We start from the raw sequence: 140,894 nt of genomic DNA, 5'->3' as shown, positions 1-140,894 counted from the left end.
AGTACAGGTGCAAATGTTTGACAATATCAAAGTGATGTTAGGTTTGTAATGAGCCTATGTTTGCTCCCTCACTGCTGTCCATGTGCAGCGTTTCCCCCTAGCCATGAATGCATTCATACTGAACAGCCTTTTATTTAGGTGCCTATTCATATCTATGGAAGAAGGAAGCCTTTTATATCAACACACAGTTTGTGAAAACACTGGACATCAATAGATGTGTTTTCCGCAAACATTTATTTCCATGCCTTGGTTTGTAGCTTACATTCTCGAGTACCCCATAAAGGTATTTCCTTAGTGAAACAGATGCATTAATTACAGAGGTATTTTCCTAAATGCCGAATTTGCTAATTCTTATATTGCTCAATTTGCCTGCATTCAGTTGATAAATATTTTGAGCTTTAGTGAATTCATAAAAAATTGGATTCTAACTTAATTGAGACAAATGCATCCTGTTGCTGCCCTGAAATTAATTGTAATTGTAGAGTTAAAGCTGCAATTGCCCTGCCCTGGTCTTTATCTGGCTAATTGATCCAAATTGACAAAATAATTTGCAATTTGACTCTGTGAACAGCAAAAACAGTCAACTGCAGCTGAATGGAATTGTACACTTGTTTGATATAACAAACGCACACGCACACACACACCCCCCACCCCCCACCCCCCACCCCCACCCCCATCCCCCATCCCATCCCATCCCATCCCATTCGCTGGATCAGTGCCTCCATGCATACATTCTTTCTATAGTGTGACTGTTAAAAATCCATATGTAGGATCTCCATTCATGTTTTGACTACCTAGGTTGTCTGTGATTTGGTGCTCACCCATCTCATCTGTTTTGATGCGAGGAGGTAGCTGATGTGGAATTTGCACTCCCTATGAAAACTGAATTATAAAGGGAAGACAGAGGAGCTCATAGCTGGTTCGAGATCTTCTCTACCATCCCATGCTCAGCCCTTGTTGGTTTATGGGTTTCCATGTCAGTGGTGATGACAAGTAATAGAGGAGGTGCAGAGTGCTTCTGTTGCCTGGCTTGCTGAATTTTTTTTTCTTTTTCCTCCATTAAAATAGTATAGAGCAGGCTACATACAAGTTCTCGAAGATTAAAAATGCCTTGTTGAATATACTTGACTCTAGCCCTTGGTATAAAAATGCAGAATGATGTCTCTTTATAATGAAGGTATATAAACATATATTAGAATTGTTTTTCCTTTATAGAGCCCATTTAATAGTTAGAGGATCCAGAAATGAGTGTTTACACAGTTATTAGTACAAAACATTATAGGCACCAATTGTGTGTGTGTGTGTGTATATGTATGTGTGTATATATATATATACACACACATTTTAAAAAGTACTTTTACTTTTTACCCCAAGACATCCCTTGCTTTGTATAAAATATAATGAATATATGTAATATTGTAATTCTTCATGGTTGTGACTAGGGATGCACCGAAAATTCAGGATGCCCTTGGCCGAAAACCGAAAATGACCGTTTCTCCCCCCCCCCCCCCCCCAAATGCTTTAAAAAAAAAAAAAAAGTTTTTTTTCCTTTCTAGAATTTTATTAATATTAGACTTTTGAATGAATTAATTTAATATGAAAAACTTCCCTTCTCTTTTAGTTCTCTCCTCCCCCCACTTAATGTTCCTCTCCCCTCCCCTCCCCTATTGTGTTGTGTTCTCCCCCCCTCCCCTGTCCCAGTGTTCTTTCCCCCGTCCCAGTGTCCCCCCCCCACCCTCCCATGTTCCATAGTGTTCTCCCCCCCGTCCCATAGTGTTCTTTCCCACCCTCCCCTGTCCCATAGTGTTCTTTCCCCCCCACCCTCCCCTGTCCCATAGTGTTCTCCCCCCCCCCACCCTCCCCTGTCCCATAGTGTTCTTTACCCCTCCCCTGTCCCATAGTGTTCTTCTCCCCTGTCCCCTGGTGTTCTTTCCCCCCCACCCTCCCCTGTCCCATGGTGTTCTCCGCCCCACCCTTCCCTGTCCCCTATTGTTTCCCCCCTCCCTCCCCTGTCCCCTAGTGCTTACCCCCCCACCCTCCCCTGTCCCCTAGTGTTTACCCCCCCCCACCCTCCCCTGTCCCCTAGTGTTTTTCCCCCCCACCCTCCCCTGACCCCTTGTGTTCCCCCCCCACCCTCCCCTGTCCCCTAGAGGGCCCCTGTTTAGGTTAATTATGCGGCCAGAGGCTTCTCACTGTTTAGTAGACATGCTCACAGCATAGCGAGTAGGACCCGGAGGGAGATTTTAATTTCCCTTAATTACTAATACCAAGTAATTTTAACTTCGTATTGTACCTGCAGTTCTCTTGGCTGTAGCCTTTGCAAACCCTCCCCTACTCACCCAGTCCAGACTTTTTATGGCTGTTCAGACAGACTTTTCAATGCACCTCAATGAGAAGTCGTTGCAAGACAGTTGCTCTGAACCAGCGTTTCCCAATTGATGTTCCGCGGAACAGAGAAAAAAAATTGGGGTTCTGCCGCAATTTGCCCATCGGGTAGCCCAAGCACTTAGGGCCACCCGATCGGTATTGCTGAATAGCGGCCTAGTCAAGACTCCAGAAGAACTTACAATTTCAGAGAACTAAAAGACATTTTGATGGCTCTCGTAAGCTTCAGACAACTTCTGTTGCATCATCCTGTCAGGTTCGCTCAGACAATGCTTCTACAGTGGCTTACATCAACAGATAGGGAGGAGCATGTTCACCTTCCCTGGAAATACATTGCACAGGGATTATGCTATGGACAGAAATCCATCTTCTCTCATTGACTGCAGAGATTGGTCACTAAAACTCAAAAGGTTTGCCTCACTCATCAGTTCAGTCCAGCTAGACTACCAAGATGCTTTAATGATTCCTTGGGATTTTTATCTGACGTACATCTCCCCTCTGCTCATGCAGAAGATAGTCTGGGACAGAATCAATGTTACAGCTATAATTCCGCTCTGTCCATTGTAAAGTTGGTTTTCTCTTCATAAAAATATGCCTGTAGGAAACCTCTGATGCCTTCATTTGTCAGTAAAAAATGTGAAATATAACCTTGTGGATCTACAGGCATTGAAAACATTCAAGCTCACAACTTAGTTTCTGAAAGGCAAATCCTGACTTTGAAAGGTTTAAGCTTGGAAATAGATATTTTTTTTGGTGCCCAAGAAATATTCCACCTGTAAAATTTACTCAAGAATTTGGAAAAAAAAATAGTTTTTTCTTCTCAGTGTTGTGGTATAAGGTTAATCTCATCACTGCTCCAGTCTCCTGATATTTCTTCAGCTTGGCTTCGCTATAGGTTTACAGCCTGCCTCTCTCCATGTTCAAGACTCTGCAATCAGTTATTACAAAATGGGGTAACTAAAGGAAAATTAAGGCACTCTCAGGAAAAGTGGGCAGCAGCCCTTCATATACAAATTACAATTAAAGACTGGTCAATTATTTTTCAAAGAGTAATGTATTACTCAGTAAGTCAAGCTAAAAGGGAAACAATCTATAAAAGAGTAACACGCTGGTATAAAACACATATTTTCCAAATTTAAAAAAGAGTGGAGGTGTGGACAGGAAACTGGGACATATGAACATATCTGGTGGTTCTGTCTCAAAATTCAAGTATAGGCGGCCGGGCCACCGAGCTGAACGGTCGCAGGACAGATCAGCTCCTGCAAACTACGGTCAATTAAGCCTGTAAACCGTGATGTCCAATAAATTAAACAACCAACAACTGCAAGCCTCGGTGTGCAAGGGCCAGAGGAAACGAGGAGAGTCTTGCTCCCAGAGTTTGTCTCTCGGAGGAAAGATCTCTGCTGTATCAGGCGGGACCTTGCCTGGTGGTGAGTGGAGCGGACGGCTGCTGCTCCACGGCCATGCCTAACGGAGCCCGACAGACACGCTGAACCTTTGCGGACCCAGGGAGGCAACACCGTGCCACTACATAGGCCCAAATCAAGATGGCTGCCATGCCTAGGCCTGCTTCTTTGCAAGTCTACTTACAGCCCACTCCCCTGGTGGACTCGCTCACACAAGCCGTTGAAAACTTGGGGCACACAACTTTGAGCGAAGTCACAATTAAACAGACAACCTCCTGCCCATCAGTGCCAAACCACTGAAGGACGCCGCATGGTGCGGCCTCTACTGTGTGTCCCTCGTGTGGTATCACGGAGGTGTAGACGCATACAGACGTCGCAAACTGCGCACCAATCTCGACGGCACAACCTCCAAGCCAGCTGCAAATACTTTCATACCGACCATAGTTCAATGGGTAGATAGAGTCGAGAACATAAGAGTGATGGAAGAACTACACGGAGCAGCAGTCAATAAAAAACAAAGACACTCCAAAGTATGGGAACCTTGGACTAATTATTGGAACACAGGGAAAGGGAAGTAGTATTGTCATGTTGTATCTCCTGGGATACCATGAATTTGTCTTACGAATGAGATGATTCTAAAGGATGAGTAATATGATGAGATAATAATGTAAGATGTTCACATAAATACTCCATCAGCTACAAGTACCAGGAGGCCAGCTTACCGGACACCTGACACCGCATGAACACTGACTTCCCAGATGCATGTTGTAGATGCAGAACCGGCACCACAATACACATTTGGTGGAGCTGCCCTGTCATAGCCCCTTCTGGTCAATGGTGCACACAAAGAATCAACAAATCAAGACACCGAACTACCATTCCAACCACTCCCCATGCTACTACACCACACAGACATTGCACTAAAAACATACAAGAAATCTGACGAAACACCTACTAACAGACGCAAAATCCCTAATACCAACATTATGGAAGCAAAGAGGGGCACCCACCTTCCAGCAATGGGTGGATAGGATAAGATAAATCTATGACATGGAAACCCTATCTGCAACCCTACAAGGCAGGCTGGAGAAATGTACCCGAACTTGGACACCGTGGCTGCTGTTCCTCTTGGCGGGCGAGGTGATAAATACACCCTACCCACCCTTCCCCCCTCCACTCACCTAGACTACAATATACCTCTCCCATACGGGGAGGACACTAGATAATTGATACGTATACTAGTTCAAAACGTAAGCCATGATAGACACACGCCTAGCCCTTGGTGCCAACCTGACTACCATTGCTCAGCTCTTTATCTTCTCATTTCTTACCGCTAGTTGACCTACAAATGCCACAGATGCTACAGTATACACCAGCAATACGCAGAGGCCCCTAAGCGAAGCCTCTAACTTCTGAGGCTATTTGGCTGCGGTTGACATCACTAATACGGACATTGGATCCTTACGCCAGCACATAGGCAGTCCGCCCACACGCCCCAGTAACTAAGGTAATACACACCCGGACAGCCCAACCACTCTTAGCACGTCACCGCTCTGTAAATTACTCTAAGCATTAGAGGAAACTTGTAGTTAACATATTACTGATCTGTTGCGGTCACAATGCTACTAAAAATACACAACAACATTAATGCCATGTGCACCCTGATGAACCTGCGTACTTCAATTTCTTTGTTATTAACACGCTTTGCCAATGTTTGTGTATACTATACTTGTGAGAAAGAAAGAAAACGCCATGTAAAGAGAGCTCTTCTGTTAGTTGGAAAAAGAAAATAAATTTAGGCGCTCAGAACACGTTTTTCCTCTACCAGTGCCAGAAAAAAGAATGTATGGTCTCCAATGGATCCAGATAGATTAACGAAGCAATGCCACTGACCTACAGTGCCTAAAACCTGCCTCCTCCCCTGCATCTAAAGCTCATTTAACCAGAGCAGTTTCTACCTGCTGGACATCAACAGTTTTTGCTTCTCCAGCACATATTTACAAAGCTGCCATTCGATGTATACCTTTTCACCATTACATATTAAACATACAGGATTCTGAGGATATTTTTGGCCGCAAGTTGCTTCAAACAGTGGTGAAGTGCAAATTTTTTTGATCCACGGGATTGCTTATTTATCCCTAAAAATGTCCTCTCTGCCATTTGTCAGGAGATGCTGATATCCTTAATGTTGCACTGCCTCAATTCGTAGGGAAACACATTTGTCTCTCACATACAATAGGCGCAACAAAAATAGATACATAAAAATGGTTAAAAGGACATGCATCCCTTTGAACCAACTACCTAATTCAGAGGCTTTCATTTTAAGTTGTCTCATTTTGAAGGCAGAGAAAGCAGGAAAAAAAAAATTCTCCCCTGGCATCTCTCTTTCATACCCAACTGCTTCTTCTTCCACGCTTTTAACATGCCTACCTTAGTGGGGACACTGATCGTGCCAATCTGTGTCCTCTCTCTTTTAATTTTAGAAAATAGTCTTGCCCATGTGTGACTAAGTTGCACACGCGCAAATGTAAGATCTCATGCTACTGAGGGTTTTTAAGTATTTACCTGCTGACCGCTAGTGCTGCCAGCATGCAAACAGTGCTTCAAATGATCATTCACTTGCAAAAAGTAAATTAATGTTAAACTGAATGCATCCAGCATGATGTACATTTCGTAAATTTTCTTTGCCCGTCATGCGGGCATTGATAAGTCTCCATCCTTTACTTTACATTGGTTTGGATACGAAAAATCGCTAATTTCCTGAATGAATGTTACATAATCTGACGCGCAGTTAGCATTAGTAAATCTGCTTATTGTCAATGTATTCGGAATACGGTCATTTTCACTGGATTTTGGCAATTCAGAAAAATATTTGTTGTTTAGTGAATAACCCGGATAGTTCCTCATCCATGGTTTAGTGGAACGGGAAACGGAGATAAGTGGATTACTAGGTAGGAGAGAGACAGACAAGAGAGGTAAACTGACGTGCCTTGCTGGAGTTTCTTCAGACAAAGCAAAATGAAAAGTAATAAACATTTATAAACTTTGTTAAATTTTTTTGGCTTTACGGAGTGTATTTGTGTAAAAGTATTTGCTTATTAGTTAAAATAAATAAAATTGTAAAGTGTTGCATGTACCTTTAAATAGTTTGTGTAAAGGCATTTATTTGCAAGGACCCTGAAAACATTGCTAGCAATTCACATACTAAACATGGCAAAAGAATGTAAAACGAATGTATGCATTTGAATAGAATTTAACTGCATTTACATAGTTACATAGCTGAAAAGACACTTGCGTCCATCAAGTTCAGCCTTCCTCACATATGTTGTTGCTGTTGATCCAAAAGAAGGCAAAAAACCCAGTCTGAAGCACTTCCAATTTTGCCACAAACTAGGGAAAAATTCCTTCTTGACCCCAAAATAGCAGTCAGATGTCTCTTTGGATCAAGCAGCTATTACCCCACTAATTAGAAATGATATCCCTGTATGTTATGTTTTTGTAAGCATTTATCCAATTGCAGTTTAAACATCTGTAGTTACTCTGACACTTAACGTTTAACCCCTAAAGGTAATTTGGTCCCTGGGACCATCTGGCACCATAACATTATTCAAATGAAGCTGGTATGGTGACTGGAGTGTTCCTTTAACTGAGGCTTGACTGCGGCTGTTGAACTGTGAGTCAACTAAAACCCCATAGTCCTTTGATTATAAAATTGCAGAGGAAGATGGGCATTAGAATACACCATGAGAGCCTACGTTGGAAAGCCTTTTCTTTTTTAATGTATAAATATTCTCCTAGCTGGAAAGGAGGGCGAGGATGTCTAGAACAGATTTAGCAAGCTCCATTTTGTATGATGCCGAATTTAGAAACACGTATGAGATCAAAGTAGGAGACACTTGCGCTCATTTCTTTTATTAGCCAGCACATAACATTTTTTTGTGGCTTGATTATAGCCATAAATATATTTTAAACATTTTTTTGACAAATTGGACGATTAAATACATAAAAGACCATTTTGTTGGCACTTTATTTAAAAGCACAGGGGGAATACTAAAATATACCAATTTTGCAACAGAAAGACCTTTTTACACTCATCAGAAAGATAACGGATTCCATTTTCCAAAACTGTTCACCTGCCCACAAGGGGAAAGAAAAAAAAACAAAATCAAAACACCCACACAATTAAGAAAATTCCCATAGGAATCCATTTTTAAAGAAATGTAACCTCTTTGCCAGTTCAGCCTAGGGTTAAACTGGAGGTTTTAGCCACAGGTGAAAGGGTACAAGTTTGTTGCAAACAAAAAAATAAAAATGCAGTAATAAAGAATGATTTATTTTTTTTGGTTAAAACTGAATTGCTAGCAAATTTTAACAAACTACATTTACAATATTATATTCTTCACTCGTGGATAGCTCATGCCCCTCTAAGGCAGCTTTAACTATCCTAACAAAGCATTACCCATGACCGTTCTAGTTGCAGGACTGGAAACTGCCAATATGGGCGTGATAGCATTCCACTCAAAATAAGAATTTCATAACTTGATAAAAAGTCAAGTTTTTCCAAGCAATATGCATAGTTTTTGCAATTTAAAGGATACCAAAGTAATGTATGAAAGATTATTTTGCCACTGTTCTAAAATGCATCTATGAAAGGATTCTCAACCCTATTAGGCACAAGTGCATGTTCGTAACTTATTTGACTTAGAGTGTAAAGCAGGCAGTGGGTCAATAAGTATGACTGCGCAGATTTGTACATCAATATTTGCCCTCAAGACGGCAAATCTATGCCATAACCCCTTGCTTGACTGCATAGGGTTTCATGGGACTCCACACTACCCCAGAATGGCGAGGGAAGGGGGGGTTGGGGGTGTAGAGTGAAAAACGACCCTCTCTCTCTCTCTCACCACCCCACCCCCCGCCCCCCCCCCCCCAAAAAAAAGGGAGGAGGACCAGAATTAAAAAAAGATCTAATTTATGAAGAAAAAAAAGAGAGAGGGAAAAAAAAAAAAGTGTATGTGTCTCAAAATGACTTTTTTAAAATAATTCAGAAGTTCTAATATATTTGGATTAACAATTCATGTAACTTGTGTGGCTTGCATTCTCTTTGCAAGAAAGTACATGATTGAATGATTTTTGTTCCGGAACATTAAAAAAAAAAAAAAAGGGAGTACAAACAAATGGAAAAAAATACCACTTCTAATAAGGGGAAAAAAAACCAAAAATAAAAAAAAAAACACGCTCCATTTGATAATCAGTTAAACATTCAAAACACTTTTTTTTTGAAGAATGGAATGCCTTCTGAATTGGTACCTTTGCAACCTGTATGAGAGGCAAGTCTACAGATTCCATAAGAAAGAAGGAAAAAGAGGAAAAGAAAACCAAACCACAAAATATGTACCAATGACTGCAATTATGCCCCAAAATCAATACATTTAATTACTGTACTTTCTTAATACCTTTAGTACTGGATGGGGGAAATAAAACATTTCAAGTTTTAAACAATCATCCAATTTAAAATCTGGAAAGGCCACTAGAGCGCTTCTGATTGAACTATACGCAGACAGGAAAATGATTTCTTGTGGAGGGCTTAACCATTGTAATGCAATCATAACATTTGTACCAATACAAAGAGCAGGGGAAAGCACTGTAGTATGCAATAGCCCTATACACAGATTGACACAAAATTATTGCTCTGTGCTAGTGATTCACTAATTTGGCATATATATATATAGGTCATATTGTCAGCAGACAATTGCCAAATTGTTTACTTGGCATATTTCCTGACTGTGACTACTATTTTATTATTTTAGTACAATTTTTCTTAAAAACTAAAAACACGGTTGATGCATAATAAAACAGCTGTTCAGTAATACAGTCCAGAAGACAATAGTGACAACATCAACATATTCACAAAGAAAACAGTACAAGACCCATTTTTTCCCTTTTTCTTCTTGTCAGGTGACAATGACCTAGTCAACCACTCATTAAAACAGGTGGCTCACCTTTCAGACATGATGCATTAACAGAGAGGGATAGATCTCTTCACGAGTCATATGTACATCTTTCTGGGGTAAGAGGGGAGGTAAAATGACAAAGTAGGTGCTAAATGGCCGAGTGGTCCGAAAACTGGCGCAATCTCAGTATTTGAATGTGGCTTGCATAAGCTGGGCTGTATCTTCCAGGACTACTGAAGTCAGGAGTGTTTGTGTATTTTCCTGGGCTTCCAGGTATAGGACTGTGCCGGCCAGGTGTAGAAAATCCATGGCTTCCAGGAGAGCTGAATATTTGAGGCTTGTTTTTTCCTGATAGAACTGCTGGACTTGGCCAACTGTGGTGTAAAAATAAAAAATAATTAAAGGTACATTCCAGAGCCCACATGCAATATATAACACTTTTTAGTAGACGACCTCTAATGAAAATATGCATGCATTTAATTATGCATTTTTTACTCTGGGATATTTAACAGTTGCAGATCTCTTGTCTGCTGCTTTTGTAAACCCTCCCCTTCTAACCCTGCCCAGGCTTTCTGTAACTGTCCAATCACAGACTTTCAAATACAGCTCAATTAGAAGTCTTTGTAAGGCAGGTGTCTGAGCAATTGCCTGCAGTTTGAGTTTAATATCGCTCATCCCAGAAACGAACAGATTAAAGAGGTGGATAATTTCTGCACGTGTGATTAGTAAAAAAAAAAAAAAAAAACCCCAACACAACATACAGTAAAACACATAATATAACCAGATCTAGGTCCACAATCTGATTGTTAACATATCTAGCTGCCATTGATTGGGAGTCCTGCATTCCAAGTATTTGTTTAAAGCCAACTTCTTAAAACAAAAATCATACTGGGTTTTAAAGTTCACCTGTTATGGAATGCACAAATTTATTTAGTAGAAACAGAAATTCAATTCCATCTATATACATTGTACTCGCAATTACATAGACTGTTTAAAATGTTTTATTTAAAAAATAGTCCCTTCCACAAGTCAATCAATTCTTCAGCACAGAGTCAGCATAGTCCTCTAAATCATTAGCTGACTGACAGGGGAGAGTAATAGAGCCCTCTTACTCCAGGACAGCAACCACGGTACATGTGCTAGAGGGATATTAACTGAATGAGGTCAGTCAGTTCAGATGCAAGTGAGTTCACAATGAAGCAAACATTTCAGCAACATGAGGGAAGACTGATACACCCAAATAAGTCTTGCACTCAAAATCCCACTATTCAGCAATTACCATAGTACACGTCGGCCCAAATACATACAATAAAAACCAAAGAGTTACCTATGCACTACCCCAAATCCCTATGCATATTTAGACAAAGTATATTTGTCTCTCAGTGAGCACTTCCTGTGAGACTGGGGAGAAGTAACAGGAGCTCCATTTCCTCGGTCCACAAATCAGCCATGCTGTGCGCTCTCCTCTTGCTGGTCAAACATATTCTGCACCCCCTGAACCCATATGCCGCCTTATGGTAGCGCAGGCCTGGGACCCTGCAAGCTGCACAAAATTCTTAGGACTGGCCACAAGCCACCTGCATGTACTGCAGACCTGACCAACATAGATCATTTTAGGCAAGGGGTATATTCGTTCACAATGGGTTCATTTTACGTTTTGTTGAAGTACGCAGCACATCTATGCACGTGTTTTACAATACCTTTGCCGATCTGAGCTGGGATATGACTGAATGGCTTCTATCCACCGAGAAATGCAGGGGTATTTCTGGGTATCAATTTCAACATGTTCCACAGCAGAGAGTACATTACTGTCTAGCTTAGAAGGTTCTTTTCTGAAATAAAAAACAAACAAACTTGTACACAATGACATGCATATTCACCTGAAAGAATTTCTGGAAAGGTTTTTTTCTTATTTATTAAATATGTAAAATATTTCGTTTTTTTCTTGCCTTCATGCAGTCTAAGTATGCTGCTATATGTCAAATCAATTCTCTGCACTGAATTGAGATTCACTAGTTACCGTATATACTCGAGTATAAGCCGAGGCCCCTAATTTTACCCCCAAAAACTGGGAAAACGTATTGACTCGAGTATAAGACTAGGGTGGGAAATGCAGCAGCTACTGGTAAATTTCTAAATAAAATTAGATCCTAAAAAAATTATATTAATTGAATATTTATTTGCAGTGTGTGCGTATGAATGCAGTGTGCGTATGAATGCAGTGTGTGTATGAGTGCAGTGCGTGCGTGTATGAGTGCAGTGCGTGCGTGTGTGAGTGCAGTGCGTGCGTGTGTGTGAGTGCAGTGCGTGCGTGTGTGTGAGTGCAGTGCGTGCGTGTGTGTATGAGTGCAGTGCGTGCGTGTGTGTATGAGTGCAGTGCGTGCGTGTGTGTATGAGTGCAGTGTGTGCGTGTGTGTATGAGTGCAGTGTGTGCGTGTGTGTATGAGTGCAGTGTGCGCGTGTGCGTATGAGTGCAGAGTGCAGTGTGCGTATGAGTGCAGTGTGCGTATGTATGAGTGCAGTGTGCGTATGTATGAGTGCAGTGTGCGTATGTATGAGTGCAGTGTGTGTATGTATGAGTGCAGTGTGTGTATGTATGAGTGCAGTGCGTGTATGTATGAGTGCAGTGTGCGTGTGTGTCAGTGCAGTGTGCGTGTGTGTCAGTGCAGTGTGTGTGTGTGTGTGTGTGTCAGTGCAGTGTGTGTGTGTGTCAGTGCAGTGTGTGTGTGTGTCAGTGCAGTGTGTGTGTGTCAGTGCGTGTGTGTGTGTGCAGTGTGTGTGTGTGAGTGCAGTGTGTGTGTGTGAGTGCAGTGTGTGTGTGTGAGTGCAGTGTGTGTGAGTGCAGTGTGTGTGAGTGCAGTGTGTGTGAGTGCAGTGTGTGTGAGTGCAGTGTGTGTGAGTGCAGTGTGTGTGAGTGCAGTGTGTGTGAGTGCAGTGTGTGTGAGTGCAGTGTGTGTGAGTGCAGTGTGTGTGAGTGCAGTGTGTGTGAGTGCAGTGTGTGTGAGTGCAGTGTGTGTATATGAATGAAGTGTGAGTGTGTGATGCAGTGTGTGTTTGTGTATGTGTTGGTGGGGGTGGGCATTTGATATATTATTAATTATTATTATTTTTTTATATTATTATTTTTTTTGTATTATTATTTAATTATTATTAATTTTTTTTTTTTTAATTATCTTTTTTTTTTCGTCCCCCCTCCCTGCTTGCTAGCTGGCCAGGGAGGGGGGCTCCTTCCCTGGTGGTCCAGTGTCATTGGTAGTTCAGTGGGGGGAGAGGGGTGCTGGCAGAGCTGTACTTACCTTTCCTGTCAGCTCTCTCCTCCTCCGCGCGGTCTGTGCAGCTCCCTCTGTCAGCTCCCAGTGTAAGTCTCGCGAGAGCCGCGGCTCTCGCGAGACTTACACTGGGAGCTGACCGAGGTGCTGAACGGACGGCGTGGAGGACGAGAGAGCTGACAGGAGCTGCAGGAAAGGTAAGTACAGCTCTGCCAGCCCCCCTGTCTGTATTATGGCAATGCAAATTGCCATAATACAGACTCTGACTCGAGTATAAGCCGAGTTGGGGTTTTTCAGCACAAAAAATGTGCTGAAAAACTCGGCTTATACTCGAGTATATACGGTATGTGTCATAACATCCAACTTGTTTAGCTTCAAAAAGTGAATGCATTATTTTTCAGTGTGATAAAGTCAAGAACACTGTGGCCCCCAAATTCTGAGTGTGAAATTTTATATGTTCAAAAAAAAAAAAAAAAAGGGGGGGACCAAAAAACACTCTGTAGTAGTATAGTAGCATGGTTCAACTGAAACCTACTCTACCCTCTATGGATTATTTACATACCCGAGCAAGAAAGTTTTAGTGCTTTGGTTTTTGGATGGAGTCGTCATGACTAGTTGATGGATAGGAGATCCTGAAGAGGTATGCAAGCCTGACAGCTCAGGCTGGCCTGGTGGAGATGGATTGTCCTTAAGGCTTAAGTCAGGCAACAGCTGCTCAACCTGTGTCAAGCCACAACATTCTGTCCGTGTTGATAATCTGCCAGCTAAAGTGTCCGCTTTGTTACCAGAAATATTGTCTCGACTCATATTTTGAGAAATTGTTGCCTCATTTGCAAAGGGAGAGTCATCTTTCCAATGTGCATCATTGTCAGATTGCATTAAATCTGCAAATGAGAGCTTTTCAAACTCCGCCATGAGGTTTGAGACTGGAGACAGCATTCCTTCTTCCACAGCCTGATGACGATTCTCACCAGGAAGTATCCGTTCACTGCACAATGGACTACGGAAACCAAGTTTAGCCAGGTTATGTTGGGTGCTGTTGGGATGGACATGTGTGTCAATGATACACTCTGGTGTGGAGATGGTCTCTGCAGAAGCCAGCGAAGGGCTGCGTTTTAAAGCAGCATTCTGACGGTTTTTGATCTCTATGCTCAGGTCTTCCTCATCATCAAGAAACGCTCCAACTGATATCGAATTGCAAAGTTTTTTGTTTCTGCCTATTGAGGATAAGAGTAAAGGAATAACAAAACTAGAGTTTGCAATTAACCCTATATTTATATGGCAGTAAAGCATGACAGTTGCATTAAACACCAAAAACTGGTACAGTAAATATGTAAACTAGGTGGCACGCTGAATTCTAGCATCAAGAGAAGACCTATGAATGTGCCAATAGCCAAGGTTCTGAGTTACCTGAAGGAGATGGAGTTTTATATTTGTTGCAGAATTCATGATCAGATTCTAACAGCGTTCTCTCACTAGACTCCCTCTTGCTCAGAAATTCTTCCAGTTTTCCCAGGCCCTCCTGGGAAGAGAGGTCAGAAAAGCAACCAAGAAAATCCCAATACTCCAGCCATGGGATATCAAGCTCATGGGCTAGCTCTCTATATAAAAAAATAAAAAAAATAAAACACACCTATTACTGTCCAGAGGGCAACCTTTTACTTTAAATAAGCGGATAGAAATTGTTACTTTGCATAGCCTGCAATCCAACCACTACATAACCAAGCATGTATAGACTAGCTACAAAAGTACATCACATTTATGCATATCAGATACTACCTGTCAGTTTATAAGCAATGTCCTGTTATATGCATTTTTGATAACGTTAATTAACCTTGTTACTGTTCCTACTACAAAAAAAAAAAAAATATGTGCAGTACATGCCACAGTCTCCTGCCTCTCGAAATGTCTGCATGGCAAACCTGTCTTATCATACTGCCATATCTATAGTGTGTTGCTCATGTGCATAGGGGGCTGTCTGGGGTGGTATATTCTTCTAGTATATGCTACTGTATTCCTCATCAAAACATGTCTACAATTAGTAACTATTGTTTATCAGCAATATACTCATCTAGCTTTCTCCATGACAAGCGTAATATATTACCATAATTTAAAACAAATGTGATCCTGAACTACTGTTTTCAAATAATATAAAAAATGTGCCTGTATATCTAATGCCATAGCATGTTATGCCAATGTTTGCCTACTCTACCGGATGTCGCTGTTGTGGCACATGCCGGCTGTTTGTTCAATCAGTGCACAACCAAAATAAAGAATAAAAAAATAAATAAATAAATAAAAAAAAAAACAACAAAAAAAAAAACACACACCACAAAGTTATATGCAGTTCAGCATGTAAAGGGTACTTTCACATATGAAATCTTGACAGCAGAGGTATATCACACACTTCTGCACAGTTCACAATAGGTGTAACAGTAACTCTCACTGCTTTCCTGGTACCTGTTGTGCAATGTTACCGAAGACTGCTACTCTACTCCCTTCTAACCACGCTCAAATAGTATGCCTTGCATAGGAGTCTGAGCCACTCCTTCTCTAGAGACTAAAGAAAAATTAATTTAAATAAAAATGGACCTTCAGTTTCTATGAATGTGGCTGGCCCTGAAGGCCACGCGGTTTGAGTCTGTAAAAGGAGATATAGATATAGATATAGATATAGATACACACACACACATTTTTTTTTTTTTTTTACGTTTTAAACGATGGCCATGATCCGAGGCTGACCAGGTCCAATGCTACTTGAATGCTGGCCTCACCAGCCAGACCTCTGTAATGCAGTGGGGCTGCGGTTATCTGCTCCTGGACACACACACTGCAGACCCTATCCTCCACATAACAGCCATTATCGCCCTATAGACAAGCCGCTATTCATCCTATAATTCCAGTCCGGCTCTGCACAATGAATTTAGGATTTAAAAAGACGTGCAGTACAGAAGACTGTATTCACAAGTCAAGTGTGCTTTAATTAGTGACTGGAAAGTCTTATGCATGAAAACAGGTAGATATAGTGAGTAGCAACTCCTTTCAAACTTTATTCAAAGAGAAGAAGTGGTGCTTCAGATGTTTCAAGTGTCAGTTTGATAGGTTACTGGTCATACAGCTTTAAAAAAAAAAAAAAAAAAAAAAAAAAAGCCATTTATAACATGCTCTATTGGGTGGGAGGGGATAGAGGGGGGCACAGCTTTCACAAAACATTTCGGCTTACCTTCCTACTCGTTCGGCACCTCTTTCAGGATCAGTTTTTCTGACATTATGAAAGAATCCAGCTCTATCCCTTGGTGGGGTTTTCCACATTTTTCGAAAATCCTCTGCCTGAGAGACACACATACAAACCCTTTCATTCAAAGTTGACACTTTTTTGGTGTGTTCTGTACACAAAATGCCTTGACAAATGTAATTTTAAACAGCAGAAAAGCCATTGACTCTATAATAAAGATTAAATAAGACTGATGTAGAAAAATAAAATAAGATTCATTACATGCTGCACTTAAAAGAGGTATACTTCAAGCACCATAAGCACTGCTGTAGTTGTTATGGTGCCAAGAGTGCAATCCCAGGATAAACAGAATGTTTGAGGTTAACAATTTGACAGGGGCCACTAGGTGCACCCTCCTGTGGAGCCATTACCCCCTTCCTGTATGAGGCCTTCTCATTGGCCAAGCACTCTCAGCCACTGAGCTTAGCCCTTCACCGCCAGGCTTGGCTCAGTGCTGGAGTTTACATGGGCACAGGAGGAGGTAACCAGCGCACCACAGGACTGAAAGAGATGATGTTTAGGTCCCTCAGAAAAGGAGAAAGTAATAATTCTTTAAAAAATGATGCATAAATTAAATTCTTCCTTCTGCTCACCTTGGAAGGGCTCATGGGCCCAGCAAATGCTCTCACTGCCAACAGTGGATCTTTAGGGCTGCCATTGAACCGTCTCTGTGAGAGGAAGTCTGACTGTTCTGGGGACCATGGAGCTCCAATGACGGGGGAAGAGGAGTTATCTTCCGCACGCAAGAGTGGGACATAAAAATGACCTGTGGAAGAGACTTACACTTCATAACATGAAAGGAAACTCTTATCTTTTCTCAAATAATATATGCTTAGGGATTTTGTCGCCTCCATACCACAACAACCGGCCATACATAGCGACTTCACGCCCTTTGGATTGCATGGTCAGGACCCTAACCCTATGCCACATGGTATATCCTGCCTCTATTCTATGCTTCAGCAACAGCAGAGGCAACCCCACCCCCTTTAACCGCATAAGGACCAAACTTCAGGAATAAAGGGGAATCATGACAGGTCACACATGTCATGTGTCCTTAAGGGGTTAAATTGAAATGGGAACAGGCCGTAGGGGAAATGTTCAGAGAACCAATTGCACCAAAAGTACAAGCTTGTTCACCATTGCGCAATAGCTAGTAAGAGCCAAGTTCTAATGCAGTGGTATACGACACCAGATTGTCTGAAGAGAGTGTACCCTGACCTTGATGGAAAGTGCTGGAAGTGTGGGAGGGAGGTTGGAACCTTCCTCCATATATGGTGGGAATGCCCAATCAGAGCAAATTCACAGTCATTCCCCCACCTTTTTTGCTGGGTCCATACCTGGTGCACCACACTACTTCCCCTTAATCCCAATATTAACACTCCTGACAATCCGCATTTGAAATACTACAAAGCACTTATTATATCTTTACTGGAAAAATAACTTTGCCCCACCATTATCGCTGTGGTTCACCAAGATGGAGGAACTACAGGTCCAAAAGGAGCAGTGGAATTCTGTGCATAGTAGAGCACAGACAGATATTTAGGCACCATGGCTCCTCAGATGTATTTTGAAACCAGTACATAGGGGGTGAAGGAGAGACACAGGGAGGAGGGCCAGGCGAGCCAGGGTCGGAAAGGAGGAGCTCTCTGCCCACGCCATAGACTCAGACACATGACTCCCTATTTACTCTCTTTGTTCTACCAATCTCCATATTTTCAGGAATCTATTCCATCTCTGCCCATCTCAAGGTTCTGTCACTGACAAATGGTAAAGCTAATGGGTCATGGGACTGTCAGACCGCAGACGGAGCCTGTGGTGGTCGATTTGTGCTATCTGGGAAGCCTGTGACTCATGATTTTTAGTTTGTTCAACTTTTTTTTTTTTTTTTTTACCATTTGTCTGCTAGATATCCCTCTAATAAATAAATAAATAAAACAAAACAAAACAAAAAACCACCTAAAATCCTACTACTCATGGTAATGCCCTAATCTAGTCTCGCTATGTAAATTATGCTTAACCAATTCACTAATTAAAAATAGAGTATAAACATTTTTATTTTCATGTATTGTACAGAATAAAATTTAGTCGATAACGCCTCACTTATCCTCATTTGTACTCTAGTTATGATTACTATCCTGTAGAGGAAGGGATTTATCTACCAGAAGGCAACAGTCACTTTTGTAATGCCTGCAAACTTAAACACTATAGTCACCCAGACCACTTCAACTCAATTAAGTGGTCTGGGTGCCAGGTCCCCCAGGTATTAACCCTTCAGATGTAAACATAGCAGTTTCAGAGAAACGGCTATGTTTACATTGCAGGGTTAATCCAGCCTCTAGTGGCTGTCTTCCTGACAGCCACTAGAGGCGCTTCCCCAATGCTGTATGCTAAATTTGCATCCAGAACGTCCATAGGAAAGCATTAAGAAATACTTTCCTATGGACTGTTTGAACCCCTTCAGCCTAGCGGGAGGGGGACCCTGAGGGTTGGGGGGGTCCTAAGGATGATATAGTGTCAGGAAAACAAGTTTGTTTTCCTGACACTATAGTGATCCTTTAACCCCTTAAGGACACATGACATGTGTGACATGTCATGATTCCCTTTTATTCCAGAAGTTTGGTCCTTAAGGGGTTAAGGAGAATGTGACCTCATTCCTGCTTCTAAACAGTACAGGAAGATGCATTCCTACAGACAAGGCTGGTGGAACAGTGACCAAATCAACATTTTACTTTAGCATTCCAGAGGGTGATAACAATTGCTACACAAGCTAGAAATACTTTTATTTTAGAGATATGATTTAACAGTATGTGTTCATTATGTGCTCAAATATTTAATGCTTTGGGCAACATTCTGCTGCCATGTCTGCAAGAAATGCCTTTAGGAATACATAAGCAAAGTACTTTTGTGGTCACTTTTTAATGAGGCATATACGTATTATACATTATAAGCAGAAATAAGGAGCTGCATAATAGGTCACAAAGGTGAATACCCAATTTTATTTTTAAAGGACGATTAAGTTGTCTCAAAGGCAAGATTGAATCAAAACAATAATAGCATCTGTCACATGTATCATAGGAACTGTTGGTTAGGAATATTTTATCCCAAACAGTGTTCCTGGTAAACGGTCTACTAGGCCCAGTGCTACAAGAAATGCTGGACCTTCAGTAGGGTCAGAAGCCTTATGATTGACTATCTTTAAAAGGACACTATAGTTACCAGAACAACTACAGCGTAATGTAGTTGTTCTGGTGAGTAGTCAGTCCCTGCAGGCTTTTTGTTTTAAACACTATCTTTTGCAGAGAAAAGGCAGTGTTTATTTTATTAAAAACTAAAAAAAAAAAAAAAAAAAGGGTGTACATTTACATAGTTTATATTACTTTGTAGACAAATGTAAAACACAAAATTGCTGTGTTATGTTTATATGCTATGCACCACTTGCGTCAAATACATAATTCCCCAATCAAAGTATTCGGTAGCAATGGGACTAAACATGTCTTGTTGTATATAACTGAATAAAGTAAAAGAGAAAAAAAAAATTGCATTTGTCCAAGTGCAAGACAAACCTTGGAGGTATTCTCTCATTCTTGCTTTTAATTCCGCAGATTTATTTTTGCTTCGTTCACATATAACCTAGAAAAACAAATGTAAAATAAAATATACATATATATTTTTTTTTTATATATAAATACTAAAATACCCCCCAAAAAGTAAAGTAAAAATAAAGAAATACAACAACAACAAGTCGTGTTCAGGGTTTGTTCTTCTTCGATTTGATTACTATAGGCAAACATAGAATTGTGCAAAATAAATAAATAAATAAATCTTTCCCCTGCGACTGCAGACCACAATTTTCGCCAATATCAGACATTTCGCATGATGTATGGCATACATGAAAGCTTCAGTTACACAATTCCTGTGGCCTTCGGACACCAACTAAGCCTCCTATACTATAGAGTTGATAGCAGTTGCTGTGCTTCTAACACACTTGACATGATGTGAGCCTACAGCAGATAAGGCTCTTGGAAAAATAAGTCAAAATACCAGAGTGACAAAAAAAAAAAAAAAAATTCAGATCTGCAATTTACCTCCCTCAAACTTGCAGGAAGGCTTTCACAGTCATGCTAAATATCTGCCTCACTCTACCCATGCCTCACTCTATATACATTGTACAAAAATATGACATGGCACACCGATGCCTAGGCCCCTTGCTCACTTCCATGAGAGACAACAAAACAGTATTTTTATAGAATGCTCCTTGCAAGCAACTCACAAATTCCCTATATACACCTACCACCATTTTAAAAAACTGTCAAATGAGAACTGAATGTTTTCTGGAAAGTCTAAATGTAAATTCACTTACCATATAAGAGGATAAGTGATCACCAGGGAGATGGGCAGGTAGAAAACTTACCTCTTCTGGAGTTTGGTTGTACTTATTTCTTGGTTTCTTTATAATATCAGGATGCGAGCTTAAGACATTCAGCGCATCTGCATTACCAAACTTGCAGGCGAAATGCAGGGGAGTATCAAACGCCTAAAGGAAACCAAGAAAGGAAGAAAAAATAAATAAATAAAAATTATAATTAAGTTATGTGTCTAAAGAAATGCCAGTGTTTACTTTTTTTTTTTTTTAAATACTATACAATTACCATCTTATCTGGTGTATTCAGATAGAGATCGACAATATACCGGATGCGTTTCAGGAGCATTATTTCATCATCGTCTGGGTACATAAGACGCATGAATTCTGGGTTCTCCAAGGTATCCAGCAATAGCTGGCAAATCCCAGCTTGATTCTCCTTGGCAGCCACATGCATCACATTATACCTGCACCCTTCCTACATTCAATAGAAACCAAGTCAAATTAGCCAGAGAGCAAACTGAAGCAATATTCAGACAATACAGATTCAAATCCCTCCACAAAACTAATGAACCATTTGAGGAGTTTTTGGAATGGCCTACAGAGTTCTCAGACTAGATCAGTCTATAAGGAAGAGTAGGTAAAAGACTGTTGGGTTGCTACAAGGAGTGTTTAACCCCTTAAGGACACATGACGTGTGACATGTCATGATTCCCTTTTATTCCAGAAGTTTGGTCCTTAAGGGGTTAAAGGCTGTGATTTCTGCTAAAAGGTGATATTACGACTGACTGACATGGTGCCAAAACCTTTGACTATAACATTTACTTTAGTTTTTTCAATCTGTTAAATTTAGCAAATAATTGTGCACTCCGTTATACAGAAATATGTAAAAGCTTTTGTACCTCACCAATCCCGCTGCAGCTAGCAACGTCTCCATGGCGGAGATCACTAATTTTGATTATCTCAACCAACCCAATGCTTTCCCACTGAAAAGCATTTGGAGGCTATTGCACATGTGCAGCAAAATGCCACCTTGCACCAATCAACATCTCCTCATAGAGATACATTGAATCACTATCTTTATAGGGAGAGTTCAGCGCCTCCATGCAGAGCGTGGAATCTCTGAATGTAGGTGCTGCAAGTGATAGGAAGCACATCTAGTGGCTGCCTGAGTGACTGCCACTAGAGGGGTTACTAGGCAGCAATGTAAACCCTGCCTTCTCTGAAAAGGCAGCATTTAAAGCTCGCCCCAGTAGGCTATTCAATGTAGACACCTGAAATTACATTAAGCTGTAGTGGATCTGGTTCCTTTATTGCACAGTCTGTTTAATTTAGGATGTATTATCTCATGCTCTGTTATTCTTCTAGATCCCTAAAAAGAGCCTCCTCGTGTGTGAGCGTAAAGTTCAATTTATAAAAGGAGGAGATAAAAAAAAACAAAAACAAAAAAAACCAACACAATTTATAAAGCAAGTGAACATGATTCAAAATGAAGAAAGGCTTCATACAGGCTGTGTATGTGTCACAGTCAGGGGATGTGTGGCTAGGGCTGCATAAAAAATAATAATATGATTTACATCCTAAATAGTAGATAATTGAACAGGTAGGTTGCAGGGGCATCATCAACACACATCATCAACACACCCAATCTGCTTGATCAAACAATTTTTTTTTTTATACCTATCCTATCCCTTTAAAGTTGCCACTCATCCCATCTCACGTTGAAATTCAAATTACACCAAAAGCTTTGTGTATTTTAAATATATCATAGGAGAATCTACACAAGATAAACATGTCGAACATTACTCATATGTACATAGAAAGTTAGTAATGCTATACATCTTTTGACTTTTCACAACTCCCTTTTACATTTAGAATAATCAACCTAGATCTTGGGTGCACAAAACCGTACTACCTGAACTACAGTTGGGTTGTCTCCAGAACCTATAAGATAACGAGGGTTGCTCCAAATAAGGTCTGAAAAGGCAGCCAGATCTCCTTTCTCCACGGCCTTCCTCAATTTAGCGGTCAGATCTTGTGTTCTAGGGCTCTTGAAGCTATTTGCTTTCTCCTTGTTGATACTTTCTACCTCTGGAGAGGATGGTGCATCTATGAAGTCAAAGAAGATTTTTCAGACTAAACTCAGAATGGAATGCAAATAGAAATATGCTTTCTTGGGAATAAAAAAAAACCAAAAAAAAAACAAAAAACAAAAAACCAACAGACACACCGTATTCACCTTTCCAGTAATTCAATGCTTTGAGCAATTCCCCAACAACATCAATGTAAAGATAGAGCCAGCCTAAACCATTGCCAACAGGAGTAGAGAGGGTGACTAGAAGGTCTAGGTTCACAACGAACATTAGCTTAACCCCTTAAGGACACATGACATGTCATGATTGCCTTTTATTGCAGAAGTTTGGTCCTTAAGGGGTTAATGAAGGGGGATTAATGTATACATCATGCAGTCTGAATGCTCAATTCTCTGTCATTATAAGGAGTTAAATCACTTTGTTGACAGAGCTCTTGCCACACCTCCCTTGCATGTGACTTGCAGTCTCCCTGCATATTTCCTGAGGGTTTTATTTTATTTTTTTTGCTTTTCTTATTGCACAGTATGCTTAATGTAGAATTCCTAATTTCCTGCTCTGTTAATAGCCAGCTAGGACCTCCTGTGGTGATTAAAGTGCAATTATGCAAACAAAAACTTCTAAAGTAAACACATTGTGCTGTGAAGTCCTATTTAATTTTTCTCTTCTTCATGAAGTCTGTGTAAGTCACAGCTAGGGGAGATATGGAAAGTGATGCATAAATAAAAACAAGTGTGATTTAACTCTTAAGCATATAGAATTTGATAGGGAGAATGTATGGGTATTATCTATACAAAACTGCTTCAATAAGCAATTATTTGATAGAGTCCTAACCTCAACATCTGAGGAAAGGGATTTAGGGGTGATTATTTCTGATGACTTAAAGGTAGGCAGACAATGTAATAGAGCAGCAGGAAATGCTAGCAGAATGCTTGGTTGTATAGGGAGAGGTATTAGCAGTAGAAAGAGGGAAGTGCTCATGCCATTGTACAGAACACTGGTGAGACCTCACTTGGAGTACTGTACACAGTACTGGAGACCCTATCTTCAGAAGGATATTGATACCTTAGAGAGAGTTCAAAGAAGGGCTACTAAACTGGTTCATGGATTGCAGGATAAAACTTACCAAGAAAGGTTAAAGGATCTTAACATGTATAGCATGGAGGAAAGACGAGACAGGGGGGATATGATAGAAACATTTAAATACATAAAGGGAATCAACACAGTAAAGCAGGAGACTATATTTAAAAGAAGAAAAACTACCACAACAAGAGGACATAGTCTTAAATTAGAGGGACAAAGGTTTAAAAATAATATCAGGAAGTATTACTTTACTGAGAGGGTAGTGGATGCATGGAATAGCCTTCCAGCTGAAGTGGTAGAGGTTAACACAGTAAAGGAGTTTAAGCATGCGTGGGATAGGCATAAGGCTATCCTAACTATAAGATAAGGCCAGGGACTAATGAAAGTATTTAGAAAACTGGGCAGACTAGATGGGCCGAATGGTTCTTATCTGCCGTCACATTCTATGTTTCTATGTTTCTATGTTTCTAAGCTAAAGTTGTTTTGGTGCCAAGAGTGTCTCTTTCACTGCCATAACACCCACTTGCAAACCCAAAGCTTTAACTTAGAGAAAGGTAGGAGTCACTGTAACAAATACTTTTTTCTTTTTGTTAAAGAGAGAGGGCACAAGAGATGTAGAATGTGAGACTGTCTTGGTCACTGCCTAACAAATGTATTGGCTTTGTGTCCAGAACCAAGGAAAGCAGGCCCAGGAGGAGTGCTATGCAGACATTAGAGTGGGAAACTACAATTTCACAGTTAGCATATAAGCCAAAATGGATTTCAACTATGTGAAATTCACTGATGTTAACTGCATATGATTTATTTTTTTTATTATTTATTTTTTTATATTGTATACTGGGCATACCAAATACACCATGTAAATCACCATTTACTGTATTGTACTTTTACAATATATTGTCTCTATGAAAATATATATATGCCCTATGCATAAACACACACACACACACACACCCCCCACCCCCCATAAAAGGCAGAGGATGAGTACTTCAGTGACTGGCCCTCCCTCTGGGCTGTGACAGGGGCTTATAGAAAAGCTTGAGATAGAAAGTTCCCAAATCTCAATAAACAAGGGCGGAGCGGTTATGTTAGTTTTCTTTAACTATATGGTAACATTTATTTTCTAGGGTGATCCTCCCTCCACCAATTTAGTTACCACCTTTTAGAATGGCAAGCAACAAAAAGGACCCCCCCCCCCCCAATAAACATGTACTCCAACACACTTTAACCCCTTAAGACCGCAGGGCGTTCTATGCCGTCCTTAATTGGCCGGCTCTAAACGCCGCAGGGCGGCATAGAACGCCCTGGGCGGTCTTACCCCCCACATGGCCGGCGGCACATGGCCGCTGCCCAGGAAGCCCCCCTGTGCCTGGGGACCGCGGTCTGCAGCTTCTGGTCGCAGTGACAGGCTGTATTTACCGGTATTTACATGGAGCCGGACGCATTCTCCTTCAGCAGATCGCGGTCGGGGGACATGTCAGACGATATATTTGAGCTCATGGCTCAGCAAACGAATTTGTTTGCCATGCAGTATCTCTCTGCACATCCGGGGTCCCATCATGGTCGCAGGAATATGTGGAGACCTACGGATGTCGCAGAGATGAAGCGGTTTTGGGCTTTAACCCTAATGATGGGTATTGTTAAAAAGCCCAGTATCAGGTCCTACTGGAGCAAGCAACGCATCCTGGCTACCCCTCTTTTCCCTGAGGTTATGTTGAGGGATCGCTACCTGCAACTGCTGAGATTCCTTCATTTTAATGATAACTCACTGTGTCCCCCTAGAAACGACCCACTGTTTGACAGGCTCTATAAAATTCGGCCCTTTATCCAACTCCTGTCAGACAGATTTTCTGAAAATTATGTCCCCGATAAAGATATTTCAATTGACGAGTCCCTTATGAAATTTAAAGGTCGACTGCTATTTAAGCAATATATTCCATCTAAGCGGTCCCGATATGGCGTTAAATTTTATACATTATGCGAATCCTGTACTGGTTACACATGGGCGTTTCGCATTTACCAGGGGAAGGATAGCCATCTTGACCCACCAGGATGCCCTGATTCTGTGGGTACAAGTGGCAAGATTGTTTGGGATCTAATCCTTCCCTTGAATAACGGATATAGGCTATGGGTTGACTATTATACCAGTATAGAATTATTTAAAAATGTATATTGTTTTGAAACCCTAGCCTATGGCACAGTGAGGAAGAATCGCAGGGGTTTCCCCCAAGCCCTGGCAAGAGGCAGAAGCAGCTCTCCGCCAGGATGAGTTGCCTGCTCTTCGCTTCAGAGATAGGAAAGATGTATACATGCATGACGAAAGTACAGTGCCAGTGTCTGTGAGAGGTAGCACTGAGCATCTGGAAAAGCCGAAGTGCATTGTAGACTACAGCAAGTTTATGAGGGGAGTAGACTTGGCTGACCAATGCATACAGCCTTATCTGGTGAACCGAAAATCTAGGACCTGGTACAAGAAAATTGCAATCTACGTGAGCCAGATTGCAATTTTCAATGCCTATGTCCTCTATACAAAAGAGGTCATAGGTAGGCCCTGCCCTTTCCTCAAATTCACATTAAGCCTTTTGTCCCGTATGTTATTTACCCAGCCCCCCCAATCCCACTTTGGAATCAGGAGATCTCCAAAGACTTTGTGGCAAACACTTCCCTTCCCGAATCCCACCCACCCCTAGTAAAAAAGCTCCCCAAAGAAAGTGCCGTGTTTGCTACAAGAAAGGAGTCCGAAAGGACTCCAGGTATTATTGTCCAACCTGCCCATCTCTACCCGCCCTCTGCATAACAGACTGTTTCAAAGTCTACCATACAGAGCTGAACTTCTGAATCACTCTGTATGGGACTTTGGCAGTTTGTTTGCTTGATTTCCCTGGATTTCTGACCTCGGCTTGTCCTGACTACGCTGTGTAAGCTGCCTGTACCGACCCATTGGCTGGTTTTACCGACTACTCTGACTTCTGGATTCCCCTGACCTTGGCCTGTCCCTGTTTACGCTAGCCATTCTAAAGTGGCTACACCAAACAACTCAAAATACTAAATTTGTAGTACTTGAAATGTGACTAACCAATAAAAAAAATAATCACAGGGTTAATGCTGTGATTAGCACTGAAAGGGTTACAAAAAAGAGTTGTTTTTTTTTAACTTCTCAAACTTTTTACACAGTGACTCTCTATGTGATATCAAAGATCTCTCTGCCTCCAGATCAAAGTGTATGTGGGGTACTGTTCTATTCATGTGATATAATAAAAACCTGGAAACATGGTACATGTGGGTACTGTTATATTCAAAATACAGTGTTAAATCAAAATACCAAGTCTCTATTGCACTAATATCAGGATTATGACATTTGAAAATGCAATTTATCTGATTAAAAAGACAAAAAAGTAGAAATCGCTACATGGGCCCAGCATCTCTGTTAAAATGGCTAGACCAAACATCTCAAATTATGCCATTTGTTATACTCTGGGTACCTACTTTTGAAAATGGTATGCCATAACGGTGGAAATGTTATTACCCAGGCTGCCATGCTCTCTCAAAGGCGAGATAGACCCAGAAAATCACTGTCAAATTGCCAACTTTGAAACTATTTTTGTCCCTGTGACTTCCCCCCCAAATCAAAAAATCTAGTACATGGGGGTACTGTTACATTCAGGAGACAATGTTAAATACAAATAGGGAGGCTTTGTTGCAATAACTCGTATCAGGAATTATAAATGTCCTGTGAAAATTGAGTTCATGTGTGTGAAAAAGCACAAATAAAGCTATCACCGCTATGTGGGCCCTTCATTTCTGATAAAGTGGTTAGACCAAACATCTTACAATGCACCATTTCTTTTACTCTGGGTTGCCTGCTTTTGAAAATGGTATGCCATAATAGTGGAAATGTTATTACCCAGGCTGCCATGCTCTCTCAAATGCGATATAGGCCCAGAAAATCACTTTGCCAAATTTCAATGTAATAAAGCCTAAATGGATAAGCCGTATAGATGACTAAATCCTATACATGGGGGGTACCATGGCGCTCGTGAGACATCACTGAACAGAACTAGGAGTGTTTCAGGGCAGTAAACTATATACTAACAATAATATCAGTGAAAGTACAGATTTTATGTGAAAAATGCAAAAAAAACAAACGCTAACTTTGGCTAGGTTTTGTGCCCAAGTGGCTACTACAAAAGACTGGGCATACCCCATTTTGAATACCCTGGGATGTCTAATTTTTCAAATGGTATGCCATGATGGGGGTAATTTTCATTTCTGGGCTGCCATACGGTCTCAAAGGCAACCTAGGCCACTCAAACCAATCTGTCAAATTTCTATGCAGAAAATAAAATACTGGACAAGCCGTATATTTGACCCTGTAACTTTCCAAAACCCCATAAAACCTATACATGGGGGGTACTGTTTTACTCGTGAGACATTTCTGAATACAAATATGTATGTTTTATTGCAGGAAAACCGAACAGTACTCTGACATTAACAGTTAAATTGCCATGCTGAAATTGAAAAACAACAAGATTTCTTATTTTTTTCAAGTGTTTTAGATTTTATTCATATAAAATGGAGTTCCATATATGAATGTTTGATATGAAACGAAAGCTCTGTTTCCACTGAACAAAATGATATATAATAAGTGTGGGTGCACTTAGTATGAAAGAGGTAAATTATTGTTGAACAGACATATAGTAAAATTCTGTGGTTTGTTTACATTTTTGGATCACAACTTGTAGATTTGGCTGCGATCTTAAGGGGTTAATATGATTATAAATGTATACAGCATCATTACAATTGTAGAGAGGGGATATCTGAACTAACTTTTGGGTTTAAAGGGATACAATAGTGTTATTAAAGGGACACTATAGTCACGTGAACAACTTTAGCTTAATGAAGCAGTTTTGGTGTATAGAACATGCCCCTGCAGCCTCACTGCTCAATCCTCTGCCATTTAGGAGTTAAATCCCTTTGTTTATGAACCCTAGTCACACCTCCCTGCATGTGACTTGCACAGCCTTCCATAAACACTTCCTGTAAAGAGAGCCCTATTTAGGCTTTTTTATGGCAAGTTCTGTTTAATTAAGATTTTCTTATCCCCCGCTATGTTAATAGCTTGCTAGACCATGTAAGAGTCTCCTGTATGTTATTAAAGTTCAATTTAGAGATTGAGATACAATTATTTAAGGTAAATTACATCTGTTTGAAAGTGAAACCAGTTTTTTTTTCATGCAGGCTCTGTCAATCATAGCCAGGGGAGGTGTGGCTAGGGCTGCATAAACAGAAACAAAGTGATTTAACCCCTAAATGGCAGTGAATTGAGCAGTGAAATTGCAGGGGAATGATCTATACACTAAAACGGCTTTATTTAGCTAACGTAAGTTAGGTGACTATAGTATTCCTTTAATAAAAGTCTGTATTCTTAACACTATATTGCCCTCTGGTACCCCCTTCCCTTGCTCCCCCCCACAATCCGCACACGAATGGCTAAAAAAAAAACCTAGATTCACATACCCAATACTCAGCACAGCGCTCAGTATTCTCCGTGGGGACCTAATGCACATGTATGTTACTTAGGCGACCTAGAGACTGTAAGCTCTTGGAAGTGCCTCTAGTGGCTGTGTTTTCCATTGCAGAACTAAGGGGGGCAGGGACACTGCACCCAGACCACTTCAATGAGATGAAGTCAGGGTACCTATAGTATCCCCTTAACGGGACTTATCCATCAGCCAGCAGGGACAAACATCTAGTCACCATGGTGACTAAAAAAAAAATTACACTAAGCTCACCTCTAAAAGATGGTGTATGTTGCATGGGCGACTGTGGCAGAGATGACATCTTGCTTGGAGATGGGTAGTAGTCGCATGCGCCTCTGGCGAACTTCTCTGCATCATCTTTTGATGGAAAAGCTTTGAATCTTGAACCCTTCATATTCTTAACAGCATGAAGAGCTTCTTTCTTATCTGTATAAATGTGAACTTTTTCTAGAAGAGAGAGAGTTACAATCAACACTTTTTTACATTTAAATGTACACTATATTTAACTAATCTATGTTCGGAGGAATTCCCCCGAATGTAGACCTGCTTGCAACTGTTTCTCCCCGAAATAAGACATCCCCCGAAAATAAGCCCTAGTGCAGTTTTCGGGGGAAGAATTAATATAGGACCCGGTCTTATTTCGGGGAAAGACTGAATATAAATATTTTTTTAAAAAAAAAAGGAGAGGTTAGATCTTCTTTATTCTTACAGTTCCCAGTCAACGTTTTAGCTCTAGCACAGAGCTTTCATCAAGACACACACACACACACTGGAACCTCGGAAGTCAAACTTTCCAGTTCTTGAACAATTCAGAAGTCGAACTAAAATGTCTCGGCACCTGAACACATCACGTGGCAGTCTAAGAGGGACTCACTGTTATCTCACTGTTAAAATACACCTACCATTAAAATTCTAGACTGATCATTTGTCAGTGGAAAAATGTTCAGAATCACCCCCCCCCCCCTGTAATATATATTTTTATTGTTTACCATTTTCTCTAAAGTTGCCGTTTTGTTTTTAATTCACTTGTTGCATAAAACAAAATTAACCAGACTGTAAAAATAATGAAGCCCATTTTAGCAGGCAAAATGTGTTTAAGCCTTTATTCCACTGCTACTGTATGTTGTGGTTTTAGTTATGTAATTACTGATATATTGTTCATAATTCTTAGCAGTATTTTATCCATTTGGCATCCAGTTATTGGGAAGTGACAAAGAATTTTAACTTCGACTTGACAGCTCTAGTCAATGTGAGCAACAACTGCATCTTCACTCATTTTCTTTACTGGAGTATTGCATCCTGTACTATTGTGTATTTCCATCTTCTTTCGAGAGTGATATCCATACTAGAAGAAAGGTGTTGTGCCATCTTAGAGGCACGGCTACGCTGATAGGGAGCCTTGTTACTTTCAGGCTCCCATTCATGTGAGAGTGTTCCTAGTTACCTGTCTGTAATTGTATTTATCATCTGCACTATATGCTTTTTTTTTGTATTGCTACCTCAAACTTCCTATGTATCACTTATATGAAGGGTAACAATTGTTCCACTAGTGTTTTACTTTTGGGGTTTTAGCATTGTTTTGGGGGTGGGGGGAGTTGTTAGCTGCTAATAATTTTACTAGTCATTTTAAAAGGGCTTTTTCCACACACTTTATTATATTGTTTTTTTTAATATAATCAAGTCATAGCCATCATATATGGCAGTAAACCATCGTATCGTTTCCCCCAAACCTCCTTGGTTAGAAGTATAAAAACGCTGTTGGAAATAAAAATTGTGCTATAGTGCTGAATCTTATTTAATGCTCCAGATCACATTAAATTACTGACTTGTGTTATATAAATAAAAAATAAAAATAAAAAAAAAAGTGTAAAACAAGAAAATAAAATAAAACGGAACTGTCCCAATATTGCAGAATTGGAATAAATCCATTTGTGTTCCCTCTCTCTTGCGTGCCCTTCTCCTCCCCCCCCCCCCCCCACTCCTGTATAGCCCTTTCACTTGGGTAAAGACCTACTTATACCTGTTGGCGGTTATGTGGCCAATGTGGAACATATTTGCACATGTGATCGATGTGCCCGGTAGTGGTGCCTTTTTAAAAGGAGGTGGTGGTGGTAGGGAGGGGGGTGATAAAATCTACTGGTTACTGCCTTCCAGAGGTCATTTGGATTCTTCAGCTGTTTCTTCTATCCAGGCCTCTGGAGGGTTTTCCCGAAGAAGAGGACAAAAACAAACATACTTAACATTGGCTGCATTGTAGTTGGATACTCCCCCCCGCCCCACCCCCAATTAATCAGGGAGGTTTGAGACAAAATGTCACTCATTTAATCAATCGCTTGACTGCATTGCAAGACAACACTTCCTCCTTGTAGTTTGTGCCTACTTTAATGTAATACTGTCACAGCAGGGTTCCTATCCTGCCACCCCCACCACTCTATCCCTACACCTCTCATGTAATTTCAGTAATCTCAACCTAATGTGAGCAACTGGCACATTTTCACTTTGACATCTGTACTATTTACATTGCTTGATTCATAAATAAAGAATTGGAGGGGGAAGGAAACACAAAAATTAAAGACCAGTCTTATAAAACTTTAAAAGCTTTTCACTGCTATAAAATAATTAAGCTTACCATTTCTTGCCAGTGTATCCTCAAACACCGGGCAAACCGCATAGTATAAAGAGGGTTCTTTATTATTCATCTGGGAGCAAGCCTGAGAAGAATAAACCGACCTCTCCACGGGTACAAAATCCTTGTCTATCAAAGATGGTTCTTCAAAAGGTGGGTTCAGACCAACACTGTACCCAAAATCCTGTTCATCAGATGTGTGTTTCTGCTCAGTGTAGTATTGCTGTTGTCCATTGTTAGTGATTGGACTTTCATGAGATGGATTTAAAATCTCTGATGAAGCCACACCTTGCTGTTCCAGTAAAGCACGAGCTAGCTTTTTTTCAAAGATAAACCTGGTGGTTGAGGTGACTGGACCACACTTTAAGCCAGCTTTCAGTATTTCTTCTCGAAGCTCATCAGGGTCCAAAAGCTTGAGTTGGGTAAGAAGTTTATCCATTCTTTGCTCCACTAAGAAAGAGGACAGAAAAAGTAATAGATTTCAAGCTGAAATTAGCAAATTACTTTTTAATCTATTATATACACCACACCCACAACACAACATTTAATACATTTTTCTCCATGCTGCTAAAAGGATTCTGCTACAGTAATTTGCAATATTAATAAGTTGAGCAGTGTCCTATCTGGGTCCATATATAGTCAGAGAGGTTTAAATGACTCCTTAACATAAATTACACTCAAATATTAGGTTTTGAAAAGCTGGGATACATATATACACAAAACTACAAAATCATGAAGAAAAAGGAAGCAACCATAAACAGTGTAAATACACACATATAATCTAACTGTGGGGAGAGGGGTGTGCTTACAAACACTTCCTCGTCCAACCAAACAAACCCAGCTTAATTTATTGGTTGTGATAAAGAATCCAAATCTTGGCTGGATGCACGCAAAGTCAGCTGCTACGAAACACTATGCACAGCCTCATTAAATACTACAAACCTACCCCACAAACCATAAAGCTGGCAAAGTCTCTTCCTGGGCTGGGAAAATGTATCTGCTATGCTTTACTTTGTAGCTACAGAGCGTTTAAATTATAAAGATATTAAATAAAAAAGGAATTACTTCCAGCCAGGCGTGATTTTGAAGCGGATCAATTTCTGATTTTTGGCTTATTTTGAAAAGATCACCCGAAAGTGACATTCTATTTGGGTCTCGTGGTCACAGGTGAGGTTTTATTTACCTCAGGCTGTCCCTCGAAACGACTGCGACTTTAAACTACTGTCCTCTTGTTGCCTGATGTCACTTCGGTGTTGTACTCCTGTGCAAGTGCGAGAGAACACTGAGGCCTATAGACGATCCCACAACACGGAGGGATCCTCTGTAGAGTCTGACTCCCACAGCCACCATAAAGTCGGCTGCTGGGATTGGGCAACAGCGGACAATGGAACTCTGCTTTTGTCAACCTCCATCTTTACTTTGGCTTATCGTATCTATGGCGTGTATCAAAATTTTCTGTATTATGTGGCTATGGTGCCAAGAGTACTATAGCATCCCCTCACTGAAGGGAGACTTCCTCCCCCTTCTTCCAAACAGACGTCCATCTGCACATCCCCCACCTCCAGCTTCAATTTGGCCAGTATGTGATTACGGCCAGCACCATTGCTTGTTCGGTTTTCACCTTTAGCAGAATCCTTGGGATTAGTCTCACCGGGGGGAGAAATGTATGCAAGGCTAAAGTCCCACCTGATCAAAAGCCCATCCAGTACCAGAGGCATGTCTGCCTTGAAGAGGGAAGCAAATGTGATCACCTTTGCATTTTATCTTCTTGCCATTAGATCGATGACAGGCAGACCAAATCTTTACTAGATATGAAAAAAAAAATGACCAGATTCAGAGACCACTCGTTCTGGGACCATTTTGATCAGCTCAAATAGTCTGCTATAATGTTGTCTATCCCTCGTAAGAGATTAGTGGACAGGTCATCTAGAAGACTTTGAGCCCAGGGCATAATCATTGTGGCAAAGGGAGTGCAGTTTTCTCACCCTCGTACCTCGTTTGTTCAGGTAATCCACCGTAGTCTGATTGTCTGAATGAATTTTCACCACTTTCTCCACAATGAGAGCTCTGAACTGATGAAGAGCGTATAAGAGGATTATAAACTCCTTGTAATTTGAAGATTCCCTTTTTTTGTCTTCGGATCATGTGCCTTGCCTTAAGTGACACTGCAGGTGAGCCACCCAACCTGTATTTGAAGCATTCATTGTAATCATAACCCAAAAGATAGACCTGCCATGAAACTGGTCTTTTTACAGGATCCGATATACTTCTCAAAGCATCCAAGTCTTCTTTCTTTGACCACTGCGCAAGAATTTCCCACTGTAAAGGCCTTGATTCTGCTCTGGATCATTTTACCCCAGTTAGGTGAATACAAAGTGTCTGACTTGATTAAAAGAAAACCTAGAAACTGAATTGACCTTGTAGGAAGCAGACAGGATTTTTCTAAGTTTACCCAACCATGTTCTTTCAGGATTCTGAGGGTGTAAGCCACATCCAACTCTAGAGTGTCTCTTGAATTTGCCTTTATGAACCAGTCATCCAAGTATGGAACAACTGTGATAGACATTAGGACCATTGTAAAAATACTGGGAGCCGAGGAGAGACCGAATGGAAGGGCTTTGAATTGAAATACCGCAGGTATTTTCTTGAGCCTACGTCCATTGGAATGTGGATTTAAAATATGCCCATCTTCAAAGTCACCATAAAATCACCTATTTGAAGGATATGAGTGACTGATGCTATGGTTTCCATTCTGAAATGCTGGTATGGAATCCTCTTGTTCAGCTCTTTCAGATCAAACATGGGACAAAAGGACATATCTGGTTTTGGGACCAGGAACAACCAGGAGTAGACACCCCGATATAGCTGGGTACTTGGAACTTTTTCTACAACACCTTTCTTTAAAAGAGTGACCGTAGCAGAGAAGAGGACTGGTTTTGGAACACCTACGAACTTTATTCTGTATCTTTTCGCAACCAGATTCAGAATTAAGGATTGACTGATTATTTTTCTGGTCGACATTCGGTATTTTCGGCATTATTGGTATCGGCAAATACAGATACCGATATTGCAGACCAGGACCTCTGGGTCCATGACAAGCCCAGCGGTTTTGGTGGGCCCAGCAAGCGCTTACTTACCTTCCGAGCAGCTCCCCAGTGTAAATCTTGCAAGTCCCGCGGCCGTCAGAGCGTTGCCACGGTTTACCATGGCAATTCTCTGCGTGGCACATGGGCTGCGAGATTTACACTGGGGAGCTACTTGGAAGGTAATTGCTTGCTGTGCCCCCCACTGCACAGTTCATGCCACCGGACCACCAGTGAATGCCATAGCCCCCCTCCCTGGCAAGGTAACAAGCAGAGGGGGGGGGGGTGTGTCGGGATTAAAAAAAATAAAGTGTTTTTTTGTTTTATTCAATTAAAAAGGCCTCCCCTCCCCCCATTTTACACAAATCCACACAGCTCCCCTGTCTAAACACACTGCATCCACTACACGTGGCATGTATATTTTGTGCCTTTAGCTTTAGAAATAGTTTATTTATTTTTTTTAAATGGTAAATGTACTGAATATCGGTAAGTTGTCGGCCTTAAAGTTCACAGATTAAATCGGTATGGGCTCTATTTAAAAAAATTCATATTGGTCGATCCCTATTCAGAATCCATGGATTTGCAGTGGTCTCCCTCCATTAGTAGGCAAATTGTATCTGTTCACCCACTCGTATGGCGTCAATCTTTTTGCTCTGTCAGACTTGATATCTTTGTGTATGTCAAACCTTGGATCTTTCCTTTGTTGACGAAAAAAACCTGGGGTTGTCTTGATATGGGTCTTGTACTGGAAATGTTGTATCTGGGTTTCCATGATTACTTCCTGTCCTGAGGGAGAGCCTGTTTGGTTTCCGATATTTGTCGTATTAATTCTTCCAAAAGGAGAACCAAAAACAATTTCTTCCACTCAAAAGGAAGTTCACACAGTGCAGACTTTGAGGCTGTACCAGACACCCAGGCTTTAAGCCATAGTGTCCTGCGGGCCACAGGTGTCAAACCCATGACACAAGCGAGATTTTAATCACCTCCGTGATAACATCTAGTGGGAATTCATTGGACAACCTTACATTTTGGAACAGGTGAGAAAGATCTTTGTCTTGGTATTCACCCAGGCCATCTTCCAATCCTTGAAGCCAAACGTACTGAGCTTTATCCACCGAAGCTCCTGCCAATGCTGCTTTAGCCTGAAATCCTGCTGCCTGATATGCTCGTCTGCTGGATGTTTCTGCCCTTTTATCCATAGGGTCTTTAACCCCTTAAGGACACATGACGTGTGTGACACGTCATGATTCCCTTTTATTCCAGAAGCTTGGTCCTTAAGGGGTTAAGACCAGAAACTTCTCCAATCGGTAGGTTAGTCTTTTTAACCCCTTAAGGACACATGACAAGTAGTTTGGTCCTTAAGGGGTTAAACTGAGCACCTTGCAAGTCTTCCCCCTTGTCTTCTCCCTGTAGTTTAACAATGCCCTTGAAATGTCTGGAAATAAATGCCCTTTTTTCAGGGTTCTTCCATTCTCTGTATACAAGTTCCAGAATCTGTTGTTGAACTGGAAGGGCTTTTCTACTTGCTTTATCTGATGTGTCATCAGATTAAAATATTCTGTTTTTGCAAGTATACATCTAGTTGCTGTTTGAACATCTGTATGGACTCTGATTATATATAAATAATTTTCAGGCAGCAGGGGGAGTACCTGTCATGACAGGCACTCCCCCTGCTGGTATTGATAGCAAGGACCTTGCGATCACATGGCCCAGGGGGGCCGAAGTGGACGGAGGGGGGACTCCCTGGGCTCCCAGGTAAGTCCCCATACCGCAATCGCCGGCGACCGGGTAAGTAGAAAAGATCGCAGGGCATTCTATGCCGCCCTGCGGCGTTTAGAGCCATATAAATAAGGACGGCATAGAACGCCCTGCGGTCTTATGGGGTTAAACCGCTGATGTTTGCCAAACTGCTTTTCTGCAGCAATTTCTCACTTAAACTGTGAACAGCTCTCTCTCCCTGCACTCGGATTCCTCTCATGCAACTGTCATCAAAACAAAACACCAAGCCCTCAGTGAATAATATTCTAGCAACCTACTTTTCCTGACATATGGTGGCAGTACAATAGGGATGTACTCTTCCCATGGGACAAGCACCTGAAACATAAAAGTTCCTCCCCCAACAGGTATAAGACACCAACCTGCCATTGAACCTCAGTTCTCTTTCTTGTTCCATCAGGAATGGACGGAATCTGAGGTTATAGAGTTGAGATTTTTCAGTCTCTAACCTTTAAGATCTCTGTGTCTATCTTTATTTAATTTTACAACAATTTTGTAATTTATGTATTGCCGATATGTCTAGTCCTGTCTCTCCAGATATTATGGATAAAGACAAGGTGCCTGCTCCTAAAATAAATAAATAAATAAAAGAAACATCTGAGTTGTAGTGAATGCCCCACACCACTACCAGATGGTTAAAAAACTGAAAACCTGTAATCCGTGTTCGTCCTTATCGCTGGAAAAGTCCAAGCAACAAGACATGAAGTCATTCTTGTCTTGGTTTCAAGACAATCTGGCCCAGACATTTAAGTCAATCTGCAAAGTCAAAGGTTACAACTCCTGTTAAAGCAACCAAACAAAGGCTAAAATGGAAAAGATCTTCGTCTGGATCAGAACTGTCCTCGGGCGAATGTTCTATTTCTTCCTATTCGGAAATTTCTAGCGAATCTTCAGTTACAAATGAAGTGTACATACATACATACATACATAATAAATATATAAATACGTTAAAAATTAAAATAATTAGAAATAGATAAATACCGTATATACTCGAGTATAAGCCGACCCGAATATAAGCCGAGGCCCCTAATTTTACCCCAAAAAACTGGGAAAACTTATTGACTCGAGTATAAGACTAGGGTGGGAAATGCAGCAGCTACGGGTACATTTCTAAATAAAATTAGATCCTAAAAAAATTATATTAACTGAATATTTATTTACAGTGTGTGTATATAATGAATGCAGTGCAGTGTGTGTGTGTGTGTGTGAATGCAGTGCAGTGTGTGTGTGTGTGTGTGTGAATGCAGTGTGTGTGTGTGTGAATGCAGTGCAGTGTGTGTGTGTGTGAATGCAGTGCAGTGTGTGTGTGTGTGAATGCAGTGCAGTGTGTGTGTGTGTGAATGCAGTGCAGTGTGTGTGTGTGTGAATGCAGTGCAGTGTGTGTGTGTGTGTGTGTGAATGCAGTGCAGTGTGTGTGTGTGTGTGTGAATGCAGTGCAGTGTGTGTGTGTGTGTGTGAATGCAGTGCAGTGTGTGTGTGTGTGTGTGTGAATGAGTGCAGTGTGTGTGTGTGTGTGTGTGTGTGAATGAGTGCAGTGTGTGTGTGTGTGTGTGTGAATGAGTGCAGTGTGTGTGTGTGTGAATGAGTGCAGTGTGTGTGTGTGTGAATGAGTGCAGTGTGTGTGTGTGTGAATGAGTGCAGTGTGTGTGTGTGTGAATGAGTGCAGTGTGTGTGTGTGTGAATGAGTGCAGTGTGTGTGTGTATGAATGAGTGCAGTGTGTGTGTGTATGAATGAGTGCAGTGTGTGTGTGTATGAATGAGTGCAGTGTGTGTGTGTATGAATGAGTGCAGTGTGTGTGTGTATGAATGAGTGCAGTGTGTGTGTGTATGAATGAGTGCAGTGTGTGTGTGTATGAATGAGTGCAGTGTGTGTGTGTATGAGTGCAGTGTGTGTGTGTATGAGTGCAGTGTGTGTGTGTATGAGTGCAGTGTGTGTGTGTATGAGTGCAGTGTGTGTGTGTATGAGTGCAGTGTGTGTGTGTATGAGTGCAGTGTGTGTGTGTATGAGTGCAGAGTGTGTGTGTATGAGTGCAGAGTGTGTGTGTATGAGTGCAGAGTGTGTGTGTATGAGTGCAGTGTGTGTGTGTATGAGTGCAGTGTGTGTGTGTATGAGTGCAGTGTGTGTGTGTGTGTGTATGAGTGCAGTGTGTGTGTGTGTGTGTATGAGTGCAGTGTGTGTGTGTGTGTGTGTGAGAATGCAGTGTGTGTGTGTGTGTGTATGAGTGCAGTGTGTGTGTGTGTGTGTATGAGTGCAGTGTGTGTATGAGTGCAGTGTGTGTGTGTGTGTGTATGAGTGCAGTGTGTGTGTGTGTATGAGTGCAGTGTGTGTATGAGTGCAGTGTGTGTATGAGTGCAGTGTGTGTATGAGTGCAGTGTGTGTATGAGTGCAGTGTGTGTATGAGTGCAGTGTGTGTATGAGTGCAGTGTGTGTATGAGTGCAGTGTGTGTATGAGTGCAGTGTGTGTATGAGTGCAGTGCAGTGTGTTTATAATGAATGCAGTGCAGTGTGTGTATGTGCAGTGTGTGTTTGTGTGAGTGCAGAGCATTGGTGGGGTGGGCATTTTATTAATTATTATTTAAATTTTTTTTTAATGTTATTTTTTTTAGGTAACTATTTTTTTTTTATTTTATTATTATTTGTATTATTATTTTTATGTTATTATTTTAATTATTTTTTCATTATTATTTGTTTTATTATTAATATTTTTATTTTTTCGTCCCCCCTCCCTGCTTGTTAGCTGGCCAGGGAGGGGGGCTCTCACTCCCTGGTGGTCCAGTGGATGGGCTGTAGGAGGGGGGCTGTCAGGAAGCTGTAACTTACCTTCACCGCAGCTCCTGTCAGCTCCCTTCTCTCTCCTCCGTCCGTGCAGCTCCCAGGTCAGCTCCCTCTGCAACTCTCGCGGCCGCGCGGAGCGTTGCCACGGTAACCCGTGGCAACGCTCTGACCCCGCGGCTCTCGTGAGAGTTGCAGAGGAAGCTGACCTGGGAGCTGCACGCACCGGAGAAGAGAGAAGGGAGCTGACAGGAGCTGCTGTGAAGGTAAGTTACAGCTTCCTGACAGCCCCCGGTCCATGTCTGTATTATGGCAATGAAAATTGCCATAAAACAGACAACTGACTTGAGTATAAGACGAGTGGGGGTTTTTCAGCACAAAAAATTACACGAGTAATTTTGTTCCAACTGTATTTTAAAATATATATATTGATATCAAAATACATGTAGAACAAGAATATATATATATATATATATATATATATATATATATTCTTTAAAATGAATACAGTTAGAACAAAATTACGCATCTATTTTTTTATGTATTTATAGATTTGTATTATATATATTTAATAAATATCATTGTACGTGTATTATGAAATATATATACTACATATATTTATGTAATAATTTTACATAATTAGGTCATTTTATTAATTACAATTTGCAGGACCTGCCTGACAACCCAGGCCGAAAGTTCAGGGAATTAAATTTTCTAGCACTATATTAAACCCTGAAACTTTCCAAATCACCATAAAACCTGTACATGGGGGGTACTGTTTTACTCGGAAGACTTCGCTGAACACAAATATTAGTGTTTCAAAACAGTAAAATATATTACAACGACGAGATTGTCAGTGACAGTGACATTTTTTGCATTTTTCACACACAAAGTGGCACTTACACCGACGATATAATTGTTGAGATACGTTTTGAAACACTAATATTTGTGTTCAGCGAAGTCTCCAGAGTATAACAGCACCCCTCATGTACAGGTTTTATGGGGTTTTCAAAAGTTACAGAGTCAAATATAAGGCTTGCGTTTCAGTTTTTTCACATTAAAATTCGCCAGGTTGCCTTTGAGACCGTATGGAAGCCCAGGAATGAAAATTACCCCCATGATGGCATACCATTTGCAATAGTAGACAACCCAGGGTATTGCAAATAGGGTATGTTCAGTTTTTTTAGTAGCCACTAAGTCACAAACACTGGCCAAAATTTGCGTTCAAATTAGTTTTTTGCATTTTCAAATATTAACACTAACTTTGGCCAGTGTTTGTGACCAAGTGGCTACTAAAAAAAAAAAAAAAAAAAAAAAAGGACTGGACATACTCCATTTGCAATACCTTGGGTTGTCTACCTTTGCAAATGGTATGCCATCATGGGGGTAATTCTTATTCCTGGGCTACCATATGGTCTTAAAGGCAACGTAACCAATCTAGCACATTTTAATGTGAAAAAAGTGAAATATGTAACAGGCTATATTTGACCCTGTAACTTCCCAAAACACCATAAAAACCTGTACATAGGGGGTACGGTTTTACATGTGAGACATCGCTGAATACAAATATGTGAATTGTATTGCAATAAAAGCAAACAGTATTTTGACATTCACAGTTAAAATGTCACGTAGAACAATTTTTTTTTTAAATTCCTATTTTCTCCCATTTTTTTTATATAAAATTATGTTCCATACCTAAATATTTGATGTTAAACGAAAGCCCTGTTTCCCCTGCATAAAATGATATATAATAAGTGTGGGTGCATTTAATATGAAAGAGGTGAATTACAGTTGGACAGACATATAGCGCAAATGCCAGGTTTTGTTTTGATCACAACTTGTACATTTGGCTGCGGTCTTAAGGGGTTAAGAATATCACAAGCACATGAACAACTAGAAAGGTATTGGAGAAGTCTAATTATACAAAGTTTCTATCTGGCTATAAACTGTTTAAATTTGGGGGAGCGCACAGCTCCTCCTAGGCTACTGAACTAAAAATAGAAATCTCCGTATGACTCATTATTTGGAACCGGGATGCATTCCTTCTTTAGAAGGGCAAGACGTTTTGCCAACATCATGATGCACAAACTATGCACTTCCTGTAACAGAGCAAGACATACAATGAACGCGGAGAAGTGTTTATTTCACCAATAATTACAACAGGATTAGCCCTGGCAAATTTTAGGCATATATATTTTTTTTTTAATCCAGTTACAATATGAGCAAAGAGGTGTGGTAAACTAAAAATGAGAAACCACGGATGCATGTCAAACCAATTTCAGCATTTGATATAAAAACACGTTCTCGCACTAGCCTCATCATAAAAATATATATGGAGTTATAAGAAGTACAAGCAATTTTAAAGTTACAGCTTTGAGTAGAATATTGTTTTCCAATGATTAATAGCACATGCATTTGTGAATATCTCAAAGACAGGAGGAGTCTAATAACAGTCTTTCCTGCCAACAGATGCAAGTACTACAATTCTAAGCTTGTCTCGAACGGATTAGATCTTCTACATCACATGGAAACATTAAGTATTCCACTCATTTCTCTATTGTTCTAAAGAACTGAAGTGGTTTCACTTGTAATATAAAATGCATATTTCCATGGAATAAGAAATAAGATAAAAGACAATATGGATATATCATGCATCTCCAACAATGTATAAACCTATATTAAAGACTACACCAGTATGGATTTTGAGAGTCTCAAAGATTTTCGATGGCGGAGTGTTTTCATACAGGTTCATTAAATTGTACAAGACTTGTAGCACTTGCAAATTTAGTTACACAAAAGTAAAGATCTCCACCAGAGATCAGTTCAACAAAAAAAGTTGGGGCCAACAATGCAGAAATCGGAATCAAAATGAATAAATATGGGACGAGATAGATCAAGAAAACAATGAAAATGTCCGGAGGCAGAGCTGTTCACACAGACATACAAAAGCATAATTTTTCATAATATATATATATATATATATATATATATATATATATATATATATATATATATATATATATTATATAGTTTATTAAGAAACATGCAACTTGGCACCTATAAGAACAATATTAAAAATAAATCTTTAGCAGACAAACTCTTAAATGTCCCCACTCTCCGACTAAATTACATTAAGGGGGAATACAGATTTTAATATAGATTATTTTTTTTTTTTTTTTTACATTATCTTGAAATCCTGGACTCTCAGCCTTAGTTTAACTTAGAATAATTTGCCCTTGCCCATCTATAGTTTAATGCATGTGCTTTTTGCTGGGAAAAAAAAAAGTAGCAACTGGCAGCAAGAGTTATATCAACACCACACTTTTAACATTAGGTCCAGAAATGTAGTACAGACAGGCATTTTAGGCTACATTTAATTTGTTAAAGCGTCAAAACCAGAAAGATAATGGCATGCCATCTGCCTATTTTAATTAATCATAGTAAAACAGTAACCTATTTCCCAGCCTTACTGCCAACCACACACACTACAACTTACAGATGGCACATGTATAGTGTCCTCACCTAGCAGCAGCTGGCAGCCAGGTTGCGTGGTGGCAGGAGGTGGCACTGAGTGAGACTGCTTCCAATGTCTCCTCTCTCCTAAGCGGAGAAGCCAGCCCACCAATGCCACAACCAGACAGGCCAGGAGCGCAGGCCATGCCTCCACAAAATCCCAGGAGGGAAGGATCCCAGAAACAGACATCTCCACACAGTGCTAGAACACATACACCCTGCAAACTACCCACACAAGTCTACACCCAGATGGACAGGGTGTCCTCACAGTGACCCAGTCCGTGTGCTCCCTGATAGCTATATGATAGTCAGTACAGGCTCATTGAGGTGACTGAATTTACACAGTGGCAATCCTCAGTATGCCCCCCACTCTCTATGGTAATCCTCACTGTATGCCCCCCCCCCACTCTCTATGGTAATCCTCACTGTATTTACCCCCCCTCTCTATGGTAATCCTCACTGTATTTACCCCTCACTCTCTATGTTAATCCTCACTGTATTTACCCCTCACTCTCTATGTTAATCCTCACTGTATGTCCCCCTCACTCTCTATGGTAATCCTCACTGTATGTCCCCCTCACTCTCTATGGTAATCCTCACTGTATGTCCCCCTCACTCTCTATGGTAATCCTCACTGTATGTCCCCCTCACTCTCTATGGTAATCCTCACTGTATGTCCCCCTCACTCTCTATGGTAATCCTCACTGTATGTCCCCCTCACTCTCTATGGTAATCCTCACTGTATGTCCCCCTCACTCTCTATGGTAATCCTCACTGTATGTCCCCCTCACTCTCTATGGTAATCCTCACTGTATGTCCCCCTCACTCTCTATGGTAATCCTCACTGTATGTCCCCCCCCACTCTCTATGGTAATGCTCAGTATGCCCCCCACTCTCTATGGTAATCCTCACTGTATGTCCCCCTCACTCTCTATGGTAATCCTCACTGTATGTCCCCCCCACTCTCTATGGTAATGCTCAGTATGCCCCCCACTCTCTATGGTAATGCTCACTGTATGTCCCCCTCACTCTCTATGGTAATCCTCACTGTATGTCCCCCTCACTCTCTATGGTAATCCTCACTGTATGTCCCCCCCCCACTCTCTATGGTAATGCTCAGTATGCCCCCCACTCTCTATGGTAATCCTCACTGTATGTCCCCCTCACTCTCTATGGTAATCCTCACTGTATGTCCCCCTCACTCTCTATGGTAATCCTCACTGTATGTCCCCCCCACTCTCTATGGTAATGCTCAGTATGCCCCCCACTCTCTATGGTAATGCTCACTGTATGTCCCCCCCCTCTCTATGGCAATGCACAGTATACCCCCCCGCCCTTATTATAGGTGTCTGTCAAGGTAATGTGTTGCAGTGCACACGGCGCTGATCCTATCACTATCCGGCACTCCCGCCAGATGCTCCTGTCTCCCGGTCAGTCTCGGCCCCCGATCCCCGCACTCCCTGCCAGTATCTCCCCAGCAATCACAGCCAGACCCTCAGCTCTCCGGACCGGGCGGATACCAGACACACACTGAGCACAGCCCTACCTCCTCTGCCTTATGAAGGATCCACCCGAGACCAAGCTGCTACACGCCTGCGACACTTCCGGTTCGGCCCGCCAGGACCCCACGGTCTCCAGGCAACAGGGCTGCCCCGGGACTGCCTGAAACGTGCGCATTGTATCTCTGTAACACACGGCACAGAGCGAGGTATCGCAGTAAGGGCACAGAGCGAGGTATCGCAGTAAGGGCACAGAGCGAGGTATCGCAGTAATGGCACAGTGCGAGGTATCGCAGTAAGGGCACAGAGCGAGGTATCGCAGTAATGGCACAGAGCGAGGTATCGCAGTAAGGGCACAGAGCGAGCTATTGCAGTAATTGCACGGAGCCAGGTATCGCAGTAATGGCACAGTGCGAGGTATCGCAGTAAGGGCACAGAGCCAGGTATCGCAGTAAGGGCACAGAGCCAGGTATCGCAGTAAGGACACAGAGCGAGGTATCGCAGTAATTGTGCAGAGCGAGGTATCGCAGTAAAGGCATAGAGCTAGGTATCGCAGTAATTGCACAGAGCGAGGTATCGCAGTAAGGGCACAGAGCGAGGTATCGCAGTAAGGGCATAGAGCGAGGTATCGCAGTAAGGGCATAGAGCGAGGTATCGCAGTAAGGGCATAGAGCGAGGTATCGCAGTAAGGGCACAGAGCGAGGTATCGCAGTAAGGGCACAGAGCGAGGTATCGCAGTAAGGGCACAGAGCGAGGTATCGCAGTAATTGCACAGAGCGAGGTAGCGCAGTAATTGCACAGAGCGAGGTATCGCAGTAATTGCACAGAGCGAGGTATCGCAGTAATGGCACAGAGCGAGGTATCGCAGTAATGGCACAGAGCGAGGTATCGCAGTAATGGCACAGAGCGAGGTATCGCAGTAAGGGCACAGAGCCAGGTATCGCAGTAAGGGCACAGAGCGAGGTATCGCAGTAAGGGCACAGAGCGAGGTATCGCAGTAAGGACATAGAGCGAGGTATCGCAGTAAAGGCATAGAGGTAGGTATCGCAGTAATTGCACAGAGCGAGGTATCGCAGTAATTGCACAGAGCGAGGTATCGCAGTAAGGGCATAGAGCGAGGTATCGCAGTAATTGCACAGAGCGAGGTATCGCAGTAATTGCACAGAGCGAGGTATCGCAGTAATTGCACAGAGCGAGGTATCGCAGTAATTGCACAGAGCGAGGTATCGCAGTAATTGCACAGAGCGAGGTATCGCAGTAATTGCACAGAGCGAGGTATCGCAGTAATTGCACAGAGCGAGGTATCGCAGTAATTGCACAGAGCGAGGTATCGCAGTAATTGCACAGAGCGAGGTATCGCAGTAAGGGCACAGAGCGAGGTATCGCAGTAAGGGCACAGAGCGAGGTATCGCAGTAAGGGCACAGAGCGAGGTATCTCAGTAATTGCACAGAGCGAGGTATCGCAATAAGGACATAGAGCGAGGTATCGCAGTAATTGCACAGAGCGAGGTATCGCAGTAATTGCACAGAGCGAGGTATCGCAGTAATTGCACAGAGCGAGGTATCGCAGTAATTGCACAGAGCGAGGTATCGCAGTAATTGCACAGAGCGAGGTATCGCAGTAATTGCACAGAGCGAGGTATCGCAGTAAGGGCACAGAGCGAGGTATCGCAGTAATTGCACAGAGCGAGGTATCGCAGTAATTGCACAGAGCGAGGTATCGCAGTTAGGGCATAGAGCGAGGTATCGCAGTAATTGCACAGAGCGAGGTATCGCAGTAAAGGCAACATGTGTCACGGTCACTGCGCCAAGCACCTTCACTAAAAACATTCATTCAAGGAGATGTTCAGCCGCTGAGCATCATGGGAACAGTAGTCCATAGTAAGTGGCATGGCTGCCTGAGCATCACCTGGAAGGGTAGTAACCCGAATATAATCACTATGGAAATGTAAATCCACATAGTGCGAGCTCCAGACCATCTCCTTGCTGGTTCTCGTAGGAATACTGAGTTGGAAGCTTAGTGTGAAAGTAATTAAATATCAGAGTCAGTGACTACACACAATCCATGGAGACCCCCCCCACCGCCACCCCATTTAGACACACATGGCAGAATGCCGGTATTCAGATAGTTGGTGATATATAAAAAAAAATAAAAAATGAGGATAGAAACACAAAATAATGCTCTCTGAATAATAAAAATAAAATGAGAAAAAATTGAGGTATACTAACAAGTGAAAAGCAAATAGGATATTCAATATATTGCTCAATATATGTAGGCGTAGGTGGTATGATCCCCACCAAGGATATCACTCCACGAGTCCTCCAGTGGGGGTGTTGGAGAGAGTTGAAAGGAATTATATTATTTAAAAAAATAAAATTAAAATAGAATAAAAGGATAGGCTTGGAGGTTCCAATAGCATACATGGGCTATCTTTATTGGAGACAAAAAAAAATCAGTAACTTAAAACAGCTTTAAAAAACACTAACATGTTTCTCCTGCAAAGAGGCTTTATCAAAGTATAGGCTCCAGAAAATTGCAAGTGCAATTCCTTTTCCTTCACTTACCATCACTTAAGATCGCAACATACTACACTATATCCGTGTCTTTTTCCTTCCCTCCTCCATATCGCTCTGAGCGTGGGAATTCCATCACAGGCGCTGCTCCCTGATCCTACGATCTACGTGCATCGTACTACCAGATAAGAAGAAACTCTGTTTTTTGGGAAGTTTCAGCAGCCCATAATATAATTACAATTACTGATATTCCACCTACCCCTCTATACATACATAAAGAGACACACACATGTAAAATATTTTAGTCACCCTCCTATTACCTACCTTTTAGGTACAGGAGGGTGACTTCCCTGGTGTCCAGTGGCTCAGGTTGATGGGAGTCAGAGTTCCCACTCTGACTCCCTCTCCTTCCTCCCGTGCGTCTCCCGGTGGTTGCTGGGAGGAGTGACCGGGGCAGTCACTTCCTCCCAGCATCTGCCATCATCAGAGGGGGCCCGGTCGCGCTTTTACCGGGCCCACTCTGATGATGATATTCATTTCCATTCGGTGGCCCCAACAACATGGGCCACCCGATCGACCCCTTCACATGTGGCCCAGCAATTATACCGCACGGCGGGGGCCGCAACACATGGTGGCAGGCACCCGGTTGCAGGGCAGCCAGGCCCCCTGGTGTGACTGACCCGGTCGCAGCTGCAACCCCTGCGACTGAGGTATATACGCCACTGATCAGAGTTATTCACTAAAGTGGGAATTCAAAGTGAATTTCAAATTTTACCATGAACTATTAAGACCAGATTAGCCAAATTAGAATTTCTCCCAGTCAGCATTGCTTCATTTTTGGCTACTGTAGTTGTAATTCATTTTTAATTTGCACTTTAGCAAATAACCCTGCATAATTTTCTGGGGCCTTGGAAGGGGACATTACTCCATACTTTGCAATATTTCAAATGGCCAAAGAGGCAAACGTTAACCCCTAACGACTGCTGCCATGCCATGCAGGTCTTTGAAGGAACACCCCACTGCCAAAATGGGCAAAAAAATTAATAAGAAAATCATTGGTTAGTAGATATACAAATAAATGCATTGTTTTTTTTAATGCATGTATCCATTGTAGTATATTGTAAACAACCTTGCAAAGTTTATCTTATGAGCTGCAGCCACAGCCACCTCCCCTTTTTTTCCCCCGGAAAAAACGTTGTCTCTTCACTGGAAATAACCCTATTTTTATTGGTCTGGTCTGATCTGATGTCTGTCTGGGAGGAGACAGACGCACTCAAGTAGAGCGTGACTGCCGCTTCTGTTCATTGGAGAGGACGGAAGGATGCTGCAGACCTCCTTGGTTGTTTTACAACCAGGGAAATATTCCCTGGTTAATGTATAAAAGTACATGTTTCTCATAGAAATCGGCACTTTTATAAACTGGGGTTAAACTAGGATTCTAGTCACCCATAAAGCACTTCGGCAAGATGAAGTGTTTATGGGATGCGGAATGTTTTTTGACGGCATCGACCGTCATGCATTAAAGGTACAAGCAGGGGTTAAATATTTCGACACCTGAGCGTTCCCTCTGTTAGCTGCGTCCAAAGTTAGTGGCCCAAAATTTACAGATGAACTAAAGTTTTTTTGTTTTTTTATCTTTATTTTTGCAATGGCAGATCGTATGGTAAAGTAACATTTTTAGGCTTATGCAAAAGCCATATGATAGTACATGTCAATTATATATTACAGAAAGAAAAAGACAGTAGAGAGTTATTTTGTTGAGGTTTTTCTTCCTGTTGTTGTGGTTGACATGGTTGCTCTCTGCCAGTTTAGTTTTTTGTAGTCAAAGGAGAACAATAACAGAAAAAAAACAAGCAAATAACCTTGGGGAGTGTTGCTTTCAACATGTTGTGTTGGAGTGGGGTTGTGTTTGTTGCAGTGTTGTTCAAGGGCTTTGTTAGCTGTTTTTATCGTGGGGAGTGATCAGAATCTGAGTGTGTTGAGTTGGTAGAGCAATGAAAGAGTGGTTATGTAGTCGGCGGTACATGTCAGAATGACATTTTGTATTGGTCATACAAATTTAGCTGCTTTACTACATTTAACAGATTTGCTTTAGGTATGTTTATCTAGTCATCGTGTGCTATTTATGTCTACCTTGCTTTGATTGTTCTGCATCCCCTGAATCTATATAGGTTTGCCTTTCACCCCTCCCTCCCCTCAGATTTTTCCAACGTCAATAACTATTTACAATTACCGGTCCACTGGACATCCCCACCCCCCAGGAGCCATGTATAGGTTTATGGATAAGTGGCACTGGGCAGCACGCCCAATGGACCCTTCCCGTCACCACCTCGGTTGAGAACCATGCCGTGTACTCCAAAGTTGCTCTAACTCTAGATTGGAAGGAGGCAGGGCCGCCATCAGGGGGTGACAACCATAACGGCCGCCCGGGCCCCACGTGTAGCGGCGGATCTGCACCGGCGCCCACACGCTGATGGGGCCCATCGGGTGGCCCATGCACTTAGGGACACCCGATGGGCCCCATATCTTCAGGGGCCCGGTCAGTGCTGTGGCCGTGGTATAGCGCGACCAGGCCCCTTTAAAAAAAAAAATGCTGCCGCAGCGCAAGTGCTGCTGGGAGGAAGTGGTCACTTCCTCCCAGCTCACTCCGCGCGGGAGGAGCCTGCGCCTGGCAATGAAGAGGGAGAGCCAGCCGACTGCCAGTCCCATCAGCCCCAGCCACCCTCCTGCAAAGACAAGGTAAGAAACAGGAGGGTAGCTGGAAAATGAGCTGTGTGTGTGCATGTCAGTCTGTGTGCATGTCTGTCTGTATGTGTGTATGTATGTCTGTATGCATGTCTTTCTGTGTATGTATGTATGTCTGTATGCATGTCTGTCTGTGTGTATGTATGTCTGTGTGTGTGTATGTCTGTCTGTGTGTCTGTATGCATGTCTGTCTGTCTGTATGCATGTCTGTGTGTATGTCTGCCTGTGTGTTTGTCTGTGTGTATGTATGCATGTCATTATGTGTGTATGAATGTCAGTGTATGTATGTCTGCATGTCATTATGAATGTGTGTCTGTCTGTCTGTATGAATGTATGTATGTCTATCTGTATGCATGTCATTATGTGTGTATGAATGTCAGTGAATGTATGTCTGTATGTCATTATGAATGTGTGTATGTATGGATGTCAGTGTCTGTATGAATGTATGTATGTAACTATGTATGTCTGTATGTATGTCATTATGTGTGTATGAATGTCAGTGTATGTATGTCTGCATGTCATTATGAATGTGTGTCTGTCTCTCTGTATGAATGTATGCATGTATGTCTATCTGTATGCATGTCATTATGTGTGTATGAATGTCAGTGTATGTATGTCTGCATGTCATTATGAATGTGTGTCTGTATGAATGTATGCATGTATGTCTATCTGTATGCATGTCATTATGTGTGTATGAATGTCAGTGAATGTATGTCTGTATGTCATTATGAATGTGTGTATGTATGGATGTCAGTGTCTGTATGAATGTATGTATGCCAGTATGAATGTATGTATGTAACTATGTATGTCTGTCATTATGTGTGTATGAATGTCAGTGTATGTATGTCTGCATGTCATTATGAATGTGTGTATGTCTGTCTGTCTGTATGAATGTATGTATGCCAGTATGAATGTATGTCTGTATGTCATTATGAATGTGTGTATGTATGGATGTCAGTGTCTGTATGCCAGTATGAATGTATGCATGTCTGTATGCATGTCATTATGTGTGTATGAATGTGTGTATGTCAGTATGAATGTCTGTCTGTCATTATGAATTTGTCTGTGTCTGTATGTCCTTATGCATGTCTGTCTGTATGTATGTATGTTAGGATGTGTCTGTCACTATGTACGCCTGTGTGTCTGTATATGTGTGTATGTCTCAGTATGTATGCCTATATGCGTATCAGTATGTGTGTGTGTGTGTGTGTGTGTGTGTATCTGTGTCCTTTTGTATCAGTGAATGTGTTTGTGTCTGTGTGTATTCCTGTGGGCGGGATTTGGAGGCGGGCCCCCAGGGGCCCAGACCCTGAGCTCAGTTAGGGGCCCCAAAATTTCTGGTGGCGGCCCTGGAAGGAGGTGTCAAGCGTAGAAATGTACCATTTCCACGTGAGAAAAATCTTTTTCACCAGAAGTTCCTTGTTGGTTAGGGTATGAAGCCATTCCATTTTAAAAAGGAACTTAAGTTTGGTTAAGAATAAAGTGAGTGTTGGGACTGCCCGGCTGGTTCCAAACCTGAAGAATGGTTTTGCGGCTCACCGCTGCTATGATCATAGAGAAGCGTCTATTAGGTATGGGGTCACCGCGTACGGATCCCAACAGTAGGAAACTGGGATTCAATGGTATGTTGTTGTTCGTTAAGTATTGTGTAAACTCTCTCCAGAAAGTCTGGATAATGGGACACTCCCACAGACAGTGATACATATCTGCTTTGTTGTGGTTGCATTTAAAGCAGGTAGAGGAGTCCTTCCTTGCCATGAGATGCAGTCGATGAGGCGTGAAGTATGCGTAGTGTGTGGTTTTCAGGAACATGTCTCGATACGAAACCATGGGGAGTAGTTGACTTTGAGTGTAGTGTGAGTTGAGTATGTTCTTAGGTGTGATGTCGGAGAAATGAGTCTTCCATTTCCCCAGACCTGTTTTTAGTGTGTTCCAATCGGGTGTGTATCGGAGAAGGGCATAGAGGGTAGAGATGGAGTAAAATGCTGGGTTTGTGGTACATAAGACGATCCAGAGAGTTACTCCAGTTGGAGGGTATGAGGCGTTTACTGACTTTGTGAAAATAGTGTCGTACTTGGAAGTATGCATACCAGGGTATGGGAAGGTCCGGGAAGCGCCCCCTGAGGGCACCCCATGTTGATAAATTTGTTTGTGTCAAAATCTAAAAAGGAACTCAGAGACCCCGCCTTGACCACATTGTGAATGGGTATGTGCTAGATCAGTCCTGGAACCCGGGGTTCTGGAGCAGGGGTAGGTGTATGGAGCATAGCGGACTTGCCCCCAAGCTGGCTCGAGCCATCTTCCAGGCTTTAGTCGTGACAGCCAAGAGAGGGTTTGAGAGAATTTCATCCGAAAGTAGGTTGTTTGGTGTGTGTAGGAGCATTGGCAGGGAATACGGCTGCGCCAGAAAGGTTTCCAGGGCTAGGTCTGAGTATCGTGACTGCGATTGGATCCAATCGAGCGCATGCCGGAGTTGAGCCGCCATACTATATTCACTGGCGTTCGGGAGATTAAGTCCTCCATTGCATTTGGTTTGGTAAAGTTTAGTTGGGCTCAGCCTGGCCCTCGATCCCTGCAAGAGGAAGTGCCTCAATTTTTGGTTTAGAAGGCATTCATCTTTTTTTGAGCGTAAGACTGGGAGTACTTGAAGTGGGTATAGTAGCTTTGGGAAACTAACTAGTTTATTGATTGGCCCGTCCTATGTATGAGAGTGGCAATTTGTGCCAGTGTTCCAATTCATTAAAGATGGAGGAGAGAACAGGAGGAATGTTCAGTTTGTACAGTTGGTCAATGTTTCTTGGGATCTTGATCCCTGGATATTGTAAGGCCGAGGTTTGCCATTTCAGTGGGACATCCCTTGGCAGCCTAGGAGGCGGTCCCCTCCCCAGATGTAGTGCACTGGATTTCGACCAGTTAACTTTGAGTCCTGCCAGGGCATGGAATTTGTCAAGTAGGTCAAGGATAGGTGGTAGGGAGGAAGTCGGCTCCGAGGTATATAGGAGTATGTCATTGGCAAAGGCTGAGGCCTTCATAGTGACATCTCCCAATGGGATGCCCTTGAAGCCCCGCATTGATTCAATGGCTCGCAAGAGGGGATCTATGGCAAGGTTAAATAATAGGGGTGATAACGGGCATCCCTGTGAGCTAAAGCTTTTTTAAAAAGACAGTGGTCTCAAAGTGATGCATGTAATAGTTTGCTAGAATAGAAGATACCTTGACTCAGCATGAGCCTACAACTACCATATCCGGCAGTGTCTACTCCCAGCATAAAAAGAAAGCCTCCAATAGGAATACATGGTCTCAAAAAGAGCCTTCAAATATCTTACTTAGCAATCTCTATCCTCCTGGAGTGACAGGAGACCCCTCCCATGACAAGATCAGGACAAAAGGAGAATTTTATCATGCCAACTTATAGCTAGCATACAGAAGACGTCTGCTTAAAGTCAACATACACAAACCCTTTAAGAATCACTACATCAACATTAAATAGGAGTACACCTATCAGGATAAAATGTGTTTCACAAGGGGCGGGGCAGGACCGTCGAGCTAAAAGGAAGCCATCTAATGCAGCTCCAGTCCTGAGCCTGAATAAACATTAATTTACCACACACAGACCAACCATCTGCCCCTCTAACGATTATATTTGAATAGGAGAATAAGCATGCATTACAGGGAGACCAGTTGGAGGCTGAATACCCCACAAATATGGACTCTGATTTCTCAGGCCTACTTGCGAACATGAGCCTGCGGCCTAATGCTGAAGTTGGAGAACATCTGCTCGTGTTGTATGAAACATCCCGGTATGAAGGTGCATGTCGCTCTTAACCTGCAACGATAACCAGAGAGATCGTGGTGCGGCCCCTCCTCCCCTCCAAAACCAGGGGGGTTATCCCGGTCACTTGTTTTCTAGTTTCAATGTGCAAGTTTTAAACTACAAATTACCATTTGTGAGCCTTCGTTTGCTGGACTTTGGTTACATTCTCGACCCTATGTATCCGGCCACTGCATGGGAGGCGTCGCTTACACTGTGGAGGTTCTCTTCTTACCTTTCCAGGGAGCATATGAGAAGGCTGTCAGGATACTCACCCAGGGGAATACCCGCCCATCGTTGTGGTGCCCAGGATGGTGTGCCGACATGCTACGGTGACATTATTGACCAGGCTGCCTTAGGTCGGATAGCAGTAGCCTCCAACTCTAGGTGATCTGGAGGACGGTGCTCAACATTGCTGTGAGCCCGGCCAGACTGGACTGTGGGTGGCTAAGGGGTCATGTGGCTTGTGCTTTAGGAGGTGTAGCTGGTGATAGAGCGGGCATGTTGAGGCGCCCTGTCCGACTTATCGGGTGCAGAGGTTGGTTGGTAAGCTCTTTGGGAGTTGGGTCTTATGGACTGGGGAGTCCCTTGAGTGCCCGCTGTGCCGAGGAGCTCTTGTGGGGGGCTAAGTCTGGTATGAGGTGATAGTTGAGAGGTCGGCAACCCCGGGGGCCAGCTGGTGGTACAACAGCTATGGCCCTATATAATATAGGCAAAGATTAAAAACAGAAATTCTAACTTGAGTTAGAATGCAAGCTATTGCATAAGAAAACCAAGACAAGCACTTTAAATGTGTTTCTGTCTTTAATTTTACTTAAATTATTCATGTAAATATTTTTTAAAAATGCTAAGAAGTTTGATTGCAAGTTCTTGGGACCATTCCCTGTAGCCTTTGTAAATATAAACCAAGATAAGCAAGATCTTGCAATCTATAAATCTCCAAATTCTCCCGTCTTCACTTTCTGTCCCACTCCATATTCACTCCTGCCTTCTTCAATTTTCTCCAAATTCTTCCTCCTCCCACATTCTGTCTTTCTCTAAATGACTTATTTCACCCTATTGCTTCTTTTTTGATAGCTAGGCCTCTGGCACTGGGAGCTGTGAGGATAAGGCGTGGAAAGCACTGAAATGAAGAATCCTGTAGAGAAAGCTGCATCTGGAGCAGCGGTGTACATTGTCCTAAATGATTCTCCAGACTCTCTCATGGTAACAGAGCTGCCCCTGTCCCTATACATCCGAACAGATGGAACTCCAGGGCTTGATCGCACTTATGACATCTGCAACCCTTGTACCTCTGCCACTGGTGATGGTGAAATACAGTTATTGACCTGACCCTCTGCATTATATCTATTTTTCAATAATGTGATTGCTTGACAGTTATCAGAGCTCATCATCTACTGCAGTGTTTGTCAACATTTTATGGAGAAGTACCCTTGCAGAAAAAAAAATAAAATAAATTTGTTAGCACCACCTACCTTGAGAAAGTAATTTCTATTGATTTAAATGCCAAATGAAACATGTAGACACTGATATTTTAATCATATATTGGAGAACAAGCCTGATTAAATGTAGTAAATAATAATCTTACAATATGACCCAATGTGAATATTGTGTATGTAAGGAGGAGTGTATGAACTACTAATCTGAAGTATAAAATTCACAAAATGAAAATATAATACACACAATAGTTACACACAGTGGACACAGACAGACACGCTCACAGTTCATGTTTATTATTTTAGTCCACCCAAGCTCCATACCTTTGGGATTGATGGAGTGGGTCCTTTCCCTGGGGTCTAGTATGGCTGCTGTCATCTTCATGGTCTTATTGCATTGTTTCCAGTTTAGTGATGCCAGGACCGGAGTGACATCATAACCCACCTACATCACAGAGGGAGCAGTGCTGAAAGAGCACAAATATTACAGCTCTCTCGCCGCCCAGCTACAGCCTCCCACCACCAGACACTGTATTTGAGCAGAATAGGCACCTGCCAAATGGGTAAGTAGGTGCCTGCTCTTTCTTCGTGCACAGCCACCCACCACTTGGAGGGCATTAATGTGACCAGCCAGCCAGCTCTGGGCATATCAAAGGTTGTGGATCTACTGAACTCTAGTTCCTCTCCCTCACCTTCCAAATTTCGGAAGTCAGCATTCAAAATTCTAGGGAGGTGGTATTGCACCCCTGCATACATTTACAACCACATCTGTTGAAGCTGTTAAGAAAGGATTTGGCATGTATATTCTTATTGAATGGTTATGTCCTCAGCTGATTACATTTTGGTGAAACATTAAAACCAACCATGTTTGGTGAAACATTGTCTCGTATGTGTCTAACTCAAATTTAAAGATATCCCCAACTCTCAGGCTGCTGCACCACACAGAACTACCGTTAACCCCTTAAGGACACATGACATGTCATGATTCCCTTTTATTCCAGAAGTTTGGTCTTTAAGGGGTTAAAGAACTATAAAAACTCGCTACTCGTTTGAGCAAGGCCTTTCCACCTCTAAACATCCCCTCTCTGATTGCAAAGCGCTGCAAATATATTGGCTCTATATAAACGTTAATAGTAAAAATGCTGCCAGAGCCTTGATCCCTGTATGCCGGTGTTCAAGCAACCCACCCTCAATCAGTAGGTTGCTTAGTAAGGGTAAAGAAATTCGATCTTAGAAGCTGCAGGTTGCATAGCTCGCTCATAAAATGTACAATGTGCCCAGGCCAGACTTACTATTCTTGGGATAAAGATTAGACATACTAAAAAAAAATAATATAAAATTAGATATAAATCTAATTGTATGGGAATAAAAAGACCCATAAGGTAAAAGAAGAGTCTTACCTAAAATGGATTATAGGTGTGCTGGAGGTCTGGTGAGTGCACACGTGTAACCGAAGGTGCCTAAAGCTTCTCTATGAGAAGCACTGGATTGGACAGTCATCCTGGAGGCACGATTCCAGGACGACATCACGCATTATCCCTTTAACCCCTTAAGGACACATGACATGTCTGACACGTCATGATTCCATTTTATTCCAGAAGTTTGGTCCTTAAGAGGTTAAAGCAGCACGGTCATTGTGTCAATGTGGGACTTTGCCACATTCTAAATCCGTCACTGCAGTACTCTCGCACATCCTGCGAAACCCTCCATAGATTAAGCCAATTCCCTGCCGCTGTCACCGACAATGGCTGCAAGGATTGATACCTCAAGAAAAGTCAAGTGGAAGAGAATCACAGAGACAAAGTAGTCCCTTATTTGTATCTGTATATCTCTTGACTGGGTTGGAATTTCAGTGAAATTCCAACAGTCATAATGAGTAGTTAATTCAGGTTCTATTACTGCTGCTTTTAAATTAATATTAACACACATTTTAACATAACTGGAAGTTTCTTTTTATTGTTAAAAAAAACAACAACTATATCACTCAAAAATGGTAACAACTTTTTACTTTCTTTTTTTTTTTTTTTTACCAAAAATAGTTTATTGCACAAAACTTGAAAGAGTTGTTATGCACATATCATTTTATCCACATGCTTTACACTGCAGCATTATATGTACAGTTTTAAATCGTTTAAGATATTTAACTTTATATTATATAGGAAAAGTACGCATTTCATATTAATCTTGCTTTGATACATTTTTCTTTCTATAAATAAAACCACATATAAACAGTGTTATTGGAAACCGTTCCAAAACAATACAATACATATTCAAGCAAACAGTCAGAACAAAAGCAGTACATCCAGACTTTCAAAATGTCAAAAACCACCAGTCTATTAATTTTCCATTATCACTCAGTAACATATAGATCATGTAAAAAAAAAAAAAAGTGTTGCAGGGGAAAAAGAAAACAAAAAAACAATGCCAAAAACTGTCCAAAGAACAATCAGAAAGTTATCTCTATATAGAACATGAATAGGCAACCAATTGGCCCTAAAAATGTAATGGAATTACTTACCCACCCTATGCTGTGATAAATGTAGGCAGCTTCTGAACTACATAACCGGTTTGTGAAAAAGAAACCACATGATCCTTCCAACAGTTGTAATAAGGTTATGAAACTACATAGATTTATCTTTGACAAATAAATATTAGCTAAATTAAAACTAATAAATATAACTTTAATTGTACTTTAGTATGTTATATTAGAATAGTCATATAGAGCTTCGCTCTAGTCCAATCATGCCAGTCATGAAATACTAACATGGCAGAAATATAAATTAGAAACCATGCCTGGTATGAGAGGTAAGCACTGTAACAGTATTTTAAGGAGCATTGAATCTAAACTTATTGGGAGGTGATCAAACCAGTCTGTTTTATTTTCATAAAGTCAAAAAGTACCATGTACCGGATTACTAATGAGGGATGAGCAACATGGGAGTAGTTATTCAGCAACAACTGAGGAGCTTGTAGGTTTTTCTACCCATGTTCTAGATAGAGAATATATATAAAAAAAAAAAAAAAAAAAAAGAATTCATACATCCATTACTGAGCAGCGATGGAGCATGAACAGAACAAAAATAAACTTGGCGGTATGGTGCACAAAGCAACATAAATGCACAAACCCGTATGACAATCCACAAAGAAAAAAAATTCTCTGTATTAAAACAAAAAGATAAACTTACCGGTGCTATGCTTCATTATATCTAAAAATATACATTTTTAGATGCTTTCAGTAGCAGCATGATTACAGAAAAAAAAAAAAAAAAAAAGACTACCAACAATAATAAACCAGAACATTTAATTTCGTCATATAGTGATGAGGGTACAAGCTTTGCAATTTGATGCAAAGATGCATTACTGGGAACCAATGGCATTTAAAAGGATGGAACACACTGTAGATTAATGTAAGTATTTCAATAAAATATAAAACATTTACTTTTTTGAAGTACCTCTCTCAGATTACTCCTGCAAGACATCACCAGTTAGACAATTCCATGGCTGCATATATATGGTGGTAGGATTCCACCCCCTCTCTCCCCTGCCCAAAGCATTATAATGCATAGCTGAACTTGCAGCTAATTGCAAAGCAGCTTGTGAAGGTATCAAGAGGTCTATCATCAACAATGCAGAATATTTTGTAATAAGCTTTTTGTAGACAAAGAAAGGTTAATGAACAAAACTACACACTGTCTTGGACTCTGAAACATCCTAATAATGGATGATTATATCGCATATGATGAAACCAAATCTCTATCATACAAGTCAAACAGGACTACTAAATATCTCTGCAAAGTTCACAGTGTATTGACAGCAAACCTTGTTACGTCATTGGATCGAGATATTGTGTTTCATGCATAGCTCAGCCAGTATTTTTTTCAAATTAAACATGGCTGGAGTCCTGTGAAATAAGGGCAGTCTTATACCATCTGAAATGGAATTTACAAATACCTGTGGTTCCATTAGGTTGGGGGATTATCAAGGGAAGTGTTTATTGGTAAGGTTAGCTCTTACCAACAGTATTTGTTTAATCACACTCATTGGAGCTAGTAGCAAAAATAAATAGGATGACAGAGGTACCAAATACTACAATGGAAATGCTTCAAATAGGAATATATTAGAGAATATGTATATCTCAACAGCGTGAGATATAACTTACTGCCAATTAACTTGATTATACACCCAAACCCCATTGCTAATAATGACAGTTAAATACCAAATTAATGAGCATGAGTCCTGAAGAAGAATAGACAGGTGAAAACTTGAAAGTTATCCTGTGGATCCAACTAATCAATCTGCCAACTTTCCTCCATACAATATTTGAGTATTAATTCTGTAACATCTTACCAATTGGTAAATCTATATTCACAAATGGAAAATACACAAATTGCATTAGGGAGCACACAGCAAAAGGAATTGGATATGAATGCGCTTGGCATTTAGTCATCGAAATAAATTTTCTACAAAAAACAAATTAGTAACTTATTTGTAAACAATTTTAAATGCGTAGTACAGCGTTTTTACAATGCAGTGACAAGTAGAGACAAAGTGAACTGTGTGACTTAGAGTGGCAGTCTAAGGACCACAACTACTACAACATATAGTAGTTTTTATGGTGTATAGTTTTAGGGTGCCTCCATAGTTTCATATAAAATTGGGGTTCTCTTGGCCCCTCAAGACAGTCCATTTGCAGCCTCTCATAATTCAGGGACATTTTACCTCCCCATTATCTGTCCAACAATGGGCACCATTGGTAAAGCCTGTTCATTTGGTGCTTGCAAATCTGGGAAACTATTTTTTAAATATTTACGTATTCTGGATTTTTTCTTGCATGCATTTCAGGATGTGCAGAGGTACATGTAGCCCCATTTACCAGTATTACTACTGCTTATACCTCTATGCCACAAGCATGGAGATACAACATACAGTATTGAATATGGAGTAAAACATTATCTAAAAGTGCTGCATCACAAGCAGCAAATGCCATCTACCCCATTTTTTGCATGGCAGGTGCACTTTAAGAGCAAGGAACATAGAGAACAAAAAAAAGTGCTACGGAAATTTTTTTTTTTGCAATTTGAATGTATGTCTTGTTTTCAGAAAACTGTTCTGTATAAAGGTGCATTATTGCTCTTATTACACAACAAGAGTGTTTAAGAGATAGATTCAGAATAACAGCTCAGGTGATAACTTAGGAATGGAAGAAAATACTTACACAATAGAATATATGACTGCCCAGGAGCAAATCACTTGATATGGTTAAGCATGTTCCAAACATTTCATACAATACATTAACGCACCATGCACATACAGTGCTGGTGGGCTATAACCATATTCATGCCATGTTTACGCAAGTCTCAATGCCATTTTCTTTTTTTTTTCTGCTGTTATCACATGTGGAATTTATAACCAGGCATTGTTTTTGGAAGCAGATTTCTTGTCTTTTTAAGCGTTCAACCTTAAATTCAGTATATATTTTTTTGCACTGTGCTTTCTTGCTGTGCGTACAGTTTTAGAGATGACAGGCAAGGACACACACAAAAATGCTTGTCTCCCAGACTGCAAACACTGCTGGGATATACCATGCCAGCCAATGGTTACTGCCCTGCTCTCTCAAAGTCAGGGTCACTGTTAGAGTTCTGGTCCTTCACAGGAAAGCTAGCACTGGTCAATACTTGGGCTTCAGGTGCTGTGACATCCTGTAACCTTCCTTCGATTTGGTTCCAGGATGTCATAGATTCATGTACGGTTATTGTGTGCTCTTCCATCTGCCGCTGGAGGCTGTCCATTTCCTGTCTGTGAACAAAAAAAGCAAGGTATTACACGAGAATGATATTGGAGGCCTTTAAAAGTATACAAGATGCTCCACAGAAAAATTCTAATTCACAGTTTTGTTTGTACACCATGTATCAGAATAAAAGTAAAGTTAAAAGGACAATAATGTTGAAAATATATGTATTTTTTTATGTTCGAGTGTTCCTTGGTATCTGTTCATCCTTTATGACTTTTGTACAATCCAGTACTTGCAGGAACTAGGGATCTATGACACATGCGCGGCATTTGCAATTCTTTATGAGAAGTATTAACAGCATTCAGAGTCATCATGCAGGGAGTAAAGAATGTAAAGCCCTTCAATTTACCAACGTCTTAATGAGAAAATGCCTCATTAGTCTGTTAGTCTGCAATGCAATGTTTACTTTATTGAGATAGAAATGGGCAGCATTTATGCACCATATGTGGTATTTATGGTGCATATACTATCCCTTTAAAGTGAAAGCAAAGTAAATTTCAAATTGCAGGCCACAATAACCAAACTAGAAAAAGATATTCAAATCCGCTATAAATTCAATTCTACGATTTTGGCCTAAAATGTGAAATTCAACAATTTGTGTGGTCTTTAGTGCTCTTATTTCCTAGTGTGTTACAAGATTATTCCTTCATTAGTTCTAAACACAACAATATTGATGTATTTTCATTTACTATGATCCCTTAACCCCTTAAGGACCAAACTTCTGGAATAAAAGGGAATAATGACATGTCACACATGTCATGTGTCCTTAAGGGGTTAAAGGAGGAGCCAAAAACTATAACTTTGATTACCATCAATACTGGGCAAAATGCCACATTTGCTGGCTGTCCTTTATTATGATGGGGCCACCTAGCCTAAACAGCTTCCATGCCATTGGCATGGCCAGACACCTGCATGAGCTCAAAACCCAACTAAGCCTTCACATGAATTCTTTGGGTACACATAGGTGCATGTACCAAATGAATGTACAACCTGGCATCAGTTATGTTGGGGGTAAAAGTGTCGAGAATACTAGGGCCAACATTTTTCAAGAGTTTTATAAATAAAAATACCTGCAAAGCAAATCAATGACTTTCATGTATAAACAGGTTTGTCTGTTCTTTTAAGCACATGAAATGCATCAACATTTACCTTTTCAGTTCTACACAAACAAAAGGGTCTGGGAGACGTCAAAATATATTTTTAAAGATTATAAAGACAAATGTAAAGTTGTTACTAAATGGGCAACAGCGGAAAAATAAACTCCGTCAAAGAATACGTTTGTCCAGTGGTTCCCAAACCAGTCCTCAATGCACCCCTACCAGTCCAGGAGTTAGGGATTACCTAGTTGTGTACAAGGTCCTAGTACCTAGTCCCACCCCTTGCTTTTTTGTTCTTCTAAAAACACAATAGACACAACTGGGTAATCCTTAAATCCTAAACTGGTAGGGGTGCCTTGAAGACTGGTTTGGGGAACACGGAGTTAGTCCATGTGGAATATACATTAGGTTGTAGGTGAGGCAGATTAGAATAACTTTTAATGGAACCAACTCATTTAGAATACTATCTTGCAATGCACGTCTAAATGGCAGAAAATACACATATCATTAATTTCTTGGTACAGAACAAGAAAGTATAGGCTATTACTTGAGTTGCTTCAGACAGCTGTTTAGGTTTTTGATAGGCTCTTTGCTGATTGCCGATGGAGGTTTCAGCAGCTCTTCTAAAAGTGAGGCAGGTACAGGGCAGTCTGGAATCTTCACCGGAGTCACAGGATTGGAGGAGGTAACATCTCCTTTTTGTTCCTTTCTCTGTTGAAATATACAGGGATTAATGCAAAGTATCAATTCAACATTGTTTAGGCATTTGTTGTTCGTGTGAGGCCTACTAAAAGATAAACACATGGTAGAAGAATAGTTTGTTGAAAAGCACCACATTTAATCCAGTAATCCAAAACTCCGTGTATAATTTATATTTTAATTCTGCGTGTTTTCTTCTGCCACAAGCTTACAAAAGAACATGTGAAAGAGATTAAGAAAAAAACATGCTGTGCTAAGGAACATTGTGCTTACTTTTCCTGCAGGAATAATTATAAGCAAGACAATCTGATGCCAGCACATAATAACCCAGCAATTTTTGCAAAAAGCATGTTTAGCAGAGGCATTCCTGCCTCCAGAAAACACAACACATAGGTCAAAGATGACTATTGCATAACAACAAGCTACAGAACAGCTAGTAAACAGTAAGGGTCAGTGGGTTAATTGTTTGCAAGAACTAGAGACTGATTGTGATCTGAAAGTGACAGAAGCTGAGCATGTGAAAACCTTTTATTTATTTAAGAGAAAATGTAGAATCTCAAAAAGAAATGTTGTCAATTAGAAGCAGTAGAGAAAATAAAGACAATCTTTAAACACTTGTCAACATGTAGAGGTGTCCAGTCACAAAGCTGTACGGCTATCAGAGCATTATAAAAGCACACAGTTATTGGTATCTATTAAGCTTCTTACATGCTTTGTAATTAGCACAGTGGCCATACAAATATCTAGCCAGAACCCAATATGTCAGTAGTTCTTTATTGACGTAATGTAACATTCTAATAAACGTGTAAATCCAATAAATTGCTGAAACTGGTATACAAGCTTATTGGGTGTGCCAATACAAACATCAAACTTGGCATCAAATAAGAACAAACTGGTCTAAATGCATTTTCCATCCTCACAAACCAGTTACTTTGTATACTCAATGCAACGAAAAGCGTATTGACAAATTACTAATGAGCAAAGAGTATTATTACCTTTTTAAAGCGGCTCTGTCTCAATTCCAGCTTTAACTGCTGGTTCTGCTGGAGCAAGGTTTTCATGCTATTCTTTAACTCTGTCAGTTTTGCCTGCAGCATAAATTTGTCCTTCTGGGTCATTGTGAGATCATCCTGCACAACTTCCACCTCCGATTTCAAGTTCTGGAATACAGAATCAAAAACACACAAGTTACAGCAAGAAAATAAAAGCACAACGTAGTTACAAAATGTCTTCTGGGGTAATATATTTTTAAAATTATACGTCTTTTGTGATTTAATAAGGTGCTTTAAAGGGAAGCAATCACCTCTTTGGGTATCATAGCATTATCTATAACTTGTATTAGGCATAAAACTTGTATAACCTTTTATTCACGTGATGCTCACTTTTTTTGTTTTGTGAGTGGTACATGACAAAGGGAAAATTGCAACAAATATGCCATCAAAACTTTTGCATACATAAACTAGAAAAGCTACAATTTCTGGGGAAATTGTGTGAAGTGTTCTTGCCTCCACCAGTAGTCTACAACTGGAGCGGGCGGAGTAACTGTTATTATTTATTTATATAGCACATTTAATTGCAACGTTGTTGCCCAAAGTGCTTCACAGTTACATTAAAACATACAGTTATAAAAACATTAGCAGGTGCAAAAGGCCCTGTCTATGACATCACTTGCTGCTGCAGCCTGGCACAGGTTAGAGTATTTTTGTGGTTGCCATCTTCAAACGGTTGAATTTTAAAAACTATAAATCCTACAGTGAAGAGCTTTATATTGTGAGAATCACGAGACCCAGACCTACATTTTGATGTATAGTATGTCTCTGAGATATTAGCAATGAAGGCGCAGTCGCAGTTTAGAAATTGGCCTTCAAATGTGAGCTTTGCAGAGTAAAGTTTCAATGAATGTCAATGGACTGCGTGAGTTGCAAACAAATGGTCAGATTGCGAAAACTATAAGGACTATGGCTTAGCTGTGGACATTTTTAGTGGCAGCAGGGATAGCTGAACGTTTTGATATAAGATTTGTGTAGGTGGGCCTGAAAATGAGGGAGTGGTGGCAGTTTAGAAATCCTGATTTTTCAGCTTTGCCATTCATTCCTATGGGACAAATTTCGCCACAAGAACGACGATATTCCGAGAACCATTCGGCGAAACGTTCCACAAAGTAATAGCAATCCGATCGGGAACAATCTGCACGTTTTGGTAAATTTTTGTCTATGTAGTGTAAAAACTGTGGGAGGAGTTAGGGTGGCAAATTTGGCTATAATAATAATAATAATAATATATATGTGAGATAACATTAAGTGGTCTTGCTATGCAAGAACACTTAATTAGATATAACAATGTATATGTGAAACATCACTTTTAATAGATATAAAAACAGCTAGGACTAAGCCAGCAACCCAGGAGCACTAGAGGGTTAGACTAGATTGCCGTATGTCCGACCACAAACATGGTTAGATTAATTAATTCTATATTGCTTGCTAAAGACTAAATTATGGCTCTCAGCTTCTAAATGTTTGGAAAAGTAAAAGATGCTAAGGACTAAGGCTTAAAATAAAACTATGGAAATTCTTAACGACTAGGAAAGAAAGTATGTACATTGAGGTCACAGAGTCCTGCTTCCCCTCCCCAGACAAACAGATGAATTTGGTTATATTCCAGGTATGTTTGGTAGCTGAGCTCGTCTTTTGAATCAGATCGGACAGGTCCAGCTCCTGGAGGAAAACCGGATCCTCTGATGGTCCAGAGGCTTTAATCGATTTCCCATCTTGAGTGACCGTCAGAGATCTGGGGTTGGAATATCGATATGAAAGTCCCGCATTCTAAAGGACCTTGGTAAATGGTTGCATAGATTTCTGCGACATTAACGTTGCTCTGCTGAAGTATTGAAAAAGGGGGAGGTTGTCTGTCTGTTTTAAATTGCAATAGAAGACGTAGTTTGTCAGCATAGGTTTGACAGCATAAGATGAGGTCTCGAAAAGATGGGTTTGGCACTTGTGGAGACTTTGAGATGGGGGTAGACCCGATCAAAGGAAAATGTTTAGTATGTCTGGTAGGTAAGATGGATATTATTAGTCGCCTGACAAACTGGTCAAGTTCCTCAGGAGGGAGGGAATTTGCCACCCCAGGTATTTTTATATTTTCATATCTCCCTCTGTTGTCGAATGGTCCACCCAAATGGAGAGGTGTGACTGTGCGGACTGCAGCTGCTGTACTGTCTCACCTAGTGTAGCAAGGCCTTGTCTCAGGTACAGTATATCCTTCTCAGAGGCCTGCACCTCTGCCTTTACTATAGCTAGATCAGTGGAAATATTTTTCTGGATCTGTGTTACAAAGTTTTGTAGGATTCGCTTAGTGGCTTGAGCATCTCCCTCAGTTGTTGATGGGGCCTCAGCCACTCGGGTCTTCTCTGCCTGTGGAGCATCTGTGGCCTCAGGTGGCTCTGGTGTCAATCCCTCTGGTTTGGGTTGTGGAAGTTAACATCTGCCTGAGGTTTTGCGCCTCCCTGGTGGTAGTGGGAATTTGCTTTTGTGAGTTGCAACCCATGTCAGTAATAGGAGGTAGCGCTTGAGAGCCCCCAAACAGTAAATCAGCGCTAAGCGCGGTTCTTTTCAGGCAGCCGTCACCAGTTAGCTGCAGACTTGCCGTACAGTAGGCCGGACTATCTTGGCGGCAAGTTTTGGCACTTTTGGAGTACAAGAAGGGCATCCACAGATTTGGTGCGGTGTCCTGAGTGCAAAGGTGGTAATTTCGTGCCTGGAGGTGGAGTGCCTCAAATTTTAGAGGTTGGATTATTATTTATGCACTCTGAGCTGCAAGTAATTGCGTCTATTCAGCAGCGCTGCTTGGCTCCGTCCTCACTCACTCCCTTTTTAAAAATATATATTAAGGATTTAGCAAATAACACTATCCTAATACAGCTAGGGACTACATTGCATTGTAGGAAGATAAACTGAAATGGCAGGGCAGGAAGCTCCTAAGGAAGAGCATCCAGAAGGAAAAGGGCATGGAGCAGCACCTGGTGCAACCAGGTATAAAGTCAAGCCATTAAAAAACGGTTTGGCTATTCACATGGTGAGGGGGGGGGGGGGGGGGGGGAGAAGCTACCTGGTACTTGGCATCGTAACCTGCAGTGGTTATAGTGCTCAAACTGTTCTTTAAAAGGGACACTCCATTTAACCAATAACTGCACAGTCATTAAAGCATAAACAGAACAATCTGAAGTCCATTTTGTTTGTATAACATACCTGCAGTAATGTCTGAACACCCTCCAGTTCCCTGTTGCTGCGCTGCTCAGTCATATCCAACTGCTGCCTCAAGGACTGAATCTCATGCTCCTTCTGCTCCAACTCCCACTTCAGGTCTTCCAACTAGAAGAGGAAAAAAAAAAAAAAAAAAGAGAGACATAAGATGAGATCAAAATTTTACTTCCAATACTGTTGCCAATGAATACATCCTAAGCTTTACAGCAACAACATGAGCTATTGTGTGTTCCATACACAACTTTGCAGCGGTTATAGCAGCAGATAAATCCATTACCCAAGTATTTTTAAAGGGACACTATAGTCACCCAGACCACTTCAGCTCAATGAAGTGGTCTGGGTGTCAGGTCACTCAGGTTTTAACCCTTCACATGTAAACATAGCAGCTTCAGAGAAACTGCTATGTTTACATAGTAGGGTTAATCCAACCTCTAGTAGCTGTATTCCTGACAGCCGTTAGATGCGCTTCTGCAATGCTAGATGCGAAATTCGCAGCGTGCAGAACGTCCATAGGAAAGCATTGAGAAATGCTCACCTATGGACTGTTAGAATGTGCACGCATGTGCATTCCACTCCACTCGGAGCTGACTATAGTGATCTTTAAAGGAATATTAAAAAGTAATACATTAGCCCTCTCCGTGGTTCAAATTGAAGACAATCATTGAAATTTAGAGTACATCGAAACAGAGTAAAATAAAGCAGCAAGGGGAACAAGTAACATGTTTACCCTAGTGTAGTGTAGACTTAGCTCTGGTACTACAGAGGTTGCGGATTATATTCCCATGATGGTCAGTCCACCATTTGCTGGTACTTGGGAGATATGAATATTGATTGATTTTCAGGATTCCTGCCGTCAGCTGGAGCTAGATTTAGTGGTCCCACTAGTACAGAAAACTCAGCCAGCACAAGACAGTAAGAAGCAAATCTTTGTTTATGCTCATTAAACAATTACACGGTGCAGAGTTCTCAAAGAACTGCATCTGATTTAGAGAAAACCAAAACCCTGGGAGTCTCCCGACAACATAGAAAAACACCCCATTGATCATCTATATCTATTCCACAAAAGATGGCAAATCACAAGAGAAAAATTGGTAAATCTGAACGTATTTTTATTAATTACAAATTTAAATTAAATTAACCACTCTACATTAAGAGACGAAATTGAACTCCTAACATCATATTTTATATAAATATTCGCTTACCTCCTGGTTGACTTGCGGCTTTTTGCTCAATTGCTCGTCAAGCTCCTTCTGCATTAGCACTAGCTGAGATCGGGCTTCTGCCAGGTCTTGCTGGAACTGCGCCAGCTCCTCTGAATGTTTCCCATCCTGGGATCTACAAGATGAAAGCCCAATGTCAAGATTAGGAAGCCAAGTTCACAACCCCCGACAGATCTCTAGGGCTGACTGAGCAATGCCTTGCAGTATTTTCTTCAAATAAGCAGGATGGCATTTGCACACACAAAGAAAATGAAAAAAAGCATAGCGTAAGCACCAGTGGTAACTTAAGCTAACTGAGTGTATGAATCAGGCAAGTTGCGGTGTTAACATTTTAAAACTATTTTTAATCATTTGAAAGTTACAGGTTTGTTTTTTTTCTATCGCTTTCAACCAAGGTTTTCTAATATGCAAATGAAGGTTCCCCGACTGGTTGCTCATTAAATCTTACTTAAAACTAACTTTAACTGGTATAAAAAAACAGCGCAGCGTGTGACTTTAAACAGATCACATATGGAACTCCTTAGCAGCTATTTTTTAATGCAGATCAAATATTAAAAAAAAGGTACGCGCCAAGTACCACAAAAAAAACAAAGCAGAATTTACAAAGGCTTCAGGAAGGTGTCCCCATGCAATGGTGGATAACATTTTTTGCTCCTCATTTTAGTGTGTAACCATGCAATGCATAATAATGTCATGCAAACACTTAACGACATTCTGGGCATGTACATTAGTTTCCATACTAATGGTTACCTAGAATTTGCTGACCTGAATCAACAGTTAACCTAACAATATTTTATAAAGCCTGAATTTGCAGAAGGATATTGAATTATATTAAGCGGTAATATTTTCCAGAGTACTGTACAATGTGTTCACGTCACATACAAGTAAGCTCAACAAGATAAGTTTGACTTACAGAATCAAAAGGAATCTGCTGAAACGAGCTTAAAGGTTAGTGCTTTACTGCTATTAACTTTTGTGGCCCTGCAGCTTTTTAGTTCACATAAATAATTGCTAGTGTGGGCTAGGTTCCTTCTGAATCACTGGGAAGAAAACCATCATGAAAAAGAATTATTATTATTATTTTTTAACTTGTTAATATTAATTTCATCATTTTTAAAGGTGCTGTTCCTATATAAGTTCTCCACCATGTAAAGGGAAACTATAGAAACATATGTAGCATTATATTTTGTTTCTTTATTTTAGGTTATCATTTATATAGCACCAGCAAATTCCGTAGCGCTGTACAAGGGGATCATCCCGGTCCCATTAAAAAAAAATATATATATATACCGTATTTATCGGTGTATAACACGCACTTTTTTCCCCTGAAAATAGGGGGAAAATCGTGGGTGCGTGTTATACACCGATATCCCATAATTACTTACCTGTCCTGAAGCGTGGGCCGGCTTCACAGCGCGCACCGCGGTAGAGGAACTTTAATTTCAGGTTCCGGTTTCCGGCGGGACTGAAAGGAAGTGTGCACAATAGTGTGCACACTTCCTTTCAGTCCCGCCGGAAACTGGAACCTGAAATTAAAGTTCCTGTACCGCGGTGCAAGCTGTGAAGCCGGCCCACGCTTCAGGACTGGTAAGTAATTATGGGAGGGGAAGTACACTATGGGAGGGGAGGGGGGGGGGGGAAGTACACTATGGGAGGGGAGGGGGGGGGGGAAGTACACTATGGGAGGGGAGGGGGGGGGGGGGGAAGTACACTATGGGAGGGGAGGGGAAGGGGAAGTACACTATGGGAGGGGGGGAGAATACTATGGGAGGGGGGGAGAATACTATGGGAGGGGAGAATACTATGGGAGGGGAGAATACTATGGGAGGGGAGGGGGAGAATACTATGGGAGGGGAGGGGGAAAATACTATGGGAGGGGAGGGGGAAAATACTATGGGAGGGGAGGGGGAAAATACTATGGGAGGGGGAGAATACTATGGGAGGGGGAGAAAATACTATGGGAGGGGGAGAAAATACTATGGGAGGGGAGGGGGGGAGAATACTATGGGAGGGGAGGGGGGAGAATACTATGGGGGAGGGGAGGGGGGGAATACTATGGGAGGGGAGGGGGGGAGAATACTATGGGAGGGGAGGGGGGGAGAATACTATGGGAGGGGAGGGGGGGAGAATACTATGGGAGGGGAGGGGGGGAGAATACTATGGGAGGGGGGGAGAATACTATGGGAGGGGAGGGGGGGAGAATACTATGGGAGGGGAGGGGGGGGAGAATACTATGGGAGGGGAGGGGGGGGAGAATACTATGGGAGGGGAGGGGGGGAGAATACTATGGGGAGGAGAGGGGGGAGAATACTATGGGAGGGGAGGGGGGAGAATACTATGGGAGGGGAAGGGGGGAGAATACTATGGGAGGGGAAGGGGGGAGAATACTATGGGAGGGGAAGGGGGGAGAATACTATGGGAGGGGAAGGGGGGAGAATACTATGGGAGGGGAGGGGGGGAGAATACTATGGGAGGGGAGGGGAGGGGGGAGAATACTATGGGAGGGGGGGAATACTATGGAAAGGGGGGGACACTATGGGATGAGGGGGGAACACTATGGGATGAGGGGGGAATACTATGGGATGAGGGGGGAATACTATGGGATGAGGGGGGAAATTTCCTGGAATTTCTTTCTAAAAATGAGGTGCGTGTTATACGCCGGTGCGTGTTATACGCCGGTAAATACGGTATATATATATAAAAAGGAATTGAAAGTTACTGAGGTTTCCAGCAGTCACTCAAAGCCCTCCGCAACTTATGAAATCAGTACATCTAGTAGACATGAAATAGCAAAGCTCCATATACACAATGCTTCCCCAATAATAATCTGCGTTATCAACCTCAAATCATAAATATATATTTACACACCCACTGCTATTAACTTTTGTGGCCCTGCAGCTTTTTAGTTCACATAAATAATTGCTAGTGTGGGCTAGGTTCCTTCTGAATCACTGGGAAGAAAACCATCATGAAAAAGAATTATTATTATTATTTTTTAACTTGTTAATATTAATTTTAACATTTTTAAAGGTGCTGTTCCTATATAAGTTCTCCACCATGTAAAGGGAAACTATAGAAACATATGTAGCATTATATTTTGTTTCTTTATTTTAGGTTATCATTTATATAGCACCAGCAAATTCCGTAGCGCTGTACAAGGGGATCATCCCGGTCCCATTAAAAAAAAATATATATATATACCGTATTTATCGGTGTATAACACGCACTTTTTTCCCCTGAAAATAGGGGGAAAATCGTGGGTGCGTGTTATACACCGATATCCCATAATTACTTACCTGTCCTGAAGCGTGGGCCGGCTTCACAGCGCGCACCGCGGTACTTCCCCCCCCCCCTCCCCTCCCATAGTGTACTTCCCCCCCCCCCTCCCCTCCCATAGTGTACTTCCCCTCCCATAATTACTTACCAGTCCTGAAGCGTGGGCCGGCTTCACAGCTTGCACCGCGGTACAGGAACTTTAATTTCAGGTTCCGGTTTCCGGCGGGACTGAAAGGAAGTGTGCACAATAGTGTGCACACTTCCTTTCAGTCCCGCCGGAAACTGGAACCTGAAATTAAAGTTCCTGTACCGCGGTGCAAGCTGTGAAGCCGGCCCACGCTTCAGGACTGGTAAGTAATTATGGGAGGGGAAGTACACTATGGGAGGGGAGGGGGGGGGGGAAGTACACTATGGGAGGGGAGGGGGGGGGGGGAAGTACACTATGGGAGGGGAGGGGGGGGGGGGGGAAGTACACTATGGGAGGGGAGGGGAAGGGGAAGTACACTATGGGAGGGGGGGAGAATACTATGGGAGGGGGGGAGAATACTATGGGAGGGGAGAATACTATGGGAGGGGAGGGGGAGAATACTATGGGAGGGGAGGGGGAAAATACTATGGGAGGGGAGGGGGAAAATACTATGGGAGGGGAGGGGGAAAATACTATGGGAGGGGGAGAATACTATGGGAGGGGGAGAAAATACTATGGGAGGGGGAGAAAATACTATGGGAGGGGAGGGGGGGAGAATACTATGGGAGGGGAGGGGGGAGAATACTATGGGGGAGGGGAGGGGGGGAATACTATGGGAGGGGAGGGGGGAATACTATGGGAGGGGAGGGGGAGAATACTATGGGAGGGGAGGGGGAGAATACTATGGGAGGGGAGGGGGAGAATACTATGGGAGGGGAGGGGGAGAATACTATGGGAGGGGAGGGGGGGAGAATACTATGGGAGGGGAGGGGGGAGAATACTATGGGAGGGGAGGGGGGGAGAATACTATGGGAGGGGAGGGGGGGAGAATACTATGGGAGGGGGGGAGAATACTATGGGAGGGGAGAATACTATGGGAGGGGAGGGGGAGAATACTATGGGAGGGGAGGGGGAAAATACTATGGGAGGGGAGGGGGAAAATACTATGGGAGGGGAGGGGGAAAATACTATGGGAGGGGGAGAATACTATGGGAGGGGGAGAAAATACTATGGGAGGGGGAGAAAATACTATGGGAGGGGAGGGGGGGAGAATACTATGGGAGGGGAGGGGGGAGAATACTATGGGGGAGGGGAGGGGGGGAATACTATGGGAGGGGAGGGGGGAATACTATGGGAGGGGAGGGGGAGAATACTATGGGAGGGGAGGGGGAGAATACTATGGGAGGGGAGGGGGAGAATACTATGGGAGGGGAGGGGGAGAATACTATGGGAGGGGAGAATACTATGGGAGGGGAGGGGGGGAGAATACTATGGGAGGGGAGGGGGGAGAATACTATGGGAGGGGAGGGGGGGAGAATACTATGGGAGGGGAGGGGGGGAGAATACTATGGGAGGGGAGGGGGGGAGAATACTATGGGAGGGGGGGAGAATACTATGGGAGGGGAGGGGGGGAGAATACTATGGGAGGGGAGGGGGGGGAGAATACTATGGGAGGGGAGGGGGGGGAGAATACTATGGGAGGGGAGGGGGGGAGAATACTATGGGGAGGAGAGGGGGGAGAATACTATGGGAGGGGAGGGGGGAGAATACTATGGGAGGGGAGGGGGGAGAATACTATGGGAGGGGAAGGGGGGAGAATACTATGGGAGGGGAAGGGGGGAGAATACTATGGGAGGGGAAGGGGGGAGAATACTATGGGAGGGGAAGGGGGGAGAATACTATGGGAGGGGAGGGGGGGAGAATACTATGGGAGGGGAGGGGAGGGGGGAGAATACTATGGGAGGGGGGGAATACTATGGAAAGGGGGGGACACTATGGGATGAGGGGGGAACACTATGGGATGAGGGGGGAATACTATGGGATGAGGGGGGAAATTTCCTGGAATTTCTTTCTAAAAATGAGGTGCGTGTTATACGCCGGTGCGTGTTATACGCCGGTAAATACGGTATATATATATAAAAAGGAATTGAAAGTTACTGAGGTTTCCAGCAGTCACTCAAAGCCCTCCGCAACTTATGAAATCAGTACATCTAGTAGACATGAAATAGCAAAGCTCCATATACACAATGCTTCCCCAATAATAATCTGCGTTATCAACCTCAAATCATAAATATATATTTACACACCCATATTTAGACTTGTGTGATGATGGTGATGTGCCAGAGGAATGCTTGTCACTATATTGCAAGCATAGTAGAGGCACATTACACCTTTTTGCACACACAACATTGATAAATCACACCTTTTACAAACATAACACTGGGACATTACACAATACCAGTGCTGGACTGGGGATAAAAAAAACCCCGTAAAAAGTTTTATACCAATTCACAGGACTTCACAGAGATTGTGCTCACATGACTTGCCCTAGCACCCATAGCTTACCCAACACTGAGATTGCCCTCACAGGACCTGCCCCAGAACTTACCCCATCACAGAGATTGTGCTCACATGACTTGCCCAACCACCCAGGACTTACCCTGGCATTTAGATTGCACTCACAGGACTTAGCCGAGGACTTCAAACAGCACCATGCAGAAGGAAAAAGATGCCAGATATGAGATATCCAGCGACAACAAAGGCGGCATCACATTGGCCAAGAGAGTACGCTCTCACACTCTCATGGCCACATCTGCATCCCGCCACTGCCAAATTCTTAAAGGCCACATCCCACAGCAGCCGCAGGGTAGTCTGGCCGTGCACCCTATTACAAACAGGAGTCTTTACTGGTGTCCCTACATTTTTGTAAGTTTTTTTATAGCTAACAAATACTTTGGTTGTAACCGATTAACTCAGGCTGTCGGAGTATAGTGGGGACTGCATGTGATGTATTGGGCTGTCTCAGTGTAATGGCTACAGTTTGTGTGTGAATTTTTTGGCTGCATGTGATGTATTATATTGTCTGTGTGTGTGATGTTATTGAGCTGTGTACATGTGATGGAAACTGTGTGTTGGCATTGGGCTGGCTGTGTGTGATCATTTTGTGCTGTCAATGTGTGATACACCCCTGATTAAACACACTGTGTTGGGCGACTTACACTTTTGGACAGATTTAAAGTCATTTAAGTATTCAATATGATTATATTTCATGGGTGTATGTATATCTCCAATGAAAGCATGTAACTAACTTAATTCTGCCTCCAATATTTTACAACTTGAATAATCTTTTCGGGGGGAAATTACTATACTCAAAATTTAACAAACAAAAAACCCTATACACACACACACACACACACACATCATAACAAAACATCACTTGGGGTCAAAGTAGTTAGAAGGGTCGGTGTGTCATGTGGAGAAAGGAAACCTGTACTGCTTGTTGAGCCTTAAATCACACTTACTGCAGTTTCTCAGCTTCAGCCTGCAGTGCTGTCACTAGCTGCTCTTTGGCCTGAAGCTCCTTCTTTACTTCACTCAGCTCTAAAGCTGCGGCTTTGTAGTGCCGTCTGTTGTGTGCCGCTTCTGCCTTGGTTGCTGCAACCTGTAGAGAGAACAGGATTCAACATTGATCACTACTTCAGTTCGGCCAGCACAATTACAGGTTGTGAATAGATAAACATACAGAATGCATAAATTACATTCATCTATCAGAATAAATTTTGAAGGAAATAAAAATAAATAAAAATAGAAGTACCCAGAAAGCACATTTGTAACGCGCCATGAAAAGTTTTTTGTACATCTACGAGCACGTCAAAGACAAACCTTTTGCAATGTGCATGTAAAATTAATATGCTCCCACTCTTGCTTGTTAGCTCTTCCTGATTGCATGCTGCCCAAAGCTGGGAGGTATGTGCCTAAATAACTACTGACCCACTTACTCATCTCAACAAGGGACTGAACTACTAAAATCCCTTAAGTCACTATACTTCAAAGAAAAAAAAATTAAAAGTACATTTTGCTTAATTAAAGAATCAAAAGATTAAATCTCAGCCTGACGTAAAAAAAAAAAAAAAATATATATATATATATATATATATATATATATATATAAATAAATGGGAAAAGGGGGGGGGGGGGGGGGATTTTTTACAGATGCACACTTTAAACTGACCGTTATCGGACAACCAGTTACAACATTAACTGAGATTTTTGTCACTAGTGTAGCAGTGAAGCTACCAACACTCTATAACAACAGTTTCATTTGTTATTCATTCTTGTATGATTTTAGCACAGGTGACCAAGGTAGGATCCACAGTACTGATTACATATCTAAGAAACAAGTACATAGTAGTTAATAGGGAAGTCTGTATAATTCTAAAGGATCCAACAGAGATAAAATGCATGAGATAAATGTATCATGAAACAGGGGGGAGGGGATGTGGATGCATTTATTATAATCTTTACCTATACTATTTATTTGGCAAACATTTCTTTGTGAGGTATGAAAATGAACCAGTAATCCACAAATCTTTACCCTGCAAATGGGTGCCTTCATCTAATCTCACTGTGAATCAAGATCATAAATGTTCAGCTTTTCTGCAATTGAACATAAGTGGAAGAGGAATGAACTGTAACTATGTGTTATCACCTGCTAGATCTTTGATACACAATTTGAATGATAAATGAAGAATCACATAAAAATATCTTAAAGGGGGTGGGCCCTGACTGTCATGGTGGGGAGATGTGCTCTACATGAGCTCCTCTCCTGCATTGCTTATATAACATAGGTTTACTGTCTCCTCTAACCTGCTTCTAATCGAATTTAACAGATTACATGGTCTTTGTCCTGGTTGATGTACACAGCACAGTCTGGAGAGGTGAAAGAAGCTGGTCTTCTACACTGTTTGAAATATGCAGTCTGGGAGTGGCAGCCAATCTCCCAGGTCACAGTTGCCCAGCAGCAATCAGCATTGTGTAAGTGCCCCGCTGCTGCCCCTCTGGGCCGACTGGGCTGATCCAAGTCCACCCCTGAATCTACAACAAGTGCAGACAGCAAATCTAGCGACGCACCCAATTTGGCGGCACGGAAGACTTGCATGACACTTTGTCCAAGTTTGACAAAAGCTTTGTAACCTTCTGGCAGAAGCTGGAGAGCAGGACGAGTAGGTCTGTTCTACAGCAGCTGAGAAACCACTTACCTCGCAAGCTGAGTACAACCCACAACAGAAGCCCACAGCCTTGGCAGTGAAACAGGCCCAAAATGACGCCGGAATGGGAATCACCCATAGCTCCAACAAAAGTGACTACGATCTACGGCTGGGTCTTTTACCTTCTCTGAGGTGCTGGGGGGGGGAACCCCGATCATGACAAGTGGCTTAATCTACCAGTCCACCTTGAGACGCAAAAGCCTGCAGTACTCACCCTGGTTGCGGGACTATGTTATACCCATGGCCAGCGTAGGTTGATCTGGTGATCTCTTAATACTGGTGAGGTGGGGACATATACGGGCCACTGTGTACCATTCAAGCACCCTCTTCTGACGTTTTTGAGTCATTTGCTTTTCATTCACCGGGTAATGCCTTTAACCAGTTAGATGCCTCCTAGACGACTTATCGTCTATAATGCTTGCTTGTGCTATACTTTTGTTTTTCAATATTTTTCACCTGCATTTAAGCATGTATTCTCACAATATTCATGTATATAGCTAGCCTACTTTGCTCATGCATTCAGCAATTAATCTCAGTCTAAACATGACAGCCTAGCTTGCATCAGCTTGTTATTACTGTACAAAAATGAGGTATAGCTGAGCTATTTCTCACTATCTGTACATCATGTTTTGATTCCTTTTTGTCATCCTACTTACCTCAATAAAAAGAGATTGTAAAAAGATCTTAAAGAAACAGGCACTATGACCACCATCTAAAACTAGAAGGTAATTCTGTTCCATGTGGGCATGGTGCTCAAAATTAATTTGGACATTTTGAAGGAAGGTTTTTGGCACACTAAGTGATTTTGAGTGGTTTTTGTTTTTGCACCATTGTAAATTCCAGAAAATTGACATTTCTGCTTGAAGTCTCTCTGGTAAATATGTGTTTAACTGGTGGCAGATTAGAGTCACTCATTACCTGATCTGCTAAACTGCTGACTTTAGCTCTTTCTTTCTCCAGGGAATCTTGTAAAGTCTGAACCAATTCTTTCATTTGTCGGTCTTCCTCCTCTTTGCGTTTAAGGACAGCTTGAACCTGTTGGAATGTCCATCAGAGAGTCAAAAAAAACAAAAAAAAACTACAGATGGTGCAGTTATAATTCTGATCATTGTAAGGATTTGTCCCTCAGTTCATATCCCAGTGTTTGATGCCCTTACATCATTAATATATGCACAGCTTTTTATTATGTATAGCTGTAAAAGGAACACACTGTGCTGTTAATCTTTACTTATCAGAAGATTCACTGGCAGCAAGTAATCTATTTGATCAAAAGGATTCACTTTAAATGTATAGACTTAAAGGGACACTATAGCCACTAGAACAACTACAGATTGATGTAGTTGTTCTGGTGAGTATAATCATTGCTTTCAGGCATTTTCAAGCAAACACTGCCTTTTCCGAGAAAAGGCAGTGTTTTTACATTGCCCCTAGGAACACCTCCAAGTAGTCACTCCTCAGATGGTCACTGGAGGTGCTTCCTGGCTCAGTGCTGCACAGTAGTCAGCACTGCCGTTCAGAGTCTCCACGCTCTGCATAGGGATGCTGAATTTTGGGGGATGCATCTCTATGAGGAGGTGCTGATTGGCCAAAACAGTGTTTGGCCCCACCCCTTGCCTATTTTAGCCAATTCAATGCGTTCCCCGTGGGAAAGCATTGGATTGGCTAAAAATCAGCAATTCTGATTATGTCACCAAGGGAGGCAAAGCCAGCAGCGGCGGACCAACACGGCACTGGAAATAAGGTGAGCTTTATTAACTTTGAAGGGGGGCAAGCCACCTAAATGGTGGGTTAAACACCAAAGGGTCAGGAATACATGTTTGTGTTCCTGACCATATAGTGTTCCTTTAAGTGACCTCTTAACTTCGATAACAATATGCTTCTTATGTACTAAATATGATGTGAATGATTTTTATTTTGTTTTCACAACATACTTATTTTGTTCAAAAAATAGATAACTTACAGTGACATTTTACTCCAAATTCCCATTTTGCTGAAAACTTGTACATATGTAGGAGTATTTTTGACACATTACAATGGTACATTTTTAAACTGGACATAAGATAGCCTGGTCATGTAGTAACTCTTTACGTTTGAAAAGTCTAAAAAATAATTATTAGAATCTGGCTATTGAAGAGAGTGGTGAATACATAAGAATGGGCTCTACAGCTATAAATGAACAGCAAATACCTGCAGATTCAGGTTCATCAGATCTGCTTCTCTCTTTGCCAGAGCTGCCTCCAAGATGTTGTTGTGCTCCCGTAATGCAGAATTAGACTGTCCAAGTCCTGTCAGTTTCCCTCTCTCGTGTTCCAGCTCCAGTGTCAGTTTCTTATTCAGCTCTTCCAAACGTTTAATCTTGCGTTTAAAGCCACGAGATTCTTGAAGCTGTTCAAAAATAATGTGTGTTCAAATCATAATGGAGTACACATACTGCTTTCATTTGTGATGCTCATGCAAGATGCAAGCCATAAAAAAATAATATCTACAGGTAAAACAGATTGATGCTTCAAATATGTGTTTAATATCTTCTTATTTATTTTGATAATTCGTTCTCAGTTTAAAAATGTAGTGGCACTAAGGTACTATCTTCACAAATATATATCTGTACAGTCAGAAAATAGAAACACAAAAGGGAGACTTGAATTTCGTATTCTCTAATCTTGGAAGCCAAAAGTGGTAAAAACCGATCAAGAAGTATCCTAATCCCCCCTGATACTGGGACACTGAAAGTAATAGAGGCCTCAGAAATACATGGCACGCTCTAGAAGATTGGGCTGTCCATTGCCTCTGAGAGATCTCTGCCCACAGTCGACTGCCTGAGATCCCACAAGAATGCTATAAAGAATGCTATAAAGAGAAAGATGCTATAAAAGGTCTCAATATGAAACAAAGTATGAGATCCTCTGCATCACCTGGATATAAATGTAGCCATATAGGAGTGAAATAAGTATATAGATATGAACTAAATAAGCCGTAAAGACAAATGAGGTCATAAAGACCAAAAAAAGATAAAGAAATAAAGTATGTACAAATAACGAATACCACTATATCTCCAAGGTAAGGACAGGAAGAAAACCATATAGGTGTCACTGCTGGGATTGATACTCATTTTTTTAGCCTGTTCCTTAATAAAGCTTTATTCCAGTATAGTATATCCCTTTACTTATTTAGCAGTGGTTTTCTTCCTGTCCTTACCTTGGAGATATAGTGGTATTAGTTATTTGTACATACTTTATTTCCTTATTTTTTTTTGGTCTTTATAACCTCATTTGTCTTTAGGGCTTATTTAGTTCACATCTATATACTTATTTCACTCCTACATGGCTACATTTATATCCAGGTGATGCAGAGGGTCTCATACTTTGTTTCATATGGAGACCTTTATAGCATCTCTCTCTTTTTTCGTTTTTTTACTAATATAGGGGTTAAGCCCCTGGAGTCTCCGCACGGTACACAGGACTGTGAGTACAGACCGGCACTTTCCTTCTAGGATCCAGTGCTTTGGTCTGTCTCTCGCTATCTTGTTTCTATTTCTATACAAATGCTAATAATACCAATAACTTTACAACTAACAAAGCACACCAGATTGTAATAAGGGGATCTTACCTCATCTTCTAACTCAAGGACTTTCTCTCTGTATTCCTCCAGCTCTTGACTTGTCAGAGAAATTACCTCTTGGAGTTCCCGCTCCAGCATTGCCTTACTATTGCTGACGGCTTGTAGCTCAGTCTTCAAACTGTTCAGTTTCTCCTGCAAATCCGTAGAGTCAGTCAGCAAGAAACATCTTTTATTTAGGTTTAGTAATATTCTGACAGGCACTGACAAACAAAACTAAAATCAAAAAGGGCAAATGGTTCCTTTTTCTACCTGGAAGGCTTGAGAGTCCCCTCCTTCTGTGAATTGCGCCTTAAGTTTGTTTAGCTCCGCCTCAGCAGTCTCCTTTGCGGTTAGTGCTTCCTGTAATCTACGACTCAGGATGCCCACTGCATTTTCATATGCTTTGTGTTTAGCTTTCATCTCCTTCTGAGCACTTGTCAGGTCTGTACCCAATCGTTTCATCCTCTGTTTTTGCTCTGTAATCGCCCTAAAGAAGAAAAAGAAAAGGATCAAAACACAGTCAGTGCTCTCATTTATGACCATGTACACACATTCTTGAAATGTTCTGATAATGTATCTTGTCTGGGTGAATGACAGAAAAATAATGATTTTAAGCAAAGAAATTTAAACATGTAACTGAATTAACGTGGCAGTACTTACTTTTTAGCTTCATTTTGCATCTGATCTACTTGCTCTTTCAAAGCAGCATTGTCCTTTGTCAGGATGGTTAACTGATCTCTGTCAAAGTGAAGAGACTGCAGGAAAAAAAGGACAGATTGTAAGTAAACAGAAAAAAAACCAGCAAAACAATCTTAAAAGAAGAATGCAAATTAATACTATCATGTGTGAGAAAAGACGCAAATGTTACATATGACTGGTTTACAAATTGTAGCTGTAGAATTATGAAGTAAAATTTTCAATTGGTGTAGTATTTTAAATTATATTGGGTGTTGACATTTTTACATCATTACTTTCTTACAGCTGTATGTCTCTTCAAATTATGAAGCCATACCTGTAGGCGGCGTTCCATTTCATCCCGGTCATTCTGCGCTGCTTGGAGATGGGATTCAAGTTCATCCACTTGCTGCTGGATTTGCAACATCTCTTTCTTAATCCGTGCCTGTTCTACCTCTGCTGTAGACTTCTCACCCTGTAGCCTCAGCAGTTCTTTTCTTAACTCCTTAACCTCCGAGTCCAGCTTCTTCTTGGTAGACTTTAGCTCACTTATGAGTTGGTCCTTGGAGCTAGCATCTCTCCGATACGCTTCCACCATCACCTGTATTGGAAATGGATTGTCTTGAATTTGAACCCATGAATCCACATACCGATTTTTCATGGGAAATATTTTAATTTGGTTTTAATCCATAGAGCCAAATAAAAAATAAATACCCCCTTAAAAAACTGAAATGCCATCTAAAACTACTGGTTTCCCATCCCAAAATAAACAGCGGCGATATCCAATACGCATAAAGTTGTTATAATTTGTACTTACTTTTTGCTGAAGATACTGTTCTTTCACTTTCTGGGTCTGTTTCTTCATACTGACATTCTCTTGCTGCAAATATTCCACCTGAAATGGAAATATATAATTTAAAAAAAAATAAACACTAAAACAACCACACACATACTTCCACTGTTCTGAATTTTTGGAAGATATTAAAATAAATAAAAATTAACTAAACTGGTCATGTGGGCTGGTCATTTACTTATCTTACTGATCAGTTTTAAATGCATAAACATGCCCCATAATAATAGTTCCCATAAGATTTACAGGGTTATTCAGTAAAGTGAGAATTCACATTTAAGGCTAGTTGCTGAACTAGAAGCATACCATACCTGAATTTATCCAGGTTAGCCATTAGGGACTTCATTTTGAAATTCACTTTGATTTCTCGCTTTACTGAATAACCCTGTTAATTTATTTAATTAAGATTAACCCCAACACAATAATTAAAGCAGATTAATTCACATGTATTAATCACTTTAAGTCACTGATTCATCTCAGGTATTTATGTTTTATAGATTATCATTGTGAAAGTAAAAACATGATGCTTTTGTTGTTCTTCGTTACCTGACTAGATTTAACAGCAAGATCTTGACGTAGCTTTTCTAAAATTTCTGCAGCAGCATCTGTTCCATCTTCCAAGTTTTTGGCTTCCTGGCCCAATTCTTCATGCTCCATCTTAGCTGCTTCCAAGGCCACCTCAAGGACAATCTTTTGGTTCTGAAGATATTGGATTGTGTCATCTTTAGTCAAAGAATCACTTTGGAGTTCTTCCAACTTGCTCTCAAGCTCATCATATCGCATTTGCAGGTCACTCAGGGACTGGTCTTTGGTGTTCAGAGTCTCTTGGGTCAATGTAAGCTGCTTCAAGATATCTAGGTGCTCCTGCTGAAGAGCTTCAACCTGCAAATCCTTCTGATGCAAACCGAGCTTCAACTATTGGACAACATCACAGAACATTAAAAAAAAATAAAAAAATACGATTTTAATTTTTAAAACAAAATCATAACAAGCTAGCACACTGCACAGTAAAGACAAACTGGTTTCCACCAGAATCCAGAGGGATTAGGGGCTTTGGTACACTGTGGAGTTTATACATTAAACAATTACAGAAAACTAAAAACCGAACTGCAAAATTTAGGAAAAATAGCTAAACAGTGAAACTTTATCAGAGTCTGAACAATTTTCCAAACCAGACATGTTTAGCTAAATTATGCAATGTTTTTTTAATTTATAAACGCCTTTGTTTTGTAAACTAATTTGACCCTTAAAGGGTGAAGCCAGTTAAACATTAAATGTATTAATTTAAAACATTAATGATCAGTCTGGACACTTTATAGAGTTGGAGGAAGACCAAAAAGTCACTTTAAAATATATACCGGTAGTTGCTAATAATGTGTGTTTTTTTGCTCTGCTCCCTTTCTGTAAAGCATCCAGTCAAAGACTGATCAAGTCAACTTTCCTGAATGTCCCTGGGTTCCTCACAAGCTTCATTTTTGTACCTGGTTGCCCCAGCAATGAAACGCGATGGAATATGCATATGTCGTCTAGTGACATCATGAAGGCAGGTCACGTGGGAGGAGCCAATGGACCAGATGGGAAATGAGGGGGGAGTGGCTATTCAAATGCCATAAATGAGGTGTCATGTATTCTTGTCGGTGATTTGTGCATTGACAAACTGCTGTGAGTCCCAAATGTTTGCTTGTTTTTGTGCCCACTGCTATATGCAATAAAGTTTTAAGTGGTATTAATGCACCTTTTGCATTGATCCTCTGTGCCTTTATTATATTTAGTTAAAAAGGATCTGTCTATGACATTGCAAAATCAAATAACTAGCTAAAAGTATGAGATTAGAGGCGCTAATTTTCCCCACATATAATTTCTATTTAATTTATTTATATATGAAAACATCTGATAGAAGACTTTTCTGGTATAGTGACTTGTTAATTCCCATGCATGCACGCAGAACCATTGGAAAATTATTCCAGGCAAGCATGGTCTCCTGGATAAAAAATAAATAAAAAAAATAACACCACGACATCCACCAAACAGTAACTTTCACGTACCTTCACCTCAGCATACTCTACAGTGCAACTATATATAGATTTTACTTGAACAAGTAAGCAATGGCACAGATGAGTGATAACTATTTATTTAAAAGACTAAAATTAAAATGCCTAACTGTTTAAGCAATCGCAGGGCTGTTCATAGCTTCCAATGCTAAATAATCAGCATATTGCATGCTGGCACAAGAGTGCGATGAATGCATAAAATATCACCCGTCCATTACGGGAAAAGTGGGTAGAAAGATCAACAGGTTAAGGTTTCATTTTGTTTTAGGCTCAGCCTAATGGTGGAGACTTTTCTGGGATAGTATCTTCAAAGCCTGCAAGTACCTTAATGAAGGGTTGAGGTGTAGATGGAGGCCGGCCCACAAGAGGGTACCCCCGCTGCAGGCATCTGTAGATTTCCAGGGTTTATACACCCCTTCCTTCGCCTACTCACCATTCGTAGCAAGTGGCTTGCCTAGTACAGCTTGAAAGTAGGACTGTCAGTCCACCTCTTAGGTCGTGTCATTTGCAAGAACCTTTTCCTGGGACTATTACCTTTCCATATGAACCAAATTAGGAGGATACGCAGGGATGTGAAGAAAGCCATGGTGACTGTAATCAGAAGCATTTGAAAAGGATATAGGACCCTTGGCAGTATGTTCATTTTTCTCATGGCCACCTGTCTCAACCAGGAGAAATGGGGAAATACCTGCTGTGCCAAGTGTTTTTGAATAGTGCTCAGTAGTGGTACAAAATTAGACGGGTCAAATCTCCCATGAGCCAGACACCCAGGTATTGAATTGCAGAATCACTCCATTGAAATGGAAAGTTCTGACAGATAGGATCATTACATCATTGTGGGTTGTGGGGTGCCCACTTTTAAACTGAACATGTCTCCATATAGCTTAAATTCAGCCATTATGATTGAGAGGAAGACCTCAGAACTGGACACAAAAAAAATAAACAAATATATATATATATATATATATATATATATATATATATATATATATCACCAGCATATGTTGGGAAATGTTCAATATTAAATAAGCTCACCTGCTCAAGCTCACGTTCTAGAGCACTGGCGGAGTCTGCTAGCTTCTGTAACTGCTCCTTCTCTACCTCAAACTCCTCCAGCTTCCTCTGGAGGTCTTCCTCCACCATGACCTTTGCTTCTTGTATCTGGTGAAAGGCAGCTTCCTGGTCCAGCATGTCAGCCTGGCAGAAACAGTAATTATCAACACTGGATGCCAATTTTAAAGGATACAATCTACATTAGCAGATGCATGCCTGGGCTTGATAAATGACAAATAATGCAGAGTTTAAAAAAAGACAAAAAAAACACAGAAAATCAAAACAGTTTGGGAAAGATGAACACAGCACGGTGTCACTAAAGATATATGTTAAAAAAAACAACAAAAAAAAACAGTACTTCGAACAAAAAAAAGGTTAATTTTAGGGGAGGCCAACACAAGCAGACTTCAATACATGAACCGAAAAATTAAACTCATGAGGTTTAGTTTTATCTGTGAAATAAAGTGGTGAAAATCTAGTAATTTTAGAAAATGTAACAACTTCCTATGAGAATGTTACTATAAGTACAGGCCATTTTGCTGAATTGGATGAGATTTCAATTATATTTTATCAATATAATTCAACACAAATGAAACGACACACTGCTTAGACTCGAGTACATGCTTGCAGTTGGAATAAAAAATGGCTACAGATTGCAGAGTTTAGTTGTCAATGAAGAAATCAGTTCTCTCCTAGGTGTGCTCTTTAATCTGTTTGTCAGTGGACTTACAAAGGGCACAGAAATTCGCTCACAAGGTTATTTACTAAAGTAAGAATTCAGGGTGAATTTAAAATGTAATGCTAAATTAGCCAAATTAAAAGGATAACAGATTTAGAGATACCCAGTTTTAAATTAGAACTATAAGAGTGAGTACAAAAATGCTTCCTGGTGATCAGTTCTAACAGGACTCTACAAAACACCCAGTCATTCTATGCAATATGAGGAATTCAGATTTCACGTGAATCAAAAGGGTCTTTATACTAATAATAAATGTACAGTATTAAATACCTAGAGAAATAGCACCATAGTTCTATAAAACACAATACATAACATCGTAAATTGCAATTACATCCCCCACCCCTAAAGTTTGTAACACCTGTATTTTTGTGTGAAACAGAGGATATTAATAAACAAAAAAATCTCTTACTTCAATGTTCTGAAGCTGTGCAGCAATACGCTCTTTTTCCTTTATTGATCTATGCTGCGTTTCCGTGAGCTGGTGTGAAAGAGTCACATTCTCTATTTTAAGGTGTTCCAAAAATCCAGCCTGTGTCATCTGCCCAACCTAAAAAAAAAAAAAAAGATTTGCCTTACTTTGTCCACAATACTGTAAGTCTAATATATAAGCAAGTCAAAATGTGTGAAAAATATGAAATAAGTTTACCTGTATGTTTGCCATCTCGCTTTGAAGTCGAACCCTAGCTTCTTGGGCCAGTGACAGCTGCTGTTGGTACCACTCACGTGACTGCTGCAGGGAAGCAATCTCGGTCTTGGAAGCCTTCAGTTTGTTGGTAAGTGTGGTGCGGTCTAGTTGCACTTGCTGTAGCTGATATTGCAGTGACACTGATTGCTGGCGCAAATCGTGCACTATCATGAAAAGAACAGTTAACACAAATGAGTTGCTTTGCAAAGCCTAAAAGTTGTAATCTAGTTAAGAACAATAAGCATAACTACAAATAAGTCAGCATTTGCCATTTGCTCGTTATAGAACAATGCAAAGATAATGGCAGAGGGTATAAGAGTAATAGTAAGAAAATATATATTTATATTTTTTTTATTGGATTCGGATACACACACGCCCTTCTACATTTACCAAGATGCAGACCAATCTTATCAACATTTTGCGTTCTAGCAAAATATGTGCCTCACATAGCCATAGAAATTAATTTATGTTCGCAGTCTTCTTAAGCACATAGCACAAAATGACACTGAATACAATATTTAAATTAATAAAACTAATTCCCATGTCAAACATGTTTAGATTATATTGAGACTTGCATATGTGAGAAGCTATCTTGGTCAGATACTTGTAATTATTAATGTAAGCAAAACTTTAATGACCATTGAGCACTCCAACTCACCTGTGTTGTCTTTCTGAATGATTGTCCTCTGGAGTTCTTCTACTTTCCCCATCAACCGTTGATACTGCTCTTCTGCCACTTGCAAGTCATTGGCCAAAGACGCTAGACTTCCATTCTTTGCCTCCAAGCTGTTCTGTAAGTCTGCCATTGCCCTTTCCAGATCTAGACAAGATTTCTTTAAACTGATCACTTCGGTACCTAAAGATTCCTGCTTTTGCTGGCTGGTTTGCCTGTGCTCCATTTCAGCTTGTAGTTTAGCATTTACTGCTGCCAACTGGGCTTGCAGCTCAGCTCTTTCTTTTAAAGCCTGTAACATAAAAATGCACAAAGTATACATAATATCTCTATATATCTATATCAACCAGACATTACATACAGCATGGCATGCAAATTGCACTTGTCATGCACACTACACCCTCTCACATGCAACAAACTGGAAATAAGTCACCAATACATGGACAAGTCAGAAAAAAGCACTAACATGACACACACACACACACACACCACATCCAGTATCCACATGAATACGATATATAGCAGTCATAATGCACGCACAGCAACTGTATCATGTACGGCACCCACATATTTAACTACCATCACACCCACATATTATTTGTATTAAACCAATTTAACACACACCATGTATAAGGAGCTGGTGACAGTAAGTGTAATATAGATTTGGCACATTTGTGAATTTTACCAGGAATTAAAGAGTGGTTGCCGGGTAGAAGAAAGAAGCTATATGGGGCCGGAGGAATAGGCAGTGCTACCCTTTCACCACATTGCCTGCCATAGACTCATCAGGCACAAGAAAATGATCTATAGGTAGCATGATGATTAAGGTGCATTGGCAATGATGTGAGAGAACATAATCTTTAACATACATAAATACTAGAAAATAAAATAACAAAAAAAAACTAAAAAAAATAATTGCCGTAAAAATAAATGATTTTTGATTTCACCTCATAAATAGCACTCCTTACTGTTTTATATGAGTAAAGCCCTAAAAAGAGTGTGGTGTTCCAATTACCTGGCTTGCTTCTGAACTTATAGTTTCAAGTTGCCCTTCAAGCCTCATTTTGTCCTTGAGAACTTGCAGTAGTTCATCATGAGTCCCCGCAATAGAGCTTTCCATGGAAACACTATTTAACAGAGTAATGATTAGCATTATGGCAACATTAGAAACATTACAGATGTCAATGACAGATAAATAGTAGAATATGAATATATATACATTCATATGATATGGGGGTATAAAAGACTGACAAAAATGAAAGCATAGCGATTATTGAAGAACTGGCAGATACTTAAAGTGCACTTTAACATTCTACATCATAAATTAAAATGTAAATGTATTTGAGGTTGATAATGATCTTTAATTTTAAATCACAACATACTAGTTCTATTCAAACCTGCTTGATATGCTATCGCGTCTGCTTCTGGGTTCTCCATTAATTTCTTGCTCTTGAGCATGTTGTTCAGCACTAGCAGCTTTAAGTACATCTCTGAGTGAAGGATACTGTCCAACATCTTCTGCTGATATGGTCTGGCCATTCACGGTATACACTTCTTCCCTTTTGAGAGATGAATAGGCTAAATATGCTCCTGTTCCAGCTGATACACTACTATAGGTGGAACTGTCACTCTCATTGCCGTCGTGTCTTGTGCCTACATCGCTTCCTTCCAGTTCTGAGCTGTTGTCTGCATAGCTTGAGTTCTCTAAAGGTTCCCCCCTGTCCACACTGATTTCAGATACTACTGATGTCATGCTCCCTCTGTTAGATTTCAAGGACCCTGGGGATGTATCCGAATATCCCATGTTACTGCTGCCTTCAGATGTTTCTTTCCGATAATCTGCCAATGAACGTATTTTACTGGAAGACTTTGAGGACTTAGAAGACTTCTTCTCTTTGGAGGATTCTGGAAGTCCAAGACTGCCCAGCTTTGGTCCTCGTGGGACACTGGTACGCAAGAATGAATACTCTTTAGTCATTGCAACAGTACTGGCCCGAGGCAGATTTTCTGGGTTGAACATTAGTTCAGGATCCAATGTACTTGAGGGGCGATTTTTGGAAGTGGGCTGTTTAGACTGCAATAGAAAGAAAAACACAAAAAATAGTGAGTCTTTCTTTATAAGGATATTTTAATTATCGTCATGTGTGTTTATATAACATTTTCTTTATAACCTTAGCACTTTTTCCCTATGTTTTTCAAAGTTCTAGTACTATTAGTACATGTTCTTACATATTCGAAAACAACATGGGTCTGACCATTAAAGTATTCTCAGTAGGCATACTCTAAGCACCATACCAACTTTTTATTATTGCAAAGTTTAAGGTGCTAAGAGTACCCGTCATGCTCCCCACTTTCAGCCAGTGAGTAACTCCCCACTCACAAAATTGCTTGAGAAACATACATTAATTTCTCAATCAGTTTTGTGAATGGTGAGATACTGATCGGCTTAGAGCGTCAGCTGGTGGCTTCAGTCAATCAGCATCGCCCCTGTGCAAGGCTTCCATTTTCAAGGTTCTGAGCAGCGAAAAGGCAGACCGATCCGAGGCTGGATAAACCGTATTGCTTAACCCCTAAATTTAAGCTAGCGACAGGGACCACAAAGAACCACAGCTTCTTAATTCCAATTAAGTTGTTATGGTGCCCAGAGTGTTCATTTAAAGGGACACTATTGTCACCAGAGCTACTACAGCTTATTGTATTTGTTCGGGTGAGTAGAATCATTACCTTCAGGCTTTTTGTTGTAAGCACTCTCTTTTCAGAGAAAATGCAGTGTTTACATTACAGCCTAGTGATAACTTCACTGGCCACTCCTCAGATAGCGGTTAGAGATCCTTCCTGAGTCATGGCTGCCTAAAATGCATCCAAACATTCAGTATCTCCTCCCTCTGCATGCAGATACTGAACTTTCCTAATAGAGATTCACTGATTGGCCAGGGCTGTGTTTGAATTGTGCTGGCTCTGCTCCGATCTGCCTCTTTGTCAGTCTCAGCCAATCCTATGGGAAAGCATTGTGATTGGATCAGGCTACCACTTCTGCTGATGTCAGCAGGCAGGTCCAAGGAAAACTGGGACAAAGTAAGCAGCTCCAGACTTGAATACAAGTAAGAGTTTACTATATTTAGTGAGGCGTGAGGGGACCAGGGTGGCTAGATGGTGGTTTTAACTCTATAGGGTCAGGAATACATGTTGGTGTTCCTGACCCTATAGTGCTCCTTTAAGTAAATTTAAGGGTTTCCATTAAGGTTTTGGCAGTATACACATGTGAGATTAGATATACCAAGATCACTTCTTAAAAGGACACTATAGTCACCAGAACCACTAAAGCTTAATGTAGTGGTTCTGCTGTCTATAGCATGTCCCTAAAGGCTGAGAACTTTTTCAGAGAAAAGGCAGGGTTTTACATAATGGCAGACATTCAGGTGGCCACTAGTCCAGTGCTGCACAGTGTGCAGCACCTATGTTCAGCATCACTCTGTAGTGATTCAAAACAAATCTGGGGAGATACAGATTGGTGAAGCGTGGTGTTTTGTTGTGCATGCACAATAGCCTTTCAATGCTTTCCTATGGAAAAGCTTTCGATTGGCTGAGATCATCAAGACTGATGATCTCAGCCATTGAGGTTGGGCCAACGTAACTAGACCAGTGCAGCATGGGAATATAGGCAAGTAAAACCACATTTCTCATGCGATCGGAGAAAAGCCGGTCCCCTAAATAGTTATTAAACACTATAGTGCCATGAATACATGTTTGCAATGTTTTCTTGGACTTTGATTCACCACCAGCAATACCATATGCCTTAATGTGGAGTCTTCAGAGGTTATGATATCCAGCCTGTAATGTTTAGTATAAATGGCCACACTGTAGATCTGTTTTGGAGCTGTGCATGCCTTCATGGCCTAAGACACTGCAACATACTTAACGGAATGATCCGTATATGCTGAATGAGGAGATTTTCCCAAAGAAGAATAGGCTAAGTTGATGGTCTCTTCATCTTGCTAAGAATTCTTAGATATGCCAATTCCCATTGCTGTTTTGTGATTCAGGATGAACAATTGTTCAGCAGAGCAAGAGGAACACATTTTCTGTAGATAACGCAAAGTCCTTTGAAAATCGAGATGGTCAAACTTCCTTTCCAATCCAAGGATTGATTATGACAAAATGTAAGCAGAAATACCTCAGTTAAGAGTAATTCGAATGAAAAGCTCAAACACCTTGAGTGGTATCACCTAAACCACCTCTACAAGATAAATAAAATATACAAACGGCAGAGCTATGTAAATAGAATACAGTATAAATCTGTAAAGATACAAATAATGACAGAAAATAATGCAATATTGCCAGAACAGGTAATACATGGATCAGTAAGGTTTAGCGTATCAGTCACAAGTAAGGAGCCATTAGCATCATATCACTCGGATGATAAGCTTGGATGGACACTTAATAGGATCGGAGAGAACTCCTTTTTCTCTCCGATCCTCTATATGTGGCTGTCAATTTTGACACACAGGATACCAGAGAATTTTCCGTCCAAAGGGTCCTGATTGAGAGGAGCTGTATTCAATACCTTCAGACCAAAAGATTGTAAATAAGGAAACAGTTTTCCCTTATTAAACATGGCATAAGGGGGGGGGCGTGGCCTGGGCATCATGGCTGCTGGCCGCACATGGAGTGAGCTCCCAGCTTGACTCACATACTCCGACTATTTTACTGCAAGACAGATCGCCACAAACGACTTACACAGCTACATACCATGTCTGGCAACCTTGGGGGAAACTCATGAGACTTTGTGCGACTTACCAACTTGAATTTACCACGGAGTTCCCACTGCGGCCTACCATTGCTGCAGGACGGGTGAAACGGCCGATCACCCGCTCTGTGCGACGTTGCGGTGTGCCACTTAACACCCTGCCCCTCCCCCCCGGACCGGTGGGGGATATCCCGGTTCACTTTTTAGTAGGCTGCACAAACTCACTGGCTGAGTGAGGGGATACCGAAACAGCTGCAGAGGTTTCCGGGGACACCCCTAAGATGGCAGACGCCACATGTGTTCCTGACGCCTCAGAGGGCAAACAGGATTGGGAGTCCAGGCTGGATAGAATTTTCAGCGAATTCTGGTGTAAGCTCGAGGAAAGACTGCATAAACAAGCCCAGACACAACCATCTACCTACTCACCTCACAAGCGGATACCTACCTTGCAGCACAAGTCCACTGCAGCGGGAACAATGCAGGCCCCAACATAGCGGCGGCGCAAGACGCACAGGAACAAAGCAGCAAGCAGGAGGGTGCCGTTTCAATCCAGCACAAGAAATAACCAGAACCTGGTAGCAGCCGGCCACTGGACTTTTAATAAAGCAAACGAACAGCCAACCTATAAGTCCATACGACAATGCGGGGCAGCACCGGCTCAAAGCTGGGAGGAAGCACAAAGAGATGAACAGGAGGCACAGGTAACCCCTCCAGGCACAAGCACCCACAAAGCCATAACGTCTCGCAAGCAGAGCCCACCTAAGCTGCGGCCGAGCAGGGGAACTTGCCCTAGACACCGGCGGAGGCAACCATCCTGGGGCTTCTGTCACATCCCGTCAGGTAGGGACTTGGACTCTGTAGCGAGCCCCCAGGACCGTGGTGTAATAATGCAGGCCCACAACTTGGCCCGGGGCCGGAAAGTTGCCACACAATGCCCTTGCCCACCACATCAGGACTGCCCTCGCTCACTTCCAAGTCTCGGTGTGGGCTGAGTATATTACCTTGGATCAGGGTCTGAAAACACGCTACCAGACCATAACACCCCCAAACTTTTCCAGCTGCCCAACACTCTGACCACTATCGGGGGTTGGCTATATCAGAACTTGGCCTCATGAACTGAGATATGTTTCTCCCTAATGTCATTATGATGCTGCAGCGGGCTATGCCGCACACTTTTGTTTTTCTTTGGTTTCACGTTTGTGTTCACCTGTATTAGCCTTAAATTCCAGGTTCAGCTTTAGAGGAACGGCACAGTAATAATGATTTTAGCACGTCTCAGTATTAAATCTCAATAATTTAATTAACTCGAAATAGTTAACCAAGCATGTTATCTTCTCTAAAACTCATTTCACGCGGTTTTCTAGACAACAATATTGTTTAATAAGACAGTCCAGCATGTCTTCACTATCAATTAGCCTTGTGTGTCTACTCAGGCTTTACTTACTTTCATAGTTTTATCAACATGTCTACGACTATGCAAAGCTTAGCCACTAATGACTCCAGACATATGCTGTTTAGCCTATACCCTAAGCATACTATAAAAAAATTTTAAAAAATGTGCCAATTATGCGAATGCCACAATACTGTTTTGAATGACTTGTTCTCTTTCTGTTTGCGGAAGCTGTTGTGGCTTACCAAACATTGTGTTATCTCTTTGCACTCTATAAATAAAGAATTAAAAAAAATAAAAAATAAAAAATACATGGCATAAGGAGGAATGGAGCAAAGTGGTTGTAATTCATTGATATTTTTGGCAGGCATTATAGCTACCTCAAAAAAGCATTTTATGCATCAAAAAGTTCTCATAAAGAGACTCTGGAGTAGATTAGTAAATGGATAGGTTTTTTTATTTTTATTTTTTGTTTGCCAAAGACAATGATAAATGAAGGAGGTAGACTTCTTGGCTAAACCAAAAAAAGTGTAAAATCACATTTTCATCCAGAACTGTAGGATCATAATTTCACAAACCAGATGTTTAGAAGAAAGGTTTTCAGTGACTGAACTGGAACTCTTTTGAATGCCAAAATCTCTTCCGAATTTGTAAGAGGAAAACTCTCCCTCATAAGGTCCGTCAGGTAAATTAACCAAACCCTCCTGTACTTCCATATACTGTAGACATACATTCTGAGCTTTGGCAGCGGAGGTTCTAAAAACTTAAGTCAACATTGATTTGTAACTGCCTAGAAAACCTTTTCAAAGGAGGTCTCTGCTTCTGTAGTGGATATGGTGCCACAATTACCTTGTCACCCTACCACAGTAAGTAGTCAAGTGGTTTACGAATGGCTGGCACTCTTAGCCAGTGAGCTTGTCATGCATGTCAGTGCTTAACTCAGTGGGACCAACACAAGTTTACTCTCAGAGGGTATCTTGGCAGTGCTGGCACAATAACAACTACAGAGTTTTCTTAAAACACTAGTTTTTGGTTGAAAACACATTAGAGAACTCACTCAACAGGACTGTATTGACAGTAACATTTGAGTTTACACTCTATGGTAATGCAGTTATGAATAGAAATATGTATATAAAGTTTGTGTTATGATTTTTTTAAATTGAACACTGCAGTTTAATACTGTAGCCTGAGAGAACAAATCAAATACGTATGGCCTCTCAAGTTTATGAACAAATCTATTGTCACGGGACATAGGTTGAGCTACATGCATGTTAAAAGTGAACACCTTATCAATTACATTACTTACTCTTTCCTGATGCCTCTTCACCCTGTATTGCTTCAACTGCTCCTCAAGTCGGCGTCTAGCTTGCAGGCGGATTTGCTCCTCTCTCTCCAGAGGAAGGGGAGTTTCAATGGAACCTGTAGAAACCATTTAAATAAAAAGGTGAACAAAATATGGCATCCAGTTGCTAAGTTCCAAGTCTAATGACAATATAGTCATTCAAATGGGCAAAGCAAGAAGCATGTGCAAGCAGAGGAGTTTTATATAAGCAATTAAAGTATATACACAAGGGCTGTCTAATGGCTTATGGGGTCTTTTTTTTTATTTAAACAAGGACATGAAATATGGTCTATTCATAATAACTGAGGGGGATGGCTTTGTTTCTTCGCAGAAGGCCAAGCAAACTTGGTAAGAAAAATTTAAACTTTTTAGAGGACAGAAAGCGCTTTCTCCCCGCCTGAGGAAAGAAGATGGGTTGACCTGGAAGCATCCCTTATGGGGATGGATATGCCTCAGTTCTATATGTGGACCCCGAAGGAGCACAGACCGAACATAACAGTGACTTGTCCAGCGATCTCTAACTCGCTGAAAATATGGGACACGGCTGCACCTAAGTATGGCTTGGCGTCCTCCCCCTCACCGATGACCCCTCTATTGAGGAACAAAGCATTCTTACCAGGGATGTCGGCCCGGGAGTTTAGAGGCATGGAAAGGGCGGGACTGCAAAGGTTATTTCAGCTATACGAGGGGGGCTCGATCGTGACTTTTGACAATCTGCAAAATAAAACACCTCTGCGACCCTTTGACTATTTCAGGTACCTTCAGATCAGGGATTATGCCCGTAACATCCAGGTTAAACAAGCCGCAGAGGCACAGATGACGTTCTTTGAGAGAATGTGCGCAAAAGAACGATTCCCAGGAAAAATGATTTCACTTATCTACTTACATTTATGCCACAACACTTCAGAATGGGGAGGACTAACATACATGGCCCAATGGGAAGCGGAATTAGGAGAGACATTAGAGGGAGTGGAGTGGCAGGAGATGTGGGAGGCGGCCGCGCAGGCTTCTATGTGTGTCTCCCTGCAGGAACAGTCCTATAAGACGCTATTTAGGTGGTATACCACACCGGTAAAGTTGAGCCGTATGAATCAAATTACTACAGACCTATGCTGGCGAGGATGTGGTCTCAAGGGCACATATGTCCACATGTGGTGGGAATGCCCAATAGCACAAGTGTTTTGGCGACAAATTGCGCAATTGCTACGAGACATATTTGAGAGGGAGGTTAAACTAGACCCATGGGTGTTCCTGTTAGCCAGACCTATAGATAACTGGACCAAAGCGCAACTAACCCTATTGAATAAGGTGACTCTGGCAGCTAGGAGAGCTCTGGCACAGGGATGGTTGAAACAGGAGGCCCCAGGGATTGATATGGTGATCAGGAAAATTAAAGATAATTACCTCATGGATGACCTCACAGCTCGAGTTAGGGGTACGACGAAAAAGTTTGAAAAAATTTGGGGCCCTTGGGAGGCCAGCGCAGCCAATACGTGAGTTTAGCTCACACGACATGGGATGGCCGGACCCTCCTGACGTCACCCTCCTCCCCCCCCCCCTTTTTTTTTTTTTTTTTTTTTTCTCTCCCCTAGTTTTTCCTTTTTTCACACTCTGATATCTACTTTCATCTCTCTGTTCCTTTCCTTCTCTCTTGTGAGATCTTCTTAATTATTTCACGAAAGCCAGGCAGGCTTTCAGTACCACGAAAGGATTGGGACATGGGCTTACTGGTGCAATTGGATAGAACTTTGTAAGAGTTTGACAAAAAATATAAAACAGCAAACGAGTTGTTAGATTATCATGGAAACACAGGATGGAAAATAGGGCATGTCCTACACATATTTAACATGCGAACATACTAGTATGACATATATGGTGCTGTTTGACCTGCCTTATTGGTTTCTGTTTTTGTCTTATTACTGCCTTTGCTTATCTCTCATCTATGTTATAAGTTTAAAAATTTTAAAAATAAAAAACTGGGAAGGACTGGTTAAAAGCTGATAGCCGCATTCCAGGATACGTTGGTGAAGTGAAGGTTTACTAGGAGGGATAGTTTAAGGTCATTCCAAATACGATGTGAACCATGCATATATAATGTAACAATATCCTGTATCGGCTCGTTTTGATATGCAATTATTGTAATGTTCTTCCTTGACATAAATAAAGAATTTATAAAAAAAAAAAGAAAGCGCTTTCTTTCAATACTATACTTATAGATGTAATACTTATTTTAGCATGAAGAAAGAAAAAAAAAAAAAAAGTAGGTAGGAAAAAGGTAAGAACATTTGAAAAAGGCATGGTTTTGCCTACAATAATTATAATGCAACATGGAGCTGTGGAAACTATTTCACTGCCTGCCTTGTGTCCCTGCTGCTGTTAGGAGGCAATAGCAGGGGGTGTGCTCCTTGTACAATCTGAGAACCGTTATTGGTGTCCCTGCACGGAAATAAGCAGCGGTGGGGACATGATCAGCTAAAATCACTACTTTAGTGATCTTAAGCTGTACCTCCATCTAGAAGTCAATCTGAGCGATCGTGCAGCAGAGGGAAGTTAAGTATGGCCCTGTTGTGATGGGAATAGTCCTTCACTTACACGCTGGGCAATTTTAACTCTGCACATGCACAGAATGATTAAGTAGGGCTTAAAATGCTGACCATGCATTCCTTACATAGTTGGCCTTTAAAACCCACTTTTTACACCACATAAGAGGCACTTTGACTTGACACTCAAAGGGTTAGAGCACTGTTAGTAACTAAAGCAGATAGAAAAATGTATCAATTGGATAGGCAGATAGCATATAGGTTCATTTGGAAATAGCAAAAAAAGTGAAGTGCAAGTTAGCGTTTTTTGTCTCTGCTCTGTCACAGAGACAGAATTTTCATGTTAATTATATAATAAGTATGGATTCCTTTACAACCAAATTGATAGTTAATGCAATGGCAGAGAGAGGAAAGATGGTTACAAAAATTACCCTTGCCGTTTGAGCTGCTCACTGAAAAGATTTGCCATCAGGAAATACACAGCAGTGGGCACAATCAATAAATAAATACTTTATAAACCAACCAGTAAGCAATCAAACTTTGTTTGGGCATAGAAGTTTTTTTTGTTTAAACTCATTTTTAATGAATAATCTATTTTAAAGTTTTCGTGGATAAAACGTAATATGTCACATGCCGAATATGTGGCTTTTATAGCCTCATAGTAATGCTAGAGAGAGTGACTAGAGAGTTCTGATGCCACATTGTGATCATAATAATATTAATAATAAGAAGAAGAAATTCTGGGACAAAGTTCTACATACAAAGCAGCAGCTATGGAAACAAGTGGAATGTTTCTACAGATTGCTCCAACAGTAAAACTTTGCCCTACAATTATTCTTAAACAACCACCATAGTCACACAATTACCATTACAATACTAATAAACTCAAAAGAATGTTCCATAAATTCCTTTCTATTTTAATTCAAAATGTTCTAAAACACTTCTAAAGCAGAATTATCTAGCATTCAGTATATGTATATAGTAGGCCTGAGTACATAGGTGTCAGTTACTGAGTGGGGCATCACGTGCAGGGAAGGTTAAGTGTGCAAAGAAAGAGAAAGGCTCTCCATTAAAACATGTGCTTACACAGGTCAGTTTCCTGCATGTGAAGGCTTAGCTTCAGCGACTGCAAAGCTTCTTTTCTAAGAACTACGCTGTCAGTACTAGACTCCAATAGGTTGTCATGGAAACCAGCCACACCTGGGCTACTGATAGAGTCCGTAGATGAACGAAGTTCTGGGTAGAGAGACTGTGGTCCATTTTGGCAGGCGTCCTCTAAGCCGTTGGTCTTCATATTGCTACCTCCCTTTGGTAAGTTGGTTGAATTAATACTTGGTACTAGAAAATAAAACAAAGCACAATTATACTGGTTCAAACAGATATATATATATATATATATATATATATGCATGTAAAGTGTAGTGTTCTGAAAAGTCTAAAATTACTTGAAGTGGGGCAATCACATGGAAACTAGAAGAACCAGTAGGCAGAGGAATATGCCCCTTTCCTATATTTGCATAATTTTCTAGTCTTGGCACTTTTTATATACAACCCCAAAAATATTTAGGCAATAGACCTTAATTAACTGTAGCAGCATTTATCTCCCCTGTGTAAAGAACCATATGACAATGGGAAGATTCAAGTAATGTGTATCACTGGATGTAGATTTATATCAACCCCATTACAAATGACAAAGTTGCCACGGACTTAATTGCACAGTTAAATATGTATGGTCTTAGAATAGTATCATGTGTTTAATGTTCCCCTTACCATCTATGTCCTACATAAAGGGACACTCCACGGTCCAAATACAAAAAAAGATAAATTAGTAAAAAAATAAATAAAAAAAACAAATTTTTTTTTTATAAAAATAACAGATATAACCCTATGAAAACTAATGAATTGACTTGTACATTTTCTTCATTGGCGGTATACCTAAAAACGTCTTGCAAATGTTGCGGTTCTCTTGACTGTAGCCTTTGCAAGTCCACCCCTTCTAACCCCACCCCAATCACAGTCTTCCCAATGCAGCTCAAAGAACATCTGAGCAATTGCTTGCCTCTTGAATTTATCTCCACTGAGCTAATCTACCAGGAAGTAATAGGATCTATGTCTGCTTGACTGCAAGAAGGGTGTAAAAAGGTTCATATAAGAAAGTGGATATGAGACCGCAAAATGGTACCGCAGAGAACTGGGGACCCGGTCACTGCAGACCAACTCAAAATTATGCTGGCGGAACTCCGCAAAGACCTAGCAACTGACATGGCCTGCTATAAAGAGGCTATTGAAGGGGCCGCATTGAAAATCTCACACTTAGAGACCTGCTCGACTAACCATGAATCTAGAATCAGAAAGGTGGAAAAGCAGGTAGCAGATCTGGCACAGCAGCAACTAACCACGGCGGAAAGGCTAGACGCCATTGAGGATCAGAGATGGCGCTATAACTTAAAGGTCAGGGGGATCCCTGACTCGGTCGACATCACTGACTTACCCCACTACATACACTGTTTAATCGGAGGCTTGCTCCCACCAAAGCAGGCAAAAGCCCTAAAACTAGATGGTCTGTTCCGGCTACCAAAGCCAAATAGAGCGCCGGCAACGGCCGATTTGATCCTCAGATTCCAGACCCTCTCGGACAAAGCCACACTTCTAGCAGCTTTGCGAGGGAAAACTCCTATACCGTTCGAGGGCTCCTCCATCACAGTCTTCCCAGACCTAACCAGGAATACCCTCACAAGGCGGAAGTCTCTACAACCCCTGCTGCAACACCTCCGTGCCAACGAAATTCCCTACAGATGGGGAACACCGCGAGTGGTCCTATTCACGCATAACGGAACTACCCTCAGAGCACAGGGATACCAGGAATTAGAAGCGCACCTGAAATCAACGGGTGTTTGGTGTGCCCCACTGCCGACGGGAATGGGACTGTCCAGGCTAAACCCAGCTACCATTCCGGAATTTACCCCAAGAGGGAAACAGCGGGCCTCGCCTAACAAACCACCAACCTGAGTAAACAAAGGCTGAACCACCCAAGAGGACTTTGTATGCCGCTATTATTTTGCACTGTACCCACCACAGTTGAAAAAAAAAATGCTTTACTTTTAAAAGTTTTAAAAATGCTTTATGTTAAATGTACCGGTAAATAAGTTATTGGTTCTTATATTTGTATCCTTAATTGACTTGTCAAGCCTAACAGCCTGTATGTGACCACCCAAGCAGTTGCTCAAACAAATGCATAACACTGGCACTCTGTATAGGCTGATACACATACTACACCGCCTAGTAACCACTATTGCTCACCAATCCACACCCCCCCCCCCTCCTTCCGGGTATCCACCTCTAACGAACGTACTCCACACATAGGGGAAGGAGTTGGAACCCCATCATGGATCTTACCAAGCTGACTCACACTTTTAACACACCCGCAAGGGGCTCACTTGTTGATTTTTCTTCATACTGTCTTGTATAATGTATTTATAAAACAGAAAATGTGCTATGTTAACAGATGCCGACAACTATGCACTAAATGTTGAAAATTAAGCTAGCGATAGCTGTTGGGGCATTGCTTGCATATTTGTACTTTACATGCACGATTAAATAAATAATTTAAAAAAAAAAAAAAGGTTTGTGTTTCAGGGCAGTGGAGCGTATTGCAGCGGTGGTGTCGTTCGTGTAAGTGCTGTTTGTGTGTGAAAAATGCAAAAGGCGTTACTTTTACTCGCGATGTCGTCGTTGTAATGTGTTTTGCTGTTTTGAAACATTAATATTTGTGCTCAGCGAAGTCTCCCGAGTAGAACAGTAACCCCCATGTACAGGTTTTATGGTGTTTTGGAAAGTTATAGGGTTAAATATAGTGCTAGCAAATTAAATTCCCTTTACTTTCGGCATGGGTTGTCAGGCAGGTCCCGCTAATTGTAATTAATTAAGATATCCAATTATGTAAAAATATTACATAAATAATTAATATATGTATTTTTTTTATTTTTTAAGTTTTTTATTCACTCTATCCTGAGGAAGGTCCCTGTGTGGACCGAAACGTTGATTTTGACACATGGAATGAAACCGATTTTTCATTCTTGAAACTACAAAAAAAAAAGGGGGGGATATTTCTATTGAAATCTGCACTTTTTGGAAAATTAAATTTTTTTTTTTTATTTATTTATTTTTTTTTTTAAAAGGACACAACACATCTCAAAAAGCTAAAGTGCGTTGAGGGTCTGGAGTGTCCTTTTAAGCCTACTTTCTGCTATTCGGGTGCACACAAGAATCACGGTCAGTCGGCAGATTTCAAAATAGCAGTATGCACCGATTTTAATTTTTTATTTTAAATTAAAAAAAAAAAAACACCACCTTTAGTAAGCCAAGGACTTCCCTACCACGTGTACTCAATAATACTTTGCCCTACTAAGATATAAACGTAATGTTGACATTTTGTATTACATTTTCAGCCCACTGGCCTAGATTCATCTTTAACCCCTTAAGGAAACATGACATGTGTGACATGTCATGATTCCCTTTTATTTCAGAAGTTTGGTCCTTAAGGGGTTAAACTGTTGTAGCTTGATTATGAGTTGCCTATCCCAGCATTAAAGTAACACTATAGCGTTAGGAATAACACGGCGAATAAATGGTTAATTAACTGTTTATTTGCTTACCTTAATCCAGCTCCGGGATCTCTCTGCGCTGGTGATCTCTCCTACTCCATCAACGTCAGCTCCCGAGTGGGACCAAATGCACAGCCAGAGGCGCGCGCGCTCAAACCTGCCCAAAGGAAAGCATTACTCAGTGCTTTCCTATGGGGATCTTTTTTGACTCTGCCAAATAAGTGCGATTTACTCAGTGTAAATAGCAGAAGCGCCTCTAGTGGCTGTCAGGGTGACAGCCATTAGAGGCTGGATTAACCTGTGTAAACATAGTTTCTCTGCAGGGTTAAAACTAGGGGGACTTGGAACCCAGACCACTTTATTGAGCTGAAGTGGTCTGGGTGCCTAAAGTGGTCCTTTAAAATTGTGTTTTACAATAAAGTTCGTCATGAGTATCAAAAAATAAAGCCCTCTCCTAAGTGCACTGCAGGGCAGCTAGTTGTCTTGGAAAATCAGCATGATGCAGTCTCCCTACAAAAATAGCTGGACTATTTACAATGTAGCACAGGGGCACACCTGCCACCATAATAACTACAAAACGTAGTAGTGGTTATGGTGTTCCGGTAAATGTTCAGAGTTATAACACGGTCCATCACTGCTTATACTCCCATACCTTTTTTTTTTTGGAGACATCAGGGAAATCATACATTAGACACGTAGCATAAACACAGCATTCCCTTCTGCTTTTATTTTTGAACCAGATAGAAAATATTTAACTGGCTCTCAGACAACCTTCTTTGCAGTTAGATAAACTTAGACACTGCTGGGACGAATGTTAAACAAAGATTAAAAGAATACCGGTTTTGATTGCTTGTATAAAGAAATATATATGGAAAATTGTCAATTATGCGATTATCTTAACTATGAATACTAGAATTGGCTATGGTCATTAGAATTTACGTTGGAAAAAAAGCTATTGTGGATGATTGCACTCCCCGCCCCCTTTTTTTCTTCCCCTGTTACACCCCCCCCTTTTAAATGTTTTGTTCTACTCATTGTAAAAGTTATTTTTGTTATTGTAAAAATATATCTTTAATAAAATATATTTGAAAAGATATTTAAACAAATACAAAATCAACAGCCAACCAGGTACAGACATTGAGATGCATACTGGGAAATATAGTTCAATGGAAAATATAACTGTTGGAGTGTTCTTAAAATTATCTTAACGTTACTGAACAATTTAAATATGTAAAGTTTATAACGTTTCTTTTCAGGAAACATGTTCAATAATGTTATTTTAAAGCCGTGGCAGGAAAAAAAAAAAAAAAAAATATATATATATATATATATATATATATATATATATATATATATATATATATATATATATATATATATATATATATATATATATATATATATATATATATATATATAATTAACGTTTCTCCGTTTATATATTTTGAACTACATCAGAAATACACTCACGGTCTTAACGCTATGAATCATGTTTTTCCAGTTTGACCCACTAACTTTATGAAAACATAAATCTAAACTTGACAAAGAATCTATTTGTAGTTCATAAAAAAATAATAATAAATAATATACAGATTATGGGATCCCAAAAAAATAAGATCCCCAGCTTAAGTAGTTTTAAATGGCTTAAAAGCCTGAAAAGCATCCCATGAGCTATAGTTTTACAAAAGGTGGGATATTCTACATTTTGGCCAAACCACTATAGACAAGTTAGCATGTGCTGCGGAAAAAAAGGTGAAAGTTTGATTGACTTGTCCACAGTAAAGGAAAATGATCAGATCTATGTAAAGCCCCAGCCCTGGTCCCTCTTCAATTCCACTGCTAAACAAGCTTCTTGGCGCACACACAGAAACACTTACATACACTGGCATGCACAAATGCACCGACATACACAATAATAATGATGATAATATATGGCAGCTGCAATCCTTTTGTAAAGAGAGTACATAAGCAGTGCTGCCGGCTCTGCGCTTTTTTAGTTTCCCTTGCCCCCTTTCAGTGCAACACCAATGGACTACTGGAACTAAGAAAACTACATTGTGCGATAGTGGTTATGGTGCTTAGACTTGGATCACCAAGTGCACTGACCCAGGACATCCTTGAAAACTAGAGAAATCTCAATGTAGCTTTCCTGGTAAAATATTTAATAAATAAATTGTAAAAAAAAAAAAGTGGTTCATAAAAAGGTCATTCTAGTCCAAAAAAACAAAAACAAACAAAAGAAAGTGTCTTCCATTTCTTTGAGTTTACATTTCTTAAAGTAGTTCTGTCTCCTCCAAACCTACCATTCCCCCCTCTAGTGTTTCTCTCCCAAGTGCAGTATTCTTGACTTTTCATGTTATCATTACTATCTTTCATTGTGATATATAATTCACCTGAATTGTTAAACTATGCACTACAAACAAAAAATAGGATAGGCCCATTTTCGGCCGGAAATTTGGTGCATACTGGAGGGACTGTAACCTGTCCCTCCGGTATTTTCAATATAAACACTGCTTATTCAGAGAAAAGGCAGTGTTTACATTGCTGCCTAGTAACACCTCTAGTGGCTGTCACTCAGACGGCTATTAGAAGGTATTCATATCTCAGTGCTGCAGTGTACAGCACCTACGTTCAGCATCTCACTCTGCCATTAGATGCAGAATGCTCCACATGAGATGTACTGCTTCAATGTATTTCTGTGAAGAGATGCTGACTGGCGAAGCATGGCTTTTTGCCACGCATGTGCTAAAGCTTCCCAATACTTTCTAATAGGAAAGCATTGGATTGGCCGAGATCATCCAGACTGATCATCTCAGTCATGGAGGCGGGGCCAGCCGTAGCAAAATAAGTGCAGTGAGAAAAATAAATTTTAAAAAATTATCTGAGGGGAGTCAGACACCTAAACAGCCACTCCAGCACTATAGTATTAAGAATACATGCTTGTATTCCTAACACTATATTGTTCATTTAATGTTAAACAGGAAAATGCAATGTAATACATGCAAAGCAAAAAGTGAATAAGAAGCTTGTTTTATTCTTTAACCCCCTTAAGGACCAAACTTCTGGAATAAAAGGGAATCATGACATGTCACACGTCATGTGTCCTTAAGGGGTTAAAAAAATAAAACACAAAGAAAATATTTACTTGTGCAATACTATGCATATTTTAATAGCAGGATGGTTTTAGTACCACTAAAAAAATGGTCATTCAATGTAAGCTCCCTTACCACGTAAAGGCAAATCTATTAGAGGAGTCCAACACTAACAATTTTTACCTTGCTTACTTCAGCTTCAGAATTTTTTTTTTTTTTTTATTATATTATAATATATATATCCAATTAGTGTTTTTCTAAACCCCTACATACTTATTAACCCTTAATAGTGAAAACACATGGAGTAAGCAGCAGAATTGAAGCATGTGTTTTTTTGTTTTTTTTAATTCTTTAGCATAGTGCTACATTGTTTCACACACAAAAAAATCTTAATGGGCAATGTAAACAACTGCAAGAATGAAACAAAAAAATAAAAATGTGCAATGCTACAGAGATAAGCAAGTAATACCACACCATGTTTGTTTGTACTGAAGACAGTTCAACATTTAATAAAGCAAAAATGCAAGCAGACTCAAACAGAATTAGGAAATGATTGCTATTTTAATACACAGCACTGGTTAGGATTTTCAATGAAATACAAAATACTGGACACGTCATTCTCTGGCTTTAAAAATAATGTATTGTTTGTTCTCCAGCAAGCCAAGATATTTACTAGGATATGACTGAATAAATAAACCGTCCGAATATTACACTCGTCATTAAAAGGGACATGCATCACTTGAAAGAAAGAAAACATTTTTTTTTAGCCAAGAAGCACTAAAAAGGACCACTCCAGTCATTTTTTCCCCATAACATGCTAGAAAAATGTAATTAAAAATATAAATAAAACACTGTTTAGTAGATATACCCCCAATGAATACCTGTATGCTTTTTTATGCATATAATCATTGGGTGTATATCTCAAAATAACTTGCGAAAAGTAAAGTATAGTTCTTATGAACTGCTGCCATTGCTGGAACTCCCACGTTTCCGTAGAAGAGACTAACAGGCTCTTCACAGGGAATAAACATATCAGAGGCTTCCCAATGACAAGACTCCAAATCTGTGCAAGCAGACAAGCACATGATCTGAGGTCTGTGGAGGCACTAACAGAAAGATGAAGCAAACCTCCCTGGCTGTCCGATTGACAAGACAGGGATTGTGCCATAATTTAATTATAGAAGTGCCAGTTTCTCATAGAAGTCGGCACTTTTACAAACAGGGGTTTGAAGTAGGATACTTCAAAACAAGCTGAAGTGCCCCTTTAAACAAATATACAAAATAAAGCAAGACAAACTTTGAAAAGTACGTAATAAATATTTACAATCTCACTACAAACTTGGTCAGATTGTTGGGCACGCTTCTCAGTTAGGGGGGTTTCTTCAGCCACCCATTTCTGTTTCAGACAAGTCCAATAGTGAAAGAAAAAAGGCATAATCGAGCAGCAACAGGAGAGAGAAATCGTACATCACATGTGTAAATCTGTCAGGCATGCCCAATGCAATTTTCCAGCATTCCTAGGGAAAGGACACTAATGGCTTAGAACTGGGGAGGGGAAATATTTGTATTCCAAGGACAAGTGTTTACATCTGGACATTTTAAGCTTGCCACTGTGGAAAGGAACACTGGATTTCCAGTAAGGAGTCTTACATAAAAACTTCACTAGATAAAATGTGAATGGATGATAAAGTGACAAACCTATACAAACTGTACAATAGTCTCAAAACACAAGTGCTATCAATTGATAAATTGTATAGAAAATCTTGATTTTGTGCAAACTATGTTAAAATGATATACTAGATAAAAGAAAATATAGTGATGGGCTTTTTGTAGGAAAATAAATATCAAAAGGCAACACTGGGATAACATATGAAATGGTTTATAAAAATGATTTCTTACCATTATTTTCTTCCCCACCAACAGGCATGTTAAGTGTGTCTTTGGCATATGTGGATTCTAGTTGAATGTTGGAAATTGGAGGCACTGGGTCTATATGAGAGGCCAGTGGAGGGTCCATGGCTTTGACTCCTTACTTTGTGATTGCACAGTATTATTACGGTTTTGCTTGCGTTTATTCTACAATTTTCTTTTCCTCTCCACTTGAGTCAATGTGCTCATATTAGATTTACTGAGGGGATAGCTTCCATACGCAGATTCACAGATCATAATACAACTTCTGAAGACAGTCTTGAATAAACCAGCAAGGACTCTGTTTTAAATGAAACAAAAGGAATACACAAACACATCAGCAACTGAATATCCAAGGCAACATTCAGTACACAGGATAATTACAGGGTAAGCTCAAGCCTATTTTCACTTACATACAGATAAGGTCCTGATACATTATATAGTCATAGAATTATGTATGCAGAATGATTTGTGCTGGTACTAAACTAAATGAACAACAGAGCCTGTTTTGGATAGCCTGTGAAAATTTCAGCACAGCCAATTGATTAATGAAGGGTAAACGATTAGGTTTGGTAGCGTAACATATAGACCCCAAGACATACTTGGAAACTAGCAAGAAGTACATTCCCATTGCCTGATTAAAATGCTTTATTCTTGTTATTATGGAATAACACACACATCAAGAGGTGCATACAACTATAGAGCTCAAAAAGAATTATCACATAAAAATAGCTATACACAGAAGTTCTATGCAGTGGCAATATGGTGGGGCTGTGCAGTTGACAATGCTGTCAATCTAAGAATAATAAGGATGACATTCAGTCTTTATGGTCATGTATTCCCCAGGCTATGGAATGGTCTGACATTGCATTGGCTTAGACAAAGTCACAAAAAAAATAATGTATTTAGCTAAAAATACACCCCTTCCCCCTGGCTGGTATGAAGAAAATAAAACCAACACAAGTCCAAGTTGCCCTGCTACATATCTCTAGCTGCCTGTCTGCCACTGGCTATGTAAATAGAACCCAGCTGGTTGGGTGCAGATAGCAGGACACCCAGGAAGGACTTACAGGGGGGCTGTGTGTATTGATATAGGGTGTCAGGCAGTGGGAGGAGGGTGACAGTGCACTATAGGGAGCCACGCTGGCAATAAATGGGGACAGTGTGATCCTCTCACCGGGGGGCAGTGCTGCTCCTCTCCCTCACACCTCTGTCTGTCCCCACTCTTCCTCCCCCAGGACACACACTCTCCAGCCGCTCTCCCCTGCGGCCTCTCCCACAAGACGTGGCTCTTGGCGACCGGTCTGGGGTCTCTAAATTTTTCTTCCCCGAGCAAACAAACGCTCTCCGGAACCAAAGGATCGGGATTGTTGGTGACCGGCGGCGCACGGCTTACTTTCCGGCGCACATCGGTAGGTTTCCTGTGTCCACTTACCGCCTGCCCACCTCACACTGCCAGCCCGGTCCGAGCAATAGAGTCCTATCTCGGTATGCATGTATATGATGGCATTGTTTCCCACCGGAAGACAGAGCGTGGTGCACAATATACTTCCTGTAACACCTGGAGCAGTGGGCGGGGCCAGCAGGTTAACCCGTTGTTTGATTGACATCTGCAGAGAGGCACTCAGTGATTGGCATTCTTAGTTCTGTATTGCATGGGCTGTTATATACCTAATTGGTGTATAAGGGCATGCATGATTAGGGCACCAATGCCAGGTCTATAGTAATACCTTAGGATAGGTGTTACAAAAAAATAAAATAAAGTTAATCTACATCTGTTTTGATTCTTAATCATTTATTGATTTTTTTTTTCCCCAGTAAACTTGTGATTTTGTTAAATTAAATCCTAATTGCAAAATAAAATTTCAAAAAGTTTGCCTATCTTGACAATAAGATTTAGCCTTTTGACACATATGGCACAGATAGATTGAGAAGCAGCTAAGAATTATGTGGTCCTGTTTTTGTCATGTCTTTTACCATTCCCCTAAGGGCAAAAGAGACACCCTTTTCAGTAGAGGTTATAGATAATCAAATCCATAAATCCCACGACACATCCCCTTTATGTTTTACAACTGTTATTTTGCATAAGGAGGAAACAAAATTGCAGATGACTTGACCTGTTGCGTTTGATTGCCATGGCAATCCTTGCATTAATTGTCATTAAGGAAAACAAAGTCATGGGCTCCTGTGTGTCACATATAATGCACATTTCCTGTTATACCTTTATATACTATAAACACTTCCCTAGCCTCACCTTTATTTACTGAGATTCGTTTGCTAAATGCTGTTTTGAACGGGGACTTTGATAAGTGAGAAGATGCCTACTTACCTCCACACATGTCTACTATTGAGTTGCAGTTTGACACTTTGCACCTAAAGAAAAAGTTTTCACTTTAAGGTGATGAGACGAATGAAGAATATGTTTGAGAAAAGTTTTCTTCTGGTCCTCTCTCTCGCCTGCAGGAGACAGTTCTTTCTTTCAGAAATGAAGTGTGCTTTCTCGTACTGCTAATCATCGAGCTTTTTAGTCACATTAAAGGGTCTAAGATTTTTACAGAGCTCGATTTAAGAGGTAGGCATTAAAAGGGACACTATTTGTGGAATATGGTGTTTTACAAGGTCTTGTCAGTGAAAGACAGAAAAATGCCATCATCACACCAAACTCAAAAGTGGTGACATTTTACCACTTGCCAAATGTTGACAAACTTATTAGCAAAATATCTGGGATAGATTCAATGGGTGAAGGCCTCTCTAAATGAGTCACTAGCCTTTCACAGACTGTTATTTACTTAAAGCCGTATCCAGTCAAAAATATATTAAACAGCTCTTCCAAATGTTAATGTTAAAATGGCAAGACAATTTTACTAAGAGTTCACTGAACCTTTCATCCCTTTATTCACCCAGTCTCAAATCTTACCACAGTTGTCTAGCTATCCTTAGCCATTTTGTGACCATGTGTTCAGTTGTATTGAAATGATTTTGTATCACAACATTTTTTTTTTATTGGGTCCACTTTTAGAGGCATGGAGTTACTCTGGGAGGCAAACTGTGTGGACTCATCAGCCAACTTCTATAGGGTGGTGGGAGAGATGCAACATCTTTGATGCTGGAAACACATTTTGAAATTTTATTTACTAGGATTTACATAGTGTGCTGGCGACAGATTACCAGTGGCAGCATGCGCCCCTACTCCTGGTGCCGACAAATTCTTCTCTCAACGTGTCCCCTGCAATGAAGGTGATTGATGTCATCTTAGGAGGATCAGGCTACAGGGGGATCTTGGCCTGACATGGTATCTAAGGTATATTTAGTTTTATATATTTATTTTTTGTTTTGGGCAGAGGGGGAGACCATGCCAGCAACGGTTACTCTAACTAAAGACTGTTTTATTTAAAAAACAAACAAACAAAAAAAACAAACTATGTTTTGGTTAGAGTGATTATTTTAAAACTCTTCAGTTATAATATACCAAAGTCATAGAAATTGATATTTATTCAAGTTAATATAAGCAGGAAGAAGGCAAACCAGTATTGGTAAAACAGTAGAAGTACACTTGATACCGGAGAAACTGACGGAAGCCAAGCACAGAGAGATGGACACAGGTTTCTTCAGGAAGGAAGAGATTCTTTATTCGGTTCACCGATCGGGACTCAGAGGGACTAATGTCACCAAAATACAACAGGTTCTGAGCCCCGGACAATAGTGCAGGCTCCTTATATAGGCATATAACTCCTACCATATTAAGCTCCACCCGCACATTCTCTTGACCAATCAAAACAAATAAGAATTAACTTCCTGCTTGACCGCATAGCTTGTCCAGCACAATGGAGGAGGGGAATACTACATCCTGTATTCCTCGCACATGCTCCGTACACTACTGATCGTATCTTGCCACGTGCAACCAACCGACCGATACGTCAGCATATGCACGTACACATGCCATGTGGTAATCTCGGCCTACTAAATTTATTTTTACAGAGATTCCACCACATTCCCCCCTTTGATATTTCACAATTACTTGAGGCATCACTTAACCTTGGTTTGCATACACCTCAGGTTACCATGAACCAGACCAGACTTTTCCTGTGATGTGAATCCCTCAACACTCCTCTTCCTGCATTGGTTCTCCCTGATCTAGAGCCTTATATTTATATATAGCCATTATCTGTGCTGCAGCCTTCCTTTCTGCTATATTTTCTATCAGGCTTTGCACAGACCTAACTACTAAGGGGATAAGACATGGCAGGAGTAGACACAACATTAAAATCAGTATGACTCCGCCTACCAATGCCTTAAGCCCTCCAAACTGCTCATACCAGTTACCAAACCAACTACTTGGATTGTACCCTTTCCATACCTGAGTAGGCACATGCGCTAGTTTAACCATATGGCTGGTAAGCTCAGCTATTGCTTGCCCTTCGTCATCTATTTGAAGACAGCAATTGCTCAGGTTAAACTTCCCACATACACCTCCCTCTACTGCCAATAGGTAATCCAAGGCTAATCTATTTTGGTACACTGCTGTCCTCATCCTGGTATTATGTTTTGCTAAAAGATTGAGCGCTTGTGAGGTCTCATTAGTAATTATCTCAACCACCGCCTGTAATCTTATAATGCGGTTGAGCATATAAATTGGGGTTCTATATCCGAAAGTACCATCCTCTGCCCATGTGGCTGGCCCATAATAATCTATAATACGCTGGGGAGGCCATTCATCATCTTCCCAGGCGCCTATCTCTATGGGTCCCCTTTTCTTCCTATGATTCACATCATAGACTTTAACACCCAAAGTCTCACCTGTTTCAATAGGTAACAAGAAGGATGGTTTGAGCATACATAACACACATGCCCCTTCCCAGTCCTGTGGCAACTCCGAATATGCCTTCTTACCACAGATCCAGTACAAATTTGCTGGGGCTTTCCAACTAGATGTGATAGATAAATCAAACCATACGTCCTTTAAATTGGCATATCTTGCAAACGGGTTAGATGGTTCTGAGACATTTGAAGCCGACCACCAAGTTGTATTCTTTGTATCATCATCATAAGCTTTTTGCCCTAGACAAGTTAACTCTCCTACAGAAGTATTAAACATCATTCCTTTCCTTGCTATGCAAACATAACCTATGATGGAGGTCTTTAATCTCCACTCAGATTTACCTCTAACACTCATCTGATAATCGGCTTGTGAGGATATTAATTGTTCAACTGCCTCAGAACCGGACATTACCTCCTTTGCTTCCCAAGGCCATTGGTCTCCCATGTTAGTACCTCCACACACATAGCAGTTGGTTACATTTAGACTACCGGCAATACTTTCAGCTAAATCTATGAACAGGTTTTTAGCGTTATGGGGGATCTTATTATCTATACTCATCTCTTCAGAAAACGAATGGAATACCTGATGAGTTTGGGAGGTTACCGTATCGGTCTCTATCCCTATAAACAATACTGTCCCAGGGTCTAAACCTGTCCCGTATATTTGAAACCCAAATAAGTTACCATATCTAAGAATTGGTCAGGATTGTTTATAAGAATATGGACTGGATTGCATTCCATAGACTTACAGTATGGATTGGTAGGCAACTTAGTCACAATCATGTCCTTGTCTGCTGTCTGTCCCCAAGTTGCCCACCCCACACAAGACCAATATGGGCAAAAATTATAATCCCTATTTGGGCATCTAGGACTCACATACTTATTTTTACTACTGGGACAAATATATTTATCAATAGACCCATACGTTCTCTCCCATCTAAGATCCCCACATACATTCCACGGCTTTCTACCACTTGATATTGCTTTACATGCATCAAATAGCAGAACACCCGAAGAATGTACGGATTCTAACACTGTTTTATTTATTAGGGTCCCCTGAGGATCTCCATTCCTGAGAGTCAACCAAATTGTACGGGGTTGATACTCTGGATTGAAGCACTAAGGTTCTCCTATCCCTAAATGGCATACACTATACTCTACATTTAAGTATCTACACCTAGACACATCACCTTTACATTCATATTGCGAATGCCAAATTAGGGTCTGGGAAATATGGTTACCTGTTCTTGTAGTCTTAATGCATACCTCACAGCTTGGAGTGTCGGTACCTCTACCTTCCTGAATATAAAAATACATATAAATAAACATTATCACAAATACATCTTTCGTCGGCTGCATCCTCAGTCTTCGTCCGTGCGATGGCACCTCAGCTTCAAGGATGTAAGGGCTGCAGGGAATGGAGTTCTGCTCGTCTTCACAGGGGTCCCTTCGAGACTTTCCTGGCTTTTTAATTACACGTTGGTGAGCGGACAGGCTTTATTATAGCCGTCTAAAACACTCCCTTACCAATCTCTGAAGCAATAAAATTTGTAATCCACAAGTTTCCTCGTCACTCCGACTGAGTCGTGCGCTTTAACCGGATCTTGCAGGGATTCTCTGGATCTGGTGTAGCTTGCCAAGAATCTACCGCTGCTGGTTTAACCCTGGAGTGATGAATCCACGGAGTCACTTCAGCCACTTTTATCGCTGCAGGGGTAGACAAAAGAACATCATAAGGACCTCTCCACTTGGGCCCTAACGGTACATTATTCCACTCTTTAATCCACACTTGGTCTCCTGGGTGGTAACTATGAACAGGGGGATAAATATTCACAGGTAATCTATCTTGTACCCATTTCTGTACCTCCTCCATAGTCTTACCCAACTCTACAACCTGCTGCCGGGTAATTCCTTCTCCCAACTGACTCAAATCCCCCCTTAAGTTACCAAGTATGGGAGGTGGACGCCCGTACATGATTTCAAAAGGAGAGAGACCCATCCTTCTGGTAGGTGTACTGCGAATTCGCAACAGAGCTATAGGCAAAAGGACGTTCCACTTAAGTTGGGTTTCCTGACACATTTTTGCCAACTGATTCTTAATAGTTCTATTCATTCTCTCTACTTTACCAGAACTCTGAGGTCTATATGCCGTATGAAGTCTCCACTTTATACCAAGCATATGAGTCAGTTGTTGTAGGCACTGATGAACAAAAGCTGGACCATTGTCCGATCCTATAGAGCAGGGTAGTCCATATCGGGGTATTATTTCTCGTAGCAGGAATCTCACAACTTCTCCTGCTTTCTCTGTACGAGTAGGACATGCTTCTACCCAGCCTGAATAGGTGCACACAACTACTAGTAGGTAGCGATGTCCACCAGATTTAGGCATTACTGTATAGTCAATTTGTAGATCGGACATAGGGAGTCCCCCCATATACTGAACTCCTGGTGGCTTTACTGGTCCTTGTCTTGCATTATTTCTAGCACACGTTACACATCTTCGTACAATGGCTTGAGTTAAGTTGGACAATCTTGGTATGTAGAAATGTTTTCTGAGAGATTCTTCTGTACTCTCTCTTCCAGAATGCGTCCCGTTATGATAGTTTTGGACGATTTCTACCGCTAGTGATGCTGGAATAACTATTCTCCCATCTTCTAACTGATACCATTTGTTCTCCAAATACTTTCCAGGTTCAGTCTTTAACCACTCCTCTTCTTGAGCTGTATAAACCGGAGTCCATTGAGACAGTGGAGTTGGAATAAGAGCAGCTATATGTTCCAAATATTCCTGTCTTCCTGATTCAGCGGCACGCTTAGCTGCACTATCTGCCATCCGATTTCCTTTGGTTACATCACCATCTCCTCTCAGATGCGCTCGACAATGTATAATACCGACTTCTTTCGGTTCCCATACTGCTTCCAATAGTTGTAGTATTTCAGCTGCGTACTTGATTTCTTTGCCCTCTGAATTCAATAGTCCTCTTTCTTTATACAAAGCTCCGTGGGCATGAGTGGTTAAAAACGCATACTTGGAGTCCGTGTAGATGTTCACTCTTAAACCTTCAGCCAATTGTAACGCTCGTGTCAGTGCTATCAATTCTGCCTTTTGTGCTGATGTTCCTTTTGACAGTGGGCGAGCTTCTATCACCTTATCTATCGTTGTTACTGCGTATCCTGCATAGCGAATCCCTTCTTTCACATAGCTACTGCCGTCTGTATAATATTGGACATCGGGGTTCTGGATAGGAAAATCACGAAGATCTGGTCTACTTGAAAATACTTCATCCATCACTTCCAAACAATCGTGTTGACTTTCAGTAGGTTGCGGCAGAAGGGTAGCTGGATTTAAGGTATTTACAGTCTCTAAATGCACTCTTGGGTTTTCACACAACATTGCTTGATACTTGGTCATACGGCTGTTACTAAACCAATGATTTCCTTTGTAATCCAACAATGTCTGTACTGCATGTGGAACTCGTACATAAAGTTCTTGACCCAGAGTGAGTTTATCGGCTTCAGCTACCAGCAGACGGAATAGATGGACTTAACGGGGGCTGGTGTCGGAAGGGGAGGTTTATAATGGCGTGGGGTGGATTCTGAACTGGAGGAGGAAGTAGATGGGGACAACGGGTGAGGGGGTATGGAACTTCCTGTACTTGTATCACCTCCCCCTACAGGGAAATAAGGGGGCGGCATAGGGATCTCGGACTCAGGGGGCGTGTCCAAAATGGGCTTAACCGTAGTCCTAGTGGACAAACAAGTCCTGGCCACCATGAGGCGACATTGCTCCTCGTGGCATATTCGGACCCATCTTGGCAAGTCGTTTACGGCCTGCCTCCAACAATCAATGTATGGAAACTGTCCGTAAAGTTCAGGCCTACCTGATACAGCCACGTGTACACGCTGTACCAGATTTGGATCTAAACGGCCACGTGGCGGCCATGCCGCAACCAAAGTAGGCCATTCCCTAGTGCACAAAGTGATCAAACGGGCAGGAGACATTTTAACCCCAAAATCACATACTGTGAATCCCTTTTTAAAATTCTTTACCATACATCCTAAGGGATCCAAAATCGTCGACTCCGACGCGCCCATACTTATCAATGGAGCGTCGTTGACAACGAATGCTATACACACACTCTATTCAACAGTCACACCCGTTCCCTCGGCAACAGCACCACGTGGTACAGTTACCAAGTGAAACGTACACAGTAACACAATAAAAACACTCAGGGAATTCCCGTACACACACAGCTGTTACACCAGTCACTAAGTAATCGAAATTATGCCCTTTGGCGAAACTATACCGTCACCCACGCTATAATTCTCTATATATGAATTACCCGTCTATAACACACCCCAGTAACATCGTCTTTTACAAACAGCAGTTACAGTACGGTTAGCATAGGTCAAAGTACAATTTAAGGTCACAATACAATTATTAGTGGTTATGGTGTTAGACATGCAATAGACGACAATTATTAGTACTTATATACAGTGTCAGTAAATATACAGGGTTATGGTACCGTGCACTATAATACAGCAACACACTATTAACACTCTCGCTAGACGGCAGAGCTCACGCTATCTAACAAGATATACACGTTACTAAACAATCTTTATCACATATACAATCCCAACTAATCTATTGGCCAGTACCTTGATGGACTACCTAAAACTATCTACATCCGTTTTGGTTAGCCACACTGCCCAAGCACCACATATAGCGAACTAGAGGGCGGAATTTACAACAGAACCCTTTTAGTCTTTCTACTCTATCAATAGTCTAGTGGGTTCCAAATTTACACGCCTTCCCACTTAGCCAAGATAGCTTGAGATCTAGCGGACCGAATTTACACAGACGCCGCTTAGTCTCCCGGTCCCTCCGACCTAGCGAACAAATTGTACACCCTAGAACGCTAGTCTAGACAAGGCACCGGTGTCCGGCTAGGGCTATTTACACAGAACCCCGCCTGACTCCAAACCAAATCAAACGGTCTTACTAAAGAGCGTTCGATTGAGCGGTGCGCCTTCGCTCCTTCCCTCCAACAGAGGGGGCAGATTCCATACACAGATTAACCCCTTATGGGCCTACTGCACAATCGGTATACCCCTAGTGGGTCCGCCGTCTAAAACAGTGTTGCGGTCACCGGCCCGCCGAGCCTCACGGTCGTGCCCGACCGGCACGACCGCTCCGACTACACGAGCTTACCTGCTCGTCGGCGAGCCGGGAACCGCGCGTGTAGTTCTTCCGGGCATCACGCCCGAATCCAATATGGCGCCGACCACGTGGTCGCGTCTATGGATAGCCCCGCCCCCGAGAATTATACTAACGTGTGCGTGACGTCACGACGTCAACGCACACGTACGTTCTGGGGTCAGAGGTCGCCCTCTGACCAATCATAGCTTAGAGAGGGGTATTTAAACCCCTAATTCACCCTAGTACTTTGCCATGTCGTGGTTTCAGTTTCCTGGTTTCCTGAAAGTGCTAGTTTCGTGTTTCTGATTTCCTGGTATCCTGATCCTTGGCGTTTCCCTGGTTATTCTGATCTCTGGTTTCCCTGACTTGGCTTGTCTTATCGGTATTGAGTATTTTCTGGCTTCCTTGACCTCGGCTTTCCCTTTGACCATTCTCTGTCTCTAGCGTATTAGTCCGGCCATTCTAAGGTCCGGTTTACGCTCTGTCCTGTTATTTTTCCTTTTCTGACTTATGTATATGTTTACATAGATTCTGCGTGCTGGACCACATTACTAGTCGTGACAAACAGCGGTCGTCTTACCTCCTCGTTCCTGAACCTGAGTTCACACTCATCGACGGGGACACCCCAGCACTTACTACGTAGAGGCCGATGATCTCCTGGACAACAGACCAGGGGCGCCGAGACGAAGGGAGGTCCACGCAGAAGTTCAGGAGTGCAGCCGTAGAGAACGTGGGCAAAGATAGACCGTCTCACGCCTCTGCTTCTCAGCTACCGTTGAACGATGAGCTTCCCGGCCAATGCACCAAATGATACCGGAGAAACTGACGGAAGCCAAGCACAGAGAGATGGACACAGGTTTTTTCAGGAAGGAAGAGATTCTTTATTCGGTTCACCGATCGGGACTCAGAGGGACTAATGTCACCAAAATATAACAGGTTCTGAGCCCCGGACAATAGTGCAGGCTCCTTATATAGGCATATAACTCCTACCATATTAAGCTCCACCCGCACATTCTCTTGACCAATCAAAACAAATAAGAATTAACTTCCTGCTTGACCGCATAGCTTGTCCAGCACAATGGAGGAGGGGAATACTACATCCTGTATTCCTCGCACATGCTCCGTACACTACTGATCGTATCTTGCCACGTGCAACCAACCGACCGATACGTCAGCATATGCACGTACACATGCCATGTGGTAATCTCGGCCTACTAAATTTATTTTTACAGAGATTCCACCACATTCCCCCCTTTGATATTTCACAATTACTTGAGGCATCACTTAACCTTGGTTTGCATACACCTCAGGTTACCATGAACCAGACCAGACTTTTCCTGTGATGTGAATCCCTCAACACTCCTCTTCCTGCATTGGTTCTCCCTGATCTAGAGCCTTATATTTATATATAGCCATTATCTGTGCTGCAGCCTTCCTTTCTGCTATATTTTCTATCAGGCTTTGCACAGACCTAACTACTAAGGGGATAAGACATGGCAGGAGTAGACACAACATTAAAATCAGTATGACTCCGCCTACCAATGCCTTAAGCCCTCCAAACTGCTCATACCAGTTACCAAACCAACTACTTGGATTGTACCCTTTCCATACCTGAGTAGGCACATGCGCTAGTTTAACCATATGGCTGGTAAGCTCAGCTATTGCTTGCCCTTCGTCATCTATTTGAAGACAGCAATTGCTCAGGTTAAACTTCCCACATACACCTCCCTCTACTGCCAATAGGTAATCCAAGGCTAATCTATTTTGGTACACTGCTGTCCTCATCCTGGTATTATGTTTTGCTAAAAGATTGAGCGCTTGTGAGGTCTCATTAGTAATTATCTCAACCACCGCCTGTAATCTTATAATGCGGTTGAGCATATAAATTGGGGTTCTATATCCGAAAGTACCATCCTCTGCCCATGTGGCTGGCCCATAATAATCTATAATACGCTGGGGAGGCCATTCATCATCTTCCCAGGCGCCTATCTCTATGGGTCCCCTTTTCTTCCTATGATTCACATCATAGACTTTAACACCCAAAGTCTCACCTGTATGAATAGGTAACAAGAAGGATGGTTTGAGCATACATAACACACATGCCCCTTCCCAGTCCTGTGGCAACTCCGAATATGCCTTCTTACCACAGATCCAGTACAAATTTGCTGGGGCTTTCCAACTAGATGTGATAGATAAATCAAACCATACGTCCTTTAAATTGGCATATCTTGCAAACGGGTTAGATGGTTCTGAGACATTTGAAGCCGACCACCAAGTTGTATTCTTTGTATCATCATCATAAGCTTTTTGCCCTAGACAAGTTAACTCTCCTACAGAAGTATTAAACATCATTCCTTTCCTTGCTATGCAAACATAACCTATGATGGAGGTCTTTAATCTCCACTCAGATTTACCTCTAACACTCATCTGATAATCGGCTTGTGAGGATATTAATTGTTCAACTGCCTCAGAACCGGACATTACCTCCTTTGCTTCCCAAGGCCATTGGTCTCCCATGTTAGTACCTCCACACACATAGCAGTTGGTTACATTTAGACTACCGGCAATACTTTCAGCTAAATCTATGAACAGGTTTTTAGCGTTATGGGGGATCTTATTATCTATACTCATCTCTTCAGAAAACGAATGGAATACCTGATGAGTTTGGGAGGTTACCGTATCGGTCTCTATCCCTATAAACAATACTGTCCCAGGGTCTAAACCTGTCCCGTATATTTGAAACCCAAATAAGTTACCATATCTAAGAATTGGTCAGGATTGTTTATAAGAATATGGACTGGATTGCATTCCATAGACTTACAGTATGGATTGGTAGGCAACTTAGTCACAATCATGTCCTTGTCTGCTGTCTGTCCCCAAGTTGCCCACCCCACACAAGACCAATATGGGCAAAAATTATAATCCCTATTTGGGCATCTAGGACTCACATACTTATTTTTACTACTGGGACAAATATATTTATCAATAGACCCATACGTTCTCTCCCATCTAAGATCCCCACATACATTCCACGGCTTTCTACCACTTGATATTGCTTTACATGCATCAAATAGCAGAACACCCGAAGAATGTACGGATTCTAACACTGTTTTATTTATTAGGGTCCCCTGAGGATCTCCATTCCTGAGAGTCAACCAAATTGTACGGGGTTGATACTCTGGATTGAAGCACTAAGGTTCTCCTATCCCTAAATGGCATACACTATACTCTACATTTAAGTATCTACACCTAGACACATCACCTTTACATTCATATTGCGAATGCCAAATTAGGGTCTGGGAAATATGGTTACCTGTTCTTGTAGTCTTAATGCATACCTCACAGCTTGGAGTGTCGGTACCTCTACCTTCCTGAATATAAAAATACATATAAATAAACATTATCACAAATACATCTTTCGTCGGCTGCATCCTCAGTCTTCGTCCGTGCGATGGCACCTCAGCTTCCAGGATGTAAGGGCTGCAGGGAATGGAGTTCTGCTCGTCTTCACAGGGGTCCCTTCGAGACTTTCCTGGCTTTTTAATTACACGTTGGTGAGCGGACAGGCTTTATTATAGCCGTCTAAAACACTCCCTTACCAATCTCTGAAGCAATAAAATTTGTAATCCACAAGTTTCCTCGTCACTCCGACTGAGTCGTGCGCTTTAACCGGATCTTGCAGGGATTCTCTGGATCTGGTGTAGCTTGCCAAGAATCTACCGCTGCTGGTTTAACCCTGGAGTGATGAATCCACGGAGTCACTTCAGCCACTTTTATCGCTGCAGGGGTAGACAAAAGAACATCATAAGGACCTCTCCACTTGGGCCCTAACGGTACATTATTCCACTCTTTAATCCACACTTGGTCTCCTGGGTGGTAACTATGAACAGGGGGATAAATATTCACAGGTAATCTATCTTGTACCCATTTCTGTACCTCCTCCATAGTCTTACCCAACTCTACAACCTGCTGCCGGGTAATTCCTTCTCCCAACTGACTCAAATCCCCCCTTAAGTTACCAAGTATGGGAGGTGGACGCCCGTACATGATTTCAAAAGGAGAGAGACCCATCCTTCTGGTAGGTGTACTGCGAATTCGCAACAGAGCTATAGGCAAAAGGACGTTCCACTTAAGTTGGGTTTCCTGACACATTTTTGCCAACTGATTCTTAATAGTTCTATTCATTCTCTCTACTTTACCAGAACTCTGAGGTCTATATGCCGTATGAAGTCTCCACTTTATACCAAGCATATGAGTCAGTTGTTGTAGGCACTGATGAACAAAAGCTGGACCATTGTCCGATCCTATAGAGCAGGGTAGTCCATATCGGGGTATTATTTCTCGTAGCAGGAATCTCACAACTTCTCCTGCTTTCTCTGTACGAGTAGGACATGCTTCTACCCAGCCTGAATAGGTGCACACAACTACTAGTAGGTAGCGATGTCCACCAGATTTAGGCATTACTGTATAGTCAATTTGTAGATCGGACATAGGGAGTCCCCCCATATACTGAACTCCTGGTGGCTTTACTGGTCCTTGTCTTGCATTATTTCTAGCACACGTTACACATCTTCGTACAATGGCTTGAGTTAAGTTGGACAATCTTGGTATGTAGAAATGTTTTCTGAGAGATTCTTCTGTACTCTCTTCCAGAATGCGTCCCGTTATGATAGTTTTGGACGATTTCTACCGCTAGTGATGCTGGAATAACTATTCTCCCATCTTCTAACTAATACCATTTGTTCTCCAAATACTTTCCAGGTTCAGTCTTTAACCACTCCTCTTCTTGAGCTGTATAAACCGGAGTCCATTGAGACAGTGGAGTTGGAATAAGAGCAGCTATATGTTCCAAATATTCCTGTCTTCCTGATTCAGCGGCACGCTTAGCTGCACTATCTGCCATCCGATTTCCTTTGGTTACATCACCATCTCCTCTCAGATGCGCTCGACAATGTATAATACCGACTTCTTTCGGTTCCCATACTGCTTCCAATAGTTGTAGTATTTCAGCTGCGTACTTGATTTCTTTGCCCTCTGAATTCAATAGTCCTCTTTCTTTATACAAAGCTCCGTGGGCATGAGTGGTTAAAAACGCATACTTGGAGTCCGTGTAGATGTTCACTCTTAAACCTTCAGCCAATTGTAACGCTCGTGTCAGTGCTATCAATTCTGCCTTTTGTGCTGATGTTCCTTTTGACAGTGGGCGAGCTTCTATCACCTTATCTATCGTTGTTACTGCGTATCCTGCATAGCGAATCCCTTCTTTCACATAGCTACTGCCGTCTGTATAATATTGGACATCGGGGTTCTGGATAGGAAAATCACGAAGATCTGGTCTACTTGAAAATACTTCATCCATCACTTCCAAACAATCGTGTTGACTTTCAGTAGGTTGCGGCAGAAGGGTAGCTGGATTTAAGGTATTTACAGTCTCTAAATGCACTCTTGGGTTTTCACACAACATTGCTTGATACTTGGTCATACGGCTGTTACTAAACCAATGATTTCCTTTGTAATCCAACAACGTCTGTACTGCATGTGGAACTCGTACATAAAGTTCTTGACCCAGAGTGAGTTTATCGGCTTCAGCTACCAGCAGACGGAATAGATGGACTTAACGGGGGCTGGTGTCGGAAGGGGAGGTTTATAATGGCGTGGGGTGGATTCTGAACTGGAGGAGGAAGTAGATGGGGACAACGGGTGAGGGGGTATGGAACTTCCTGTACTTGTATCACCTCCCCCTACAGGGAAATAAGGGGGCGGCATAGGGATCTCGGACTCAGGGGGCGTGTCCAAAATGGGCTTAACCGTAGTCCTAGTGGACAAACAAGTCATGGCCACCATGAGGCGACATTGCTCCTCGTGGCATATTCGGACCCATCTTGGCAAGTCGTTTACGGCCTGCCTCCAACAATCAATGTATGGAAACTGTCCGTAAAGTTCAGGCCTACCTGATACAGCCACGTGTACACGCTGTACCAGATTTGGATCTAAACGGCCACGTGGCGGCCATGCCGCAACCAAAGTAGGCCATTCCCTAGTGCACAAAGTGATCAAACGGGCAGGAGACATTTTAACCCCAAAATCACATACTGTGAATCCCTTTTTAAAATTCTTTACCATACATCCTAAGGGATCCAAAATCGTCGACTCCGACGCGCCCATACTTATCAATGGAGCGTCGTTGACAACGAATGCTATACACACACTCTATTCAACAGTCACACCCGTTCCCTCGGCAACAGCACCACGTGGTACAGTTACCAAGTGAAACGTACACAGTAACACAATAAAAACACTCAGGGAATTCCCGTACACACACAGCTGTTACACCAGTCACTAAGTAATCGAAATTATGCCCTTTGGCGAAACTATACCGTCACCCACGCTATAATTCTCTATATATGAATTACCCGTCTATAACACACCCCAGTAACATCGTCTTTTACAAACAGCAGTTACAGTACAGTTAGCATAGGTCAAAGTACAATTTAAGGTCACAATACAATTATTAGTGGTTATGGTGTTAGACATGCAATAGACGACAATTATTAGTACTTATATACAGTGTCAGTAAATATACAGGGTTATGGTACCGTGCACTATAATACAGCAACACACTATTAACACTCTCGCTAGACGGCAGAGCTCACGCTATCTAACAAGATATACACGTTACTAAACAATCTTTATCACATATACAATCCCAACTAATCTATTGGCCAGTACCTTGATGGACTACCTAAAACTATCTACATCCGTTTTGGTTAGCCACACTGCCCAAGCACCACATATAGCGAACTAGAGGGCGGAATTTACAACAGAACCCTTTTAGTCTTTCTACTCTATCAATAGTCTAGTGGGTTCCAAATTTACACGCCTTCCCACTTAGCCAAGATAGCTTGAGATCTAGCGGACCGAATTTACACAGACGCCGCTTAGTCTCCCGGTCCCTCCGACCTAGCGAACAAATTGTACACCCTAGAACGCTAGTCTAGACAAGGCACCGGTGTCCGGCTAGGGCTATTTACACAGAACCCCGCCTGACTCCAAACCAAATCAAACGGTCTTACTAAAGAGCGTTCGATTGAGCGGTGCGCCTTCGCTCCTTCCCTCCAACAGAGGGGGCAGATTCCATACACAGATTAACCCCTTATGGGCCTACTGCACAATCGGTATACCCCTAGTGGGTCCGCCGTCTAAAACAGTGTTGCGGTCACCGGCCCGCCGAGCCTCACGGTCGTGCCCGACCGGCACGACCGCTCCGACTACACGAGCTTACCTGCTCGTCGGCGAGCCGGGAACCGCGCGTGTAGTTCTTCCGGGCATCACGCCCGAATCCAATATGGCGCCGACCACGTGGTCGCGTCTATGGATAGCCCCGCCCCCGAGAATTATACTAACGTGTGCGTGACGTCACGACGTCAACGCACACGTACGTTCTGGGGTCAGAGGTCGCCCTCTGACCAATCATAGCTTAGAGAGGGGTATTTAAACCCCTAATTCACCCTAGTACTTTGCCATGTCGTGGTTTCAGTTTCCTGGTTTCCTGAAAGTGCTAGTTTCGTGTTTCTGATTTCCTGGTATCCTGATCCTTGGCGTTTCCCTGGTTATTCTGATCTCTGGTTTCCCTGACTTGGCTTGTCTTATCGGTATTGAGTATTTTCTGGCTTCCTTGACCTCGGCTTTCCCTTTGACCATTCTCTGTCTCTAGCGTATTAGTCCGGCCATTCTAAGGTCCGGTTTACGCTCTGTCCTGTTATTTTTCCTTTTCTGACTTATGTATATGTTTACATAGATTCTGCGTGCTGGACCACATTACTAGTCGTGACAAACAGCGGTCGTCTTACCTCCTCGTTCCTGAACCTGAGTTCACACTCATCGACGGGGACACCCCAGCACTTACTACGTAGAGGCCGATGATCTCCTGGACAACAGACCAGGGGCGCCGAGACGAAGGGAGGTCCACGCAGAAGTTCAGGAGTGCAGCCGTAGAGAACGTGGGCAAAGATAGACCGTCTCACGCCTCTGCTTCTCAGCTACCGTTGAACGATGAGCTTCCCGGCCAATGCACCAAATGATACCGGAGAAACTGACGGAAGCCAAGCACAGAGAGATGGACACAGGTTTTTTCAGGAAGGAAGAGATTCTTTATTCGGTTCACCGATCGGGACTCAGAGGGACTAATGTCACCAAAATATAACAGGTTCTGAGCCCCGGACAATAGTGCAGGCTCCTTATATAGGCATATAACTCCTACCATATTAAGCTCCACCCGCACATTCTCTTGACCAATCAAAACAAATAAGAATTAACTTCCTGCTTGACCGCATAGCTTGTCCAGCACAATGGAGGAGGGGAATACTACATCCTGTATTCCTCGCACATGCTCCGTACACTACTGATCGTATCTTGCCACGTGCAACCAACCGACCGATACGTCAGCATATGCACGTACACATGCCATGTGGTAATCTCGGCCTACTAAATTTATTTTTACAGAGATTCCACCACATTCCCCCCTTTGATATTTCACAATTACTTGAGGCATCACTTAACCTTGGTTTGCATACACCTCAGGTTACCATGAACCAGACCAGACTTTTCCTGTGATGTGAATCCCTCAACACTCCTCTTCCTGCATTGGTTCTCCCTGATCTAGAGCCTTATATTTATATATAGCCATTATCTGTGCTGCAGCCTTCCTTTCTGCTATATTTTCTATCAGGCTTTGCACAGACCTAACTACTAAGGGGATAAGACATGGCAGGAGTAGACACAACATTAAAATCAGTATGACTCCGCCTACCAATGCCTTAAGCCCTCCAAACTGCTCATACCAGTTACCAAACCAACTACTTGGATTGTACCCTTTCCATACCTGAGTAGGCACATGCGCTAGTTTAACCATATGGCTGGTAAGCTCAGCTATTGCTTGCCCTTCGTCATCTATTTGAAGACAGCAATTGCTCAGGTTAAACTTCCCACATACACCTCCCTCTACTGCCAATAGGTAATCCAAGGCTAATCTATTTTGGTACACTGCTGTCCTCATCCTGGTATTATGTTTTGCTAAAAGATTGAGCGCTTGTGAGGTCTCATTAGTAATTATCTCAACCAGAGGCGGCTCTAGACTTTATGAGGCCTTAGGCGAAACGCAAACATGAGGCCCCACTAACAAAAAAGTGTCACATATACACATTGATGCACTGTCTACCTGTGTATGTGCCTGAGAGTATCCTTGTGTGTGCGAATGTATGTCTCTGTGAGCATGTTTGCGTTTTTGTCTGAGACCCTATGTGTATGGGGTAGCTGATGGTGAGAGGGAGCGGGGGGTGTGATGGTGAGAGGGAGCGGGGGGTGTGATGGTGAGAGGGAGCGGGGGTTGATGGTGAAAGGGAGCAGGGGGTTGATGGTGAAAGGGAGCAGGGGGTTGATGGTGAAAGGGAGCAGGGGGTTGATGGTGAAAGGGAGCAGGGGGTTGATGGTGAAAGGGAGCAGGGGGTTGATGGTGAAAGGGAGCAGGGGGTTGATGGTGAGAGGGAGCGGGTGGTGATGGTAATGTGAGAGGGAGCGGGTGGTGATGGTAATGTGAGAGGGAGCGGGGGGTGATGGTAATGTGAGAGGGAGTGATGGTAATCTGAGAGGGAGCGGGGGGTGATGGTAATCTGAGAGGGAGCGGGGGGTGATGGTAATCTGAGAGGGAGCGGGGGGTGATGGTAATCTGAGAGGGAGCGGGGGTGATGGTAATCTGAGAGGGAGCGGGGGGTGATGGTAATCTGAGAGGGAGCGGGGGGTGATGGTAATCTGAGAGGGAGCGGGGGGTGATGGTAATGTGAGAGGGAGTGGGGGGTGATGGTAATGTGAGAGGGAGCGGGGGGTGATAGTAATGTGAGAGTGAGAGGGGGTAGTGTGAGAGTGAGAGGGGGTAATGTAAGAGTGAGAGGGGGTAATGTGAGAGTGAGAGGGGGTAATGTGAGAGTGAGAGTGGGGGGTAATGTGAGAGTGGGGGGCTAATGTGAGAGTGGGGGGCTAATGTGAGAGTGGGGGGGGTAATGTGAGAGTGGGGGGGTAATGTGAGAGTGAGAGCGGGGTGATGTGAGAAGGAGGGGGTGATGGTGAGTTGGGGGTGGTGACGGAGGGTTATGCTGAGGGTGGTGATGCTGAGGGTGGTGGGGGGTAATGCTGAGGGTGGTGAGGGGCGATGCTGAGGGTGGTGATGCTGAGGGTGGTGGAGGGTGATGCTGAGGGGGGTGAGGGGTGATGCTGAGGGTGGTGGGAGGTGAGGCTGAGGGTGGTGGGGGGTTATGGGGGATGGTGAGGCTGAGGGTGGTGAGGCTGAGGGTGAAGGGGTGAGGCTGAGGGTGGGGAGGGGTGTTGGTGGTGGGGGTGAAGCTGAGGGTGGTGGGGGGTGATGGTGACTGTGGTGGTGGGTGTAGCTGAGGGTGGTGGGGGTGATGGTGGTGGTGGGGAGTGAGGCTGAGGGTGGTGGGGGTGATGGTGGTGGGGGTGAGGCTGAGGGTGGTGGGGGTGATGGTGGTGGGGGGTGAGGCTGAGGGTGGTGGGGGTGAGGCTGGTGGGGGGTGATGGTGGGGGTGAGGCTGGTGGGGGGTGAAGCTGAGGGTGGTGGGGGTGATGGTGGTGGTGGGGAGTGAGGCTGAGGGTGGTGGGGGGTGATGGTGGTGGGGGTGAGGCTGAGGGTGGTGGGGGTGAGGCTGAGGGTGGTGGGGGGTGATGGTGGTGGGTGAGGCTGAGGGTGATGGTGGTGGGGGGTGAAGCTGAGGGTGGTGGGGGTGATGGTGGTGGTGGGGAGTGAGGCTGAGGGTGGTGGGGGGTGATGGTGGTGGGGGTGAGGCTGAGGGTGGTGGGGGTGAGGCTGAGGGTGGTGGGGGTGATGGTGGTGGGGGGTGATGGTGGTGGGGGTGAAGCTGAGGGTGGTGGGGGGTGATGGTGGGGGGGTGAGGCTGAGGGTGGTGGGGGTGATGGTGGTGGGGGGTGAAGCTGAGGGTGGTGGGGGGTGATGGTGACTGTGGTGGTGGGTGTAGCTGAGGGTGGTGGGGGTGATGGTGGTGGTGGGGAGTGAGGCTGAGGGTGGTGGGGGTGAGGCTGAGGGTGGTGGGGGTGAGGCTGAGGGTGGTGATGGTGGTGGGGGTGAGGCTGAGGGTGGTGGGGGGTGATGGTGGGGGTGAGGCTGGTGGGGGGTGAAGCTGAGGGTGGTGGGGGTGATGGTGGTGGTGGGGAGTGAGGCTGAGGGTGGTGGGGGGTGGTGGTGGTGGGGGTGAGGCTGAGGGTGGTGGGGGTGAGGCTGAGGGTGGTGGGGGGTGATGGTAGTGGGCGAGGCTGAGGGTGGTGGGGGTGATGGTGGTGGGGGGGTGAAGCTGAGGGTGGTGGGGGTGATGGTGGTGGTGGGGAGTGAGGCTGAGGGTGGTGGGGGGTGATGGTGGTGGGGGTGAGGCTGAGGGTGGTGGGGGTGAGGCTGAGGGTGGTGGGGGTGATGGTGGTGGGGGGTGATGGTGGTGGGGGTGAAGCTGAGGGTGGTGGGGGTGATGGTGGGGGGGTGAGGCTGAGGGTGGTGGGGGTGATGGTGGTGGGGGGTGAAGCTGAGGGTGGTGGGGGGTGATGGTGGTGGTGGGGGTGATAGTGGTGGGGGTGAGGCTGAGGGTGGGGAGGGGTGGTGGGGGTGAGGCTGAGGGTGGTGGGGGTGATGGTGGTGGGGGGTGAAGCTGAGGGTGGTGGGGGGTGATGGTGGTGGGGGGTGAAGCTAAGGGTGGTGGGGGTGATGGTGGTGGGGGTGATGGGGGTGAGGCTGAGGGTGGTGGGGGTGAGGCTGGGGGTGATGGTGGTGGTGGGGGGTGAGGCTGAGGGTGGTGGGGGTGATGGTGGGTGAGGCTGAGGGTGGTGGGTGGGGTGGTGAAGCTGGGGGTAAGCCTGAGGGTGGTGGGGGGTTGTGGGGAGGGAGAGCCTACCTTTCCCTGGTGGTCCAGTGGGCTCCCTGTTGGTCCGGTGGCCACTGCTCACGGTCTGCAGCTCCTCAGAGCTGCAGACCGTGTAATCTCGCGAGATTTCAGAGCGTTGCCGTGGTAACCCGCGGCAACGCTCTGATTGGCCAATTCTCGCGAGTCACATGGTCTGCAGCTCTGCACACTGCGGAGCTGCAGACCAGTGTCTGCGATGGTGGCCGGGCAGCCAGGAGGGGCCTCGCACCCGGCGGCATACCGGGCAAGCCGCCGGGCCCCTTCCTGGTGTCAGGTCCTCGGTCAGTGACCGAGGACCTGACACACTCTGCCAACAGGCGGTTTAGGCGGCCGCGAGGCCCCCGCCAGCGCGAGGCCTTAGGCGGCCGCCTAAACCGCCTAATTAGAGAGCCGCCTCTGATCTCAACCACCGCCTGTAATCTTATAATGCGGTTGAGCATATAAATTGGGGTTCTATATCCGAAAGTACCATCCTCTGCCCATGTGGCTGGCCCATAATAATCTATAATACGCTGGGGAGGCCATTCATCATCTTCCCAGGCGCCTATCTCTATGGGTCCCCTTTTCTTCCTATGATTCACATCATAGACTTTAACACCCAAAGTCTCACCTGTTTCAATAGGTAACAAGAAGGATGGTTTGAGCATACATAACACACATGCCCCTTCCCAGTCCTGTGGCAACTCCGAATATGCCTTCTTACCACAGATCCAGTACAAATTTGCTGGGGCTTTCCAACTAGATGTGATAGATAAATCAAACCATACGTCCTTTAAATTGGCATATCTTGCAAACGGGTTAGATGGTTCTGAGACATTTGAAGCCGACCACCAAGTTGTATTCTTTGTATCATCATCATAAGCTTTTTGCCCTAGACAAGTTAACTCTCCTACAGAAGTATTAAACATCATTCCTTTCCTTGCTATGCAAACATAACCTATGATGGAGGTCTTTAACCCCTTAAGGACCAAACTTCTGGAATAAAAGGGGATCATGACGTGTCACACTTGTCATGTGTCCTTAAGGGGTTAATCTCCACTCAGATTTACCTCTAACACTCATCTGATAATCGGCTTGTGAGGATATTAATTGTTCAACTGCCTCAGAACCGGACATTACCTCCTTTGCTTCCCAAGGCCATTGGTCTCCCATGTTAGTACCTCCACACACATAGCAGTTGGTTACATTTAGACTACCGGCAATACTTTCAGCTAAATCTATGAACAGGTTTTTAGCGTTATGGGGGATCTTATTATCTATACTCATCTCTTCAGAAAACGAATGGAATACCTGATGAGTTTGGGAGGTTACCGTATCGGTCTCTATCCCTATAAACAATACTGTCCCAGGGTCTAAACCTGTCCCGTATATTTGAAACCCAAATAAGTTACCATATCTAAGAATTGGTCAGGATTGTTTATAAGAATATGGACTGGATTGCATTCCATAGACTTACAGTATGGATTGGTAGGCAACTTAGTCACAATCATGTCCTTGTCTGCTGTCTGTCCCCAAGTTGCCCACCCCACACAAGACCAATATGGGCAAAAATTATAATCCCTATTTGGGCATCTAGGACTCACATACTTATTTTTACTACTGGGACAAATATATTTATCAATAGACCCATACGTTCTCTCCCATCTAAGATCCCCACATACATTCCACGGCTTTCTACCACTTGATATTGCTTTACATGCATCAAATAGCAGAACACCCGAAGAATGTACGGATTCTAACACTGTTTTATTTATTAGGGTCCCCTGAGGATCTCCATTCCTGAGAGTCAACCAAATTGTACGGGGTTGATACTCTGGATTGAAGCACTAAGGTTCTCCTATCCCTAAATGGCATACACTATACTCTACATTTAAGTATCTACACCTAGACACATCACCTTTACATTCATATTGCGAATGCCAAATTAGGGTCTGGGAAATATGGTTACCTGTTCTTGTAGTCTTAATGCATACCTCACAGCTTGGAGTGTCGGTACCTCTACCTTCCTGAATATAAAAATACATATAAATAAACATTATCACAAATACATCTTTCGTCGGCTGCATCCTCAGTCTTCGTCCGTGCGATGGCACCTCAGCTTCCAGGATGTAAGGGCTGCAGGGAATGGAGTTCCGCTCGTCTTCACAGGGGTCCCTTCGAGACTTTCCTGGCTTTTTAATTACACGTTGGTGAGCGGACAGGCTTTATTATAGCCGTCTAAAACACTCCCTTACCAATCTCTGAAGCAATAAAATTTGTAATCCACAAGTTTCCTCGTCACTCCGACTGAGTCGTGCGCTTTAACCGGATCTTGCAGGGATTCTCTGGATCTGGTGTAGCTTGCCAAGAATCTACCGCTGCTGGTTTAACCCTGGAGTGATGAATCCACGGAGTCACTTCAGCCACTTTTATCGCTGCAGGGGTAGACAAAAGAACATCATAAGGACCTCTCCACTTGGGCCCTAACGGTACATTATTCCACTCTTTAATCCACACTTGGTCTCCTGGGTGGTAACTATGAACAGGGGGATAAATATTCACAGGTAATCTATCTTGTACCCATTTCTGTACCTCCTCCATAGTCTTACCCAACTCTACAACCTGCTGCCGGGTAATTCCTTCTCCCAACTGACTCAAATCCCCCCTTAAGTTACCAAGTATGGGAGGTGGACGCCCGTACATGATTTCAAAAGGAGAGAGACCCATCCTTCTGGTAGGTGTACTGCGAATTCGCAACAGAGCTATAGGCAAAAGGACGTTCCACTTAAGTTGGGTTTCCTGACACATTTTTGCCAACTGATTCTTAATAGTTCTATTCATTCTCTCTACTTTACCAGAACTCTGAGGTCTATATGCCGTATGAAGTCTCCACTTTATACCAAGCATATGAGTCAGTTGTTGTAGGCACTGATGAACAAAAGCTGGACCATTGTCCGATCCTATAGAGCAGGGTAGTCCATATCGGGGTATTATTTCTCGTAGCAGGAATCTCACAACTTCTCCTGCTTTCTCTGTACGAGTAGGACATGCTTCTACCCAGCCTGAATAGGTGCACACAACTACTAGTAGGTAGCGATGTCCACCAGATTTAGGCATTACTGTATAGTCAATTTGTAGATCGGACATAGGGAGTCCCCCCATATACTGAACTCCTGGTGGCTTTACTGGTCCTTGTCTTGCATTATTTCTAGCACACGTTACACATCTTCGTACAATGGCTTGAGTTAAGTTGGACAATCTTGGTATGTAGAAATGTTTTCTGAGAGATTCTTCTGTACTCTCTTCCAGAATGCGTCCCGTTATGATAGTTTTGGACGATTTCTACCGCTAGTGATGCTGGAATAACTATTCTCCCATCTTCTAACTGATACCATTTGTTCTCCAAATACTTTCCAGGTTCAGTCTTTAACCACTCCTCTTCTTGAGCTGTATAAACCGGAGTCCATTGAGACAGTGGAGTTGGAATAAGAGCAGCTATATGTTCCAAATATTCCTGTCTTCCTGATTCAGCGGCACGCTTAGCTGCACTATCTGCCATCCGATTTCCTTTGGTTACATCACCATCTCCTCTCAGATGCGCTCGACAATGTATAATACCGACTTCTTTCGGTTCCCATACTGCTTCCAATAGTTGTAGTATTTCAGCTGCGTACTTGATTTCTTTGCCCTCTGAATTCAATAGTCCTCTTTCTTTATACAAAGCTCCGTGGGCATGAGTGGTTAAAAACGCATACTTGGAGTCCGTGTAGATGTTCACTCTTAAACCTTCAGCCAATTGTAACGCTCGTGTCAGTGCTATCAATTATGCCTTTTGTGCTGATGTTCCTTTTGACAGTGGGCGAGCTTCTATCACCTTATCTATCGTTGTTACTGCGTATCCTGCATAGCGAATCCCTTCTTTCACATAGCTACTGCCGTCTGTATAATATTGGACATCGGGGTTCTGGATAGGAAAATCACGAAGATCTGGTCTACTTGAAAATACTTCATCCATCACTTCCAAACAATCGTGTTGACTTTCAGTAGGTTGCGGCAGAAGGGTAGCTGGATTTAAGGTATTTACAGTCTCTAAATGCACTCTTGGGTTTTCACACAACATTGCTTGATACTTGGTCATACGGCTGTTACTAAACCAATGATTTCCTTTGTAATCCAACAACGTCTGTACTGCATGTGGAACTCGTACATAAAGTTCTTGACCCAGAGTGAGTTTATCGGCTTCAGCTACCAGCAGACGGAATAGATGGACTTAACGGGGGCTGGTGTCGGAAGGGGAGGTTTATAATGGCGTGGGGTGGATTCTGAACTGGAGGAGGAAGTAGATGGGGACAACGGGTGAGGGGGTATGGAACTTCCTGTACTTGTATCACCTCCCCCTACAGGGAAATAAGGGGGCGGCATAGGGATCTCGGACTCAGGGGGCGTGTCCAAAATGGGCTTAACCGTAGTCCTAGTGGACAAACAAGTCCTGGCCACCATGAGGCGACATTGCTCCTCGTGGCATATTCGGACCCATCTTGGCAAGTCGTTTACGGCCTGCCTCCAACAATCAATGTATGTAAACTGTCCATAAAGTTCAGGCCTACCTGATACAGCCACGTGTACACGCTGTACCAGATTTGGATCTAAACGGCCACGTGGCGGCCATGCCGCAACCAAAGTAGGCCATTCCCTAGTGCACAAAGTGATCAAACGGGCAGGAGACATTTTAACCCCAAAATCACATACTGTGAATCCCTTTTTAAAATTCTTTACCATACATCCTAAGGGATCCAAAATCGTCGACTCCGACGCGCCCATACTTATCAATGGAGCGTCGTTGACAACGAATGCTATACACACACTCTATTCAACAGTCACACCCGTTCCCTCGGCAACAGCACCACGTGGTACAGTTACCAAGTGAAACGTACACAGTAACACAATAAAAACACTCAGGGAATTCCCGTACACACACAGCTGTTACACCAGTCACTAAGTAATCGAAATTATGCCCTTTGGCGAAACTATACCGTCACCCACGCTATAATTCTCTATATATGAATTACCCGTCTATAACACACCCCAGTAACATCGTCTTTTACAAACAGCAGTTACAGCATAGGTCAAAGTACAATTTAAGGTCACAATACAATTATTAGTGGTTATGGTGTTAGACATGCAATAGACGACAATTATTAGTACTTATATACAGTGTCAGTAAATATACAGGGTTATGGTACCGTGCACTATAATACAGCAACACACTATTAACACTCTCGCTAGACGGCAGAGCTCACGCTATCTAACAAGATATACACGTTACTAAACAATCTTTATCACATATACAATCCCAACTAATCTATTGGCCAGTACCTTGATGGACTACCTAAAACTATCTACATCCGTTTTGGTTAGCCACACTGCCCAAGCACCACATATAGCGAACTAGAGGGCGGAATTTACAACAGAACCCTTTTAGTCTTTCTACTCTATCAATAGTCTAGTGGGTTCCAAATTTACACGCCTTCCCACTTAGCCAAGATAGCTTGAGATCTAGCGGACCGAATTTACACAGACGCCGCTTAGTCTCCCGGTCCCTCCGACCTAGCGAACAAATTGTACACCCTAGAACGCTAGTCTAGACAAGGCACCGGTGTCCGGCTAGGGCTATTTACACAGAACCCCGCCTGACTCCAAACCAAATCAAACGGTCTTACTAAAGAGCGTTCGATTGAGCGGTGCGCCTTCGCTCCTTCCCTCCAACAGAGGGGGCAGATTCCATACACAGATTAACCCCTTATGGGCCTACCGCACAATCGGTATACCCCTAGTGGGTCCGCCGTCTAAAACAGCGGTCGTCTTACCTCCTCGTTCCTGAACCTGAGTTCACACTCATCGACGGGGACACCCCAGCACTTACTACGTAGAGGCCGATGATCTCCTGGACAACAGACCAGGGGCGCCGAGACGAAGGGAGGTCCACGCAGAAGTTCAGGAGTGCAGCCGTAGAGAACGTGGGCAAAGATAGACCGTCTCACGCCTCTGCTTCTCAGCTACCGTTGAACGATGAGCTTCCCGGCCAATGCACCAAATGATACCGGAGAAACTGACGGAAGCCAAGCACAGAGAGATGGACACAGGTTTTTTCAGGAAGGAAGAGATTCTTTATTCGGTTCACCGATCGGGACTCAGAGGGACTAATGTCACCAAAATATAACAGGTTCTGAGCCCCGGACAATAGTGCAGGCTCCTTATATAGGCATATAACTCCTCCCATATTAAGCTCCACCCGCACATTCTCTTGACCAATCAAAACAAATAAGAATTAACTTCCTGCTTGACCGCATTGCTTGTCCAGCACAATGGAGGAGGGGAATACTACATCCTGTATTCTCGCACATGCTCCGTACACTACTGATCGTATCTTGCCACGTGCAACCAACCGACTGATACGTCAGCATATGCACGTACACATGCCACGTGGTAATCTCGGCCTACTAAATTTATTTTTACCGAGATTCCACCACACACTGACACAGCACAACTCTTTGTCTTCCTCAGGTGTTCTAAATTCTCACTGGCCTTTACTACATGTATATGTAGCCCGATCAATAATCCTATTTTCATGGCATTTGGCACACTTTTGGGTTCAGGCAGATGCCTAGCGTCACTTCCTACGCGTCTGGCATCTCCATCTTGTATGTCTCCACAATCGGCTCACTTTTTCGTTATGTTTATTCCAAAATGTCACTTCCGGTGCAAGATCATGCTGGAAGTCCTGAACCTGCCATGGTAGTAGTCTTTTTCGTATTCAAGATTAAAGGAACACCGTTACTCAAGTTCATTCTCCATCTCTACCTTTTCTCTCTTGATCACTATGATCAACCTTTCAACGTAAAAAAGCAAGCGTAATAAACATGGGAAGTGAGAATAACAATGTTGACAAACTGGTCCTAGGTTTAGCTTATGTGGGCCGCAATCGCTGACCACTAGATCTTCCTATCCACTTTCAAAATTGTTTGTTTCATTGTTTTACATATCATCTTCTTTTTAAAAAAAAAAGAAAAAATATCCAGACGGGCTACTTCTCACCGTACAACTACAAACTTACCTTACAAACATCAGTCATGATCGCTAACAATAGGAGCCATGTTTTAAAAATCTCTACGGCTTCACTTCTACTTGCCTTACACTGATAAACATGGCCACTGTGCATATACGACTGACTGACTGTATGCATTATTGTCTTGATACCTATGTGATGTATATGAAAACCTGTCTTGAAGTAAAAAAAAAAAAAAGAATTTATATAAAAAAAAAAAAAAAAGATTAAAGGAACACTATAGTGTCAGGAATACAAACCTGTATTCCTGACACTATAATGTTAATCTAACTACTTAGGTTACCGTCCCTCCTTGCTACAAGGTAAGAAGTAAAAAAAATATTGCATAGTATATCTGTAAAAGTCAGTCAATGTAAACTTATATAAAAAATGTATATATAAAAAAAAATAAATGTATATATATGTAGCCATATATAATGGCTCAAGTTATTACAGTATGTGTTTAAGGATGCTCAACAGTTTGCAACCACGGTTTCACAGGTTCTCCAAAAAGAGTGAAAATAATAAAGTCATAAATGGATTCAGATATTTATTCAAATAAAAAATAAAACAGCTCTTCTCCAAACAGCATGGGTAAAACAGTAGAAGTACACTGAAGCGCACAATGTATTTTGACTCTATCTTGCACAGAAATTCTCACTGTTCTTTACTACATATATATAGCCAGATCAATTCATCCGATTTTTGCACTTTCTCCGCCCATGAGTTCTCACAAGCCCATCAGATCATCTCCACCTAACACCCTGCGAACTGGGAAAAACTCCCAGAAAAGACCAGGCTCCAGGTGGCAATCCTCCCCCCATGTGTTGGTTATATGATTAAAGGACCACTCTAGGCAGCCAGACCACTTCAGCACTATGAGGTGGTCTGGGTGCCAGGTCCCTCTAGGATTAACCCTTTTTTTTTATAAACATTGCAGTTTCAGAGAAACTGCTATGTTTATAATAGGGTTAATCCAGCCTCCAAATCCTCTAGTGGCTGTCTCACTGACAGCCGCTAGAGGCGCTTGCGTGATTCTCACTGTGAGAATCACAGTGAGAACACGCAAGCGTCCATAGGAAAGCATTATAAATGCTTTCCTATGAGACCGGCTGAATGCGCGCGCAGCTCTTGCCGCGCATCCGCATTCAGCCGAAAGGGAGGATCGGAGGCGGAGAGGAGGAGGAGAGCTCCCCGCCCGGCTCTGGAATAAAGGTAAGTTTTAACCCTTTCCTCTCCCCAGAGCCGGGCGGGAGGGGGTCCCTAAGGGTGGGGGCACCGTCAGGGCACTATAGTTCCAGGAAAACAAGTGTTTTCCTGGCACTATAGTGGTCCTTTAAGGGGCTCGGCATAGGACAGAGGTGGACAGCTCTAAGGTGAATCCCCAACTATCTGTTCCAATACCTCTGATCTTCCCAGCCGCATCACTTAAAGCAAAAACATATCTACACTTCCCCTATCCTGTAATACGCATTTGCTTGTTGGGTGGGTCATTGTGCCAGTCATCCCCAGAGTATAGCTTTATAACCCAGAGACAGAGGATCTGTCACAGTAACAAAGAAATAGAAGGTCGTCTGCATAAGCTGCCACCTTATGTTCCGTGACCAACCATTCATAAACCGAGATGTTCTGATTACGGCAGTTAGCTATTAAAAATTATTCAAGACAAACTGCAAACAGCAGAGGTGAAAGAGGACATCTCTGCCTCGTGCCATTGAGGATTGAAAAACTCGGGCAGGTGTATAGAGCAGCAATCCAGCTCAGTAACATCCTCAAATCCCATAGATTTATCCCTACCTGGGATAAATCCTGTGTGAGCCTGGTGAATTAGATCAGCCAAAAATACTTGCATTCTCGTGGCTATGACTTTCGTGATCAATTTAATATTCATGTTGAGGAGCAAGATTGGGCGAAAGCTGCTGCTTGCCTCAGGATCCTTACCAGGTTTTAAAAGAATAGTGATTATGGCTGCCAGAGATTCAGTATAAAATTCCCCCTCATCCAGCAGCGCATTCAGTGCATTTATTACTCTAGGCACTAGATGTCGTATGACTGTCTTACAATAGCCAAGAGAGAAACCATCTGGCCCAGGTGCTCTGCCAGTTTTAGCAGTCTTGATGGCAGCTTGTATTATTTCCTCACTACTAGGAGTTTCTAGCTTATTCAAAGGAAACCACACCAGTTTTGTTTTTCTCCAGGTAGCAATCAATTCTAGAGTTATAGTCCACCTCATTGATGACCACTCCTCGGAGATATTGTACAACGAGGAGAAATACATCCAAAACTCTCTTGCGATAACTTAGGTTAGTTTAAGTTTATATATCTGCATCTGTGGTTGTGGACCTCAAAACGTTTGAGCTAAAAACATACCACCTTTATTGGTTTCAGTGTAGAAAAACCTGCTGTACCTCACCGGAAGTGCCTACACATTAAAAGCTTTTTCAGCTTACGTCTGGTCCCCAGCAATTCTCTATAAACCCCTCAAGTTGCGATCTTTTTTGTTGAAACTCAAGATTGGCAGTAAGGTCATGTAGATCAGCCATCTGGTGTGCGCTTTTTTTTTTCCTTCTTGGTGGCTATCCCTATCAAACACCACAGGATGTCTTTGTAGGCTCCCACTGCTTAATTGGCGACATGCCTTCAGGTAATTTTCTTTAAAATATAGGTCAAAGGCCCGAGTCACCTATTCCTTAACACTCAAATCCATTAGCAACGACTGATAACTATCCATGTTGTAACGGCTTACCTTGGTTGGGAGTCTGTAGCGCAGATATATGCTCACCCTTGCAATTAAACACAGGCCAAGGTGGTCAGGAAAGAACTCACCTGGCCCGTGAGTCTGTGCACGGGGGCTGTGCAGGTTAATGCTTCAAGTCGCAGTACAGAAACGGATAAACCAGGAGAATAGTTGTGAATAAGCCAGAGGTCAGTGGGTGCCAGAAATCAGGATAAGCGAGTAGAGAGCCGAGGTTAGAGGATGCCAGAAGTCAGGGTACAAAGAAATAACAATCCAAGGTCAGGAGAACACTAGAACACGGAACAGCAATACTCGAACCAGAGTCAATGAACTGACACTGCCCTCAGGGAGAGGCAGTGTCTTATACCTGGCTCATTGGTGATCAGCCACAGGTGTGCTGAGAATGTTGGAGCAGCCACAGAATAACGTCCAGCCCCCAGTGCTGGATACAAGGCAAGATTATACTTCAGGCAATTTCTAGAGCTGTATAGTGGCTCAGAGGCAAGAGAGCAGGTCCAGGATTGCAGAGTACCCAGGTTCAAGTCCCTCATCGGGCACTTCTGGGGCAACTTTGTCTGGCTGTCTGCATGTCGTGGTCAGAACCGTGACACATGTTCACTCAGCCTGCCTGGACAAGGGAGACTGCAATGTTATTTTATTAAATTTTTTTATATTCTTTATTTTTGCGTGCATAAAGAAATTAAACAGTTACATTAGCTTTTGCAGTGCCCTGACAGCATCTGCATTCGCCATAATAACAGACAGTGACTTATGAAAGCATAGCTATGAAAACACAATGCACATTTTTATATTGTAGCACGAAGTGTAAGCTTAATCATGGGGACAGTGCTATTGAGGGGTTGACCATTGCGGCATAAATGTGAGAGCTATAGGCACTGTGAGTAGTTAGGGATTCTCCCGGGAGGCCACCCAGGTAGATTAGGTCTTGAGTCCCGCTGTGATAATAAAGGTAATGGAACATGCTAATGCGGTGGGTTAAACATGGGTTAATCTGGGCACATGGTGTGGGCACCGAGGGTGCACTGCTGGGGTACCATGGTACCTGTGCTCAGTCCTGAGGTCATCCTATACCGTGCTGGGGTACTCCGCTTCCTTGCCCAGAGAGTCTCGCTATTGTACCCTGTTGCCCTCCCAGGTAGAGACCCGCATACAGGAGTCGAAGGTGAGGCCTTGTCATGGAGGCGCTGAAGCCTCTCCTGTGTGGTCTCAAAATCAGGCTGAAGTTGTGAGGCAGGCTACTAGGGGCGGTTCGGTCGCGTTGTGACAGGTTAGTTGTTGCGTTGTTTACCGCCTTTCTTGTGCTGGGATGCCTTGCTGTGTTCTGATGGGCAGTGTGTAAGCGGCTCGAGCAGGGTCGCGTGGTCCGCCATTTTCGGGCCCTCTGCACCTTGGGCACCAAGGGTTTGCCACTGGATCGCGGAGGTGTCTTGCGAGGTAAGTGTTCTGCCTTATCTTGTGTCTGAACCTGTTGTTGCCTCAGTTCCAATTTGTTCCAAAAGGCAGTGAACAGGCTGTTCAGTTTATGTGTATGTGAGCATGTGGCCTCTGCCATTTTCTGCTTCTCTACAGCTGGATGTTGCTCATTCATTGCCTGGTCGTGTTTCTTGTGGAGCAGGGTTGCCTCCCTGGAGTGGACCGGGATCACCCCCGCCGGTCTCTGGGGGGGAGGGGAGAGGTAAGCTGTCGATGAGATTGTGCTGCTAGCAGCAGGACAGGGAGAGCTGCAATGTTATTTTAACCGATTTCTGATTTTCTCAAATGAGTGAGATTGTCCAGCTCTACGAACAAATAGTCTATTCAGCAATAGTGTCTATGTACGGTTGAATAATTTGCATAGTCTTTACCATTGGGATTAGATACCCTCCAACAGTCCACAAATCGTAGCTCCCTGAGAGCGATGCAAATGGCTCAAATATTCCTCTTAACGTTAATACAGAAAAAGACGGAGTCAGGAATAGCCAAGGTCAGGGATATAGAATTACGGATAAACAGAATACCGTTGGCTAAGCACTTTTTGGAATCAAGGCATACATTACCGACCTTTAAATTCATGGCCATATACTACATACAGAAAGAAACGATAATTTTAATGAGAGTTATTTTGGATAAGGACTCTGCATAACGTGCCCCAATTTAAAAAAATTTTTTTGGTCTTTTTCTTATTTTCTTTTCCCTTGGATTCATTTCTGAATGGTTTTATGTGTCAGATATGTTGGTACAAAGTGGTGTAGGTATATTTCATGAAAGTTCATAGCAACACAGTCCTTGTTGTAACAATGCCCAGGTTCTTTTCTCTTGTAGTCATTTATGGCTATTAATATGGACCCTAATGGTGTAAACCAATGCATGTTCTAATCAGGACTTCATCTGTTGTCATATAGAGAGTAATTCATTAA

The 140,894-nt window shown here is 42.3% G+C and overlaps 2 protein-coding genes across 5 annotated transcripts; both read right to left on the bottom strand.

The window, feature by feature from the left end:
- Window positions 1-9,585: 9,585 nt before the first annotated feature.
- Window positions 9,586-44,750, bottom strand: ANKLE2 (ankyrin repeat and LEM domain containing 2). 2 transcript variants are annotated; one of them, XM_063454410.1, is made up of 13 exons: window positions 44,679-44,750; window positions 31,991-32,437; window positions 29,614-29,808; window positions 22,564-22,757; window positions 20,938-21,126; window positions 20,700-20,822; window positions 19,852-19,918; window positions 16,882-17,054; window positions 16,238-16,344; window positions 14,425-14,615; window positions 13,577-14,231; window positions 11,446-11,577; window positions 9,586-10,119 (listed from the first exon to the last, which is right to left on the bottom strand). In XM_063454410.1, the coding sequence occupies exons 2-13, from the start codon at window positions 32,424-32,426 to the stop codon at window positions 9,894-9,896; spliced, it is 2,688 nt and encodes an 895-aa protein (XP_063310480.1). In that variant the 5' UTR covers window positions 32,427-32,437; window positions 44,679-44,750; the 3' UTR covers window positions 9,586-9,893. The 2 variants fall into 2 exon arrangements, with proteins under 2 accessions (XP_063310480.1, XP_063310479.1); XM_063454409.1 differs by lacking the exon at window positions 44,679-44,750 and adding an exon at window positions 43,142-43,473.
- A 12,373-nt stretch (window positions 44,751-57,123) lies between these two features.
- Window positions 57,124-108,160, bottom strand: GOLGA3 (golgin A3). Of its 3 annotated transcripts, none has more exons than XM_063454395.1 (24): window positions 108,099-108,160; window positions 106,655-106,964; window positions 98,146-98,397; window positions 94,484-94,596; window positions 88,438-89,114; window positions 88,056-88,167; window positions 87,026-87,332; window positions 86,329-86,531; window positions 86,092-86,229; window positions 84,926-85,087; window positions 82,386-82,754; window positions 81,807-81,884; window positions 81,327-81,590; window positions 80,975-81,069; window positions 80,585-80,801; window positions 80,324-80,467; window positions 78,905-79,102; window positions 77,636-77,752; window positions 74,972-75,111; window positions 68,189-68,321; window positions 66,972-67,094; window positions 63,720-63,884; window positions 62,573-62,736; window positions 57,124-60,933 (listed from the first exon to the last, which is right to left on the bottom strand). In XM_063454395.1, exons 2-24 carry the CDS (start codon window positions 106,770-106,772, stop codon window positions 60,735-60,737), a joined length of 4,488 nt encoding a protein of 1,495 aa, XP_063310465.1. In that variant the 5' UTR covers window positions 106,773-106,964; window positions 108,099-108,160; the 3' UTR covers window positions 57,124-60,734. The 3 variants fall into 3 exon arrangements, with proteins under 3 accessions (XP_063310465.1, XP_063310464.1, XP_063310466.1); XM_063454394.1 differs by lacking the exon at window positions 108,099-108,160 and adding an exon at window positions 107,841-107,966; XM_063454396.1 differs by lacking the exon at window positions 108,099-108,160 and adding an exon at window positions 107,841-107,966 and having other exon boundaries at window positions 98,260-98,397.
- Window positions 108,161-140,894: the final 32,734 nt, after the last annotated feature.

The sequence above is a fragment of the Pelobates fuscus genome, chromosome 5 (assembly GCF_036172605.1).
Source record: "Pelobates fuscus isolate aPelFus1 chromosome 5, aPelFus1.pri, whole genome shotgun sequence".
NCBI classification, from domain to species: domain Eukaryota; kingdom Metazoa; phylum Chordata; class Amphibia; order Anura; family Pelobatidae; genus Pelobates; species Pelobates fuscus.
The sequence above is the reverse complement of the archived record's forward strand: the minus strand, read 5'-3'. Positions and strand labels throughout refer to the sequence as shown.

Excerpts from the sequence above, each read along its gene's own strand:
- ANKLE2 (XM_063454409.1), bottom strand. The coding sequence starts at position 43,322 with ATGTCTGTTTCTGGGATCCTTCCCTCCTGGGATTTTGTGGAGGCATGG. Across the intron at positions 29,809-31,990 it reads GGATACACTGGCAAGAAATG|AAAAAGTTCACATTTATACA; the intron begins GTAAGCTTAATT and ends TCTCTCTTCTAG. Across the intron at positions 11,578-13,576 it reads ACTAAAACTTTCTTGCTCGG|AAAAGAACCTTCTAAGCTAG; the intron begins GTATGTAAATAA and ends TTTTTATTTCAG.
- GOLGA3 (XM_063454395.1), bottom strand. The coding sequence starts at position 106,772 with ATGGACCCTCCACTGGCCTCTCATATAGACCCAGTGCCTCCAATTTCC. Across the intron at positions 85,088-86,091 it reads CACAGCTTCAGAACATTGAA|GCTGACATGCTGGACCAGGA; the intron begins GTAAGAGATTTT and ends TGTTTCTGCCAG. Across the intron at positions 81,591-81,806 it reads AACAGTATCTTCAGCAAAAA|GTGATGGTGGAAGCGTATCG; the intron begins GTAAGTACAAAT and ends TTTCCAATACAG.